This window comes from Chelmon rostratus, chromosome 5, assembly GCF_017976325.1.
Source record: "Chelmon rostratus isolate fCheRos1 chromosome 5, fCheRos1.pri, whole genome shotgun sequence".
In the NCBI taxonomy this organism is placed as follows: Eukaryota; Metazoa; Chordata; class Actinopteri; order Chaetodontiformes; family Chaetodontidae; genus Chelmon; species Chelmon rostratus.
In genome coordinates this window covers 17624632-17731936 of record NC_055662.1, presented here as the reverse complement: position 1 = coordinate 17731936, position 107305 = coordinate 17624632, and the positions used below count along the sequence as shown (strand labels likewise).

The 107305-nt window shown below is 41.8% G+C and overlaps 2 protein-coding genes across 3 annotated transcripts; one reads left to right on the top strand and one right to left on the bottom strand.

Moving 5' to 3' along the window:
- The first annotated feature begins 453 nt into the window (after window positions 1-453).
- Window positions 454-75440, top strand: LOC121606699 (aminopeptidase O (putative)). 2 transcript variants are annotated; one of them, XM_041937199.1, is made up of 17 exons: window positions 454-1242; window positions 1558-1727; window positions 2539-2791; window positions 3617-3827; window positions 4327-4448; window positions 21992-22205; window positions 23311-23417; window positions 29454-29556; window positions 29775-29882; window positions 30432-30475; window positions 32947-33007; window positions 36998-37060; window positions 38330-38416; window positions 59657-59773; window positions 65146-65232; window positions 65332-65480; window positions 74770-75440. In XM_041937199.1, the coding sequence occupies exons 1-16, from the start codon at window positions 488-490 to the stop codon at window positions 65470-65472; spliced, it is 2643 nt and encodes an 880-aa protein (XP_041793133.1). In that variant the 5' UTR covers window positions 454-487; the 3' UTR covers window positions 65473-65480; window positions 74770-75440. The 2 variants fall into 2 exon arrangements, with proteins under 2 accessions (XP_041793133.1, XP_041793134.1); XM_041937200.1 differs by lacking the exons at window positions 38330-38416; window positions 59657-59773; window positions 65146-65232; window positions 65332-65480; window positions 74770-75440 and adding an exon at window positions 37230-38323.
- Window positions 61263-105566, bottom strand: fancc (FA complementation group C). Its single transcript, XM_041937201.1, has 16 exons — window positions 105441-105566; window positions 101980-102210; window positions 97237-97324; window positions 96978-97072; window positions 91732-91839; window positions 91568-91632; window positions 88863-89027; window positions 88542-88695; window positions 84849-84904; window positions 84546-84645; window positions 83273-83348; window positions 81179-81287; window positions 78712-78886; window positions 77578-77790; window positions 76691-76887; window positions 61263-61858 (listed from the first exon to the last, which is right to left on the bottom strand). Exons 2-15 carry the CDS (start codon window positions 102175-102177, stop codon window positions 76696-76698), a joined length of 1794 nt encoding a protein of 597 aa, XP_041793135.1. The 5' UTR covers window positions 102178-102210; window positions 105441-105566; the 3' UTR covers window positions 61263-61858; window positions 76691-76695.
- Between the last annotated feature and the right edge of the window lie 1739 nt (window positions 105567-107305).

The window sequence follows — 107305 nt, the reverse complement described above, 5'->3', positions numbered from 1 at the left end:
TGTCCTGCCAAGCCTGCTACATGCCCCAAGCAGGCTAAATGGAAGGATTGTGACAGCAAAAACTCTCATATACTGCAGGAGAGCTTTAATATAGGCTGCTGCAGACAGTTAGCTGTTCCTGGTGCTGGGCTGAGGTGTTTTGCTATTACTGCCTCCTTGACACAGATCAAAATGTGGATTATGAAAATGCTTTCCTGTTTGGAAACACATGTGGAATGTGTCAACAGATGGAGTTTGATACTTCAGTTTGAGTTGAGCATACAGACCCTGACAGATTTGGCTTCATTGCAGCACACTGGTACAACTCTTTATTCACAGGTTAAAGTAAGTACCTCAGCCCACAGGAAGCTATAGTCTGATAGTTCTGTCTGAAACTTACAAAAACATAGTCTTCAGTTTGTAACTCTAACATAAATAAAGCTTTATTTCTGGTGTTGCCTCCTAGGTTTCGCCTGCCTCTGCTAAACTTTGACACCATTTGTGTGACATGGAGCCAGACGGGGACCTAAACCCCGACACGGATGACCTTCCACTCCGAGCCAATACTAACCACATACTTGTCAGGCATTATGCGCTGGACCTGACTGTTCATTTTGACAGGAAGGTCATCAGTGGTAGTGCTGTTCTATTCCTGGAGCCTTGCTTTGGTCTGGGAACTAAGGCTAAGGATGACATTGGACCTGGAATTGGTGTGGGAGCTGGGACTGTAGAGCCTGTAGAGAAGATGTTTGGCCCTAAAGAGAGAGATGGAGATGAATTTCAGGCTCTGTCTGGGGTTGGGTCACAGACTGCGACTAGAACTGAAACTGTTCAGTCTTCACATTTGTGGGAAACCACCAGTGACGACGATTTCACCTTAGTGCTGGACTGCTGTGACCTCAATGTGTCAAAGGTTGAAGAGGTGGACGTCACCTCTGTGTCAGCCATGTCTAGCCTCCTACCAGGGGATGCATCTGAGAGATCTGGGGACCTTTCAGTGAACCCACAAGCAACCTTTATTCAGACCCTTATTTCCAGTCCCTCTAGCCAATGGAGGCAGAGGAACCAGCTTTTTTCGCTGTGTAGCCGTTCCCCTGGTGCTCAGGATGGCAGCTCACTGCATTTTCATAGGGACCGATGGAGTCTGCAGGTGAGGAAGAAGGGGGTCGCATCGCCTCAGGAGTTCCCTCATGCCCTCAGGATCTGCTATGAGACAAAGCCAACGGGAGGCTCTGTGAGGTGGACTAAAGATCAGGACAACAGGTTCGACTCAGGATGCAAACCGTTCCATAAAACAGTGGTTTCATACTATGATTAGACTCCCTCTCAAAGATTTTAAAACTGGCAACTGACAACACATCTGCTCTGATTTCTGCCACTGGAATCACAGTGTAATATTGTGAGCTTGCCGTGTTAGAATGGAATAATTCTGATTCATTAATTCACAAAAACATGCCTCAGGCTGTTATACTCTGTTTTGTGTATGGATGCTTTAGTGTGTGTGTGTGTGCATGTGTGTGGATCCTTTGAGCATTGAAATGAGGGTTGTTTATAGTTTACCATTGTTTACCCTTCCAGGGTGTGTGTTTACACTGCCGGCTCTCCCATCAACAATCGAGCCCTCTTCCCCTGCCAGGAGCCGCCTGTTGCCATGTCAACATGGCAGGCAACAGTACGGGCCCCCAGTGAGAGTGTGGTTTTGATGAGTGGGGAGGAGCAGACTGTACCTATTGAGGATGGGGACACATGTAAGCATACCAGCATCCGATACCTTCTATCTTTAGACCCTCGCTTAGAAAATGTGGCTTATTGTTAATTGACTATTGGTTCACGAATTATAATGCATTTTACTCAATTCATGTTTGAGTAAATGCGTAGAGTCAAACATTAAAAAGCCTCAAGTACTGAAAACTGGCATTGGATGCTTGGTAATAAATGTATTTAGGCTTGTCTAATTGTTTCCTGATCTAAACAAGGAAATCAGACAGCTCTGCCAATTTTTAACTGCATTAAGGCAATGTTCTTGTACAGCTGCTTGTGCTAAGATGGCATTGAACACTGATGCATATGAGGAATTTGGCTTACTTTGTTAAATGAAAAAGAAGATTGTAGAGAATCATGCAAGGTATTGAAATGTGTATAATTCTGGCATTATTGGGGCCTGGACTTGGGTATCAACCAAGCCAATCAGAGCTTTGTACTGCAGGTGGATTAAGAATGATAGCATTAGCTTCCTGGGTCAGAGCCAGAGAAATAACAGCAGAATTGCTGACAAAAATGGATATATGCGGATGGGATTAATGCAGCTTTACAGGTTGATCTGTGTCATCTGAAATGTTGGCATCAGAAGTGCATCGCTCTCTATTGATGGACGAGGACCAAACAAAAAATGTCTAAGATGAACAAGACATCAGACTGAATAGTGAAGTGAAACGAAATGGATATTCAGTATAACTTTCTCCTTCATTTCTCTCGCCCTGCTCCATGTTATCTAAACTCCACTTCTCTACCTTTGACATTTCCATCATTTCTGTTCTCCCCTTCCTCTACTCTCTGCAGGTTTCTTAATCTGGAGTTACTACGTCACTATGCCCATGCCTGCCTCCACCTTCACCTTGGCAGTGGGCCACTGGCGCCAAGTCACTGCAGAAATTCCCCAGGCATTGGAGGCAGGGGTGAGGGACAGGACGGATTGTGGCGAGCCGGCCAAGCTCGGGGCTGGACCTGGGGAATGGACTGAGGCTAAGCTCGTGTCTGGACTTGGAAGCTCTACCAGCGAAGTAGTAAAGGGCTCTCCACTCCAGACTGGCAGGTATTTTATTATTTTTCCTGTGTTCTTTTCTTCTTGTAAGACCTCCTTCTCTCCAGACTGTTATTAACCCAAGTCTGGCCCTTCAGCATTCCATGGTCAAACTTTCCTTTCACTATACCAAAAATGGTGTAGGTGAAGTTAGTGTGATGGATAGGGTGTAGCACTCAATCAGCTTTTTATGACAAGTGCATTAAAGCTTGCACCAAAGTACACTGGGCTCAATTATCTTTGGAGACAGAAAAAGTAAAGCTGACATAAATTTTATGGAGGTACAGGATATAGAGTGGAGGCTGGGGCATTAGAGAGGCCTGGCTTGCTGTGGGCTGGCCAGGGTTGGGTTAGGGTCTCCCTCTCTACTGGCCAGCAGGTTGGCAGTTCTGCCAGTGGTTTCCAGTAATCCTCCTCCTCCCCTCACGGTTTTCCTCCAGCAGCAGCACAGCTGTAGCTTGCTGCAGACCCCAGGAATCTCCCACTACAAGGAGGGCCTTTATTTTCAGTGAATGGCTGGAAGGAAACTTGGATGTCGTTCGAAAACCTTTGGAACAGTTCTGATGCTGAGGATGGAGTTAGTGCTGGATATTGGATTTAGAGTGAATGAGATTGCGTGTCGGCACCTAGATATTTTTGGGATCACTGTGGTTTGCTATTGTGACGTATATATACACCAAATTTCCACTGCTTTCATTTCCATGCAGCGGGACACATCGTACCATATTTGGTCCACCAACTCAAGAACTGTGTATTCTTTCAATAAGAAAATTCATTAAACTGCCGTTATTAACCTTGGATTAAACTTTTCTTCCCCGTTTTAATCTGCTACAACAGAGACCAGACCACCCGCTCAGACTCTGCATTCTGGTACTCTTCCCTTGAGGATGAGGGGCTCTCTGTAACTGATTACTCAGCCATGGTGGATGACGGCATCTCTTGTTCCCATGGTGACTACCCTTGCCGATTTGCTGAGCGGTCGGCTAGGTCCCAGCGGGTGATTCCTCACCGTGTGTTTGGCCCCGTCTGCTTGCTGCGGAAGGCCCAGGTTGAGTTTTGACAAAGAGCCGCTGAGACTTGAGCTAATTATATTTTATATGATTAGAAGAGACAGTTATCATCAGTTAATGTTTGCATCATTATGCCAGAGGTTTTCAACTTCTATCTCTTGGTAGAATAGTGGAAGTACAAGACTGTATTCACATGAGGACCACTTAAAACATTCCTCATACTCTAAATGTGAATTTCTAACTGGAATTGCACTCAGTATTAAGGCAAAGACTTTTGCCCATTTAGTCATTTCTGAGCTGACGATGCCTTTTAGAGCAGTAAGTGCAGTCATCTTCAACTTAATACTTGTTATAATATTCTGTGACCTGGAGCACATAGAACCATCATAAATATACACAACTATGTGGAAGAACAAATATGTACTTGTACTCATGTCCTAATAAACTATTATATCCCGCCCATCTACAAAGATCTAATTCAGGAAAAACTTGCAATTGTAAAGTTGTTTTGAAAAACTTGTTGCTCTCCTTTTGCAGACAATCCTCAAGCTGTTGCCTCGATGTTTGGCTGCAGCCCACACCATTCTGGGGGTTCACCCATTTCCCCGCCTTGATGTTCTCATCGTCCCAGCAGGGTTCTCCAGTCTGGGCATGGCCAGGTAATGACACCTAGGTCTTTGGTAGAATGGGGGAAGTCGATTTGGCAAGATGTGAGAAGTGAGTTCAAATGCTGTGTGACATAGATATATTTTAGAGGTATTTTGCATATTAGGTGTTCAAGGAATTAATTGCAAAGAAATCCTCCCATGGATTTTTAAACCTGCAGTAACAGATTTTTTGACCACTTTGTGGCAGCAGAAAAACAAGCTGTGCACATAAGAGATATGCTATCACCCTTTAAGTTGATATGGCAAACATTCTCATTTTCACACATTCAACAGATACAGAGCGTATTCATTCTTTTTTAGTGTTTATATCCACGTGGTGAATTTACTGTAAGTCCAATATCCACTTGCTATTTAACTCTGTTTTGATCTCCACCAACTCCTGAGGGAGATATCTGGCTCATACCTGCTAAATGCTCCTGTATGTTCACCAGCTAGTATCTGAAGTCGTCTGTCTGCTGATTGGTGCTTGGCCATTTTGTGAAACAAAAACAATATGCTTAAAGATTCTCCGTTAAGGATGGTAAATATATCTGTGGGTTCATACTACAAGAGACGACTTCCACGTTGCACAATAGTGATCCGTTGTTAATACAGAATATTGAATATTGAGTTATGCCTAAGCATTGTTTCTGTAATCTATGTAAGCGTTGTGTGCTGGCCAGTATTTTTTTTTTTTCAGAAACAGAACCTCAAGGATTTGCCACAACAAAGCTATAGCCAGCACTTTCTTATTTTTTAACTTTATCCTGCTGCTTCTGGTTTGGTTTTCTGGGCTGCATGATTAATGGCATACTTCACATTGCAAAACCCCCTCACTCTGTCTCAATCTTCTCTGTGGTGATCTTCCACATTGGAATTACTTTATTAAAGAATTAAAGAGTCCAACCGTAACTCCCTCTAAACTCTGCTCAGTCACTTGTCATCCTTCCTTTTTTCCCCCAATATAACCACTTTCAACACAGCCTGTGGGACTTTTCTTCTGGCATGTAGGATGTCCATGGCGTTTATTAAGGGATGCGTTTCAGTTATGAATTTGAGACAGAATGCTGCCTCTATTAGAGGCTTTTTTATCAGCAAGAAAAATAACATTAAAATACTCGAGCAACACTAGATTTAATCCAGACAAAATGTAAACACATGAAAGTTGGCAGACAAAGGAATCTTCAGCCTCTACTTAAAACCTTTTCCCATACACTATCCTCGTCTTCTTTCATCGGCCCATAATTAACCCTCTACTTTGCATTACTTTTTCTATTCCCTCCGTTCCCTCATCCCTTTTTAAAATGCTACTCCTCCCTTCCCTCATCCTGTTTCCAAAACTCACCACCTCTTTCTTCCTCCATCCCTTTTTCCATTCCAATCAGCTCTTTTCCTGCAACGAACTCCCGCCACGTATCGTAACCTTTTCACATTTTCTAAAATATATGTATTTTTTAATTTTAGCCATGAAGTTGACACTCTCAGCCAAGCTTGCACTGTACTTTCTCCATCCCTTCCTCCAAACATAACATGGCTCTTCCTTCTTCTTTTATTCATTATACTTACCCGTAAAGACCCCGAAACCCTCACCCCAAACCCTGACCCTCTTGATGAGAGAGGTGGCCGACCTCTTTTCTGGGCACAGCGTCACTGACTCGGTGAGTCAGTCAATAGGCTGCTGTGTTACACAGTATCTTTTCTTTCTTTGCCAGCAGTGGTTTCAGGTGGTCTGCACGCTCTCTGCTCCACACCAGACCTGTGTGTATTTATATACGTATGTTTGTGTGCACTTTTAGTGGAGGTCTGAGGGAAGGTGGTGGGGTGGGCGCAAAGCCACAGGATGACAGATTCACTGTCCTATGCACGATAGATAATTCCTCTATGCACGTCTTTGTTCCTGCTTCACTCGCCTTTCAGCTTTTTTTCATGACCTTATTCTCCCGTTTTCTGTCGTCCTTCTATCCTGAGAATCTGTAGCTTCCTGCTTCTGTCACCTCTTCATCCTTCACTGTCTCTTATTTTTCTCTTTTTACCTCCCGACTTTGTTTTTCTCTTTGCCCTCATAATATCCCTAAATCTCCCAGTCTCCTGTGTTTCCCATCATTCTCTGTCCTCGCCACTTTTCTGTACGGTCGATCACTCTTCAGGCTGGCCTCTAGCATTCTAGTAATAGTTTCTCTGGAAATCTAGTTTTATATTTTCTCTGCAATATAGTACTTTCAGCTGGCATATGGTAAACTTGTAGATATGACTGAAAGCCAGCCAGTTGCCATGTGAATGTTAAAAAATAAAGAGCATCAATGACTGGCCTTCTTTAAAGTTGTGTTGATAAAGTAAACTGATTAGGGTGGTCAGTGAACGTTGTCCCAGTGTCTGCGGTCTGAAACCACAGTCTCTCTTTCTCTCTGTCTGCCTTTTTGCTCTCCCCCGGCGGCCTCCCTGGAGAAAAGTGCCCCAGACAGGATATGAGCTCATACCTGAATATGTATTCTGTGTGAATTTCTGACGTTATAGCCAAAAGTGGTTTCAATCAGAGATATTTTGAAGGGCACAGAGTGACAACAGGGCTGCAGTCTGGACCTAGTTCTCAACTGTGCACACTTATTTTGACTACTTCACCCAAAATACAGAGCTGTCTTTGATCTACAGAAAATCTTTCCCCTCCATCTTGTGAAAATCTGTCTCCCTGCTGTATTTATTTTGAACGGACATCAAGTGCACACAGAGGCTGTTCTGCTGTGGCTGTTGCCCGACGGATGTTTTCTTTCCCATATGAGGATAACTCCAAGGCACTTATCCCTCTTACCCTGCATGCTTAGACTCCAGTTAGCTGCAGATGACAGAGAAGAGATTTAGGGTCTTCATTAAGCTTCAGACAGCACCTGCACTGACTCCCTATAAAACTCTGCATGGGTCTTAACCCAATGTCAGCTCACTGCATCCTCCCCTCAGTGCAGGTGGTTCAATCCTGCATGCCTCCACACTTAACCACGGGGTTGTGCCATAAGAAGGCGGGGAGGTCAACCAAAATGGAAGCGTAGATTGAGATGGAGATGAGAGGGAGGTGAAGAGGGTAAAGGCGGGGTTCACGACAGGCCAGCGGACCCCCAGGATGTGGGAGAGGATGTGTGGATTATTCCCAGCAACAAAAGCCATTAGCCCCTGGAAGGACTTCAGAGGCTGGTGCTATTTAATCTAGAGATTGGGAGGTATGTGGGCCCCAGAGCTTGGGACCAAGCCAAGCGCAGTTTTTGTGCAGTGCCCCAGTGGAAACAGCAGGAGTGAAGGGTCTATGGGACAAGGAGCTGTGGCAAGGAGGCATGAAGCTGTTGTGGTGTGATACAGGGAAGGGAGGGCAGAGGCGAAACAGGGGAGGATTCACAGTGGCGTGAAGTTTTTATACTGAGATACGAAGAGGGAGGGCAGGAAACTGAAGATTAAGGAGTCAAGTAAGGGCAGGTCTGCATTCAAGGGCTGTGCTGCGTACGCACACCCACAGGGCTTTCTGATTTTCACACACACACACACACACATATAAAGGGTACCGGGCTTACGCAGATGTAGCTTCCAGGGAAAGAAGCCTGTCAGCAGTTCGTAGGATTTTTTTTATTTTTGTAACAATGAAAGCATCAGTCTGTCATATTTTAACATAATCCTCATGTTCGACTTTGACTCCAGGAGTTCTCAAGCTGTCCAATTTATCAACAGATGCATATTAGCCTGCGACAGGCATACTATATATGCCAACCAATATCTTCTCTTTCTTTTTGTCTGTCTGCACACTTTCATATTATCATACTGTTTCTTTCCGTTCCTATGACACACCAGGCTAATAGAGTGGAATGTAGAAGCACTGCTGTGTTCAGGCTATCAGTAAAACCTTTAAGACATCTCAAAAGAGAGAAGAAGAAAAATACAGAACGGTTAAACATTGATAGAGGTGTATGGATAAGGGATGCTGAGGTGTCTGAGATAACAGGAAACAGAAAAAGCTCGTTTTCCTGAGTGATTGAACATTTTTAATTAGTAATGTCTGTGTGTGCATTTTACATTTCTACCTTTATTTTCTATGTTAGAGAAGGAGGAACAGCTCATACTGTTTTTTTTTTCTTTTTCTATCTGGATGTGTAATCTCCTCATTACATCTCGATCACGTCATTTGGTTCCGACTAGGAGTGACAGGAAGGGCACGGCATTTCCTCTCGCGCTTTGAAGCTGAGGTCTATGTAACCCAAAGATCCCTGTGTTTGCAGCGTGCCCAAAACGAAGACATGTCTGACGTCCCTGAGAAAGCGGTGGTTTCCCCGCATTCTGTCGAGAAATGGCACAAGTGTTGAAACGTGCCTTTTAGTAGCGGGGGTGATGTGGGTTTTGTTTTGCTCCACTGTAGACAGGCAGATTCCTGTGCTTGTGTTTGTATGAATGCCTGTATTGTTCAAATAATGGTGCAAGGATGTGTATTTAGTGAAGTGGGGTGATGTCAGAGGAATGCTACACAGACCATTTATCATTGCCAGTTATCTGCTTTTTTCTCTCTGGTGGTGAACTTAACACAGTTTTGTAAGTTAACATGATTTTGACATTTGGGTTATCCTCAAGTTAAAGCTGTAATTGAGCCAGCTCAATGTGCAATTGTTTGTTGTTTCTGTTGGGGGTTTTGTGACCGGGGAAGGGAGTGCCGCCCCACACCACTTGATGGCAGGCTCTGATGAATCCACACGCACACGCACACACACACACACACATACAGTACAGTATCAGTCTCTCAGCACGTCTCATTGCACTTCAAGCAAAATAACACAAACACATTGCACAAACAGGCTTCTTGCAAACATGTTTATTGCCAACATTTTTTTTGTTCTCCTAGAACCATACACATAATTTCCCCTGATACTGCATTTCTCATCCTCCTGTTTTGTCTTATTCCTTTCGCTGCCCAAAGCTGTGTTCATTTTGAATTTAGCTTTTTTTTTTCTTTTTCGCTTACTGCAAAATGGAGTTGGCTTAAAGTCACATTTTAGTCTTTTAGGTTTGTTTTTGTCAAGATTTAGTCAGTGGAACTCTGTTTTTATTTTAGCCTAATTTTAGTCAGCGTTTAAGTCATAATTGTCTCAGACAGTGTTGTGATGATGGAATGGATTTTGCTGAAGGATATTTCTCCTGGCTATAAAAAAACCATTGAGACGTAAGCATACCTTGAATGTGTTGATGTGTTCACTCATCCAGGCTGAGAATGTGTTACTGACTTGCCATACTTCTTTCATATCAAATAAAAATGAATGCTTGATGTTTGTTAGAATAGTGCAATGCAGTCATATTTCCATCACAGGTTGCATTTATTTTCTGCATATATACGCCTCCTGTTTGGTTTGGCAAAACAATCTCATCCAAAATTATTGATGTTACAGATGTTGTTGTAATCAAATAATTGGCTTGTAAAGGGCCCCTCTGTCATCGTGCTGTGTGATGAGTTATAGGAAAGGTCACAGTGTGTTTTATTATAATGTTACCTGACTAAACAAACTTTTAATATATTATTGAATTTTCTGTGAAATTCAGCATCGTGTTTCACTCGGGAGAACTGTGATTTAATAAATCCGAAAGCAGACAAAATTATCTGGGAAAAATAATGTTTACTCACTTTATATGGAGCTAAATTTAATACTGAATTATGTTAGCTATCTGCCAAATGAATTAGTGTCTGTTCATGAGTCGTAACATATTAAAAATGATCTTTTAAAAAGGAGAAGATGTTTACCATAAGCTTGGCCCGGTTAAATTTGACAATTTGTTTATGGAGCAAGACAAGCTAATCGCCAGTCCACTAAAACCTTTGAGCTACATTACCGTTATAATTTAGTCCTGAAAGGGAACTAACATATATACATATTATTATAAATCAATCAACAATACATACTATGCTTTTATTCTCTCTGTTGTTGTATTCTTTTATTTTGTGAAGCACTTTGTGTTGCATTTTAAATGGATGAAAAGTGCTATATAAATAAAGTTTGATTGATTGATTGACATAATTGATAGTTAACATGTAAGGCATTGCAGGATGGTGTGTCTTAAGGTCGCTTTTCAAATTGATTGTATTTTTTCTGCCCATAATACATCAATGACATGCACCTAGCCGGGAAAAAATCATCCAATGAGAAAGATGCATGGAGGCAGTGAGAATTTGTACTCGCAAATGCAGATACATGATTGGTTAAAAAGGAAAAAAGTCAATACTTTGACAAAGCTACTGTGAATTTAGGTTATCTGAAGTTTTCAGAGCCAACTATTTCGTCTGACCTTTACTTGTCAGGTCATAATGAACCAAGATTTTATTGTAATTTTTGTTGTCAGTATTTTTCTCATTTATTTTGTTGTTACAGTTTAGTCATTAAATAAAAGGACGTCAGTGAATACTTGAATGAAAATTTGCGTTGACAAAATGAACACTGGCTTGAAGAAATGGGGGGAAAGGGATCAAGTACTTAAACTGCTTGTTCCGTTCGCAGTACAGCCAAACTAGGCAGCCATATAACTGTCACAAGCACTAGGTAAAAATTATGACTGGTGTATACCTCTTGACCTCTCGTAAGTGGCACTGGAGGATTTTCAGCCTGACTTCAGTTGACTGCATTGTTTGTTTATGGGCTTGCAGGAAGTTACATTGGCCATTGGTCCCTGTTGGGAGGAAGTAGGGAGCTGGAGCGCCGGGGGGGAGTTAGTACCCTGCAGGATAATCCCCCGCTGCCCTGGAGCTTTTTAGTGCACCACCTGAGCTCTTTTTCATCTTTTATAGGACCAGACCAGTGGTTTTGCATGTTTTAACCCATTAACTAGAAATCACATGTACTTCACATTACTGCCGACCATTTCCCCAAAGCATGCTACAAGTTTTTAGATTGATTTTCTATCTTCTACAGAGACAGGTTTCATTAATTTAAATGTGGTTGAAATTGCTGTTACATTACGTTATTCCCATATGGTAATGCTGCTACCAGAGAGCATATTTATTTCAGTCTTCCCTCTAAACAGCAACAGTTTTAAAGCAAGAACCAACCAAGTTCACATTAAATCTTCACAACGTACATGTAAGCTAATTGTTAGTATTATCATCCTGCTTTTCAGACAGCAAAGCATATGAATTTGATGGCAGCCAATTCTCATCCGTGCATTAACAACTTTTCACTTTTCATGGCATACCAAACTGAGAGGAAACTGTTGGTTCGTTGGAATTCTAAAGTCTAAAAGTTTGCATACTTTACAAAGTGGTCAGCAATAATGGAATGAATCATGCAAAACCAACAGCATTTAAAAGATGAAGCTGATCATTAAGGAAAGATCATTAACTTTGAGGAAAGGCAATGCTGCTCGTTACCATCTTAAATGCTAAGTAAATGAAATATAATAGCAGACCACAAAATACAAATTAAAAAGATTAGATGTTAATCTTAATCTGCCCCAGTTTCTAACATGAGTCTCAGTCGCTGTGCCCCCTTACTGAATTGCACCTCCTGCCTCCTTTTTGACCTGTGTCGTCCCCTTTTTGCTGTTCCTCCTTGCTACATTTCTTTCCCAGTCCTCCCACCACTTGTCCTCCCCTCTTCCTTCTGATGTCTCAGTGGATTTCTTGCCTGCTTGCCTTTCTGCTCTCCTCTCTTGATCTGTGAAGTAACCCTAGAAGTGTGCGACACAGGCCGGCCCTTTCAGGAGGCAGTTGGGGGGTTCAGGGCGGGGAGGGCGGGATGTGGGGGGTCGGCTTTTTTGGCACGGGACGCAGCTGTTAATCAAATAGTCAAGGATGAGGTGTTTCTTTCTTACCACCTTGAGTGGATCTCCCTCTCTTCTGTAGCCACACAAAAGAGTTGAAAAGGCAGCTCTGCATGCCTGCACCTGGACAGAAGGAGAGGGAGTGTCCTGTGCACACTTTTAAAGTGATTGTAAGTAGTTAAGATTTTTAGGTGAGCTTCTACATCCTTCTTCCTTGTTCCTCTGCAGGCCTCCAGCTGAACACACACACGGGGCAGCTCTAAAGCCCAGCGTTGGCCATTACTATCCATCTCTTCTTGCTTCCTTGTCTCTTTTTCTTTTTCAGGTCTTAATGAAGATAGCAGGGTCCAGTTTAGCAAGTGTTTTGTTATTGCAGGAACATTCCTCTTGAGTTATCTTGGGCCTCTCAACTTCCCTTCTCTATCTGAAGTATAGGCTTACCTGCTCTTCTACAGTACCTTCTCACAGCCGAAGGGGCCACCTTTTAACTCCTCCACTGCTTGAAAGGAGAGGTTTTGTTGGGAACATTATTCCACAGGAAGAATCAGAAAACAATTCACGCGTTTTTGAATTTCATTTTTATGACCAATTGCTGTGAAGTATGTGCCACATTGCTCAAAATTATAACCAGTGTCGTCTGCTGTTTCTTTTTCTCAGGTGCTTTATATGCTTCCATTGTCATTGGTGGTTGGTGAATGATGGTGCGTTGCTTTGAACTGCCCTTAGATGTGAACCTGCTGGCAACAGCTGGCATATAGTACTACATTTAACAGTAACACAGACACACTGTGCCATAACTCTGGATTAGAGGCTGTGGTAAGACAGGCCTGTCACTGCACACCCATTCTACTAACTAATGGATGAGTCCACAGGACCCATTCCCTGGAGTGATGGATGGGTCCATTGTGTGGCGTAGGGGACGCTGTTGCTGGTCTCAGTGTGCATCCTGGGGCGTGTGTGTGATACTGGAACCTTGAGGCTGGGGGTAATTTCATTTGTCTGTGCAAAGCCAGACGGCTTAATGTCTGTGGGACCTCTGTGCTGAACCGGCCAAAATGAGATATTTGAAACAAAGTGCTATGAAATGCTCGGTGGTAATGCTTCTGATGTCTGGGTTTGCTTTTAGCCTTGGGGAGAGAGAGCTGTGCTCCAAGCTGGTCAACCAGTTGCCCTCACAATTGGCTGTTTTTAGCCATGCTGGTGGTGTGGCTCTATGGAAGGCTGTGTTGGTTTGTCTGTTGATTGGTCAATTCACAATTTTGGTCCACACTGAAATATCATATAACAACAACTGGTGGAATGCCATGAAAAACAGACATTAATGGACAGTCAGAGGATGAATCCTACTGGCTTTACTTATCCCATGACTTTTTTTTGATGCCACCAGCAGGTCAAAAGAAATATTTCAAGATCTACTTGATGGATTGGCACAAAGTTTTGTATAAACTAGATCTTTGGTTCCCAGATAATGAATGGTTGAACAAGGAAAGAGGGAGGCTGTGTTCATCAGTCAGTGTATGTACTGCTGCATGTAAAGGGAATATTAGTGGAATATTCATTTTCATTAGCCATGTAGACAGTTCAGTAGGAATATTGTCTTCTTTGGAATAAAGGCAAAAAACGGAAAATTTTGTGCATGTAAATATAGTCAGTGGTACTTAATTTGAGCTGTGTACAGTTGAAAATAGTTTAGTGCATTTTTGAATGCAGTCTGTCTTCTGCATTCATCCTCCATTATCTAAGCCTTCTTAAAGGAAAATCAGTAATAGTCTATATTTTCCGTATTGTCAACAAATCCAATGAAAAAACCAAAACCAACAATGAACTGATCCTTCTAACTAAGGGTTGTCTGTCTGGCCAAATCCTGGTATAACTTTAATCCTCTGTGCCACAGAGCTCTATTGTTGTCAAAAAAGTATTAAAAACACGTGAGTGAGTTACATCACTGGGTAAAACTACTGTGCCATGAACATGGCCACTGTATACAGTCTATTTAGAGTCCATGCCTCATACATTGTCATGCAGCCATGAATTCTCACCAGGGCGCCAAATCTGATGCTGTATATAGTCCCCAACAAATGTATTTACGCCTGCTTGTGAAATGTTTGATAAGAATTATACTGCCAACTGTTTATGCAATTATTGTGCCGTTTATATATGTATATATTGTGACTCATTTTAAAGATTTACATCTTCAGTAGGAACCAGTGGGCTCGGAGCTGAGAGCCACAGACAGGCTGGGGAAGTAAAAGGAGACGGACCAACGCATTTTTGGCTTGGCCTTTATGTTTATGTTTGGTCTGCAGTCCTCCTGTTAATACCTGTTGATTGTTCTTGTACCTTCGTACAGCTGTCAAGTGATAATCATTGTTTACATTTTTCCCAGTGACTGTCTATTGTGGTATACTGCAAGTGGGTTGTTGCAGAAGTATTTACATCAAACACCTTTCACCCACACTATATTCATCAGCTGCGGGTTTTTGTCTGACGGGCCGGGTGGCAGCTTGAAACCTCTGTAGGAGACAGCTCTGCTCACTGGCTAATTTCACTTCGCTCTCGCCTTCATCCATCTTTCCATTCTGTCAAACACTTCTTATATAGCCCCGCAGTACTGAGCGGTCTCACTTTCCATCTCCTGACTGTCTCATTCTCTCACGTTACATAAGAGAGAGGAAAAAAAGTATTTATTACCCTACAGGCAAGAAATGTCTCAAATTATAATCCTGTGAAATAGATTTGTCCCGTCTTTTTCATTGAGGCGGTAGTGGAAGCCAAAAGAGGGCTCTGAGTGCTGTGTGATGACTGACAGGGTTTGCATGCAAATAGCTACAGTGATACAGGAATGTGGTTTATGTCACATAAATATCATGTCGACACCACCCTTTGGCTGATTGACAGGGGCTGGTTGTAGCCAGATGAACTCATACTGCACTGCATTAGCGCTCATTAAAACGTTGCGTGCGCCCTTTGTATTAATCCCATTAAACTGTATTAAAACAGTATTGGTCTGTGAAACGTTATGCTAAGATTTTGTGATATTTTGTGTCCCTGGATAGGTGCATTTGTACATTTAGATTTCTTCTTTCCTTGTTGCCACCATTTGCTCGCTCAGTTGTCCATTTGGAAGTGACAGTGTTTCCTGTGGCGTCATTCACAGAGATTTGTTGCGCTTTGGTCTCCTATATATAGGAATCGTGCCAGCAATCAACCACAGAAAGACAGCTCACCATTGTAGACAAATCAGTGTCCTTACTGTTTTAAATCTGTGCTCCGGCATCCTGCACACACACAAACATACACACTCAAGAACATTCCTCTGGCATGACATCAGTCTTTCGTCTCTGTACTAAACAAGGAACAAACTGCACTGTGGATTGTTTTACTGTTAAGAGAAGATGGATCAGACATCTGCTATCACTTCCCAGTTGATACGGCTTCAAAGAAGACTTGCTGAAAGTATGTGGGTGTGTGTGTGTGTGTGCGGGCCGGTGACTTTCTGCTGGTTTAGGTGAGTGCTCTGTTATGCCTTATACAGTTATTGCATCTTCATGTATAGCTGTATGTGTTTACACAAGTGGTCTTGACCTCATCAGGTTGTGACCCAAAAGGATCCCATCAGTGTGAAACAAACTTGACCCGCTTAGAGCTGCTGTCTCCGTTTGCACGAATGGGCTTTTAAGATTAAGCACTTGACAACAGCTAGAAACTGCGGTGTAACCTTGAAACCTGCCACTTATTTGTCATGTGCTGGCACTACAAAGCCTCATTTTCTCCAGACTCGAGCAGCAGTGTCGCCTCCTTGTTCCTGATGACCTCTGATATCTTTTCTGCTATTTATTTTCAGGCTCTGATGCGATGCAGTGCATGTGGGTGGGGCGGCTCTCTGGGGGCCCCTGCCTGGCCCCCGTTCATGTGATCAGGCCCTACATGGAGTGGCATTTGGCCTGGCCCTGTGGGGCCCCGTCTGGGAGCAGGGAGCTGATCTGCAGCCAGCCTGGAATGCCAGACATTTGAAGTCAGACTTGTTAAAAAAGAACGAAGGGTGGTAGGAGTTTGGTCAAATAGGCCCCTGTGTCTAAAATAGCCCACGGACTCTCTCCGAGAGGGAGAGAAAGGAGACAAAGCTTCTACCCGTAAGCTGACATTAGGAAAGGCCAGCCCTCCAACCTTTGCTCGAATAGTTAAGAACTGACAAAGTTATAGTTGGTGTTCCTATTGTCTTTTGTGTGGCTTTTGTCCATTTCCTTACCTGTCTGTTATTGTATGGTAAAAGTGTTTGTTTGCGTGTTGCTGTATGGGTGTGCAGTTAGGTGCACAATGCGTGAAATTTCACCAGCAGTGCCGTAGCACACACACTGGTTCAACAGTTCAATAGTTATCACACGAGGGAGTCGATTCTTCATCACAGAGAGTGACAGACGAGAGGATGCTCTCCCTCTCTCTCTCTCTCTCCATATACTGTAAATACTGTATGTCTGATAATCTTTTCATTCACTTTCTAGATTCCTTTTCCTCTCTCATCTCATATTTTTTCCAGTCTTTGCGATTTGTTGAACTATATCTCTATCCTTAGTTTGTTTCTCACTCTCTCATTTACACATAGAGTGCACACTCAGCTCTCATCATCTTTTTCCTCGTCCCTCTGTCTCATGGGGCTGTTTTACTGGTGTCCCAGCTATGAGCTTAGCTGGGCTAGGGATGTCAATTACAGGACCATGATAGGGCCCTTGCTGCATTATGCATGGAAGTGTCCCACTGGGGAAAAAAATGGCCTACAGCCAGGAACGATGGATGGTGGGATGAATAATGAATAGAGAGATGGAAGAGCAAAACACTATTGCAGTCTATGTCTCACCAAATTGAAGACTTGCCCTGGCGCACACCTCTGAAGCTCAGGGCCAAGTCACCCTTGGTGACTCAGAGTCGTGAGGTTGACATGTGAGAAAGCACAGGAGGGTTTTAATCAGTATTTCATTTTGTGCGCAAAAACCCAGTGGGGTTGGTCACCTAAGGTCACCTCAGGTCTTTTGTCTGTTATGCAGTCAGCCTCTCATCATGATCAGTTAATGTGAGCGCGAGTTTGTGCAGCGCTCTCCGAGCCTTAAGACATACCACATGAAGGCAATCAAGAACAAGAAATATAATTAATCTAGTCTAATGGAGTCTAAATTTATGTGTGGCAGCCAATTAAATGTCAAAGATTGTAATTCAGTTTCTTTAATGCATTGTTTAGAAGAACATGACAAAGTTAGAGAAGAGTAGACGACAATTAGTCGCACTGCGAGCAGTCAATTAAAAAGCAAGCGGAGATCACAAACATCAAAGACAGGCTCAAGACAGAATTTATTTACATCCTCTAAAGGTGTCAGTGGCCAAGCTTAAATCAAACATCCCATTATTAAATATTAATTTGTATGCAATCTTCAGAAATTGATTTGTAACCCCATGAGAGGGTCCAGACCAAATAAGTCTTTTTTCTATCACCTGCATGAGTGTATTTGATCATTTATTTATATAAAATTAAATAAATCTTTGAATAGACTCTTTGTTGAAAAAAGTTGGTGACGCAAGTTAAAGGGGAACTCTTTAAAGTGGAGGGAATCATTGGGCTTGGGTTTGTCTCCAACTTCATAATTTATATTAGTTTATAATTTATAGGAGTATTTTGGTGTCATATGTTGGAAAAACGTCTGGAAAAGCATCTTAGCAAAACCACAATATCTCTGTTGTTGAGATGATAAAATGAGAGGGGCAGCTTTATGACCATGAACCCTTAAGAATTGCTACAAGACAGTTATGAGTAAAACCAACATCAACAAGTGTGTGGTGTAAAGACGTGGAGGGGTGGAAGTTGTATTACAGAGTATAGTGTATTTACACAGTTTCTGAGAGTTGCAGTGTTATCACTTAGTGCTTGATTATAATTGTGGAGTAATCAGCAGTTTTAGTTGTTTTTTAAAATCAGATTTGCTAATATGCAAAACAGAGAATATGGCAGCACATTGTAGAACAAGGACGGTGTTTGTGCACGAATGAACGTCCAGTACCAGGGACAAACACTCATCCCCGCGTCAGACCTTAGATTCAGATCTGTTGTGAAGATGAAAGGTGTATGCACATGTGCAGGTGCTGAATACAGTATGTATGAGTGTGTGTGAAAGTCTTCTCATGCGTGCGTCCCTGACAGGTCCCTGATGTCAACTAATGTCAGTCAGTGTATCAGTGAATGTGAAAGATGCTGTTGTTATTCATCCCGACCATGGTGGGATGACACTATTTGTCACTGTAGTGATGGATTCCGCATCCCTCAGAGGAGCATGTGCAAGCGGCGTCTCTGAAAGGCTGTCTTTGTGTTTCACACTCACTCACTCTCACACACGGACACACACACACACACAACGCACTGCTGGAGCTGACAACAAAGGCGTGCTTATCCAATTGTGGGGGAATAAGATTAGGCTACAAAGAAACTCATAAGGCTAATGTTAGCATCTCCTGCTCCAGTGAGAGCCTTTGTTTGTGTAATCAGGAAAAACATGGGATTAGATTTGAGATGCTGTCTCGGAAATGATGCCCATAAGACCCTATTGTATGATGTTGACATGTTCCTAAATAACAGAGTGCGACAGCCTGCCTTCTATCTGATAAAACAATCCTCAGGGAAATAAAGAGTAGTTGTGTTTTTCAGATATCCGATTTTGCTTTCCTCTAAAATAGACTGTCTGGCAGACTCGGCCTAACCTATGTCTTTACTCAATATTTTCCTTTATAATTGACTTGTCACCATAATTAGGTTATGGCAAGGAAAGAAAATAACTCCTCTGTCATCTGGTGTTTTAAGATGCTAATCTCTCCTTGATGAGAGCAGCTCACGTTACAGCTCACTGTAATTCATCAATGGCAGCAATATGTGGTCTTACTGCAGCCGTGGGAGTAGACTGAATCCAACAGGTGAAATAATAACAGCTACTGTGCCTCAGCAGTTAGAAATAAGACCACTCTGTATGACTTTTTTGGTGGAAACACTACATTGTGTGGTTTATTACTACACCGTGCTTACATTTACTTAACATATCTGGACGATGATTCAAAAAGCTGACTAAAATGAAGTGAAACACAGAGATAGAGACATTTCGTCTTTAAGGCGAGGCATCTTTAATATATTTGTCACAGCAGTGGGTGGTATGACCCTCTGAAAAATACTTTTCAGTAAGAAATTGCAGTTTGCCATAAATTCTCCCACCAATGTCAGGTCAATAGTGGCTGGGACACTTAAGATCTAGAGAGTGTGAAAGGAATTCTAGACAGTCCTGTGTTGTTATATGGGCCAGGAGAGAGAGAAGAGACCATTCATTCGCACCTCTGTGACCCTTCTCCCATTCTTCTGTTGAAGAATAGCTTGCCTCTCACGCGCAGTCGCCCCTAAGCCCCTCAGGGCACCCAGAGCCTGTTACATAAGACAGAAGTAAAGAATGCTCCAGAAAAGTCTTCAGCCATGACCTTGGCTTTGACTGAGCTCTCCTTTTGGTGCTGCTGTTCGACCAGCGCTGTCTCATGGTTAAAAGTCACATGTCCCGTATTCCTGTGTCCGTGAGAACGTCTGCGTTTCAGACAGTTCTTGTATAATATCAAGTATGAAATGGATGTGGTTTAAACTGCAAACTGGTTCTGCTTGTCAGTCCGTCCAACTTTTTGGTCCAATCTGTCTCAACAGTTCTTGGATGGATGTTGAAATGTGAAATTCATTGTTCATGGAACAGTCATGGTTCCCTGGCAATGTGTCTTACTGACTTTGGTGATCGCCTCATTTCTACTCTAGTGCTACCAGCAGGTTAACATTTTTTTTATTTAATGAAATATCTCAACAACTATTGGATGGATTGCCATGAAATTTAGTGCACACGTTTATGTTCCCCTCAGGACGAGTCGTATTAACTTTTATGGTCCCTTAACTTTTCATCTGGCAAGTCTAAGTATTCAGGTATCAAGTCAAAATGTAAGCTTTTCTAACACTTTGGTTTGTCACTAAGACTCAGATGTCCTTTGTGTTTAGTGCTGATTAGCAAATGCTAGCGCGCTTAACTATTGTGAACATGTTGAACATTATGCTGACTAAACATCAGCATGTTAACATTGCCATTGTGAGCTTGGTAATATTAGCTGTTGCTTCACAGACCCGCTAGCATGGCTCTAGACTCGTAGTCTTGTCAACATATTTTCGTGGATATCGCTTGACAATACTTTTTGCATTTTTACAATAGGTCCATTTGAAGAAAATCACACAACCTCCAATGTTTGGCATGATATCTTTAAAAGGTTTTACTGCTCTTCTTCAACTGTACCAGCCAACCCAACCGTCAATACTTGTATCTGAATGAGGTGCGTGCCTCTGCCGGTCCTACTTCAGCACTAGTCTCTGCTGGCAGAGACTTGTGCAGTGAAAGAAACTTTCCAAACCCTCATCAAACCTAAAATGTACCTCCTTGATTGAGAAGAAAGGAAAAGTCGAAGGGGAAACCGCATTCTTAACTTTCAGATATCTAAAATGGACATTAGGGGAAACCATTATCTACGTATATAGAATAGTATTTACCAACTCACATTTGCGAACAATTATATTGGAATTTAGCTGCTGACGGCCTGGTTATTCCCTCTTCAGTTTTCCTTGGCTTAGAACTTTGATGAACTGCTCTTATTGGTTGAATAGCTTAATGAGGCTATTGAAATGTTGAGTAACACACACACACACACACACAGAGGGGCTGTTGTTCTCGTGGTGTATTTTCGTGTGTGACTGTTGCACATACATTATCTGTTTTCTAGAATGCACAGGTGGAAGCAACAGTTGTTAGATTTACATACACTTCAAAGGCTCATAATCTAAATTTTTATCATAACCGTAACCATATGTTTAATTTCCTTGTGAGAAGAGTGCAAGGCAAATCTCAATTAACTTAAATTGCTCAATAAATCCGTCATGGGTTTGTAATGATTACAAATGCCTATAGTTTTCTAAATATAGTCATATGTCAAGCTTTGTTCTCAGCTCTTTCGTTTTCATCTCCATGAAGAACTTAAAAAGGTAAGGGTTTGGTTTTATATGATTATCTTTTAGTGTAAAAAATCATGACGACTTTTCTGTAAACCTAAACTTTGCAGCCTTTCTTTAAAGTCCCATGAAGAGCTGAAGTGACAGAGGAGGAGTGGGAGCTGTAAAACCACCCTGCCAGTTGGGCAAAACCTCTCAAAATTGCTAATTCTATTTTATTTATTTTACCCATTGTTGGTTGACAATTATAGTTCAGGGAACATGATGTTCTTGCTTAATGTTTGTGCAGGGAAGTTAGGTTTGGCAAGAACACTTGATGAGTAAGCTGCTCTTTGCTAAACATAATGTAGAGGATGGAGAAAGGGATGGGTAGGCAGTGACTCCCATACTCATTAGTGTTCACATGTGTTGGTTTGTCTTACGTGGCGTGTTCAGGCTAAATTGTCTGTAATCATAGGTGTGGAACATTACCTCAGTAACTCTTTGATCTTTTTGGAGGGTGGTACAGTATATCTTCATCCCTCTTTGGCTTTCATTTCTCCCTAACCAGCACTTTTTTTTTTTATCTCACAGTTACCTCTCTGTGTTGTCTTTCTCTTCCCCTCCCTGAACCTCCTTGATTACAAAAACATTTTCTAATTCATATCCCCTTTTTATCCCTCTCTTATTTCACATTCCTTTCCTCCCCTTATCTTCCATTTACCCCTCTTGTTCATCCTTTGTGTCTGTCTATCCCCAGCCCCCATATAATTTTCCTGTCCCAGAGTGTTTTGTATGCTGGGAGTGCTGGTTCTCGGGACTGCGACCTGTCTCTGTGTGGGTCCAGGATGTGCCATGAGATCGCCCACTCCTGGTTCGGCCTGGTTATCGGAGCCAGAGATTGGACTGAGGAATGGATCAGCGAGGGCTTTGCCACCTACCTGGAGGACATAATCTGGGCCCAAGCACAACAAGTACAGTACAATCACTGCCTGACGATTGCAGTTTACTACACCTATTTTATGAAGGAAGTTTAAGTCTTAAGGCTTTTAGCTTTTCAGTCCAGGTCAATCGGTCAGTGAAAAACAATCATCGAATCATTAAGTGATTATTTGTGACATTTAATCTAGTTAATTTCTGCCATACAGTATGTGCCGACACCTTTATACCGTCGGTATAATGCAACAACTCAGGGGAAATACTGGTTGACATTCCAACCTTCCATTTCCAAAACTTATATGCCAGGATTTCAAATATTGCTGTTGTGGTTGGAACGCATGTGGAGTTGAGTTGGCCGTTACATCAGTGTTGTAAAACCATACATCAAGCACACAAGGAAACAGTTTATAAAGGCACCAATCCAAGTTCCAATGCAAAAAAAAAAGCACAAACAAGAAACAAAAACTCTGACTGGAAGGTCAGAGGAGTTGGCCAAACAAAACGAAAGAGTAAAGAGGTTCCTGGGCCAACCACAAAATAAACCATCAAACCCAAACTTCCTGGCCTACTGAAATGTAAGGGGACTAAACTGAACCTCACAAGAGTTGTGAAAAAATACTGCTGCCACCTACTCCTCCCCGACAAGTGAGCGTTTTAAAGAAGTGAGTCAAAGACAAAGGAGACTGTGTACTTTGCACTTCTCCTGCTGTCTTTCTAATTAAGTCCAATTAATTAAGCATACCTGCAGGAAAAAATAGACAAAGAGCAAACGTGTAGCGTTGGTATGAATCCTTGCAACACTAACTGCAGCTCTGATCCGAGTGTTGATATGCGCACAGATCTAATCCTCCCTCTTGCTTTCCCACACCATCTAGAGTTACACAAATGTTTTTCTTGTGTCTGCACTGTTTAATCATGTCACCTTTATGATATGAGCTTGACTCTGAAGAAGTAGATTCCAGCAGACCTGCTATTGCTGCCAAAATCAATAAGACACAGTGACAGAGATAGTGGGCAGCACTGCTTGCTTTTGCTGATGAAATTCCCCATATTTAATTTTTCCTCTTATGCCTTCTTTGCTCTACCTGAACCATTTCCCTCACATCTTTTTAACTCTCCGTATCCCCCCCCCGCCTCCAGCTCTCCATGCAAGAGACAGCAGAACAGTCTGACCTGAAGGCGCTGCTGAGGTGGAGACGACTCTCTGATGAGTTAAAGAACTCAGAGGAGGCACTTCAAATCCTCAGGTGAGTGTGTTTTTTGGTCAAGTAGATCTGGTTTAATTATCTTACATCTGTTACCACTGTGGAGGAAATGGCTCCTCGAGGATAGCGCAGGACCACCTTCAGTAAAGATGCTTAAAGTTTCCATGAAGCTGCTAGCAGAGTGCTATTTGGTTCTACATATTTATGGGTTTCCTGTAAAAACAGGAAACAAGGGAGCGGCCTGTCGTGGATATTGATTTGCATTTACAGTAGCCAATAGTGCTGAATGTGCGTCTGTTTTGATTTGATGGGAACCGCAAAACATAGCACCGTACTATACACAGACATGGAGCTGACCCATAATGCTGACTGCTGATTGTCTTCCCCACTGCTAGTTTTGTCCCTAAATATCAGTAGATTACTAAACCAGCCTAGGTTCAACATGAACACCAGTCAGTGTGACTACTTAATGATGTTGCACTGGTATCAGTGCTGGAGATGCTCTCTTTCACATACTATTTTTAAAACATGCACTTCTTCTGTGACATACATGCGCATGTCTTAGGGGCCTCAACTGCAGACAACCAATTTATTCTGATAAATTTTCTCAGAACCACTGACTACTGGACCACTTTCACTCGAAGTAAGTGCATTAGTGCTGCGGTGACTGTCATGGAATTTATGCAGATAATACATAGCATCTCATATTGGTTCAATACAGTCATTTATAATTATCACACATTCAGTGTAATTGAACTTTTGCACTGCCAGCAGTGCCCTGCCTGAAAAACACATTACTGTACAAAATGATGATCCCAAAGTAGGGTGACTAATAGGTTTTTGAAAAAGCCAACGCTGAAACAGATCACATTTTTTATACCTGTAAGGTAACCAGAATTTACACTACAAAAAGGTTAGAGAGAGTAAAATGTTTGTGTTTCAAACATTATCCATAGCAGACATTTTTTTTTTTTTTAGAATAAAGCATGCACAGCTTTTGCTAGTGTCTACACGTGCAGACACACACGTGAGCTTGAGGTATATGCATTCCAGGAGTACAGGTGTGGCACGTATATCCAGGTGCACTGTACTGTCATGTCTTAGAAAAGCTCCACACACAAGCACACAGACTCTTCATCTGATCCTGACAATGTGGGACCCACACCCTGTTTGTTTTATCCACGGTGGAAGCACAGTGTCATCAGGGGATTATAGGTGTAAACCACAGCCTGGAGTTAACTGTTTCAGGGTGGGAATGTCAACACTCGTTAGCACTGTGCCCTTCATATTGTAGCTCTTCCTTTGAATAAAAAAACCTGGAAATGACACCTGTAGCGTACTGCGCTATTGACATTCACACTTGTAAGAGAGCATACAGAGCGTGACAGCAAATCAATGTACTATTGATTTCATGGCACTTCTGCTTGGCACTAACTTCTAACTGTGTCACTTTACCTACAATGCGTTATCATCACACAATGGAAGCATTAGTAGTATTAAGAATTCAAATCAATTCAGGCTCTCCTGAATAGTGCAAGCTGAGTTAGTGGACAGTTTAGGTATTTGTAAAGGTGATTTTACTCAGACTATCCTCATGGGTTTGAAGGGTTTCAGTGCTTCACGGTTGGATGTGTTTGGAAATATGTAACTTGTTGAAGGCTGAAATGCTAAAGACCTCCACTGTATGCTGTGTAATATGAAGCTGCAAAGTTGTAGTAGGCTGAAACATGGTAGAATTCATTATTGTGAGTATGTTTTGAACAGGAAGCTGTGTGTGAGTGAAAGGGTTAAACATGCACTTGAGAGCTGTGTCTGTCTGGCAGTCTGTCAGGGTGTTCCCCTATGAGGCAGATGCACGGGTGATTAGGAGGATCAGGATTAGGTTTCTCTGCACCTGACTGGGTTAAATCAACAACACAAAACTAACATCTGAAAAATGCAAACAATACATGCACTCACACAGACACACAGACATACATGCCTGTGTGCATGGATGCACACATTATGATTGATTAGATTACACGGAAACACATTAGTATAGAAAAGACAAGTAATTGCTTAAGTGGCACCCAAAAAAGGAAAAGCCTTTTTTTAAAAGCTCTTAAAGCAGCGATGAAGCATGTATAGGCAAAAAGGAACTCTGCTACATTACTGTTGTACTGTGGCATGATTTTGCAAAGAGTTTGTAATTTCTGAACAATTTCTAATACGTTTCCTGGAAAGTCAACAGGAAGAATGACATTGCCAATGATAACTGAATATTTGCATGGGTTTGAATATAGCAGTTCTTTCAATGAAATTCTTAGTTTCCCTATGCTTAATACAAATTTACATAGTTATTTCCAGGAACACCCCCAGGAAATTATTAAGAAATGACTACAAAATTACAGACCTGTAAAATAAAGCGATGTCCCAACTCATGTTTTAAAGCAAAATTGAATTAAAAACTGACATGAGTAGTAACTGAAATGTTTGTTTTGCACATCTGATTGCAGTGCATAACAGTCAAGATCCTGTTTTACTTTGGGAACAGTATATGTGACAAGACATGTAAATTTTCAGATGCTTATGGGTTTGTGGTGCTGTGACCAGTTTTGTCATGATCATGATATGTATTGGTACTGTATCAGGAAAAGTCATCGGAAGGTCAGATATAACTAAGATCGTAGTGTGTTTTTGTGGGCTTGACTGCCTGTATGTCCAACTCCTGATGTGGCTCCAATGTTTAGCATTACACAACTGTGGGGAAACACAATGAGAATAAACACAAACTGGTTGTCACAATGCACAGAGAATAGTTAGAGAAGACCGGGTGAAGGGAACGAAAGCGCCATGGGATGTACAGAGAGATATGCAAAACCCCACCAGTATACACACACAAAGGCTAAATGGCAGCTTGTGCTTTCCAAGTTCAGTGGGTCACAATCGACACCCCTTGATCCAGAAGGGGCCCCAGTGGCCAGTGTTTATCAGTCCATTTCAGATGAGTTATATTTAGGGCAGCCTGGGCCAGACGCCATTCTCCCTGCTGATTCACTGGGCTGCTGGGAGTGCTGCTCTACCTTATCCGGTTTCCACAGTCAACCCAGTGTAATTTGTCAGGATATGGCTCGCGGAGCTATAAACCTCTGCGTGTGTATGTGTGTGCGTGTGTGTGTGTGTACGTTTCACATTAAGTTCTGTCAGTAATAGCCCCTGATTTCCTCCCGCTCTTTTTCTCTCTCGATCCCAGACACACCCAGGTGTATACATGGCTACACACACATACACAAACGCCCCCTCCCCTCACACACATTGCCTACGAGTCAGATAAGAGCACCATTTATTCTGCAATACATTGAGCTATTGTGTGATTCTCCAAGGCAGCGAGCAGCGATTCCTCTTAAAGCTGTAGTAAATCATCTCTGACAAAGAGAGACGGCCAAAGACAGGGATTTACACATCCATACATCCCTGGTCTGGACAGTGGGAAGGGTGGAGTTCCTTTGTCTAACACGGCAGTGATGGATCAACTTTTTTCCTCTCCGCGCTGTGCTGCCAGTGTCTCTGACGCACGAAACCGACACATTTTCTCTTCTGGATATTCATGTTCTGTCATTGTTTTGGTCTTTTGCCCCAGTCGCTCTTTCTCTCTGTATTTCTCTGTCTGACACACACACACACACACACACAGACAATTTCCCTGGGATACAGCACGTCCTGCTGTCTTAAAAGGAGTCTATTTCATCTTATCAGCAGTAACAGACAGGCATGGGCACTACGGGCAGGACTGGACGGAGAGCAAGTTAAAAAACTAAATTCTTGATAAAAAAACGTGACCATGATACATAGAGAATAAGTAAAAGGGTTCTTTTTTCCAACAACTATGTTAAGCAATTTATTTCATACTACAGGTTTCGCCTGTAGCCCCCTGTACTTAACAAATATAATGTCCGCTGACTGGCTCAGAATATTGACAGACACTGAGCATCATTACTGATGATGTGCCAGATGGGTTTTCCCAAATCAGGTCATTGCTGTTGTGATTAGTCACATGCAAAACATATATATGTCATGCGCACATGCACTCAAGGAGGATCACACCCTTATTTGCATGATGAAAGTCCTTCGAAGAGTGTCCAGTCGAATTTAGAAATTCCAGGAAGCTGATGACTTCCTCTCTCAGTCCACTGAGCAAACCAAACATTCCTGTCTATCTCCTGTCCTCAATTTCTCCCACACATCCTCCTCCTTCTCTTTTTCTTGCGCTCAACCCTAATCTACTTCATCTCCCCTGGTGTCCCTGCTCTTCTGCTCACTATGTCTGGACAAGAGACCCAAATCTAACTAAAATGGAAGGAATCTCTGTTCATCCTGTTCATCTCGACAACTGTTCGTCCGATTGTCTTCACACTTGGAGGGTGTATTGCTGAGCACCCAAGGAAATGCAGAGTCCGGTGTGAAGTAGTTTGAATGAGCTGTTCCCAAAAAAGCTGAGGAATATCGCCCTGCAGACCTGGAGAGCCCCCTCAGTCTCAGCCACAGCAGTTCCAGATCCACAATATACACATGTGCGTGTTTAAATGCCGTTGTCCTTCAATGAATAATGTCAGATCTGACATGCACATCACGCAAGCAGACGTTATAGACATTGCACTGATGAAATTCATTTTATGTAATAGATGATGATTAACACACAGTTGCAGACAACACAGTCATTGTTTCTTTTTCCTAATGACAGACAGATGACCTCAATTACAAAAATAGTTGATTTTAACATTGAGTTTTGACATTCATGTGTTTTATATAATGTATTGGAGGCCACATCCACTGCTGTCATGTGACCATGCCCACCCCCAACCCCTCTGTCCTGATTATTACCCATCCTCCTCTGGTCACCCAAAGCAGAAATAACAATAATGATTATTATTAATAATAATTTAGGTGTCGCTCATGTTTTGGGAGCACCTCCATATACTGTCTAAAAATTGTGGTGTATTATAATATTACTGTGTTGTTAATAAAGTTAAAAAAAAAACCAAAACAGAACAGTGGAACTAGAACTGCTGCGGGGCTCTCCAGCTCTGCAGGTTGATGATATTGAGAAAGCTGCAAGTAGCAGTACTGGAGGCCAAACAGTCGGCCCATTCTGAACAGGACCGTTTTGAACAGGCACTGCAGATCAAATGTTTGACCAAGTTGTGTCTCACACCTGAAGCCTAATTCAAGAGATTAAACATTTAGATTTTATATCGTACACAAATCTGTGTGAATAAGATTTTGAATGTGTGTTTTTGCCTCCCTGTTCATCTGTGCGTATCTGGCCCTGTCATGAAACGGTCCTGTGGAAAAGTGCTAGCCAGTGATGAAGGGTGTATTGATTGGTGAGCCAGGCGCCTAGTGTATCGACTTGGCAGGAGGGTGATCCTTCAAGGCCTTCCCATTGGCACACTGAGTTAATCTGCTCGGCCTGATCAATACGGACTAACTGAAACTATCATTGCACAGCATCCCACGTCAACGGCCTGTTTGTTTGGCTTTTATTGGTTTGCGTGTTTGTTTGTGTGTTTATGGAAGTTGAAGGGATGATTTGTATCTGTGTGACAGGGAAAGCGAAACCTGGAGCATGCCTCTTTTGTGCCTGTAGACGAGGGTGCTTTTTTGTGGAAGTGTTATATGTTCGCTCAGTGAGTCATGGGCTGTAAAGTCAGAGCACAGCACTGCGAGGTCATATAAACAGCATAGCATGCTATTATAAATCTACAGCTTGATTTTCAGCCTGCCTCAGGCAAAGTATGGCATCTTGGCAATATGTTCACCATTGAGAGGACCGGCTGAGTGGCTGGATTTAGTGTTGCTGACAGTGTATTCTTGCTCTGTAGAAATTGTGCTTTTCCTGCAACAAAAAGGTCTCCAAGAGTGGGATAAAATAGGTTCTCTAACTCCATCCTGCTCTGTTTTAACCTTTGTACATGTGTCATTTTCTGGCACCTTCCTGTTTATTGTGGGTGCCTCTGTGTATGCCCATTTCCTTACCTGTCTTATCTTTCTCTGTGTGTTTTTTTTTTTTATTTCTCTGCACTATTTGTCTTTCCGCAGACCTAACATGGAGAACACTGGTCAGGTCAGTGAGTCTGGCTCCTCCACAGTTAAACATGCCCTCAACCCTGACAAAGCCTTCATGCAAGTCCACTACCTCAAGGTGAGATAAATGTGGGGCAGGAAGGAAAGGAGAAAAATGAATAGAGGTAGTAGGAAATGAAGGAAACTGTTTAAAAAATCCTCTGATGTCCTTTTAGTTAGCCCGCTCTTTGTTCCAGTAGATGTACTTGGAACAGCACTTGTTTTGACTCTACATGTTGCTGCAGTCTTTCTCTGTGCTGTCTTTGATGGTCTTTATTTCTCCTGTCCTCTGTCCAGGGTTACTTCCTCCTCAGGTTCTTGGCCAGTCAAGTGGGAGAGCAACAATTCCACGACTTCTTCAGATTATTCGTGAAGAAATATCACGGCCAACTCATTTTATCTCAGGTGAGGCTGCAGGATAGGAATTAACATAAAGTAGAATCTGGTTGTTGACCTGCACCTGCTTGAGAGGCCTTTAATAAAACCTGAGCTCAGATCTGAACTGTTTTCAAATGGCTTGTCTCTGAGGCACAGTGTTATTTCCATAAATTAATTGGAGGCTGATGTAAGCTCCGTCGCCACTGTGTTACAAAAGTTGAAAATACACCAGCAGCATTTCAAATTGATGAGCGCACATCAGCTCAGCCACATACTGTATGTTTATTATGCTGGGGCCATGAAGCTGAGTGATCACAGCTGGACGTTGGTGTGTATGTACTGTCTGTGTGTGTCCGTGTGTGTGATATGTGATGTGTTCCACCTGGCTCCTGTTTCTGCGGTGGCAGGCTGAGTCTTCCCACTAAATAATGGATGTAACATAAACACTGTTTGACCTTGTACTCCTGACTTAAGATCAGGTATGCCTTTCTCTATCTTTTTTTTCTCTCCCTCTCACACCTCCCTAAATGCCTTCATTTCTACAGAATCTGTCTTTTTTTTGCTCTTTTTGGACAGGATTTCCTGCAAATGCTGCTGATTGCCTTTCCCGACATGGAGAGGTATGTAAGTGCCAATGAATAATGCTCACAGTGTAACTCATGAATAATGAAAAACATGCCTAGAAGCATTAAAACCACTTTGATTTGTGCTCAAGTATTGGTAGCCTGGTTTCCAGTCCCAGACAAATTAAAGATATGCTTTTCATCGGTTTTCTGTTTGAACTTAGCCTCACAACTTTTTTTTTTTCCTTCAACAGATGTGACTTGTTAGTAGATTTACTGTCAGATACTTACTATGTGTTGATTTGGCCTCTGGTCTTTGACTAACTTGGTCCTGCTGTGGAAACATGACCAACGAAAGCTCCAAACACCAATCCTGTTAAGAGAGCAGTCTCATCCACTCTCATATTAATTGAAGTGTAAAAGGATAACTGCTCCTCCTGCTCTCCTCCTCTCTAATTTTCTCTCTCCCTCTCTGCGCTCACTTAATCATTCAGTTCTCTATTTCTCCTGATTGCCTCATTAACCTCTTCTTCTGCCTGTCTCTCTGTCCCTCTCTCTCTCACTGTCTGTCTTTCACTTTGTTTCTCCCAGCCTGTAACACCTCTTTTCATACCCCTCTCTTCCTCGGCACCCTCTGAACGTTGTCTTTTTGCCTTTTCTGGCGTTGTGGAGTGCGCTTCTGGATGAGCAGATTGACTGAATTAAATGGGGGGAGTTTGTCGATATTTGCATCTGATGCCTGTTTCAGAAAACAACCCACCATAAGAGTAATGTTTAGGATGAGAATAGACACTCACTGTTGAGGGTTATGACTGCTCTGTGTGCAGGGTGCAAGGCCACGTATCCTGCCCCACACTAAATGAGAGACGTTGCTTGTAAGACTAAACATAAAACTTGTTAACGCACATTGAAAAATATCAATGCATTCATTGTCATTTGTGTTGATAGGAACACAAGCCGATAACAACATATGTTCTCCAGACATCGCTGTCACTCCTCCTAGAAGACAGTATGTTCTCATTTATCACCATTAAGGCAAATAAGCAATAAAACGCAATGAAGTCACCAAGCTCAACATGATGAAACCGGTAGATGCATGTCTTGTCTGCTCTTGTGAGACATAAAGCTTATCTATATCTCGTCCTATTATGAAACAGTATTTGACAGTTCATGTAGTGTATTAACAGTATTAACCTTTTGTTTGCCACACAAGAAAACTATGCTCACGTAATCCCATGTAATCCTACTTTATGCTGTCTCAGTGTTGGTGTGGCAGATGTTTAGTCTATACATATTATAATATATATATATATTATACTGTCTGTGGTTCAACTCCACCTGCCAAGTGCCAAAATATCCTTGTGGTGAAGTCACTGATGATATTTTTAATGTCCACTTTCTGGGCAAATTGGTGCTTTATAGGGAGCATTACCTCTTCTAGTACTCTGTGGAGTGTAAAGAGACTTTTATGAGTTTCAATTTACTGAACGCCCACTCTCCATCTGCCAAAGTTGCCAGCAAATATACAATAGGAAATGACGCGATGGGACTCAGACTTCATTAGTGTGTGGAAGCAAGGAGCACAGCCTTGACCTTGCAACAAAATGCTAGTCTCGTTAAACCATTTTTAGCCTCTCTAGCAGCGGAGGGAAATTTTGAATTTGTCAATTTGACATTCACGGTTCGCCCAGAATGACTTGTGAACGTGTTGGCTAATCTTATCCTTCAGCTCAAAGTGTTGAGAGGCGGATAAAGTACAGTTTGACTGATGCAGACCTGAACGTGACAGGCTGACTCTGAGGTGTCCTTAAATGGCCAACACACGTAGTTTTAACACTTTTTTGCTACATTAGTGGTAAAGATTTAAGAAGTTTTTTTAGCATGCAGTGATAAAATAGTAAAGAGAGTAATTTACATCATGTAATAGATGCCAGAAACTTGTGGCCATAACACTGCCATTGAAAACTGAAAACTCACATATACCCAGCATTTATTTTTACTCCAAAATGATATCTTAATCCCTGAAATAGATCTGTTTTTCCTAAAGTAATAAGAAGTTAAGTGATAATGAGTCCTGCTGGGTCTCTCTGACCTGGGGTCTTTTACTCAACTTACCTGCTTATACCTCAATATGTTTAAGAATGTTTAAGCATAATTCCCTGATCTGCTCATTCTGATTGGACCTTTAAAAATATATTTGGGAAATGTGTGAAATCACACACACACACACACACACACACACACACACACACACACACACACACACACACACACACACACACACACAATTGCTTACTGTACATGCATACATATAAATCCAGTTCATTGTCTGCACATGCCTGTTTGCCTGTCTTTCATAGGAAGTGGGTGTGCCCCTCTTTTTGTTTAAGGTGTTGGTCTAAGCCTCAAGTCCTTCATGACCCTAGCAATATTTTCCCAGAGCCATGTTTTCATACGGTGTCTTGTGCAATAACAGTCATTGCTACAATAATAGGAATAATACTAACACTTGTGCCATTGTGTTCCAGAAAAGGCCTCACCCTCAGTGCTATTTATGCTGACTGGCTCGATCAACCGGGAATTCCAAAGGTATGAAGGTCCTGCTTTCTTTTTTTATTTATTAACATATCGAGTTTGATACTATTGTTTTACATTTGCTTTAATAAATATGTCTATAGTGGAATTAGTCAAATTTTGTTGTTAAATAAACATTTAACTCTTGAATCAATTGAAAAAAAACATCACTATGGGTGCAGAGTTAACTAATAGTACACAATAGTACAATGATTCAGCACCATTGATTTTAGATTATTAATTTCTTTGATTTTTTATTTATTAATTACTCTTTGTCCACTGAGCTCAGAGGCATCATGTCTTTAACTATAAGATCAGTTATTTTAGGGGTATTGATGCTGACTGGTCTTATTTAGCACTTGTAATCTTTTCATGCATGCACAGGGCGATAATTTCATAGTCTTTGTGTACTGTATTGTTTCTTCCAGCCTAGATTTGAGCTGGCTGATGGCACGTCTGTGTCACTTTAAGATATCCACACCACGTTGTGTAGCACAACTTCGCTTTTGCTTCAGTTTGCTGCAACTGCAACCTGATCGGCTTCACTGTACAATGCACGGTCTGATTATCATCATACTGATGCCTGAAGGTCCTCATCTTTAATAACGACTCAGTATGGTTTTGAGATCGTTTCATCAACTAGACTTCAGAGTAGGTGAAGGTGTTGTGTTTGGATCCAGTTCAAAGCCATCAGCTATACATAAAATGCACAGGAGCTTTTCTGTGTTTTTGAGTACACTCCAAGCATTTGGAGGAGACGAGGAGCTGCATAGCCTTTGTCTCAGTTTTCAACAACAGCTGTAAATAGCGGCGTAATGACGCTCTCATAATGAAAATTATGTCTCATATTAAAAGTAAATAGCTGTAAGTATAGAAATCCTACACCTTAAATGGTGTGTGACTGTTAGCCAGTAGGCATTTTAAAACTGCAAGATGGTGATGACTTTCCTCGATAACAGCATAAATACTCAACATGTTTATTAAACTTTTTTCAAGTCAGTTTCCCACCAGTTATCATGATGGCATCTTTATAATGAACTTAATTCCACTGTAAGGTATCACTGGCGCCTTAGTAAGTAGTTTAGTATTCATGCAGTTCATTTTATTATAGTATTGTTGAATCATTATCATTACTTCTGTTACCAGACTGGTACTGAATCTCGACAAGGTGAGCAGTGCTGCTCTGCCTCTAATCGAGAAAGACCCTCTGTCATAGATACTAGGATTGCACAGCTACGCTCACATACACACACACACACACAATCAATCCACTTTAACAGCTTCTTCAATTCTCCCATCTCCATGGTAACTGATCTTAATTACCACTGTGTGTATGTGCATTTTTGTATGTTTCTGCATGTGTTGCTGTCTGGGAACCTTCACCTTCTAGATTATGTGTGTGATGATGTAACTGGAGCCTTTCAGGGGGCCTCTGAGGGTGGGAAGGACGGCGTGGAGGGACTGCTGTTTTCTCACACCTGATTGGGTGATGGCTAGAGTGTTCTTGCAGAAGCTTTTTTTGCACTTGATGTGCCAGTCACCAGCTAATAAGATCAGCCAGATCGATTGAAACCTTTTACAAATGCAAGTGCTTGTGTATTATGTACACTATGCACAAACACAGTTTTAAGCCTCTCTCTCTCTCTCTCTCTCTCTCTCTCTCTCTCTCTCTCTCTCTCTCTCTCTCTCTCTCTCTCTCTCTCTCTCTCCCTCCTACCCATCGCTCGACAATGTGCTTGAATTGGAGAAAGGCAGGAAATGGCTTGGCCTAATAATAAACAATGGCATTCACCGATCCCAGAGTAAAAGATATGGACTGGGAAGGCCACTGTTGGCCTATTTTAGACCTCAGAGTTACGATGAGTAAGCACTCCCGTTGGGATGATGGATCTGGGCTGAGATACTTTGTTTAAATAAAGACTACCCTTGATTCACAGCTTCAGAGCTGTCGGCCTGATACCTTCTCCAAACTCCTATAACTTACATCAATGTTTTTTCCTGCCTTGCTTTTCAATAACTGCCTTTTTTGGCATCAATTATCATAGACTGATATAATAGTTTAGATTTGTAGTAAGTATTAGTAGCCTGAGCATCTTAAAAAAAACTTGGCTTTATGTTTAGCTCATGTTTTATTATTACTTCAGCATTCAATACATACAGATACCAAATGCCCTCACATCTCTCCAGTTTGAGTAAAAGTAAAATAAAATGTTGAATTACAAAAGGATGAACATCCAATCTGAGGAGGCAGGTTTAAACTGCAGTAACCTCAAAAAAGAATGAAAACCAAACAGGCAAAAGGGACAAAAAAATTATATATCTCCAATATATCTCAATACTTTTTGAATATGCTGACTCAGCTGTGTGTGTAAAATCCTGAAGGTTCTCACCAAATTTTTCGATTTTTAGTCTTATTTATGTACTTTTGATTAAAGTTTGATTCTAATCCTGATATATTAGATCTTTAGTTCATCAAGTGGTGTGCAAAGGCAGCATTAAACACTGTTGATGTTGATGTGTTGACAATGTGATGTGTTTGGCTTATTTATCTGATGAAAAAACAAGCAGGTTTTTTAATGTAATAATGTGTTTTCACTGAAAGTGTGGTATCAAAAAGGATAAGGAATTTGTATTGTTATTGTCTGTCATTGTTTCTGGGATTAAAAGATATTGGAGGATGTCCATACTTATAGAAAAGTAAAATAAAAGTAAGAACACGCCAAATTGTCGGTAAAAAAAACAACTCAGACACGTCACAAACTCCAACTTTTAAACTGAATGAGGAATGTGATTTATTTGCTTCTTGTGCGTGTTTATGAGTGAGAGGTGTAACTTAACTTCTGCGCGCAATCTGATATTGATTCACTCGAGAGACACTACACAGACGGGGGCGCGGGACGGAGAGAGAGTTTGAGGTAGACAAAAGCCTTGCTATTCAGGGAATGGTAGTGGGGATCTAGGCAGCAAAAGAGCTATGTGTGGTATCCTGTTACACAATGCTAATTTACTGCTTCAACACTCACTAGATTCTATACAGCCCACTCTAACACCTCCCTCTCTCTGTGCCTCTCTGTGTCTGCCTCTCTCTCCATCCTTGGCTTCTACACACACACCTTTATGCTATTTCTGCTGGAGTACCTGCATAATACACAGAGAGAAGTACTCAGGCATGCAGTTAGTATTTAACTTTGTGTGTGGCTATGGTAACGCTCATAGCTGAATCCCTGCGTTTGTGTGTGTGTGTTGGAACATATGTTGAGTGTGTATTTGAGATTGTATGAACGTGATCTGTTGCCACTGCAGCTCTCTTGTTTGCGTCTGTGTATGATGTGACATTACAAACATTTGCTTCCATGCACTCCTGTCTGTCTCCTTATTTCACCCCACCACACACACACACACACACACACACACACACACACACACACAACCACAAACACACGTAACCCTCGCCGTCATCGCTCTGATATGTGATTCACATCACTCGAGCAGTGGCTCTGCTGAAAGCCTTAATAAGGTTAGAGAGTAAGTGCTGTGTGTTTGTGCCTACTAGCTGCTCTCTGTGCGTGGGTGTGTGTTTGCATGCATGACTCTACGTGTGTGAGTGTGTGTCCTTGTGTGTGTGCATGCGTAATGGTAGAGGGGTGGATGTGCAGAGGACTGAGGTGACCGTCCGTCCTGTAGTTGCTAGTTCTTGAGGTGATTTTTTTCTTCCTCCTCCTCCTCCTCCTCCTCCTCCTCCTCCTCCTCCTTGTCCTCCTCCACCACTCTTCCTCCTTTTTCTCATCCTCCGGAGTCAATTCGCGAGTTTCCGTCAGAGGAACAAGTGATCGCGCTCCCACCTCCTCCCTCTCCTCCCACCTCTCCTCTCTCCCTCCCCTTCCTGCTTTGCTCTCTCTCCCTCTCTCTCTCCCTCTCTCTCTCTCTCTGCCTCTGCAAAGCATTCCACTCTGTCCCGATCACTTGCCCCCAGCTCACTGCTTTCCCTTCTTCTCTGTCGTTCAGTGGCTGTATGAAAGGAGCGCCGTGTGGTCACAGGCGAGGCTGGTGGAAGAAGTCAAAGCAGAGGTAAGCGCTCCTCTCTCTCCCTCTCTTCTCTCTTCTCCAGTCTCTTCTTCTTGTCTTCAGGGAGTGGCAGACAGACTCTGGGGCAAGCTCTCAGATTTAAAATATTGCACCTTGGACTGCTTGATATGATTGTCATCTGATTCTCATCACTCCCTTTTTCCTCACTCAGTGTTTCTGCCACAGTTTTCTTGGTGCCGCTTCCTCTCCGTTTTTCTCTGCTCTATCTCATTTTCACGCTCTGTCTCACAATGTTTGATACCATCTCTTATCTCCACCTCTCTTGCGCTCCATCTACCTCTCTTTTTGCTCATTTGCTCCCTGCTTCAGTCTCTCCCTCTGTCTGTCTCTGAGTGAAGTGCGGCACACAGCGCTGTACATCTGTTGCGTGTCATTCTGTGCTGCCTATCAGATTTCCCATATAGCTCACATGTTGTTCTTAATTGCTTTGTCTATATTTTCCAATTCTCCCATTCATCTCTCTATTTAAATAAATCCCAATCAGACCTGGAGAGAATATTTGTCAGATATGTTATAAATGCCTGAAAACATGAAGAATGCTTGAGTGATTTTTGCATCTTCGATTTAACTTGTCCACTTTATGTGCAGTTTAAGTGTTTGGAAACCTCACTTTTTTTTCAAAGCGTACTACGACACTGTATTTATTCTGAGATAAACTGAGGCGGGGAAGAGGAGATAGAGTTTGGCCTTGATAGTGATTGGCTGTTTAATGGAGATCTATGGTGTAGGGAGTTGCTGCGCTCCAGGCTCCGTCACAGCAGCATACTTTCACTATTACTCTTTTGTCTCAGCCGGCCATTTGTGTTGGTTATATATGGAGCACAAGTGAGCGCTGAAAGGTTGGAATTAATGCGTGTGTGTAAGACAGAGAGGGAGCTTTAGACTGTTGTACATTTGTGTTTCTACTTTGGACTTGGCTTGCATGCGAGTGGCTCACTGAGAGTGTGTATATGTATATTCCTGTGTGCCTTTCCACTTGAGAGATGGAAAGTGCGCCTTAAGTCTGTTTATATTTACTTTCTGCTATTGGATGTGACCAGTCACTCTTTCTCTCACACCCTTTCCTTTCTCCTCTCTCCCTCCGCCATCATTACACCTCTCTGATTACCTCTCCGCTCTATCTCCGTTTCTCCCTCATGCTGTCTCACCCCGCTCACTGAAAACAATGCCACTTTTTTGTCTGTCTCTACCTCTACCCTGTCTTTTTTTTCCCGCCTTCACCACCTCACCCCCCCGTCCTCCCTCTTGCAGGTTGTAAAATGGATTCTCCTCAGTCAGAGTCATCAGGGGAAGGGCAGAAAGCGGAAGAGAATAGAGCCCAAGGTGAACTACAAAGAGGTAGGAGGCACTATACTGTATTAAGAGCTCTATCTACCGTCCCTCTGCTCTACTTCTAACTCTTGGACTCGTGTCCCTTTTCTCCTGTGGAAACCTTTATGTTCTATATCTATATGGAACTTCTGCTCTCTTAAAGTCGCTGTGATTCCTGAGCTGAACAGTATTTTTGTCTGACAACACAATTATCCCCAGTTCTGTTTATGTGTTGTGTCTGTGAGCACAGACAACCCTGTACTTGTTTAAGTCTGTGTTTATGTCGTGTCGTCGTCCACGTATTTAACCTTTTAAGAGCTTGTATACATCACATACCCGCCGCTGTTTCTGTGTGTGTGTGTGTGTGTGTGTGCGTGTGTGTGTACCTGTGTGTGTGTCTGTGTGTATGTGTGGCCATACCCAGTGTGTGTGTGTGTGTGTGTGTGTGTGTGTGTGTGTGTGTGTGTCTGTGGCCATAGCCAGTGTGTGTGTGTGTGTGTCTGTGTGTATGTGTGGCCATAGCCAGTGTGTGTGTGTGGGATGGTGTTTGTGTTTGTCTGGATTCAGCCTCGACATTCTGGGTTTGAATCTGGCCTTGAACCTTTGTTGCATCCCTTCCTTTCTTGCAATACTTCCTGTCAGTTCACACTGTTAACTACCAAACAGAGCTGCAACGATTGATTGATTAGTTGTTAACTATTTGATAATCAATTAATCGGCTTTTTAAGAAAAAAAGTCAAAATTTTCTAATTTTCCGCATCTTAAATGTGAGTATTTCTGATTTCTTCATCCCTTTATGATTAAGTGTCTTTGGGTTGTGGACATAACAAGACATTGGAGGACTTTGTCTTGGGCTTTGGGAAACACTGATTGATGATTGATGAGAAAATTGTCGACAGATTAATCAGCAATGCAAATAATCGTTAGGTGCAGCCCTGCTACTGAAATAGATTGCTGAAAATGCCATAAAAAGTATCCCGAAAAGATGGATTTGCCTAAGGGTGTAGTGTTAATTAGGGCTCTCTAGGGATGGCTAATTCCCTCCACCCACTAATTGACACACACACTTGCACACACGCCTGTACCATCAATGAACGCACACTGATCTATAAGCCACAGAGGGCCAGAAGTCATTAGCAAGACGAGAGCAGCTTTCATACAGCACTTGCAAAATGCTCCGACTGTAGGAAACATTGGCAAAGCCTCCCATATTTTTGTATGGTACATTTCATGGCATGAATAAGTTAGGTAAGTGCTCCTGGGTGTCTTTCAATAAAAATTTGGAAGGAAAAATAAACACTCATTCAATCCCAAGAACATTGTATATATCCAGTGACTTTTTAAGGCTTTATATTTCCCTTCAACACTTCGTACCACAGTTTTCAACAGATGTAATGTAAGCTTTATTCAAAAGCAAAGGTATACATGTCGAAGCTGCAGCTGAAATCCAGAGAGTATATCATAAAACCTTGTGTCTGAACATGACTTTTCTGGATTAAATTACCTCCAATTGCTGTGTTGTAATTTGGAGCGCACAGTGAATGAAATGCCTGTATAGGGTCCGCGGCCAGTGCAGCCCCCTTCAACCACCTGATACCTACCGTCTGGCATATTTACAACGTACACACACATACACACAAATGCACTTACTTCTAAGGGGCAGCAAAAAGGGCCTCTTCCTGTGGGGGGCAAGGGGTGCTGAAATCAGCCTCATGAAAGAATAGCCAATTACTGTCCACTTGGCCATACACAATAGCGAGAAAAAGGAGGGAGGGACGAATGGACGGATGGATGGAGCGAGGGAGAGGGGGGATGTCGGGGCGGGGGTGTGGGAGGTCAGCGTTTGAAGTTACACCATAAAAGCCATCCTGAAAGGAAACACGAAGTGGACCCTCCCCCCCTTTTCCATCCACCTCTCTCCCCCTGTGGGCCAGCCCTCGCCTCTCTCCTCCTCTTCGTCTCCCTCCCCTCCCTTTGTTTCTGTGTACAGAGAGTGCCCCATGGATGGACCAGGTGTATTTTATATTACTCCTTCATGTACTTCAAACGCCAAACAGTCCAATTTCTACTCAGCCCCTCCTCTTTTCATCTACCTCTCCTCCCTCTCTTTTCCCTGCGTCTACCAGCCTGTTGCAAGGCTATAAATCACTCAGCAGACCCCATCGGAAAAGGAGCGAAGGCGGTTAAGACACAGGAGACAGGAAGGTAGAAGGGGAAGAAAAAGTTGGGATGTATCAGAGATAAAGTTACAACTGGAGCATAGAGCAAGGAGAGTGAAATATAAAAAACAAGGGTAGACGCCACTGCTGGGCATTATCTATCCCCTGTGGTTGCCTTTTAGATCAATTCAAATTGGAATGGAAACATGCATTCAAGCCGCAAAATGATGCACTTGGATGGAAAAACACAAAGGGAACGGAAAGAGCAGAGGATTCTTCAGGAAAGAGAAGAAATAGGTGATGGAACGACCGCATGGCAAGAGAAAGAGATGAAGAAAAGGTAGAAAAAGTGGAGCAGAACAGAAAACAGAAATCCGTAAGAGGTTTGAAGGAGGATTGAAGCGAGACGAGGCTGGCGGTGGGGTAGAAGTTGATGATTATGAATTCCGGTAAGGTAATGAATCTGTTGCGGCCATTTGAGGAAATGAAGAGCAGTGTGGATATTTGAAGAGATGAGAGAAGCACACGGGAGATGAAATATCGCAGGACTGGTCAGATGATGTAAGAGCGGTTGGATGGCGAGGGAGGGAATGGAGAAGCTAGGACTTTTAGTGGGCAGGAACTGGGCTGAGCCAGGGTCCCATTTAGCGCTAATGACATCATGGATGATTAGGGAATATACACACACTCAAAAACCTATAGATGCACTCAGTGGAAAGAGCCAGACACCCCCCCACGGAGCAGCCCAAGAACTGGTCCATTTAATACAGCCAAAGTTTATTACCAACTTCCCCTCATCTTTGTTTCTGTTACATTATTGATTCACGCGCATCTTAGTGTGTGCGTGTGTGTGTCTGACTTTTTTTGTGTGCACGTGTAACTTGCGTGTGTGCGTCTGATGATCGTGCACGTGTCCAACGTGTGTGGAGAGGTCTGTAGAGGGATATTAGTCACGCCCGCATGGTAATGGGCCTCATTTTGCTCTCATTTTCATCTGCGGTCTCCGTAATGAGAGGGTCCGTCTGCCCCTGCTGATCAGGACAGGAAACCCTGTAGGGGAAAAGAGCTGAGAATAGCGCAAGACCTTGGCCAACTTTCCTGGGAACGACATGCTTCTCTGCTCTTTTAAGATGCCGTCCATAAGTTGTAATTGATGTGGGTCTTATATTGACCAGCTGGTAAAATGCCTCAAAGATGATCAATAGGTATCACAACATACCTAAACCTTTCCTGAGACCTTGAAGTACAGCTTTGCTAGACCATATGTTCAGTACATGTTCAGTACTCTACTGGCCAGCAGAATGAACTTAATGGCTGACAGATGCAGTAATTCTGACATAACATTGTTTGAGGTCTTACACATGCAGTGGTTAAAATCGAAATCATATTTTCACCTGGTGATTTAAAGTTGTTTCTGTTACTGGGGTAAATGACCTCCATTCCTAAGATTAGTGTAGTTCTATCCTACATTTCTGCACTAGAATATGATACATTTGATACAGACACATCCTAGCACCTTTTGTGCAGATGTGATGAGGTTCTGTATCTAGAAAGTGTTACGTAGCTCTTCCCACTGGATAAACAAATTCTGGAAATAGTGTAATCCTGTATGTTGTGTTATTCCATTCGGAATTGTTTGACTGACACCTAATGTTATCAGTCTTTGTAAAAGAACAGCAACATATGATTAAACACTAAATATCAGAACAGACTGTGCAGGAAGGCATAGGCTTAGACTCGTATCTCGGAAAAGGGACATCGTTCTGTGTGCCACTGTAACTTCACAGATGCAGCAGGATAGGTGGATGATGAGTCAGCCTCCATCTCAGTGTCACTCCGTCACCTCATTTGCACCCACATGGCAGTCGGCACCTTCCCGGTCGATGGTACAGGTTGCTGTGAAAACATGTACCACCAGGTTTGTGGCTGAGTAAATGTCAACAACAACAGGTTTAGAGGTACAGCCTGTCATCGGACTGCACAGGGTCATCTGTTGAATTTTACTTTGCAATTTCTGCTAGTTAAAAGCAAAAATAGTATGTTGTGTGACTTCCAGTTTTATACATACTGTAGGTCAATTTTAAGCATTCAGAAATGACTGCTTGGAGTTTTTACAAAGGTTTAGTTCAGGTTTGACAAAAAAAAGTTTAACTCAATGTATATCTAGTGCTAAGTCAAAGGCAACTGGACTTGCTTGTAATTCTTGAAGGTGTTTTGGGCTTCTACAGTTCAGAACTGAAGAAAGCTTTGACTTTGCATTTGTAAACCATGAAAATCTTCATGTCGACCCTTGACTCAAGGCCCACTTACTAGCTTTTTCAAGAGCTTCCAGCTACATTTCAAGGTCTTCCTAAATGGACGAAAATTTCTCAGTTGTCATGGAGATAGCTCAGTTATCATGCAACCTAAGTATATAAGTTTTGTCACATGATAACATGTATAGGGGATTCAAATGACATTTTTAACATTGAGATCGACCTACAGCAACTATTGTTTCCAAGGTTAAGAATGAATGCTTTCATCTTCAGGCCCTTAGCTTGCCAGCTGTAAAGTGGCACAATAACAACTCGGTCTGATGGTTTCACTCAAGAGGCAACAGAATATTCAGTTAACCACTGTTCATTACCAACATGTAGGGTGTGGCGAGCTTATTATTTTCCAAAGAATTTCTCAAAGGATTTTATGTGTGTCAACAGTAGAGAGGTAAAAAGAAATTAGGGGAGAGGCAGATGTGGTACATGAGAAAATAAAAGCCCCTGTTTGGACTCGAACAGGGAAGGTTTAACTTTACTGCTGTCAAGCCGAAGGCCTCAAACGTAAATAAACAAAGAGGATTTTGCTCCTATAGCAGCGGAGGTTTGCCACAAGGACAGAGATACCAAGCTCTATTTTAGGGGATAATGTAAACCCACAGAGAAATTAACCAAGTTCGAGTGGTGACTGAAATCCCTCGTGTTGTGCTTAGGTGTGATGTTGATGGTTTGACAGGGGAGGTAGTAGCGGTAACTGGAGCCCCTGTGGGAGGGTAAACAGCACGGAGGGCATGATCAAAGAGCCTCTTCGGTTGGGTGGGGTTTGCAGGTGGCATGCACTTCAGAAAGTGAAGGATTGGAAAAGAAGGCAGGAGCGCAATGTGGAAATGTGGAAAGTTTTAGTCTGTGCTTATCTGTGAAATGCAAAAACAGACTTAATCCTTGGTTGTTTTGCCAACATAAATTGTAATAAATTGGTGACCGTGATAAGAAAGTTTGAGCGGTAAATTACCCAACACTCTTGTCTGTCTACCTCTTCCCCTCTTTTTGTTTGTTTACAGTTTGACCAGTGCCCATGAAATAAAGCATGTCCGCTTAGTAATGGTGTTTTTATGACATCTATGCTCTTGTTGTTTTCTTTGGTGAGACGTCACCACAAAGTGCACTTATTCGTATTTGGGGGTTCAAACTTGACGAGGACGCATCACACATCTGGTTTTTCTTCAGTCTGTTCCGTCATCTTCTGCACACCGTCTCCTGGTTGCCATCTCCCCTTCCTTCTCCCCTCTTTCTCTCTTGTGCTTTTTCTTACTTGCTCTGTCCCTCTTGTTCTTTTTCTCTTTCGCTCTGTGATTTATTGGCAATGAATCAGGGATGAGGGAGTATGCCGGAGGAGAGATGGGAACATTCAGGGAAATGGCTGTTTCCGGCCAGACTTCATCACATCAGGATGGGAAATGGTCGGAAGAAACGTGTGTGTGTGCGCATGTGAGTTTCTGTGTGTGTGCGCATTTCTCCATTATCAGACCATTATCAGAGTCCACTACTGTAAGCCACAACCCCTTACTTGTGCTTAAATGAAAGCAAAACTGGAGCTTAAACATGTAGTGCTCATGCAAAAGAATCCATCCTGTTGCTTTGATTGAATATTTATGTGTGGCTATACAGTTCACTGTTATGCATCCAATTCATGTTTAAGCTGCACTCCTTACCAGTGTACCTGTCACACTGGAAGCTGTGTTGTGTGACTCATCAAGCTCCTGATTAGGGACTTTCATGGCAGACTGGTTTCTGGTGAGAGGTCAACCAAAGAGCGTGCATCGGTTTTCTGGGCTCATTTTTATCTGTATTGTGAGCTCATTCTGGGCTGCTGATGATAGAGATAGAGGCTGAGGTGTTGTTCACAAGAAATGTACAACCCTGATTCCAAAAGAATTGGGACAATTTGTAAAAAAAAAACGTAAATAAAAACAGCTTTTCTGAGCCCATGCAGTAACATCCTTTATACAATCATGTGTTCACAAAGTGATGAACCTCACTCCATCCTTGCTTGTGAACAACTGAGCCTTTCCAGGATGCTCCTTTCATACCCAATCATGATACTATCACCTGTTACCAATCAACCTGTTTACCTATGGAATGATCCAAACAGGTGTTTTTGGAGCGTTCCACAACTTTCCCAGTCTTTAGTTGCTGGCATCAAAGTCAGAATAATCAGATATTTAGAAAAATCAATGAATGAGGTCAAACATTAAATATATTGTCTTTGTGCTGTTTTCAATGAGTATATATCTGAAAGGATTAGCAAGTTATCACATTCTGTTTTGTTCAAGTTTTACACAGTTTTACACACTTTTTTGGATTCGGTGTTGGATTGCCAAATAAACAGGTGTACTTGTGCAGTAACAGTTCTCGAATCTACTTTTCAAGCCTCACCTATGACCATGAGCTCTGCGTAGTGACCAAAAAAATGACGTGTCTGGGCTCCTCCTTGGGTGCTCTTCCTTGGATGCATACGGTGAGAAGTTCAGAGGAGATGGAGATTGATATGCACGTTGCTCAGTCTACTGGCACCATGAACTGGAGCCGATCGCACAAGCATTTTAAACAGCAAAACTTTGCTGCAAAACCAATAAATTTGCTCACAGGTAAATCTGCACAAAATGTTTCAGCCAAGTTCAACTTTGGGGAACTTCGGCAACTGAGTTCACGCTCTTGACCAACAGCAAACCATCTTGACAGTGCAGACCTTTGAGGCAACAGAGAGGCCAAAAGGGAGGAAGCTTTTGTAACTTATTAGCTGTGTTGCACCATTTTATTATCCTCCTTTGTTGGAGTGTAAACTGCTCCACAAAAGAGAAATGGTTTGCAGACAGAATTTAATTTTGTCTTTTGAATTAACTGTATGATCTCATTGTCCCATCGGCGCCTGAGCTTGCGACTAGCTAAAGGAGGTTTTATCCCATTTATTGAGTGAAATGTTGTCCAATCCTGAGAACAAAATACTAGGAGAAAGTTAATGGCCCAGTACAAAGAAAACAGGGGCTATTGTGACTGACTTGCGCTAGCTCGGCTGGCTAGTGTGTTAGCAGCTAGCTGGCCAGGTACAATACTGACTAGCTAGCCCTGAAATTTGTCTCTATGTCACAAGTCTAATAGAACTGCCGATTTCTGGGAGATGCACTGATGAATTTTGTTCTGCCACTTTGTGACTGGGTCTTAATAAGTAACCAAAATGAAAGGATGAATGGATGGTTATGGATGGAAAGATGAAGGGACAGATTAATGGATTTTACTCTCCCTGATTTTAACAATTGCGGGGAAGGTGGACAAGAGCAAAACAGCAGCAGGGAGTCGTACTCTTTCTAGTTTCTGCATGACAGTGACATTAATAGATGGATCCGACAGTAAGGACTCAAAAAGCACACAAACATACCGTAGTGTAGCTGCAGGAGAATGGATTACTGCATTCCTTTGAGTACACTAGATGAAAGGTCTCTCAAGGCTGAGCTCACAAGCTCGGACGCGAGTTGGAAATGGTGAAAGAGCAAGAGAGAATCAGAGGAAAGAGGGTGAGCCCGGGACATCTGAAGAGACAACAGAGCTGGAGTACAAGGACAGATCAATGAACGTGTCTCACTGGCTTTGTCATTTTCTGCAGTAACTTTTGTGAAAAGTGCTGACCAGGAGGAACGGATTGTGTGGGAATCAAGGGATCAGTGTGGTAAACATCCGCTGTTTGATTCACCCTTCTGTCACACTGACTTCACATCAATAAGCTGTTGATCCAGCATTACCTGCCAATGAAACGTTTCAGTCCACTGTTTGAATAAATGTTTGCATCTGTACCTTTTTGTTTTGTGACAAAGCTGATGCAGTAACCCAGTATAAATCTACACATTACTTGTACAGAGCATATACACATGCTTTAATGCACTAGTATCTGGTAATGCGTCCACTATATATGACTCCAGAGTTGAACTAAAACTCATGCCGTAGTATGACAGGACTTTACTGTGTAAGCTGACAGAGTAGAATCTGCAGTGTCTGTAGACGTGTACATGACAGACAGAACTGTCTTTTTGTTTGACTGATATGTCATTATGCTGTAGTTCTGTCAGGCCCATTTTAATCCCATTACAAAATCCAAGAAATAATAGAAAATCAGGCTATTTTACGCTCAATTACTCAAGTTTTAATGCATCCAAAGTTTCTGACATCTGTGCTGATGGAGAGTGAAAACTGTTTTCCTTCCTGGTAGGTAGTAAAAAGCTGGAGAAAAAGAAAGCACAAGAAGAAAATTAAAATTTATCAGCGGTGCCAAGCGTTAGAGATGGGAAGATTTATGTGTGAAGATGGGAGGAGAGGAGAGAGAGGAGATGGCTCCATTTGTGTTGTGTTAATGAGGGAGAGCAAGGCTGAAAGAAAGTGAGAGGGAGAGAGCACCAGCGTGTATTTGTCTCATTTATCACTCAGCAGCAGTTCTGTTTTCGGGGTCATTTGAAGCTCAGCCTGTCTCATATCGTCCGGGGACTCCCTGCAGTCTGCGTGCACGCATGCGTGTATGTTACGTGTATATGTATACATGTTTGTGAATGGGGGGGTAGACAGTCAGTGCAGAGAGTGTAAAGAGATCACCAGTCAGGGTTGATGATACCGACACACGATTTCGTGGCAGGCATAGCTGCTCAGAACTACCATTTAAGGCTTCATGACTCTCAGAGGAACGCATGCATTGCAAGCTCACATGCACACACGCACACACACACGCGCACACACACACATATAAGGTGGGGCGATGAGTTGTGGTGGGGAGTTCTACAGTAGATATACAGAGCAAGAGTAGCTTCAACAGGTTTTTCACTGAAGTGGTCCAAAAGAACACACACCCTTACACAAAGACACCCCCAACCCAATTTACACACACACACACACACACACACACACACACACACACGCATTCTGAATCCCAGAAGCATTTGAGTGTCATTCAAGTGCAGCTGTGTTTGTCTTTCCAGCACACATGGAAAACACATCAGGGACAGAGAGAGAGAGAGAACACAGCCTGCTGAATATGGCTGCCACAATACGTACAAAACAAGCACAGCACTTTGTCACTCACACAAGTACACATTGTTCACTTTGGAGTCGATTCAAACACAAATTTAGACATTCTGTATAATGCAGAGCTATAAAAACACACTGCAGCGTGGAGGTCACGGTGTTAAACCCAGTGACGCTTTAGCCAGATATTTAGTGTAGAGTCATGTTCAATATTGGGCTGGGCTGGAAAATGGAACTGGCTTTTTAGTGGTGGGAAATGAATCAATGCTTTTCACATAAAACCTGATTTAGGCGTCACCTCATTGCTTTCATAGGTGCAGTACGTAATGTTGTGTTTGTGTGACTGTGTGTGCACTTACGAATGCGGCGTGCTGAGTTCTAAAACATCTGTCTTTCCTGGTAATGACTCGGGAGCCGACAGCACTCTCAGACAGCCTTGACGCAATTAGCCTTGTCAAACACACACACACACACATACACAGATGCACACACATGCATGCACGCAAAGTAACATCAGCTGTATGCTACTAGGCCCACAGACGCTAAAGATTATAGAAATCCCTGCATTTGAAACCAATAACTAAGTGTCTAAGATATCTGATGGTGTGTTTGGGGGGAGCTTGTCGTCACAGAGGCTGTCTGGCTTATGATGCCCTTTCCCCATTTGTTGAGGTCACAGTCGTGTTTATGCTATATGATCAGTTCTTGTCCCACAAGCAGCCTCTGTTCCCTGTAAGCTATGCTACTATTAGTCTATCCGAAAATCCTGAAGCGCAAGACAAATCACTGGTGTAACCATTATTTTAATGAAGTGGCTTTTTGTCCAAAACTAAAATGCACAAATAATCCTAGACTGATTCCACATGGCTGAAAGATGTATTTCAAAGTAGTCATTTTCTGAAATATGAGTTTATAAGACTGAAATCTCCACCACTTACAACTAACAGGAAGATTTTGCTATTAATCACTTGGTCCATGGAGTCAGAAAATAGTGAAAATGGCCATCATGAGTTTCTAAATCCCAGTGTGATGTCTATTTTTGTCCAACCAACAGCCAGAAGTCCAAATAGATCAGATAAAGAAAAAGAAAAGCAGGAACTACTCACAATTGAGAAGCTGGAACAAGGAAATGTTCAATAATTACTTTCATGAATAATTGATTCTCAAAATAGTTGTCAATTAATTTTCATTAGATTCTACTAATCCATAAATTTAATATCTGACCTCATTTACATGTGGTATTAAACTGCCATCTGTATCCGAAGATGTTATCTGGATAATAAACGATCTGATCTCGCCTCTGTGTTTACACCTGATATTTTAATGCGTTCTTGTTATCCTCACTGAGATCGGATCTCTGTCCTCCAGAGCAAAATCTGCATGTCAGTAATAGCGATGGTGGCAAATCAGCCCCAGACTCCCTGAAAGAAAATCTGTTTTTGACCTGTTGAGTTTGCAGAAACTTTATAAACCCTGCCAAATACTGTCTGTGACAAATTCTTAATTATTTCTTGTTGTTCTTGTCCTCCTGTAAATGTGGCAAATCTAGTACATTTTTATTCCTTTCTTCGTATAAGGAAATATTGTGTTAGTTTGTCGCAGCATGTTGCAGCACCGACATGTCTGCTACTCTGCAACAAGATAAATGATATGCCTTGTTAACAGCAGATCAGCTGCACGGATGAATGCAGTGCAGTTATTTCTTGCTGTATATCTTTTGTTTACCACCTGTATCGCTTTCATGTTTCACACAGTTCTGTTGAATAATGCATCCATCTCTTTCATGGCATGTAATAAGAGGTGTGTCTCTTTCAACATTCTCACTTGCTTTCTCTCTAAACCTGAACAACAACCTATATTTTATGCTAGCTAAAAGCAAATAATCTGTATCAGTGTTTTGTTGTGGAGGTGTGCCAGCAAAGTGTACGGATTGCATTGACATCTACCTAAGATCTGAACACAGTGCAATCCAGACTACCTCCAGATGTGGTCAGGCAGGTCCGATCATATTCCGATTTATGCCTTGCATTAACTTGCATTTTTCCTTATCTGGATAACGTGTCTGGATAAAGATCGCATTTTAATACCAGGTGTAAATGGGGTCTTTGTTTCAGCGCAAGAAACATCTTATGACCAAAAATTACAGAGGCATTAATAAAGGCGACAGCTCCACGCTCCCCAGTCTGGGATATCATGTGTTGCTCAGCTAGATGTGGTCTTATCGTAGGAGAAAGACAGAGGGATTGTGTTCCTCCTGTTTTAATGCAAACAACAAGTTTTGAATTTCTTTCCATCTGTTTTTCCTGTTGGTGTCTCTCTCTGATGCTCTCTCTTCCTCCATCTCTCTCCTGTTTCTGTGGTGTCTTCTGTCATTCTATAATATCTGCCTCTTTTTGTTCTTCCTTTGTGTGCGTGTGTGTGCGCGCGCGCGTGTGTGTGTGTGTGTGTGTGTGTCTTTGTGGTGGTGTCCACAGCTGTGTGTGCGTGTCTGTCTGTGCAACAGATATCTGGGCTTAGTCCATCCCACATACCTCTGTCAGCTCAGACTGCTTAAACCCAGCCAGCCTGGAGTTCAGGCAGGAGACAACACACGCACACGCACACGCACACGCACACGCACACACACACACACACACACACACACACACACACACACAGACCAACAAACGAATAAACACATTAACACGGCTCACACAGAGGCAGACAGACACACTGTTAGTCTCTTCCTGAACATTACCTTTCTGTTTGATGGCTCTGGCTATCTTGGCCTCCTCTCTCTGCTGTCTCCTCTTCGCCTCTTGTCTCCCGCTGCCACTCCTTCTTCATGTTTGACTCTCGTCTGCCGGAGTCGTCCCATCTTTCGTCTTCCCTCTCTGGCTCTCTACCTCTCTTTCTCAGTGTATCTTTCAACAGTGGTAGATGCTATCGCTCCACACTGGAGGTCATCTCCGGTGCGTGTTTGTGTTTTACCCCCATTTTGGTCGTCATCCCGCTAAACCAGGTTTGAACGGGCGAATGTGTGTGTGCATGGATGTGTGTGTGTGTTTGGTATGAATGGTAAAACTGGCAACTTTCAACTGAGCTTACAAAGGTTTTTTTTTGACACGTCGCTGCGTGTGTGTGAATGTGTGTGTGTGTGTTAGTGTGTGTCTGTGCCATATTAACCCTCGGACTTGTTATAATCAAGAGCAGCACACACCGCTCATAATATTTATCCACAACCCCTTAAAGCTCACTCGCTTCTTCAGAGGCAGACCATTAAATTAGCAGAAATATTTTGACAAAATTTGCCCTGTCCCAAAATAAATAATAAATAAAAACAATCGGTGATGGACTCAGCCAATCACTGATGGCCGATTTATTTGTCCAATTGGACACCCCTAGCAACACTGTTGTTTTTCCCCTCCCTGAGGGATAATATTTAACCACGACCCTGCTCTCACCCTCTCAGGATCAGGCCAGAACAAATGACATGAGGAAATTAAACCTGGGTGCTCTGCTATTTTCAGCCTTAGTCACATTTCATACTTCCGTGCCTTATGTGTTCAGGGTGTGGGCAGATATCTGTGAGATAACTCAATGTACCATGTTGAGCGTGGATTGAGACGTCAGTATTTCCCTCAGAATGTTGCCAGGGTGTGTGCCACGGTGAAAATCCACCGAAGCACGATATAGACGATCGCTCAGAACCACGAAAGCCTCCAGTGAAATATGGAAAAACAATAACACCAACAAGAATGGATTCATTCTTATATGAGTAACCTGGTCATATTTTATGTTTTTGTCATTTTCCATTAAAAGACCAAAACCAAAAATGCGTTTTCTCAATATTTTCAGACTTCCGCAGCCAGCCTGTGGCTCAGTCTCAAGCCCATTTGGGCTTTTTTAAAGCAAATATTTAAATGCAGGATCTTAGTATATACTTTTGTTTATAAAAAGGGGTCAGTAATTTCCTTAAACCCTATATTTATTTGCCGCTCTACTCAGTATTTACAACAACAGGATGTGGAAACGACTCAAAATAAACTACACTGCCCATGTTCAGGGTAATAAAATAATATGTCAGCCTGTGCAACAGTGTGGCTCACTGATGTATTTCTGGACAACAGTGAAGGGGTTAACTATGCCAGGCTTTGGGTACACAGACAGTTCTTGTAAGTAGGATCAATTCATTGTTGGTTTTGTTTTGTTAATAAAAAGAAAAATATAGAACTTAACCTTTACAAAGACTTTTAGAGGAGTGCGTCTGTCTCCATCAGTTTGTCCATTTACACACACACACGAAAAAAAAAATCTAGTGTGCCTCTTTTCTCCACCATCCCTTTCTCCTCACCTCTCTCTTTGTCTGAGCTGACATCCAGCTGTTTGGATGTGTCACTGTAGTACAAATGCTACAGATTTTTTTCTCTCTCACACACAAACAGCACTCCTTTTGTTCCAGTTCTGTTTCAAAGGCCTCTCTCTTTGAAAAGCATACGGGTGGTGCAGGGGCAAAGCACTCGCCAGCCGCCGCTGAGACCTGGCTTCAACCCCCGGCAGTGACTCCTACTGGTTGGTTATGGCACCTGCATGGAGGGTAGTTGGAGGGGGCTCGTGATATCCTTCCGGTGAAGGAGGCAGGTGAAAAAGACACTCCTGGCGACACAGTGAGGAGGAGGTCCATGCCTGCCTCCATCGCCCCAGAACAACAGTAGCACAAGAAGTGACAAGTACTGCCCGACAGGGGATTTGTGCTTTCCAAAATTCTGAAGAAATGGGTGAAAAGATAAAAAGGAGGCCTGTCTGAAATGTGCATGTGTTTGAGGAGTTGTTTGTGTCTCCACTGGGACTGGAACAACGGATTGTGGGAGGAGGAGGCATGGTAAGAGTGAGGCGAGGGAGGCACCCATTGGAGACAGTTAGATTTGTGGCTTGCGTCAAAGCAGAGTGCCAGAGATTAATTAAACTTCCCCTGTTTTTGGAGGTGTGTATATGTGTGAATGAGTCAGAGCGGTGATGAGTAGGAGAGAAAACATGTTAATTGCCTTCATGATCAATGCCAAATTGTAGGAACATAAATTTTGCATAACAAACGCAGCACCTTCTGTGGCTGCACAAAGTGAGTGTTGAGACAGGGAAGAAAAGCTATCCCATGAGCCGTAAAGACATGCCTCATGCCTGCTGGAGGTGCATGCACATGTGCTTTCGTGCGCTCTTTGTGTAGGTGTGTGTGTGTGTGTTTGTGTGCGCCTGGTTGATTCCCCCTCAGAGAAAGTAGTCATTCCCCACCGTCGGGCCCACTGTGTGTGCTTTTTCAGCTTAACCCCTGACTCGCAGCCCCACTGTGACCCCACACACGCTGTGAGACTGTGAACTTGAAGGCCAGGAAGGAAGATGGGGGGGTGAAGAGAGCAGCTACCAGGGGCTGCACATCCTAACAACCGGCAGCTGATCAAACGCACACTCAAAAACACACGCATTCGCACAAACATAGGCACAGACTGGGTTAAATATTGGGGAATTGGGAAGAAGTAAACATAATGCCTGGTGCGCACTCAAAAATGTATCCAGCACACAGCATAAATGAGGCACATAGACTTGTTTGTTTTCCGAATGGGCTCTGTTGATTGGCAAAGTATTGTACGTGCTGTGCATATTTGTTTCCCATTATACTCACACTCGTGCTGGTGAACATCCCTGGCGCTCTGCCTGCCGTCAGCGCATGTCCTCGTGTCAGAAGACGCATCGATGAGACAGTTGATCCCGAAAGTCACTGTGATTGCAAGGTCAAAAGCTTTTTGTCTCGTTCTCCTTTCGCTCTTTTTCTTTTGTGCCACGGCGTGTCCCTGAAAGCCCTCTGTATATTTTGCTCCCTGATTAGGTTCACGACTGATTGCGACAGCCAGATCCACACACAAACCCAGCGAATGTACACCCTCATCCCGCTCTCTCTGTAGATGTCGTGGTTGTTAATTAAAGCAGTTTCCTGATCAAAAAAAAACAAAGAGCGAATGCCGTTAATGGTTAGATAGCAGATCGACGCTCATAGCTGTAGGTCATCGCCCTGTGCCCGGCGCTATCTGTGAGATCATGCAGGTGTGACATCATTTGAGGAGATGATAGCACAGAAGACAGCTCCATTTCGTGAGTTTAAAGGGTAACATGTGACTCACAGATAACCTTTCAGCGTCTCCTGTGTGTGTGTGTGTGTGGGTGTGTTTTGTGTCTCTGCACCAACCCATTACCTGAAATTGGTTTACAAAACCTGTGATGTCAGCAGGCATTTTTTATAATGTCCTTTTAGACCTTGTGAAGCCACGAGATTGCAGTATCATACCCTCGCAGTGTATGAATTCATTTTTCTTCATCTACTTATCACATTTATAGATTTTATATTTACGGGGTCTCATCACTGCTGTGCTTTTTGCTAAAGTCTCCCACACGCTGCTGCAAGCAGAGACCCTTCCTACTTGAAGAGCTGCTGCCATGTGACCATGTATGTGTTAATTAAATAATCTGTTTCTTCCTGAGAAAGGTAGCAAGGCTCAATCTGCCTTTCACTCATTGGTTAGAAATGTGCCATACTTAATTTGAGAAGTATGTATTGAGTAAGTATGAGTATGTAAGAGTGGTAGACATGGTGCAGGGATTTCGGTGAACCAAAACACTTGTCAACATTTAATATTCCCGAGCTACTCACAGCTTCTTTACATCATTTAGTTTTCAGTTTTTTGCCTCTTTGCCTGCTATTTTATTCCTGACCATCTGCCCCGTTTTGTTGCGCATTTTAATTCTGTGCAGCTGTATAGAGCAGTTACAGGCTAATTAAAAGTGTAAGTATTTGTGATGCTATTTATGCTGTCATGGCTGTTGAGAGAATCTTAACAGCTGCCTGGTGTACTGTTTCTCCTCAGGACCCGAGCTCGCCGCTGCAGTTCGAGCAGATGAATGCTTGGGCCCTTAAATCAAGTGTAAAATAAAGACGGACGCAGGGAGATAAAGGATGCGAGGAGGGGCTTTTAATTGGAGGAGCCAGACACACAGTTTGGTCCAGTGAAAGGGAGTTGGTATGGAGACGGGGAGCAGACAGTCACGGAGACAGAAGCAGAGGGAGAGAGAAAGGGAGGGATTTGAGGGGAAGAATGAGTGAAACCTTAGTACCTGAGGCGTGGGCTGAGGCCTTTAGCTGCTGGTGCCAGAATGTGTTTTTACGAGCCTGCGGTCAGACAGAAATAAAAGGCAACCGAGCGGCTGAATGGCATCACACACACATACACGCATGCACACCCACGATTCAATGGCCTCTCACAGTTTGGTTTTATAATGTCACAGTTATTCAGTGTCTCCAACCACCATAATGCAGTGTGACTGAACAAGCAGCACACTCTCCCCAGTGGTACGGAGGCAAGGAGTGAGAGAAGGAAGAGAGGGGAGGTAAGGGAGGCTAAGAAACCATTAGCAACACCTCTGTATTCCTTTCAACTGTGCCAAGGGCTTAGAAAGAGGTTCCCTTATGTTCTATGGAATCATTATACAGATTTTATGGTCAATCTTTGACATTTTCTTTTTTTTTACACAAATCCTTTGGTGCCATTTTTGTCTCGCTTCCTCTGTCTGTTATGTCTTTTTCCTCTTTTCCAGTTTTTTGTCATTTCACCTTTCATTTCTTTTTGCAAATAAATAACAATGACTCTAACTTAATGCCATAATGCCCTGCCAACAGTCCAGGGAGAAAAGTGCTAAAAAAGACTGAGAAATATCAGTAAAAAAGACAAGCAGTTTGTCGAAGCCGAAATGTGGGAGAGCGATGATTCAGTCAGCAGAGGTTATCTGAGGTTCCTCTTGTAGAGGTGTGATGGTAAATGGTGAGTGACCTCTTTATGGTAGCAAGAGACGAACAAGGGATGTAGATCGTGACCCTCTTTAGCACAGAGCATGAGCAGACTGCGAGGGGCAGACAGAGAGAACGGAAATATTTCGGATCAATCCTGTCAATGCATAACGCCTCCTGGAAAAGGACACAGGCTCGCACTCCTATGTACTGTACAGAACGCAGAGTGGTACTCAGTGCCGTTGCCATGGAAATACTGAGCAAGTGATGGATTATTGGAAAGGGACAGAAAAAGATTTAAGATTTGCAGTTTTTTCTTCTTTTTTTTTTTGGACAAGCCTTTTCCATCTTTTACACTATCTCAGAGACAGAAGTGCACTGGAGTCAACGGAGAGTCCAAGATTTATCAGAAACAATTTATTTGCATCTCTTAACTCATCTTTTATTGCAGCTCGATCAGTGTTAAGGGTGGAAATATCACAATAAAGCCTCTGTTGGTGCTGTGAGTGTGTGTATACACATTCTGTACAAAAGGCTAAAGAGCTTCAATTCATTTTGTGCTGTACAAACATGTTATGCAGCAGCAGTAGCATGACTAATGTTGCTGAGTCCCATACACCCACACATACGCACATACATACACACACACGAAAAAATGTAGCTGCTTCCTCCTTTTGACTTTTTTTCTCTATTACCATCAACACTCATTTTCTTCAGCTCCCATGCACAGCATCACACACACACACACATACAGAAACACAGCTATATATCCTTAATGTATTTATGGGTTGTGGTGGACATCGTATCCTGTGTTTACTATAGCTGTTTGTCTCATTGAGCCCTCAGTCACTGTTGCAAACAGTTTATATTTGTGCATGTGTGCACTCATACGTGTGTGAGCGTCATTGTTCTGTAGAGGTTTAGAGGTCAGTGTGTGGAGGGGACATTTCAGCGGCATATTTCCCAGAGGTCCTCGCAAGGCTCGACTCAATATAGAGCGGGTGCAACGGACCCGTGTCAGCGGTTTGTACGGAAGTGAAGTGTGTGTTGGTGTGTGCGTTGTTTTATATAGAATGTCTGTATGAGTGAGATTACAGTCTGTGTGTGTGTGTGTGTGTGTGTTCGTGTGTGTGTGTGAGAGAGAGAAAGAGAGAGAGAGGTACTGTGTTTTCTGTCTTTTTCACCATTAGCATTCCTCAGCTTTGACGGACAGTACAGGAATGAAATGCCTCTTTCATGTGTGTGTGTGTGTCTGTGTGTGTGCGTGTGAGGGGATCTTTTCACATGAATCGTTGAGATAGAGAGGGATGCATTTTCCCCCTTCAGTGGTAAAGTGCTTTCAGCACTGTACTATTAAGGGCTATTGTTAGAGTTATCCATGACCTGGTCATGACATGGGGCTGTGTGTGTGTGTGTGTGTGTGTGTGTGTGTGTGTGGGTGTGTGCGTGTTAGTATGTGTGTGTGTGCCATTCTTCAGGCTCTACCCATTAATAAGGGAGTACTCAGCCATGGAGTTCACCTTTTCCCCTATAATTGCTCTCTCTCTGTCCCTCTGTCACCCACACACACACACACACACACACACGCTACCCTGAAACACATTTTCAGTCACCAGCGTGAAGTCAGATTTTCCTAAGCGTGGAGCCTTGAAGCAGGTGTCGAACACTTCATAAATGACATTAAACCTACAGTAAGATTTTCATACTGTAGTCACATTACACCGAGTCTTTGGCAGATGCTTTTATCTACAAGCGAACAAATGAGGTACAATCCAAGCCACGGTACATAAAGGAGACACCATCGTGAGTAACACTCAGTTCAAAATTCCTCCTGACACGAGTGCCACGAGGTTGCAGGCGCTCGCAGCAACGATTAAATGTGTAGAAAGTGAGACGGAGCAAGTTGAGTGAGTAGGTGGAAGAGGTAGAAAGAAATATCTGTAGTTTTGGTCGTTTCGCTCGTACTGGCAGAATCCATCTTTGCTGCACGGGATTCAAATTTCGTCGCCAAGAACAAGGAACTCATGGGAAACAATTTGTGCATGTGATGAAGTGAAAAGTAAGTTGCATAAAACCAACAAATACCCAAATAAAGTACAGTTGTACTTGAGTAAATGTGCTCAGTTTTTGTAGAAATAGATGAGAGGTAGACGGTTTATAGTTGGTGTTGATGTCGGTGACTTCACCATGGCGATGTTTCACATGATGAGGCAGACAATCCTGTTTCTGTCAGACAGTGTGTGTGTGTGCGTGTGTGTGTGTCAGGATAATAATAACAATATAAATCGGTTAGTAATGTCCCATCATTGACCAGGAATTTGTTTTTGGAGACACTGGTGCAGACATATCGATTACCGCCATAGCAACATAAGTACATACAGGCACAACAGGACCTCACAGTCAGTGCAGAGGGATGTGTGTGTGTGTGTGTGTGAGAGAGAGAGAGAGAGCAGTGTTTTATTGCTGTGGACTCCTCACTTTTCAAAGGGTGGGAGGGTGAGAAGGATCATGGGTGGGCCCCAAAGAGACCCCTTAGAGATGGAGACGCCACTTCAGAAAACACTCAGCCTTCACAAAATGGAGGGAGGAACGGAAAGAGAGAGGGGAGACTGGATATCAGATTTTCCACAGAGTTAGATGATCATTGGTGTGTGTGCGTGTGTGTGTGTGTGTGTGTGTGTGTAGCAGTACTGGTAGTAGTGTTTGATTTGACCATTTGCCAGCTAGAGGCTGGGTGTTATTCCCTCAGCTCCAACAGCTACATGCTGAAATACTTCCTGGTTTTAGGGCAGGTATTTCCCAGCAGCGCTTAGGAAGTTGTTTACTGATGAAGGCTTTAAATGGATCGGCTCTTTACAAAATATGTACGGCACAATTACAGCTATTTACTCAACTCCTTGCTGGATGTGTTTATCTGAATAAAGGAGTTTTGTCTGTCTGCCTCCTTCTCCGTCACCCCCCCCTCGCTCTCGCTCTGCTTCCTCAGTCACACACACACACACTCTTCATACCTATTTTCACATCAGCCTCAGCGGGGCCTCCTGCCATTAACTGTGTCCCAGACTGGGAGCGGGGAGACAGTGTGGATGGGAGCTGTGCTGGGTGTATGCACAGGAGAGGCAGGCAAGGCTGGGCACAGCTTCCTCCAGAGGAAGAAGTCGCTCTCTCATATCGCTGCCCACATCCATCCCCAGGACGACCATCTAAATTCACCACAGAGTTTCCACCGTCCCTGAAGACGTTAGTCATTAGAATAAAATAGCTTGTATCCTTTAGGTTTACCTCAGGATAGCACAATCAGTACATGCACCATTAAGAAGCAACAGTGAGGCATCCTGAAAAGCTTTCTTCTCTTCTCACGGTTAGGGCTCTGTCATCTCTGCAGATCAGGGACTTCAGAGCTGTCTTACAGCCTCCAAAGAGCACATGTTCTGAGAGGTGTCTGTTTTCTGGCAGCGTGTGTCCCTGAACAGTGCTGCTCTCTTTGTTTCTCGACAATAGGACAATATCAAAAAAGACAACTTCATTGCTTTGTTTCGCTTCTCTCTCTGTCCTTGATTCAAATTCTAATATTTTCCCCTCATCTGTCCTCTTTTGCCTATTTTGTAATATTTCCCAGTTGCACAAGTTTCACTTGGTTTACCATATTTATTTAATTGCCATTTCAGCTGTTTTATTATGCTACGGTTTCCTCCGTTTGAAAGGCTGCATTAATTGCCTGACTTATATTGACATGTTTTTTCCATCAAGCCTTCCCCACCGCTGAAAAGAAAATTAAACTTAAATAAATGTGCTGGAGAACCGACTCGCAGCACGCAATATGTTTATAATTTGGCAGTTTAGTAGTTTGAAGCTGCTGGTGTAAGGAGGACGTGACTTTTTTTTTTTGCTCATAATGTCCAATAATGTATCTGAATCTATTTTATGAGGGAGCTCGTGTCGGTCGGCGCTATTAATCTCATGAATTGTTTTGTCTCGCCAGGTGACGTCGGAGCAGCTTGTGATGCTTTTGGAGCTTCTGCTCGAGGAAGAGGAGCTAAGCGAGGCGACAGTGCGCGCCCTGCAGAGAACGTACGACCTACAGAATCGAGACGCTGAGGTGAGACCACACACACACAGACACACACACACACACACATGCTCAGACAAGTGAGTGTATGCATCCAAGCCCCATAATCTCCTCCAATAATAAAAAGTAGAAGGTTCCCTCTCCCTTTCCATCCCAAGGCACACCGCTTAGTAATGTGTAGTAAATTCTGCTGTAATAGCAGCTCTCTTCTTTACAGCCACCATTACTGACTAAATCCCACAAGTATTCGCTTCATGTTTTAGTACTGCACAAAGTTCCTTAATGGTACAATTAACGATGTTTGTGTGTATGTGTGTGTGTGTGTTTGGTCTGTGATTGTGCTCTGCAGTTGTGTGTGTGTGTGTGTGTGTGTGTGTTGCGGCTGAAGAAGTCTATACTGTACAGCGCCGCCTCTCAGCACAGGAGCATGAGTGTGCTGCAGCCGGGCCTGTAAACTGTCCACGCTAACCTCCGTCGTTAACACATAGCTCGCCTTGAAAAGAAAAATTTGATACATATTTAGTTTTTTACAAGTTCTTATTAATTATATGAGCTGTTTTGTTGGGGCAGTAATGTATATAATAGGGCTCAGATGTTCTGTTGTACAGAGCCAATTGAGCGGTTGTTGCGTTGAATCCAGACACTGAAAGTTGTTCTTATTATTTACGTTCCGAACTCGCAGTCAGACCACTTACTAAAGTTCTCACACATAAAAAAAAAAAAGTTGCCTCTAATCTTTCTAATTTTTCTGTGACTTTGCTCACTAATTAACCTCGCGGTCAGAAGCTAAGGCCTTTCTGCGTTTGGCCTCGGGTCCCGCTTTTGGTTTAGGCCTCTTTATTTGGACTTCCTGGCAGATGAAAGCAGATTCTCATCTGCAATTTCCAGGAAAAACTTTGAGTGTTCGCTAAAAATACACAGGGCCATTATGCACGTAGTCATGCATGAAAACACACACACAGAGAAACAGAAACACATCTGCATGCACCTGCCTGAAGCCAATGGTCCTGTCCTAATGCAAGTAATCTAATTCAGAAGAGGTTAATCACCTACGTCCTTCCTTATAAATGTGCCCATTTATTCTCCTCTTTCTGTCGCCTGGTCTGATTGTATTCATCTTCTCACTTCTTTGTCTGGTGCTGCATCCTCTTCAGAAGGACTGATGATTGATATGCTTAAAATTCTTGCACAAATACAATGCTAAGTGCACTTCAGCTTCTGTAGCCCTTCACTGTTTACCACACAGAGAAAAAGAGCTTTTCAGCGTCGATGAGTATTGGATTCTTATGGCTTCTGAAGAGTGGTTAGTAACACGTCAGCTCGGGATGCATCGTGATACGACAAAACACGACACGGATTGTTCACCCTTAAAATAGAAATGTATTATCAGCCACAGCTGCATACAGTAAAAAATCTCCAGCAAGTCTTCTGATGATGATTTCATACCACATTAATACCAGACTCTCCTGATTTGCTGTTTTAATGAATTTTATTAATCCTTTTTGTAAGGTATTTTCTCATTACCACAGCTTAATCTGGTGATAGAACCATGGCATGCTGTTACTTAGAGTTTCATCACCTGTTAGTTGCTGAACATGTCTCACTCCAAGCAGTACAGAGAAGTTTACGGCGCTGTGCAGTGAAAGTGATAAATAAGTCTCGGGGTTAAAGGTGCAGTGAAGACTGGCGTGCCAGCTAGAGTCTGTGTGTGTGATTTGCGTGAGCATGTACACGACAGTGAAAGGAAATACGTGGCTGAGCACCAGTGTGCGTGCAGCGGGACTGGTGTGCGAACGGCGTGTGACCATGAATATGTGTGCGAGTGCGCCTGTGAGCCGGAGCATGTGTTTGCATGTATGAGAGAGAGTGCATGACTTTTCCCATGAGCCTCATGTGATGTGAGATGCCGTGTGCCCCTGTGCATGCGTGTGCATGTATGTGCGTGCATGCATGTGTGTAGTTCCCCCAGCGCACTTCTGATCTTGTGAGAGCGCGGAGGCGTGCTTGTGTGTCGAAGGCCATCTGTCGGTCAAGCACACAGGACGCATTGTCTGTTCCTGCGCAGGTTAGGTTTACTCCTCCAGTGGCTGCAGACCTCACTGGACCACATCGAGTCTGGTTCCACATGCGGAGCAGAGAAGACAACAGAAAGAGGAAACAGAGTTATTAGGAATAAGCCAAGGAGTGTCTGAGAGAAAAAAGTCAACCCAAGTTTATTTGTGTAGCCTTTCATCCCGATGACAGTCTCAGTGGGCTTCACAGGCTGGAGACAAAAACAGCTTTTAAAAGCACAGAAGAAGAAATCCCCTTCCAGGTCTAATAGGCGCCACAATGATAGACAATGATAGTATAACGGAACACAAATGTATGGTTGAAAGTACAGCTGAAACAATTACTTTATGAACTGATTAGTTGATTGACAAAAAAGTTGTTTTGTAATTGTTCAAGTAATTTTTTATAAACATTCCCAAGTGCCAGCTTGACAACTGGGGATGTAGTGATTTTATTGTCTTATGCGATAGTAAATTGGGCAAAATAAGCAATTTGAAGATGCCAGCTGGCATTATAGAGACCAAAATGAATCACAAAATCATTTAGAAATGAAAAAGATTGTTAGTTGCAGACTGGTGAAAGACAGAACGAGTAAAAAAGCCTTAACAGTTAATGCTGTCTCCACCTTTTATTGCAGGTTTGATTATATACAGTTCATAGTATATTTCCTCTCTTCAGCCAGAAAATCAGTATTATGATGTTTGGGCACCCATGCTGGCACACAGTCTGTGGACAATTGAACACTACTGTAACACTGCATCTATATGCATTAAATCTACACATGCCTTTACGTGTCTGTCCTGTCTCTAAGACTCTGACTTCATGAGAAGTTTGTCACGGAAAGTGCGAGCGCACAGAGTACGTTAGTATCAGTTGTAGCGTTGGCGTATGTGTCAGATTCGGGGGTGGTGGTGGAGGGCAAGGGAGGGGGCGAGGAGCAGTAATAAATGAAGGAATGTCACCGTGTTATTGCATGTGCTGTCAGAGAGAGGGGCCCAACGAGAGGAAACAGTAAAAAAAAAAAAAAAAGGGTTAAGCAGAGGTGCACCAGGCAGCTGCTCTGCCCCAGGGCTCTCCCCAGGAATGTAACCCAGCGCAGGGAACAGCTGCTGGGCTACGCAGGCCAGAAGGGCAGGGCTGGCACCAGAGGGTACACATACTGTACACACTCGTGCACATTCATGAATACGGACACACACACGTATCCTTGTTCCTTGACCATGTTACACTTGACTTATACCCTTTGCTCTTTGTCATGTCTGCTTTGGGTTTTTTGTAGCCTTCCAAAGTGAACACATGGGAAAAGGAAGATTTAAAATTTTGTTGAAGGAACTAGAAGACCCTCCTGAGACCAATTAAACTCATGTTTATTTAGCAGGTTGCAGAGGTAATGTGAGGATTTAAATGTGGCTGTTGTAAAGTGGAGCACTGCTCAGTCTCCATTGCCGTGCTGCATAAACAGGAGGGCAGCGCAACAAACAAAGCAAAAAAGTCCGATTAAGAGTGTGCTCACACTCACACAGCACTCAGGTAGATCCATTTGGCTCCTTTCTCGTGTACTGCCTCAAAATGAATATCTCTACAAGTGCTGTAGAAATGCCCAAAGCTTGAGCTGTTGAAATAGAATCAATCACCAAGAATCCCACGCTTGGTCACTGTATTCTCCAAAGGACTACTTTATTATCCGGAGTGTGTGGAGATAGTTATAGAGGAGATTGAAATACCCAGGAAAAAGACCAGCCAAGGGAAACTGTCGGGCTTTAAAGAAGTGACAGTGCTTTAAAAGATTTTTCATCTGGATTTTTTATCGCTCTTCTGTCTCCTCTATCATCCTCCTGCTCGTCTCTTCCACCAGAGTGTACACATATACGCGTGCACGGCGTACATCCACGCCTGCGCACGTGCACAGGCGCACGTGCACGCTCATAGCAGATGATGAAGGATGATGGCTGAGGCAGGGACAGAGCCTGTCTCTGATCTCTCCTGTAACCGCGGCAACAGAGCTCCTATTGATCCTCTGGGAGAAAGGCCAGGCGTTACCTTTCACACACATGCACACATGCAGTAGAAACACACCTATACACACACACACACACACACAAGCACAGAGGAATTCAACAGAACTTTGAAGCATGAACTTTAGATTGAGATGTTTCTAAAACAAAGTTCACGTCTGTTAATCCACTGTTTTCTGGATGAACCTGTTGATCGTTAGTGGAGCAGCTTTGTCAGATGAGCTGTTTGTCTTTTGTCACTGGCATTGAGGGAGACCAGATCACATCAGTGTGCGAGTGCGCTGGCCAAAAGCAGCAAAATAAAATGTCTTCCAAAAAGGCAACTTTTTAAAGAGCTAATAAATAAAAATAACATATTAAAAATCTTTGCCTTCAAAGCCACTCTGCTTTTTATAATTTTTTTTTTTTAATTTATTAGTGGTATTAACTGTGTTTTAGAGTCCCTCGTTAGTCCTGCCTGTACTCAGGGATAGGGTGTATGTAAGTAAAGCTTTCATGGGGTCAGCAATAGAAACTGAAATTACAAACACTTACATAACTTCACCTCATAGACAAACACGCTGTGTAAAACGTGAATAAAAAAAGAAATGGAATCAGTTTTTAACAAACTGCATTTACCAAAGTGTTCCTGAGCCCATGTAGTAACGTCCTTTATACAGTCATGTGTTTCACAAAGTGGTGAACCTCGCTCCATCCTCGCTTGTGATCGACTGAGCCTTTCCAGGATGCTCCTTTCATACCCAATCATGAAACTATCACCTGTTACCAATCGACCTGTTTACCTGTGGAATGATCCAAACAGGTGTTTTTGGAGCGTTCCACAACTTTCCCAGTCTTTAGTTGTTGCTCCTGTTTGAAATTTGAAAATATATTGTCTTTGTACTGCTTTCACTTGAGTATATGTCAAAATGGATTAGTACATTACAAACAGCCTCCACTGGAAGGTAAATCTAAAAGTAGTATAGTAAATACTAAAGACATTCGTGTAGCTTAATCTTCATCTGCAACTGTGCAGAAATACTGGCTTTAATAAACAGATGAAAAAAAGCTGTGTAACATTTGAATGTTGATTTAGAATTTGAATGTCGATGATAATGAATGTCGATGATAATGAATAAACTCTTCAGTACAGGCTTATATTTTTAAACTTCTTTTAATACTTAATCTTTTCTTTGATTTCTTGGCTCTGTGTTGGTCGATGTTGACAATATTGAAGTCCGTTAAAAAGTAGATTTTCTATCTCAAGGTCGAATTTAAAATTATTAAATGAATATTTATGTTTCTGATTCCATTAATAGAGCTGTTGCATTTTTTCCCCTCTGTTTTGGCTGCCAGGTGCGACATCGCTGGTGTGAGCTGGTGGTCAAACACGCGTACACTCAGGCTTACAGAGACGTGGAACACTTTCTGGTTCATGACCAAGTAAATCCAACAAAATCTTCAAACACTTTTAAAATACTGATTTAACCTGAGAGAGAACCCTTATATGACTAACTAATTGTGTGTGTGTGTTCATTCCAGGCCATGGGTGTGTATCTGTACGGGGAGCTGATGGTTCAGGAGTCCCCTGAGCAGCAGGCTCTGGCCTCACGGTGCCTCTCATTGGTCAAGGAAGAAATGGACCAATCAGCACGCAGAGTGGTGGAGGAGATGGTCCTATGACATTAGAGGTGAAGTCTCATTCTCAGTTTTTCATTCATGAAAAGTGAGTGTCGACCATGTTGTGCGTCAGGCGCAAAGAAAAAAAAAACTCAAATTTTCATCTTCTTCCTTCGCACTTTTATTTCTTTCACCTTTTTCCAGTTTCTTCAGAATTTTACCCTCTCTTACTGGCACTAAAAATGAGAAGAAGTTACACCAACAAGTTTCCTAACAAGCTCATCTAGCAATCATTTAACATTATTATTACTCTTATTAGTGTTAGTATTTCTACATTATTATTACTTTGCAGTCTGCACAGTCCACACTTGAGTCACTTGGCTACCTATACGTCACATTCCTCTCTGAGCCCATTGAGTGTGTGTGTGTGTGTGTGTTTGTAGACCCAGAATGGGGCCTTTTCCGTGGTTTCACAGCAGCGCCATCAGGATGTGTTTGTCAGAGAAGGAATTTGGGAATGTGTTCCTCAAACAAACGAGAGAGCGAAGAGAGAAAAGGGGAGAGAATGGGTCAGCAAGCGTTTTCTGAGGGGCTCGGGACGGTCTCTGCTCGATGTGGGGTGATTTTTATACTGTTGACCCTGAAATTCCTGCGGTGTGTGTGTGTGTGTGTGTGCGGGCACATTACTGCAACTAGTATCAACCACTGAGCTTTTCAACGATTGAGAGCAGTGAGGGGTTTTATCGGTCTCACACTAAATGCAGGGAAGAGAGAAATTTATGGTTTAGACAGACGGACAGGGAGAAAAGGGGGGCAGAGAAGGAGCGGGAGGGAGGACCGGAGAGAAGACGAGCCTCTTTGAAGCTGCTGTTCTTTTCATAACAGTCCTGCTATTACCGACACTAACCTTTGAATAACGAGCGCAGGCAACTAAACGCGTCTCGGCTTGACAATTCAATTACGGGAACCCAAATACTCTTCCAGGCTTTTAAACATAACATTAGTGTAATATGGATCAAATGCTACAGCTGTAGTATTGTGAAATTACTCTGAATTTTTAGCATTTTATCTATTTATTTTGCTTTTTGTGTTTAGTTGATTGTGGAAAAAGTCACAAGTGACAACCAACCAACAATGCAAAACTGAAATATATTAAATTTATAACAACATAAAACAGAGAGAAGCAGCAAATCCTCTAATTTGAGAAGCTAAAAGAAGCAAATGTTTGACATTTTTGCTCAAAAAACAGCCTTGAATATTAACCGATTATCAAAATAGACGCCAATTAATTTCCTGTCGATCTACTCAACTGATAAATGACTCAAGTGTGGTTTGACCGGATATGACTGACAGTGGCATCCCCATGGCAACAGACGCTTTCTGATTCAGATCTCGATAAACTTTGATTTATTTAACCTTTTCCAACTGAGCCGTTGCAGAAAATCCAGAAAATCTCTCATGTAGAATTATAAGAGTTGTTGTGACTTTGGCAGAAATTCATGCAGAACCAGTGCAGTAAGAAGCTGACTGTGGAAATCAAGGTTTAAATTTGGCCAACTGTATCTTTCTTTACATGAATTTTCAGAGCATTAATTTGAATGTTGTTCGGCAATAACTAAACTACAATGTAGAGAGTCAGCTAAAAATTTACACCAGTCCTTTTCTATTAACTGTAGTGTTGGTGGAACAGTGTGAGAAAGACGAATGTTAGAAGAGCAAGAGGAAAAGTTCTTTGATATTTCTTCACATTTATGATGGCACACTCCGGTTAATTTCAATGTTAGGCAGGTTTAGTGTGAAAGGAACTAGGTATACCACAGCGGTTAGCGTTGACGCAACACCCCAACTTTAGATCAAAGTTCCAATTAGCTTGTGAAGTTAGCCGGCTGTGTTATTATCGAGCACGCCCCCAATTCAGCGAGCGTGAGGTCAAACGGGGCGTCTGTGACCTTGGTCAACACAGGCTGCGTCAGGAGGTGCCGCTAAATACTCGTCCCCATCAACCTGAGTGACTTACAGCGCTAAATCCCTTTTTAGGCCGTGACCAAGCCACTACAAGACAGGCTTTTATCTTCAGACACACACACAGAGACAGCTTTATGCATTTGCACAGGATGTGAAAGGCTTTCTAGACAAGTGCTTGGCATCTGGCTCAGTCCTGATAAATCTCCCTGACACACACACACACACACATATAACACACACATATGTAGCGCCTATCTGTCTGTGCCCACGGATCTTTTGTCATCATCCTTCACTCCCTCTCTACACCTCCCTGTGGAGCCTCACTACAAGTACAGGACGAATGAAACAGAGCAGCAAAGACACCGAAAAATGAGTAGAAGAAGAATAGAAGCATTTAGAGATTAATATCCTAACTTTTACTATTGCTTCCCACTGGACTGAACTAAACGAGCCTCCGTAAACATCAATGCATCATGCTGGTCAACAGAGCTCAGGTCCAGATCTCTCTCCAATTAAAATGATGGATGAACTGCTTTTTCATATTGCACTGTGGGGAGACGGATTCATGTTTTACTGCTCAGTTTGTGTTCCCCTGTAGTCTTTTTTTAAGTGGAACAGTCCTCCATGCAACCTTTTACACCCTCACACGCAGACCCGCAGTACAGTGGGATTAGGCTGAGGCGGGCTGAGAGGGTTTTAGCTGAAAACAACACGTCTGTCAAGGCGCACTCCCCGCTCTGTGTTTTTAAACCGAAAAAGCACAACCCTTTAAAAGGAGAAGGGTGGTCTCTCCCTGTCCTTTTTTTCCCCCCCTCTTTTCCCCTCCCTGCTCACTCCCTCGTTCTTTTCTTCCCCCGGTACATGCCTCTGGAATCCCTCTTGATCCGCTTAATGAGGGGCATATCGCCGGGTTAGCCGAGCGTGGCGAATGGGAGAGGAGGAGAGGGGTAACCAAGGAAGAGAGTGTGAGAGGCAGAGGGAGCGCGGATCCACAGGTCTGGTCTTTCATGACTGCGCTCTGACGGCAAACGTAGAGAAACAACAAAGAAAGTTAGAGATTTGCAGCGTTGCAGGTTAGCGCTGGACTGGAGCTTGTAGTTGGAGGAAGGGGAAAAGAAAAAAAAAAGACAGGGAGAAGATCTTGTTCTTTCATGTCTGGGCTGTGAGGGTTCCTGGCGTGCTGATTTGTGACTTGTGATAAAATCACATTGCCAGGGATTACCACACAGCCCTGACCCAGCCGGCTGCCATGGCAACCACAGCCCCTCCTTTACACACACACACACACATCCAGAAACTTAAAACTAAGGACGACATGATTATCTGAGAGTGCGTTTGATTGTGCTGGAGGAGTTGATGATTTAAGAGGAAAAATGGATGATCAGGGAGCTGGAGGGGCTCGATGCGAGTGTCTTGTGTAAGAGTGTGTGCACGCACGTCAGTGCGCCAGGCAGGTTTTGTATCCTCTCTCCAGCCAGGCACAGAGCTTAGCTGATTGGTGAACAGTGATTGATTTCCTCTTTGTTCACAGTGGCTAAGTTCTGCACCTGAGGAGAGCATGACCCAGACAAGCAGACAAAAGGAAGACAATGAGTCGGTGTGAGAGCGAAGCGAGAAAAGAAACGTTCTTTGAAGTTTTTTACAGTGTGTGTGTGTGTGTTTGTGCTTTTGCAAGCACACAGTTGAGTTCAATTGTGTGTTTATACATTTCACTCACAGATCTCCTTCCCCTTTCTCCTCCTTTGGCCTGCTCCTCTCTCACCTTATCTCATTTCACTCTTCTCCTCAGTTTGGTCTAACTACACCTCATCTCCTCCAGCCTCACTTGCATGCCTATAAAACTTTCCACAGAGACCCTCTCTCTCGGAAGAATTAAACAAACGAGCCTCCTCACAAATTCAAAACGCTGCGTGAAGCTGCTAATGAGCGCTGCGCTACGCTCTCCTGCTTTGTCCGTCGTTCCGTCTTCTCTCATCTTTCTTCCGTGCTCTCTCCTTCCACCCCTCTGCTCCTGCCTCCTCTTTGCTACGTAGCATAAAAGATAATCCTGCAGATGATGCCAGTTGCACGCTCTGTAGTTCTAGGGAAGGTGAGAGCCAAATACCTCAGGAGAGAGACTGTACTTCCAGTACTAATGAGGCCTGGGGAGACCCAAACACTGCTGACAGATATTTCATCAATCCAGGAGCAGTGGACACCATCATCACCCTCATCATCATCAGTGTCCTCCTTCTCTGCTATTCTCTCCTTCTTATGCTAAGAGTCCCAAAGTCATAGTCAGTCATAGTCATGGCACACTGTTTGAAGTTAGTGCACAGAAAAGTCAGTGACTTTACCATTGAGTGCTTTCTTAAGACATTACCAGCTGTGTGAGCCACTCACAGCTGGTAAAAAGACCATGCTGCCACGTCTTCTTTCAGACTAGTGGAAATAAAACATCTAATATACACGTTTAAGTGTTTGTTTGGTTCAGATTTCTGCTCTAGAAATGTATGCAAATGAGTGCATATTTAATTAGATTATGACTCGTTTGCATGTGTAAACATTTCAGAAACTTTTAAGACAAAAAAATAATTGCCTTGATTTGAGTAATCAACTGAGGAAGCTTCTTGGTGATTGTATTTTCACACTTTTCACCTGTGCTGGGTTTTTTTTTTGTCTACAATTCATATCTTTAAGGGCCATTTTCTCATACTCCGAGCCATAACTCTTCAGTAGCACTTACATACACCATGCTTTCCTCTTTTATTCCTGTCTGTATTCTGAAGGCTTTTACAGAGGGGTTTGTTCAGATATCATTCACAGCCTGATGTACATAACGTTTTTTTCTTAAAACATGGCAAAAATTAATTTGTTTTTTTGGGTGTTGACAGTATTTTCCGATTTGTGGAGTGATAAAAAGAGATATCCAAAATGCCCACTGTAAAAACATTCGACTCGAATATGAACAACAGAATGAAGCAAGAATTTTGGCTTAAAGGATAACTTTCGTTTTTTACAACCTGGACCTTATTTCTAGCATTAAATACGACCATTTACTGACCCAGACAACTTTGGTGGCATTTGGAGTCGTTTTTGAAGAAATTAGCCCCAGAGGAGCGGCGCGTATATCCGTATAATGCAAGTAATCGGGCCATCCATGCGCAGCCTCCATAAACGCATAATCTGCGGCGAAACTCGTTCATATTCCAATATTTTGTTATGATATGCTGGTGCTATTCCCCTCTGAGCCCATGGTGGCATGTTATCAACATCCGGTGTCTCTAGACAACTACCTCTGACATGGATGATGTCATTACCGAACGCCTAGCGCTGCGAGCAGCCAGCCACAACACGGCTAACTCTGTGGCGGTCGGCTACGAATACGCAATAACGAACCATAGCTGTGCCAAACTACAGCTAGCCGACCGCTGGCTCAGAGGGGAATAGCGCCAGCACCAGAGTACTCGCATTATACGGATATACGCACCGCTCCTCTTCAAAACGACTCCAAATGCCACCAAAGTTGTCTGGGTGAGTAAATGGTCGTATTTAATGCTAGAAATAAAGTCCAGGTTGTAAAAAACGAAAGTGATCCTTTAAGCCAATGTTCAGATTTCTGCACACAAAATAGACAGACTTAAATACTGCGTCAGTCGCATATTTAAACATACAAATTAATTTCAGAAATACTTGTAATACAAAAAATAACTGTCTTAATGTAAGTAATCAACTGGGGAAGTGATATCTGTTTAGTTCACCCGTGTCTTGCATTACATTTCAACTCGTCAGTGTTCTTTGCTCGACAAACTATTTCAACTAACAGTCACATTAATGTTTCTGAATTAGCTCAAACCCAATTTGGCATTTCCATAATGCAGTTTCCTGTTTGGCTGTCATATGTAATGATATTGGTAAACTCTGTATAAGCTGATATCATCCAATACATAAGGCTGGCACATTTATCGGTCTAGCTCTAGCTACTGCCAGCAGCCGGTTAGCTTAGCTTAGCATAAAGACTGGAAACAGCTCTCCTGGCTCTGTCCATAGGTAACAATATCTGCCTATCAGCACACTAGATTTTGTTTGTTTCTTTCTGGGCAAAAACCAAAATGTAAATATAACAACTTGTGGTTTTACAGGCAGGAATGTGCTGGAATATTTCTTGTGACTTCCTCTCTACCCAAGACAGACCATTTCCCAAACTCTTCCTTTAACTCAACGGTTTAGTTTAATTACAGCAAGGTTAACTCGTTATAAAAAGGTTGACTGCAGCAAATCAGCGCTCAAAATCACTCTTTCAGCACTTAAAGCGCTTCAGGTTTTAAACTTCAAATCACTTTGGCAGTGAAAAGTGCCGTCCGTGCATCCCTGGCTGATGCGTATTGATTTCAGATCTAATCTCAGCCTGCGGAAGTCAAGATACAGAGATCCATAAAGCAGACCGAGTCTCACAAAACACAGTTCAGCACTGTGATGGAAAACAAGACTGAGGCGTCAAAAGATGGAAATCTCGCAATGATTTTAGAGTTTTCCATCATTTAGGGATGTCGGTTTCACTTTATTGGGACAATTTAGTGTTTCTACTGTGGATTTACTGCACAATACGTGCTTCTATTGTTTTGTCTCAGATAGGAGAAACAAAAGGCTGTGATCCTGTAAAACACCCACTGATAACTAGAAAAGCAGGAATCGTCAGTCGGGTCACACCACACGCATTGTTTCAAGCATTACAGCTTGCGTTGAGGGAGGGTTCCCAAATTAGTCAAGATAAGCTTCAAACACGAGAAAACAATGCGAGCTGCCAACTGTTTCTGCCAACTCGATGATCAATAACTCTCAGTCTGCGTCACATGTTCCAAGAAATAGATTTGTTTTGCAACTACGATACAACAACATTCACTTCGCATCTTCCTACCAGACGCAAAAAGAGTCTCAGGAAAAACAGTTCCTCACTCTTCAGCGCAGACCTGAGCTGTCAGTAACTGCAGCTGGACTGCGTGCAAAGATTAACTCAAGTTAAGCCAACAGGCCAACAGTAACCTACTGCACAACCTTCGCTACAACGTAGGTGTCGAGTCCACTGCTACACCGGCTAATTGTAATGCAAAGCTATACAGGACCAATCACTCCCCAATCAAAACGGTGACAGATGGCTGAAAATGTATTTCAGAAATGGTCAGTCTTTTTTTGGCAAATCAGAATATGAGCTGTGAGGAGGTATTATAGCGCTCTATATTCACGGCGACAAAATGGCGACTAAACGAGGACAGATGTGTGAATTAGAAATGAGGGCCATGTGGAGCCTGCCATTTTTAGACCTATATTTAGGGCCTGTTAAAAGAGTAATGACCATCAAAGGCCTGTAAAAGAGAGGAATTGCCATCAGTGCGCGTATCTAAAAGGTGATTTATTACACTCTAATGGGAGGGAAATGGTGCTCTGCACATCAAAGGACAAAGCAACATTGTATAAAGACACCGAAAATAAACTTATTCAGCCCACACCACCCACACCTTCTTCTCTTCACACAACTCAAGTGACTGGCTGTCTCTTTAATGTTGAGCATATTTTAGGGAGCTGTTGCATTTCAAAGTATATATTGTCAACTTTTTTTATTTTAAGTAATGTGGTCTGTATGCATGCTCCACACAGAAGGTGCTCGAATGTGATTTAGATGGATTTAAAGTCAGATATTTATGATCGGACCGCTGAAATAGTCTCATAGCCTTTTTTTTTTCTTTTTATGTACCAGTCACTTTGGATAGCTCCCACCATCCAGCAGTGGTCTTGCTGACATCGCGGTGGAGAGGTTTCTACCATGTCAACCACACCTTTCACCAGCTAGTGAAATCCAACAATCTCGGCCGTTTAAATGAGCCTGCAGTAGTGTGGTTTCTTGTGGGTTTGGCAAAGCGGAACGCTGCCTGACACGCAGCCTGAGCTGGCATTGCTTTTTGCTTCATTACAGACACTGCAAGGAAAAAAGGAAAAAAAATAAATGTGTTCATATCCAGCCAGTGCTTCATGAGAGAGAGAGAGAGAGAGATTTGGGCTTGGCTTCCTGTGCCTACTGAGCTGATAATCAGTCCTATAGAACCACTGGCTCAGTTCAGCAGGAACAGGAGTCCAGTCCACTAACCACCAGACTGGAACGCACTGGCACTGGACTCACCAGGCTAAACCTTCCCTTCTAACAGATTACAGACAACACCCACTATTCTGTTGGACAACTGAGTTATTAGGGATTTTATTTTACAAGATTATAGGACTTGAAATGATCACATCCATGGTGGTACCATAGTTTTTACACGACGTGTGCGTTGGTGTCTGATGAATTACGTTATAGTTCAAGAGAATGACCACCATTAGCCTAGTGCAGACATATCTGGTGCTGAAACGATTTGTCAATTAATCAGTTAGTTAACTGCCAGAGAATTATTTGCCGACAGTTTTGAAAATCTTTAAAATGTGAGGATTTGCTGTTTTTATCTGTTTTATGTGACTGTATATTTAATATGTTTGAGTTTTAGATGTCCTTTTTGTTTTTTGTTTGTTTTCTGACATTTCATAGACTACACTATTAATCTATTAATCAGATAAATCATTTACATATTAATAGATTAAAAGAACACTAATTAATTGTATGTCAGTTTATGTATTGGCACATCAATAACAAGAAACTGCAGAAAATTTGTTGTTTAAGATCTCAGAAACAGTGTTGGCATTACATAGTTTGTCCACCAGAGGGTCCAGACAAGTTTGACAGCATATATTAAGTTCCACATATTATTATATACGCGTATATTAACTAGTTGCTACTTGACATCCATATCAGAAGCATATTGGCTCTTTATTAGTCATTATAAAGCAATCATTAATTCCTCATTCTGCATGACCATATTCTACAAGTACCAGGTCATTAACAAAGAGTTTTCCCTCAATAAGCTCATGAGTACTTGATAACAGTAACTGATTATAATTGATAGTAAGTAATTTGTACATGAATTATGATTTTAACAGCTTAACCCTTAATAACACTAACCCCCACAATAAGGCAGTAGTAAGTGCATTATAATGGCAATATGCTACTAATATAAATGCTAACAAGCAAGTGTTACCATCATTTTTCAACTGTAAAACATCCTGCGCGATACATTTCTTGGTCCAGTTTTTAATTAACCACATCAAAAACTATACTGGTCGGTCTATTGTTGTTTTTGGTGTCCACCTGAAAAACCCACTATTGGTCCGGTTGTGTGTGTAAACTGGATTATTTGTCTGGACTGAACACACACACATGGTAGTCAGTGTTTGCTTCCACATCAGGTAGATTCCAGCAGTTCAGCCAGAGGATTGCAAACATCTACCAAAATTTCTGTAATGCTCCAATCTGTATGTATCTCTCTGTTCCAGGTTGCTGACTACAGACGGAGATGACAGGAGTTTGGCACACGGGTGTACGGGAGGTCCAGCACTCACCTCCTCTTCCTCTGCAGGAGAGGGGACGCTGCAGAATCACTCAGCAGTGTGAACACCAGAAGGCTCTGCACTTACTCTACAGCCAAGGCCAACTGGCAAGTTTTAGAGCACAGCAGTTCTGTTCATTCAAGTCTAAAGAAATGGATGATGTGTGTGTGCGTGTGTGTGGACCAGTAATGATACAAGCTGTTCCTAGTGAGAAATGAAGTTGTTGACTGCATTATTGTTGTGGTAAGAAAGAAAAAATACATAATTTCACCTGTTTTAAAATGTTAGATCACAGAGAAAGACGCTGCGCCTCCATCCACGTTTAAGAACCTGGGCTGCTCTGTTTGAATTAGTCTGTGTGTGGCTGTGTAGGTGTGAGTTCATGTCTGTTTAGTCTGAAACCATGATCTGGTTCTTTAGAGTTTAGACTGGAAATACCTCCAGGTGAGTCATGTTTTTACACATAACAAATTACTTCACTCAGGCCTGCAACAACTCTGGAAAATATACACCTGATGACTCTCGGGCATTTCTATACGTGTAAATTCTGTTTTTCCTCTGTATGATTTTAAGTTGAAATATTTGATATGTTGATATTAAAATAAAATGTTTTCTTATAAAAAACGCATGACTCTAAGCTTTTTCCATCAGTTTAGTGCATCATGCCTATTATGCTCATTTTATATGTAAAGTACAGTATAGTAAAGACATCTGTATGAAAATATCGGTGGTCTTATGGACTTAAATAAAATTTGAGTGGAATCCAAGTATATTTTTGTTCAGAAATCCAGTGAAGAAAATTGGACATTAGATTCCTGTATTAAAAAAAAAGCTTCCTGCACAAACAGTGTGTGATGCTCCACTACAGTGTTCCCTTTCAGAGGTCACACAGGTGTTTGTTGTGTTGGCTGCAAAAGCAACCGATCAGTAACAAGAACATCTTTAAGCTCTAGTGAATGGAGGGAGAGGGCAGATCATTTTTGCATTTTTAAACATAATTCCACGATCCAGAGTCTATTATAACACATACAATTATTTGACCAAATTTTAGCCAATTGTTAAACTGAGATCTGACCACTCTAATTGCTCCATCTTTTGCCCACTTTTTACTTTAAAGGGTGGAAAACAAATCTGCACACAAACCACATTAAATAGTAGCGTACCAAATTCAAAACAAAACATCAGTGATCCTGAATGATGCCAAAACACTGAATAAATTTGCTTAGATGTAAATATAGCAGTTACCCTGCATTAACAGGGTGTTCTCAATAATGGATCAAACACAAAAAGACTCATTCGTCTTCATAAATAATGAAGCAGTAGAAAATGTACAATGAGAAAGAAGTGACATTACATTGAATTTTTTTTACATTTTTTCATATATACTCTGTGCTGCCGCAATATGATTTTCATATAAACACGTTCTGGCATAAATAATAATTATACAAAGGAAGTGGTTGTCCTGTCCTCCAAACCTAAACGTCTTTCAGTCACCATGTGTAGCGTGAAGGATTTATATTGTCAGACAATTATATGAGTGGGAGGACTCGGACATGTTGTACGAGCTGCTGCTTCTTTGCAGTGTGATCTGTCACTGCTAAAGCATCCTTGTGGGCCTTGTGGTTGTGTTGTGTGTGTGTGTGTGTGTGTGTGTGTGTAATTGCAGCCTCTCCACATAATCTGTCCTCGCCGTGCTGTTTTGACACACTCCTGTCACTGCACCGCAGCATATCTACACAAGAGCGTGGCTATTTGTCATTCTGCAAAGGTGCCCTGAAAAAAAACCCCTGAGGAGTGAGGATGAACTCACTGCTGTGTGGTTATGTGCATTAATGTGTGTGTGTGTGCGCGGTGTATGCGCTCCCACCTGCTTTAGAGTGCGTGTGCTTGGTTCTCAGCAGGGCTCGATGCTGCATGCATATGTGTTAGTGTGTTCTGAAGTGCCTTGATCCTGAGATGAACTCTGTTAGCGTCGCTTGATAAGCAGCTTGCTTCGTTTAGTCTCAGCTCCAGCGAGCTGAGGACACATGCTGCTTCTTCAACCAGGCCAGACCCATCCACCACCTGGACTGACACACACACACACACACACACACACACACACACACACACACACACACACACACACACACACACACACACACACACAGACAAAAGATAGTGGATAAAAAGAAAGAAAGGAAAAGGTATTTTAAATCAAACGTCAAGAAACTGTATTATTATTACTGTATTATATTTCATGATATATGTACATCTTAATTATTAGAGCCCATTTGTCATCCAAAAATCAAACTATGGAGTACATGGAATGAGAGATTTTGGATCAAAAATGATGCTGAGCACCTACAATTACATCTAAAAGTCAAAGTCTCATCTCATTTTAAATGCAGAATTCAATTAATATTTAGCTAAAAATGAAACAAAGTGTTGGTATAAACATAACATTGTTTGACTATTATGGTGCATTACACGTTACACCGTTACACTGTATTTGAATTGTCTATTTTAAAACATAACCTAGATGGTTTTCTCTTATGTTTTCCACTTTAATGGAACCTTTCAAGCACTTCATGCTTTCAGTATGTGGAACTTGTCATAAGATTGTTTTGTCGACTGCTGTTTCCAGCGTCAAGAATGAACTTCAAGTCACAAATATTTATTTCATAGCAAAATAAAATGTACAATGACTCATGTTGTGCATGACTGTCTAACAAGGTTTGAGCAGATTTTGGGGGGTAGGAAACAGATCCTCACCGCCTGTAAAATGTCTGGTGATGCACTCAGTGGCCGCTGGAAGAAAACAGCAAAGTTGACTAAGAGGTTGAGGATCAATGATGGAGACAGTGACGGTTGCTGAGGTTGTGGTGACAGCCGAGCGACCAATGCCTGCAGGCGGTCAGCGGGAAGGGGGGGAGCTAAGACCAAGAAGAGGGAGTGCAGGCAGTCCAATACGTCTCTGGCCTGCACCTGGAAACAGAGGTCACATGACAAATCGGGTCAGACGGCAGATGTTTATTTATAGACCACGCCGGAATCAAGAAGCGCTGCTTTAAGTGTCTTTCCTGCAAATAAAAATCAATGGATTAGTTACTCGCAAATGATGAGCAAAGACAACCCCATGTGATTTGAACGCACCATCGTAGCGGGAGAGACGGCGGCGACGACAGCGAGTCTCCCCGGGTTATGAAAGGAGACGGACAAAGAGGAGACAGAGATGAAACTCAGGCCAGCTGGCCAGACGCTCACTGGGAAATCAATACTACATCACCTTTTCACCCGGCTCCCCTCCCTCATCTGTATCTCTCTCTCCTCGCTACTGTCTCATTCTCTCCTTCTCAGATAGGGTTCATCCATAATTTATTCTTTAATGTGTTATTCTTCTTTCCCTGTATCTGTTCTGTGGCTTTAAACGGCGATGCACCTGCCAAGAGCAAATACCAGACCATCCACGTTGTTATGTTGTTGAGTTATGACTCTGCACATGCTGTAGACAGACTATCTGAGATTATATCCACACTGCTTCCTTCTCCACTCATATCAAACAAACCTCTGAACTTCAAGACGGTGCATTATCTCCGGCAGTGTTGCAAATGCAAGAGAAGCAAGAAAAACCTGGTAAGATTACATGTAAGTGAAATGTCCAAATTGATTTTCAGATTAAATGCTTACTAAATAACAAGCCTTAGAGTCTGGAGCCATGCTAACAGCTCTGTGAGGCTGGGCACAGCGGCGCTTTGAGCAGAATGCTAACATCAGCATACTAACACACTCGCAATGAGAAGATGATAACAGACTTTGGGGGGAAGAAAACAGATCATTTCCTCATCACCTAACTTGTGCTAATTAGTGCCAAAAACAAAGTAAAGCTGGAGCTAAAGAAACTCTCACCAGCTGTAGTTCTCTGTGGTGCCCCCTGTTGGTGGGGTGGTGGTAGAAGGTCAGCAGCCACAGGAGGGGCCCACAGTCGTCAGGCCCCAATGTCACCAGCAGCTGGACAGCCACCTGCACCCAGTGGGCACACTGGACCAGCAGGAACCAGGCCTCGAACACTTTGCGGTGCCCCCTACAGGATTGGAAGAAGCTGCTTAAACACTTGGTTTCTCTGAGCATTATGGGATCTGAAGGACTTTTTCCATGCTGTTGTGGTGGACGTGTGTGGACAAATGCCACTGCAGAACATAAGGACATTAGCACATGCTGCATGGACTCCAAAAAGAACGGAATCATTTATAGGAAAAGTCATCAATTATCTTAATCATCAAAATTCCCTCTTGACCTTAGAAACAGCATTTTGACTAAAACATTTATCACAAGGTCCAGACACTTGATTTTTCCAGAACTTTCAGACGAATGCAGCCTTTTCCCTTGCAGTGGCTGGAGATTCATGTGACGGAAATTTTTGAGTCACATGATAAAAACTAATCCACCAACAGGACACCTGAGCGAACTCAATCTACCGATGAAGGCTACAAGATGTGGCTGAAAGCTCTGTCAAATCAATTATCTTTTGTTCAACTTCCCAAGTGTATAAGGCTAACAGTGCTATAAACTTAGTGGATTTGGGTGGTCTCGTTTAGTTCCTAAATAGCCTGGCACCTATCCCGTCCCAGCCTCAGTTTTTCCAAGGTATGTGTGTGAATATGTACAATTTTCTCCTTCTCCGATTCCTGCCACAAACTACTGTTGTAAAATACAACAGAGAATTGTCAGCCAATAATTTAGACCCAAGGTGTTGTCCAAACAATTAAAAAAAAAATGTTTTTGTATATTAATACATTTTGACAAATTGAAATGACTACTGTGAAATGCATCTGTGATGTTTTCTCACCTAAGTCTCAAAGCATCACTTACATCATTATTAAGCCACAACTCCGAGTAACTGCCAGTAATATTAATCCCACCCATAATTTGTTCCCGGATGTGACATCACACTGAGGGGCAGCTGTGATTGGCTATTTCAAGTGCCGATATTTCATCCCATAAAAAAATGAGACAACGGTGATAAACATCACTTTTTTGCTTTTAGAGCATTAATCACATCTCAAAATACAAAAACTAACCTGAAGTTTAGTTTTATCTAATACCACCTCTTTATTATCCATTTACATTGAAAATACTTCACTCTCTGTTCACTCAGCACTGCAAGACGTGGAGTGCAGTCCTGCCAGAACTGACTGAAGGATGACGAGCACAGAAAGTGAGGACATGAGAGAGCTGAGCTGAGATGATGAGTCAATGTAACAATGAGTCTTTCAAGTTATTTGAGCAAAAATGTCAAATATTTCCTGGTCCTTTGTCTTTGCAAACCCAAATATATCTAAAATTAAGTCATTTGAAGATGAAGACCTTAATTTACTGTGACGGGCATTTTTTTATATTCTCTGTCAATTCATAGACAAGACATATTCAGTATTGAAAATATCTGGTATTTACAGCCTTAAAAGAAACTCCAACATCCTTACATACTGTGCACTAACTCAATTTAAACATGGCCAGAACACATATTTTTTGGCAAAACTAGACTGAGCATGAGTGTCACAGATTACTACAAAATGTATGTTAAAAAAAAGAGAGTGCAGGGCTACAGGATGGACTGAGATTTTGGCAGGGAGCTGCAACAACGAGACGATGACTTGGAGTTACAAGAGCGATACAGATCTCGCTCTCAGATTTCCCTAATACCATCATTAGAGCCGTCTTCCTCATCTCCCCTCTTTCCCCTTGGCTCTCAGATACGAAGAGCAGCACCCCTCTGCAGGGCCCTGGCAGCTGCGTCTTCGCTCGGAGGAACACAACATACTGCTTTCCCACCGCTGGCTTGGAACAATGTTTTGGGAATTTTGCATGGAGCTCCAGAATGGAGTGGTGGTGGGGATAATGGGCGCTGTTAAAAACCACAGCTGGAGGGCATCAAGTCAGTCGTCTCCGTCTCTAGGACATCAACTGCCTTCTGCTTTTTATCTGCCATATCCTTTTTTTTTCTAAAGCCATCCAACCAAGGCTACTCACTTTGTGCTTTTCTCTCCTTCATACTAGTATAGCATCTTTTCCTCTGTCCACCTTCTCCTCGCCCCTCTGGTTCTTCTTCTGCATTCCTTTTCTCACTCTTATTGGGCTTTCCAACACTTGTTTTCTCCGCAGCTCTGCCTCTCCCAAGCTAATAGCTTCTAATGAGCACTTGGAGGAGCCACGCAGTGCACCAGGACCTCTCTGCTGTGATGCAAGGGTAAAATATCTGACGAACACCCCCTCAATGGCAGCTAATGGAAATAAGAACGCCACACAGGCATTCGGTAGGGTGGTGGAAGCAGACGCACATTAACACAATCTCTCTGCAAGCCGTTCTCACTCTAACCTGGTGCTACTGCTGCTGTCTCCGTCTCCCTCCTCTTCCTCTTCTGTCAGTCTCTGTAATGAGCCGCTGAGCCAGTTCAGGTGATGCCTCCAAGCCTCCTGAGGCATCTCTGCAAGAAGAGATTCACATGTACAAACATAATAATTACTTGTAGCACATATATGTACTTTTTTACAATCAATCAAACATGTGTTTTTCATTCTTGTGGAATATATACAAAAAGCAAAGAGAGAGTTGTGGTTTTATGGCCAGTTATGTGCAGGACTATTTCTTGGCCGGACGCACTAACATCCTGAAGCCTCAGCTGGTTGCCTGGCAACCTAAAGGCGCCGACAAGACTCTAAGAAGTCAATGCTTCAGAGTCGGACCAAGAACCTCCAGCATGTATCTCTCTCTGTAACACCACAAATTGTCACTTTTACACATGAGCTGCAACTTACGATTACTTTCATTATTGATTAACTTGAGTTCTTTTTATGATAAAGAGATTGTTTTGTTTGCAAAATGTCAAAATGTGGTAAAAATAAAAAAATGCCCATCAGTTTCCCAGAGTCCAAAATGACAAACTGTTTGTTTGTTCACGTAGTAGTGCAAAAAAAACAAAAACATAAACAAACAAAAAAAACCTTGATTCATCTTTATTTTACACTTTGTTTACACATTTAACAAATGAGATATAACATGTTAATGAGTGAGCTGTGCAGGTGCTGGTAGGTGGATTTTTTGGAGCTTTGGACAGAACCAGGCTAGCTGCTTCCTGCTGTTTCCAGTCTTTATACTACGCTAACAGGTTGCTTGTGGTAGCTTCACATTTACTGTACATTTACTGGTATAAATCTTCTCATCTAAATCAAAATAGCTAGTTAGCATATTTCCCAAAATGTCAAATCATTCTGATGTTAAGAGGAAGAAAACTTAACTTACAAATACGACACACTCAGGAAGTGAAATTACTGCTGTCCAGGGGCGAACACAAGTCAATTTTGCACAACTTTACACAAATATCAGGTACAAGTATTTTCCAAGCAGAACAGGATTGACTGAGTTACAGCTTGCAATTACTTTTTCCTGTTTTCCAGCTATTATTTTTAACGGCTTAAAGGGCCGGAGTGGTGTTTGTCACATGCTGCATTGTTCTGTCAAAAATAGCTTTCCTATCACCGACCAAATGTTGCATTAAAACCCCACCAAACTGACACTCCAAGGTGACTAACAAACAAATATTTCAGAGGTTTGATATCTTGACCCAGGCTTTCGCCCCAGGCTATGTTTTAACAATGCGGAGCTTAGTCTTAATTTATGGCTTTTTCAGAGGGAGCACAAATCATGATAAAACCTCAAATCTTCTACTTTTCACAGTCCAGTTTCCATTCAGTCTCTGCTGAAAAATTGCCCTTCACCACACACACATGCACACACACACACATACAAACACACACACACACACAGTAATAATTAACTCAGAGTTCTGGCTGGGCTCCAGTGTGTCCCTAAATGGCCCCATTCATGTAAATCATTCCTGCCTACAGGCCCGTCTGGGCACACACTGATAAGCACCGCTCTGCTGTGCCCCTGCACTCACCTACTGTGCATCCCTTCAATAGCAAAGATTCCCAAACATAAATACTGGTAATACACATTCAGTACAGATAAAGAAGATTCTTCTTAATGAGAAAAATAACAAGGTGTGTTAGTGTGTTTGTGTAAGACGATTAATGGTTTCAATAACTGCAGCTGATACAACACAGGCAACTCGTTAAAGGTCTGAATAGATCTCACACGATCAATGTCACTTTGCTCATTTTGAGAAAATATAAGATAACTTGCTTTCCACCTTATGTCACTTTAATATTTGACATAACATGTTGAACTACCTATAATTGATTAGCAAGAAAAAGACACACAAGAGCCGATTCACTCTGCAGCAGGAAAACTGTGTTGACACACAGTTAAAGAATACCTGGATAGACTTTTTCTCACAATACAGGGTCTTGTGCATTGTGTCAGAGTGAAATATCCGGACACACACACACACACACACACACACACACACACACACACACACACACACACAGTGTGTATGTACACACTGACCTGACGGCAGGGTCAAGAGAGGGACCAGCAAACTCTGAGGTGACTGTGGGAAGAAGGCCTTCGTAGGTACACTCGTCTGAAACAACACAAATCACAAATTTTCCTGTGCCTCATAAATGTAAATCATACTTACCTTGAACTCGTACATCACTGTGCTCTGAAAGCCTGAAAAATGACATTTTGAATGGGAGGCTGTGTAACAGTGATGCAGTGGGTGCTAATGTGTAATGTAGCATGTAATAGGAAACGTTTAGTGCAGTGTGACTACAGCCATTAAAACTGAGTCCAGTGTAAATACACTGTAGCACTGCCATCTACTGGTTAATAGAGGTGAAAGGGAGTTGAGCTATATCCACAAAGCCATGTAGCAGGTAATACATCACATCTACGTCGTAACACATCTGTTTTTTGGCCTTGCGACATTAACGGCTGGATGTATGTCTGAGAGTATTTGTGGGGGCTGGGGGTTGAGCAAATGTTGAAAAGTACATAGTGACACATCAGTGTAACAGCTCACTGTGGTTTTCACACATTGCAGGTGTTTTATTTGTGCAAACTTATTACCTTCAAATTGATGATTTAAAAGTAATTTGCATCTATTGTCTCGGAGGCAGAGGCGTGAACCGTGGCGTGTGTAGTGTGTAAGCAGCGAGCTCCCGGCTGGAGATCAAGTGATAATGATGTGGAGGATTCATCAAACGTTAAGTGAATTTGCCTGCAGAAGGGAGGTAATTTTTCACCACCCTGTGTGTGCATCTAAGCCTGCGGCACAAAAGTAACCAACCTTTTATTTCCAGCAAAGATGGTGGATAAAAATAACTGGACTAACTGTTGTAAACTTCAGAAATTGTTACAGTAGGTAAAAGATGAGTACTCAAGAGGAATATGTTTAAATACCTTAATTCACCAAAGTTATCAATAACGTCATTTAAAAAAGTTGTCTGCTGTTGTCCTTTTGTTCTTATTTGCACCCTTATTGTTCCTATTATTCTTTTTTGCACCTCCATTTGCTGCTTGCACCTCTGCCCCTTGTGTGTTCTGAAGTGTTCTGAAGAGCTTCTGTAAGAGGGAACTTCTCCATTGTGATATTAATAAAGTCTTATCTAATAAAATGTTATCTATCTATTTACTATTTTATGATATTTTGAGAACAATGAATCGAAAAGACATAGAAAGCTTAATTGATGATGAAAATAACCACTAGTGACAGCCCTAAAAGAAATAAATATTTATGTTAGACTTTCAGATCTTTTGTTGAGAAGGTGAGGCCTACCTGATGCTTCAGCTGTGCCAGTTCCCTGAGGAAACAGCTGGTAAAGCTTTGAATAAGATACTTCACAGACTGAGTCCCCTCAGTTTGCTTAAGGATGGACCTGTGACACACATGCGCGCGCACACACACACACACACACACACACACACACACACACACACACACACACACACACACACACACACACACAGAGGCAGGCAGGCAAAACAAACCTTCAGAGACACACACTTCAGAAGGACAAACATGTTATAATAACCAAAACCACAAGACTCACACATTACAAAACGACACACCAGCGCTCACCTGAAGATGTCGTTCACAACCAAGAATATGGAGATGTGCTGAGCACTGGCTTTTGGCTGAAACACACAATAACACAATTTATTAAGTCAGTAAAATCATAAGAAAATCTGCATCCATTATAACTACCTCAAAAGCACACAAATGTTAACCCCCACATACTGGCCACTGGGTGTCACTGGTGGATCGTCTACAAGCCTCCCTGCCATCGAGTGGCTCCTCCATGTTCTCAGTCTCTCCCCATTAACCACTCAGTTTACCACTCTGTCAGTCCTGCCTTCACACACACACTTACTCTCTCATCTCTGTCTAATGCACACTCTTCATGTGTTTTAGATTTAACACATTCTAAAACGCCCCAGCGCAAACATTTAACAGCTGTACTATTCATGTCTGCCTCCCTCTCCATGTTTATATTTCTTCTAGCCCCTAATTATTCTCCCTCTCACCCATTACACTCTTATATAGGTACATATGCTACACTATGGGGGGAGCACATGTAGTTTACCTTACAGCCTTGAATCCTGCAGTAGAAGGGAGACTAAAAAGAGGATCAGTCATGAGCAAGCTTGCCATTTATTTGATTTACTACCAATTAAAAACCTGAACTGTAGTAAAGTGTAAACTGTAATATAATAAACTGTATATTCCAATGATTATAATACATCATTGCCAAATATGCACCAATAACCTACAAACAGGTTCTATAAAATTGACCAAGTGCCAGAGTAACAGACCAATTACAGTCGCTGTGAGCTCAGTAAGACCAAACAGCCCCACCCAGTGTTTATATGGTGTCATTACAACGTTCCAATATACAAATCAAGCGTTTTCAACCACAGTTTTAAAATGTCTGTTTCTTTTTTGTCCTCTCAGCCCAGAAAACAGAATTAATCAAACAAAGCCATATGCTGGCACATGGTTTATGTATGTCAGTGTGATTCCGCGTTTGCGGGTTGCATGCCAGCGTGCATGCATGTGTGCGAACTGTCATGATTCCCGCTAGTGAAAACAGATGGGGTTTTTTTTTTGAGCGTCCTCCTCCATACCTTACCACTAACACTTCAAGGAGGGTCAATTACAGCACACAACAAACATCCTGTTTTTGGCAGTAAGGCCCAGGAAGTGAGTGTTTATTGTTATTGGGCCTGTGTCTCTCACTGGACCACAGTGGGCTGGGACGAGCCAAAACGAGGAATGTGGACCTAATTTCATGTTTCCCATTTTTGATTGCAGTTTAAACAAGAGAGTGAAAGGAGGCGATGAGAGAGACAAGCCAGTCGACTGAGAAGCCTCTTGGGGTTTTTTTTGTTTGTTTGTTTTTTTTTACTCTTGCACACATGTACGCCAACAGAGACTCAAATACACAGACACACATCTGACACCCAAACAACCTGGCTAAGGCTAAACAAATCCTAAATGTATGCGTCCCACCCTCTTATCAACAGACACACTATACCAGATGCAATATCATAAACAAAGCACAGCGACTGGAAGCATATGTGTGTCAGGGTTTGCATGCATGTATGTGCGTGTGACCTAGCAAGGTGATAAAAACAGAGGTCAATCAGAGATGGATGTGAGGATAAAGGAGAAGATCCATGACGGAGCAGGGAAGTAAACAGTCAACGAATGCCTCTCTGTCTCTCTCTTACACTCACTCTCTCTCTCTCTCACACTCACACACATATATTTTTATACTATACATACATAGAGTTAGATCAATTGTTTACACAACTCTTTCCAACATAATGGCTCCTACAGACTCAAGATGATAGAATCAAGTGCAATCAACAGGCAGACATATTCCTGTACATGCAGTGCTAGTAATTCATATACATGTATACCAGTGTGTTCCAATCTATCTTCATCTTTAAGAACAGTTCCTAAACTGAAATAGTGTGCGTTGCTATAATGTTATGTACACAGCTCAAGTGGACCATCACTCTGGAAAAAAAAAAGGAGTGACACAACTGACAAACTTCACTCAAGTTAACATGAGGCAGGTAAATTCTCGTTTCCCATCGCTGTTTTGCTAACATTTACAGCTACCAAAGGAAAAGAAAACACGTCCACATGGATTAATCTACTCCCCTCTACTCTATTTTCATGTCATGTCTACTTTGTGAATAATTACTTGTTTAGATTGTGGTGGACATTGTTGCATCTAATTTCAGTGTTTTGTCTGTGTGTTCTTAAACTGTCTAGTTTCAGTGACACATTTAATTATTTTTTTGTTATCTTTCTTCTCACAGCATTTGCACTAATTTGCCTAACGTGTTCCGAGTTACTGTGGGATAAAACAAAGGAGCCCCTGGTGGCCAAGTTAAAAGAGCACAAATTACTGCTGGTATTTTCTGATCGCACTGTAGTTATGAGGAAATCGTCCCCACTAAATGGTCATAACAATCCATAAATCAAAAATCACTTCTGACTTTTGAACTGGGCATGATCTTAAGTTATATGAAGTGAGGAGTGGCCAAGGACTCAAGTGACAGAGAGTTCAGTACTTACCCAGCACAGTAAAGGCTGTGTAGCACGAGCCAAATGATGTGAGATGCAGTTTGGAGCTAGCCAAATTATGTGAGATGCATGCAGAGCAAAGCCAAATGGTGTGAGTTAGCCAGGCAAAAACAGTCAATAAAGATCCACCAAAAAGCAACGGAATGCTTCCAAGAACTATGCATATGAAAACACTACAACTCCATACCTCATAATAAAATGAACAGGCCTTATATTCAAACTGTTTGGTTTCACAGTTTACAAAGCAGTTCAAAGTGGAGCAAAACACATATGGAGTGCGCAGTGATTTCTGATGTGAGACTCTTTAATTCAGGGCAGATGAGTCAAGCTATGCACATAACAAACCCATTTAACAGCAGCAATATGTCACCAATTTATCAACAGTCTTTAATGCTGCCAAGTTAAATAGCTGAAAATGCCACAGTGCAACAGCACAATATCCTACACATTTCTCCCCAACTCTAACTGTGGAGGTAAAATGAGGTGATGAAACAGTATCGCAAGTGGATTTTAGGTATTTTTCATACACTTCAGAGGCGCTCTTATGATCTGATCACAATGTCAGGTCTCCAAATACAGTATATAGAATATTTTGGCTTTTTGGCTTGGCTGTAATGGGCTACTTCCTTGCCAGAATGATGCTGCCAAAATTGTTGTTCATGGAGGTAAATGAGGTAAACTAGATGAGATTCAAACCATGTGTTTCACTGTGCACTTGCCTAGATATCACTTGTAAAAGGCTGGTTTGAAACAAAAGTCGACTGACAGAAAATGTCGATGCAATCATTATGATTACTGATTGTTTTAGTTTTATATCATTGTCAATTAAATATATTTCAGCTCTGGACTGTTGGTTGGACAAAACAAACAATATGAAGATGTCACCTTGGGCTCCGAGGAATTGTGATGGACATTATATCACAATTTTTTTAACATTTCATAGACTGTACTATTAACAGAAGATCTTACTGATAATGAAGTGTGACAGTGTGTTAGTTGTAGCCCTAAACGAAAACTCTAAAATAGTTACATACTGGGCATCAATTCAGTGTTCAGCTGATGTTTAAACATGGACATAACACACATTTTCAGCAAATTGGATCATATCTATCACAGAAATACGTGACTTTATCATTCTTAAGTTACTCCACTTCATCACAATAAATTACCCACCAGCAGTGACTGTGCCACGTTCTGCTCTAGCCTCTGTGGTGTTGACGTCCTGTTGGGGAGACACTCCAGCAGACTGAGCACTGCTTCTTCCAGGCTGGACAGGTTGTGATGCCAGAGAGAGACTACTGTCTGCTCCTCCAGTGACAAGCACTGGCTGGGGAAAAAAAAAAAAACAGTATTGACATTATCATCACATAGCACCTGAAATGTTACAGCTACAAACATGATTATGTGTTTGGACAGAACTTAATAGAAATACTTTCTGGAAATATATGTTACAGACTAACAGGAACTCAGCACCCATATGCATCGTTACCCTACCTAGCGTAGGCAGAGCTCAGAGCCTCCAGGAAGTGCTCACTAAGTGTTGCCCTGACACAAGTCACTGGCTGCTGCAGCATGGCACCAATGAGAGGAGCAGCCTCGGGGCAAGTGACGAGGGGGGCACAAGCCTCTGATGTGGCTAGAATGCTGTCACATGAACACCTGCAAAGAGTGACATGGACAAAATCTGTACCATCAGGAACTTCTCATCATCATTTTCTTCCACCCTAAACATTAGAGTGATTTTATCCTTTCCAGCAAAATGTACAATTTGTTTATTTTTAAAGAGATTTAAACTAACTTTAAGGTCCAGTGAGGAGGATTTAGTGGCATCTAGTGGTGAGGACACAGACTGCAACCAACTGAATACCCCTCGCCTCACCCGTCACTATTGTGGCTGCGAAAGATGCGAAAGATGCAAAAAATGCGAAAGGTGCACTCTATATCAAGTGTTTTGTTTGTCTGTTCTGGGCTACTGTAGAAACGAGGCAGTGCAATGTGGCAGACTCTGTGGAGGAAGACCTGCTCCCTCTGTCCTCCTGCTGTCTCAGTCTCAACCTGGTAACTTCTCCACTCTTTAAGTGTGTTTTCAATAATATCTCGAACTCCGTCCTGAAAATTATTAACACATCCCTTGAAACTGGAATTTGCCCCAAGGCTCTCACAACCGCTGTCGAGGAACCTCTGCTGAATAGGCCGCATCTTGCTTGTGGAATCATAAGCAGTTATAGGTCCATATCAAACATTACATTCTGAAGCAAGATGTTTGAAAAATTATTTTCCACCAGAAAAACAACCCTCTAAATGAAAACAATATTATAGAGACATTTCGAAGAGGTTTCAGAGCTAATCATAGCACGAGACTGCTCACAAAGATAGTTAGTGATCTGAGACTTAGTGTTGATGCCAAAAAAAAGTTTTGGTTCTGGTTCTCTTACATTTAAGAGCCGCATTTGACACAGTTGACCATTAAACTCTTTAACCGCTTTGATAACCGGGTTGGCTTCTCACAATGTGTTCTAAACTGGCTCCGAACATACGTTACTCTAATATTACTAATATTATGTTCATCTTGGGGACCATGTCCAAGAGAAACATGACATAACCTCTGGCTTTACACAAGGGAGCTGCTTTGACCCTCCGTTGTTCTCACGACACATGCTTCTTCTAAGTGAGTGACAAAAAGTTAGCTTCCATAACTTTGCTGATGATACAGAACTGTACATATCTGTTGAGATATGCGTTGTAGATGCCTTAAGCTCCCTCACTTGTGGCCTGTTGACAATAAATAACTGGATGAATAATAACTTTCTAAAATTAAAAGAGGATACAACAGAAATCCTATTAGTGGGCCCCAAATCCAAAAGGGATGAGCTCATTAAATCACTTGACAATCTGATCCCCAAGATCAAACCAGAAGTAACTACTAAGTGTTGTTTTAGACTCCAACTTAACTTACGTGACCAAGCAGGCATTCTTTCATCCCATTTCTGACCCAATAAGATGCTTTCATTTCAAGTAGACTAGACTACTGCAATGCACTTTTTAATGTGTAATCTCTAAAAAGTCCATTGAAAGGCTACAGGATATACAGAATTCTGCTGCTAGACTGCTAACAAAAATAAAGAAGAGGGAACACATCATTCCGATCTTACCTACACTGCAATGGCTTCCTGTATCTTCCAGAACTGATTTAGAAGTCCCTCTACTTGTATACAAAGCATCCGGCTTTGGACCGGCCTATATCGCAGATTCACTGGTGTCTTATGTTCCTTCAGAAACCCTTAGATCCTCTACTGCTGGTTTTCTACCCAAAACCCCACTAAAAAGAAAATTGTAGAGGCAACTTTTTTCAGATATGCACCAAACTGTGGAACAGCCTAACCAAAGATATTAGAGAGGCAGGCTCTGTTGAAAAAACACTTGTCTTTAACCTTGCCTTTGTCAAGCACCATTTGCTACCATATGCATGTTTAACTTGGTGTCCCTCATGCTGTTTCTGAATGACCTTTTATGTTTCTAAATATGCTTTTATTAGTTGATTATGCCTTTAAATGTCTTGCTTTTGGATGTCTATAGATGGTCATTTGTTTTTGAACTTTGACTTTATTTAGTGGATTAAGCACTGAGCACTTTTATCTACACCTTTCTTTAAATTCATTTTTTACTTACTGTTTTCATTCCTGTTTAAATGTAAAGCAATATAAAGGTATATGCTACATAAATAAAGACTATTATTTTTAGCATTATTAGGTAATGGAAATATTATTCTTATTTTCAGGTGATTGCACGCTAATGAAAATATAACTGTAAATAATATATTACATTTCAGCCAAGAAATGCCCCCAAATCCTACACACTGGACCTTTAAATGTGTATGCTGACACCATAATGTACCATTCTGCGTGCAACTGTATTGTTGGTTGGAAAAAACTTGTTGATTGTAGTTGATTGTTTGGGTATTTTTCAAATAACAACGTCAAAAATTCTCTGGTTTCAGCTTTGATAATGTGAGGATTTGATTGTTTTCTCTGTTGTATAGCACTGTAACTTGAGATTTTTGGGTCTTGGTCTTCAAAAACAAGACATGTGAAGACATCACACACTAGGGATGGGACAATATATGATATTTATAATATATGATGATTCATTAATTATAAACAAAACTGTTAGTTGCAGCCCTAGTTTCTACTGTGCTATACCTTTGATTTATGTCGCCCAGAGACCTGCAGCTCTTCCCAATGTTTTGCTGCAGCAGTGCCACCCTCTGAAATGCAAGAAAGAGCACAATTTGCATATATGTCCACATAATTACTTTGTATCAATGCCGGCAAGAATTGTGCAAACAGCAATAAAGGGCAAATACCTTTCTCAGGACTTTGAGATGGTACTCTTTAGATGGCACACCCGTGTGCTTCATTAATGCCTGCGCTGCAGTATCCTCTTCTTCTGTAGCAAGCTGACACAACACTTTCTGTGGGAGGGCAGGCAACACAATGTGCAGATTATTGGCACTGTATGTGTATATCCATAACAGTGGACAAGACCTTAATACAATGTGCCCAAACCCCAAGATCCATAACATCAAAGCTAATTAGTTACTGGAATATAGGATGACTGTTAGCGTCACATCGTTTGAACCACATGAGTGGATAAAAGGCATTCCAGTAAGTGAGAATGTATGGACAGCATATGAGCAGCTTCAGAAATGAACATTCTTTGTTATAGCGGGCCTCAGTGTTTTACAAGAATTTTTCAGAAGGGGCCTCATCATACACTGACAAAACTAGACCAATAAACTCAGCTGATTCTCGGCTGTGAAAAAAGGGAGACATAATGAGGGAACAAAGAGAGGGAGCAGGAGACTCTTAATGTAAGTTATAATGTTACAACAGTGGTTCTCACACCTTTTGGAAATCAACTTTTTCTCGGCAGTTTCTGCTACAAAACATATTACTGGGAGTTTTTCTAACATCATTTGAAAGCCAAAAAAAAAAGTTAAGAAACGGACTTATTTCACATTCAATGTCAACAATCTTAAAGATAAAAACACACCACAGAGCATTCAGCGGTTGAATGATTAATAAACTGAGTATTTGGCAAGAAATTGGTCCATTGGTATTCAGTCAGAAGTGTGATGAAAACCTATTACTTTGAATTAGGGATTGATTTAGTCCTCTCTATCTGACCACAATGAGTTGATTCACTGGTACAAGTCGGGAAGTGTGATCCAACAGAAACAGCCGAGGCCTCACATCTTCAACGCACATCTGTTTTACAACTCCCATGAACCAAAAACAAAGAAACATCCACACCACCAAAAGGAGACCAAAAAAGTACAAATCCCTTTCAAAATGCAAATAAAAGGAAATCAACAAGAGATGAGGAGAGAACGAGATTGAGAGAGGCAAAATATGTAAAAAAAAAAAAGGAGAAAAGCGAAGGAGAAAAACCAAAATCCCAGGCAGAGGAGCGCTGCAGTGCTGTGTGGTTTCTTTGGCCTGGCCCTACAGCACGCCAATGCTTGCCCTCCACATAGTCTTACAAAACAACCCCAATCACTACCATCTGAGCACCCTCAAACCCTGCACATTGAGTCCATACAAAACCAATCACACTTATCCCACCCTTGGTAAGCAGGCACAGTGGGGCTGGGGGATAAGCGAGGGAAGGATGGTTGGTTAGAAGGAATGGCAAAGAGAGACTGGAAGGCACTGCGATGGCTGCATTTGGAGCAGAGAAAAAAGGGTGTGGTCACCAGAGGAATGGGATGAAGGGCAAATGCATAGATGGATGGCAAATACTTTAGGTCAAAAGTCATCTTTCTCTCACAGAAAAACAGCGACCGAGCTGGCTTTGGGGGCTTGGACATGCTGCTGCCATAGAAATTATCCCTCCATAAATCTAAAATTAAAACAGAGGATGTAGAAAAATGCACGAGGCAAAGACTCGGGTTGGTTTTGATGGGTGCCTGTTAACAATTACTAAGCCATGATTGAATTCTCCCAAAACCAATGAAAGACTCAAGTATAGCCTCAGATGGTCAAAACAGCAGAGACAAAAAGAGGGAAGATGAAATGAGGGAAAAGAGTTCAGAAAAGTCAGGATGATCAGGCAAAAATAATAAAGTTATAAGCAATTGTGCTCAAACTGACAGAGTGCATTAAAGAAACATGTAATTTAAAAAATTGCCTTTTCCTCCTAAATTAAAGACCCAAATGACAATCTTCTGACCATATGAATGTGTGGTATTTTGACATACATAATTAAAAAGGTCGACTTATAAATGGAAAATCAGCAGTTTGTGTGTATCTCGCTTGATCAAGACAGAAAATGTAGGTTTTGAGAATAATTTAAAAATTCCAATCCTATGTTTTGTTTGTATGTGTGTGTGTGTGAATGCATTTAGTCCAAATGACATCACACAATTGCAATTACTATAATCCCAAATCTTAAACTGTGAGATTGGGACTTTGGGAAATACGCCTATCAGATTTCTTGTCGAGAATTAGAGGAGAAGATCAATATGACTCTCATGTCTGTGTGTTAAGGATGGAAGAGGTGATTTTCTTAGCTTAGCATAAAATGTGGAAGCACGGGGACACAGAAAAATGAAAACATTTGATTTCATAGCGTAAGTATTTCTTATAGAACAACAGTGTAACCATCCACCCAGTATCTGTAAGTCCCCGTAAAACCACAAATGGTTTATTTTCATATTTTGTTATTATACGGACTAAAACATGATAAGCTGTAAGAATATTTTCTAAAATGTCAAACTGTTTCTTTAAGTTAAAGGAGGAAAGAAATATAAACAATAATAATTTCAGAAAGTCAGACTTACTGAGAGAGAGATGCCACCCAAGAGGAAACAAAAACATGAAAGGGGAAGCATTATTGTCACAAAGACACTTTCATCTACAAATTAAAAAAAGAAGAGAGTGTAGAAGCCAATGTGAGCAACATAGATATGTTTCAAAACTACAAAGCTGCCACAGCGGCTCCAGGGCCTACCTGTGGTTTTACCCTGTTTGAGTCAGTAAAGATACACGTCAAAGACGAAACGATCAAACCGTCCATCCTCTGGTCCTCTAATATTACACTCTTATGCTTCACTTATCTGTCATCTACTCAAAAATCATGTCATGTTACTGCAGCACTGTGTGGTCCCCCTGCTAGCACAGGATGTGTAGAGAAACAGACCGATTGAGCTAATGACTATCTGACATAGCCTGCAGCTATGTGGCTGTACCCAGCATTCATCAAACCTGCTGAGAACACTCAGATGTGGAGAGGAGAGCCAGACAGGGAGGGGTGAAGGGAAGGGAGAAAAGGCAAAATACTCTGCACTCTGTCATAATTTAAAGGGGAAAATATATGTGGCTACTAACAATATATACAGTAGCAGTGAAACACGTGTTTTTGCACAAATACTCACAAACATATGCAAGCAACATGCGCAAATTTACACAAACACAGTATTTAGGTGCCACTTAAAACCAGACCATCAGTCTATTATGGAGGCAGCAAGAAAACAATGTTGGGGAGCAAGATCAGACAGGGCTAACAGAAAACAGGCTGCATTCTGCATTCCAGGACAGGCAGTCCAACACAACACAGACACGCCGAGAGACAGACCATCTCTGGCCTAAAACCATACATCTGCCCTGCTCCCCCAGACAGGATGAGCTGCGGTGAATAGGCTTTTTTGTGCTTCCCGCCATTCCTGTCATTTGCGGGGAGTGGAAGCTTCTTCGGAGGAGAAGAGAAGGAGAGTGAGAAGAAGCTGCAGAGTTGTTTATGAGTGTACTGTATGTTTGCTTTTTGGACACTTCCATCCGGTAGTTCCGCAATTTTAGTATGAGTGGACCCAGTGAACCTATTAACCCGTCACTGCTGTAACTAAAGCAATCACTTCAAAATACAAGATCGCCCCCCTTGCAGCTGTAATAGGAAAGTAAAAATGGTTTTATATGGAGAGATAAAGCGATTCACAAAAGGATTGAAGGTACACCAGCATAATAGCCATGAGGAGCCTTTTTCCAAAACTTTATCCTTGATGTTTTACAAACAATACTGAAAACAATATTAATGCACCTGTAATTTAAAATGAAAATCTACACACCATGCCCACTTCCCTGCACATTCACACACACATGCATACATGCTGACATACAAAAACACACAGCCATAACATATAGACAAATACAATCATGCGCACATGTACTCCGCTTCCCCTCCGATGGGTCAAAGACCATCTGGCAAATTCTAGGTTTACTTTCAAGGCACTGTTTTAATTAGTAAGATGTTTTATTAGATGAGAAATTAATCAAAAGAATACAAACACACAGTTAATCTGGCAAAAATGTGAACGTTCCACATTGTTTATCATAAGCCATCTGTGTGAACCCTCTCAAAGTTGAAAATTGCAGAATCTTTTCTTCCCTCTTTCCCTCCTTTGTGTGCGCGCCTTGAAAACGCACAGTGAGCAAGATCAACTAACATCTAATATAAAGACTGATCCTTCAAGAGGCAGTGAAACAGACTATTTTAATTTGCTTTCAAAATATGTTTTACAGTTTTGGGCACAAAAGGCTTAGACTAACAGGGACCCAATCTCCTTCATTCATCATCCATGTTCCATTGGAGGAGACACAGAGGGCTGGCGAGAGAGCTCCTATTAAAAGTAAATTAGACAGAAAATCTCTTCGGCAGCCCAAAGGCAGTCTGAGATTCTTTATACAAGTATTTGGGATGATATTCAAGAGCTAATTAGGGCATAAACAGCAAACAGAGCAGGCCTGAGAAAAGGCATATGATGGATGATTGGAAGATGAAAAAATATCGATATGAATAGATGGCTCTTACTGTACCTCCTACTGTATCTGGGGCTGCGTATCGAGCTTCAATCCATTCTTGGTACCCATCTTAATGTGTTTCTTGCACCAAGTATTGAAAATGTGGAGTAGCAAAATTGGTATTGAAGGCTTTGTCAGATTTATTAGTCTTGTAATCGCCGCCAGGCATAAGCTAATCGTGAAGGTTGGTCGTATATGTGCGTGTGTGTCTCTGTTTGTCCGTCTGTCCACAGCTAATCTCAGATACTATTGGACTAGATATATTTTGTACACATTTATGACTGTAAGCTCAAGGACCTCTCGTGGTCGTGGACTGCTCTGTTTTACAGTATACTGCCATTGACAGCTGACTCATCACTCCTCGTAATCAGCTGGTAGGGGCTGCAAATAATCAACAACCTTTTCCACAGATCATAGGTACAGATCACAAGTACATGCCTGTAAGTATGAGCATAGATGTGCTTTATGGTAATCACATGAGATACAACAGATCATTTATTAAAACATACAAATATATCATTGCAGTCCTGATGATAATTACACCATGTTAATGGTAATTCCCATTATGTGTTAGCATCGAGCTAACAAACTAAGGCCTACCTTATTTCTACCACCATCCTCCCCTGAATTTCAGTTTTGAGATGAAAAAAAAAATCCCTTATTTATTGATTTATTTTTGATTGATATTATAAGACTACCAAATTTACTATTCAAAATTCTAGATAAACAGAGATAGATAAAGTCCAGTCCATACCTGTATCCACTGGTTGGCTTTTCTTTCCACAGCATTGCCTGGATGCTCCGAGTACAGTCCCCACAGACACTGGAACATCAACCTTCTGCTTATAGCTGCAGACATCACAAAACACAGCAGGTTTTAAAGTTCATAGGTCCTATATGGATGGTAGTATATCCTACACCTTATGCAGAAATTACACACATTTACAAAATTCATTAGTCAGGACCCGACCCATCCACTATACCCCACCAAGTTTTTTAGAAGGTGCACTCACCATCAGCAGAGACATAAGGGTTCCAGCACAGTCGGCCAAGAAACTGGCCTAGAAATGGCAGCCTCTTCATGGTCTCTGTTGTGGAGCTCTTCAGAACAGAACAGGGACAGCCACCAACAGGAGAAAATGGATTTAATAGACGACATGTTTTTTTTCATTTTTAACACCCTTGCACCTACAATCCTGCTATCTTGGAAAAACAACTTAATTGGTTTAGTTCTCTGAGTGGAGGGCACATACAGTAAAAATAAATAAATAAATAAATAAAAAAGAATTTCCCATCGGCCACTTAATCAGATTCAAGCATGACAGACGTGGAATCCAAAACATAAAATCCCTTTCATCGTTTCACTGTATTATAGATGTTCACACCTCCTCACCTGTTTCATCAACTTTTGTTTTATCCTTTTAACCTTGCAACCTTGTGCAAAACATGCAAACAATCACAAGTTTACTTAATTACTGTGGATACTGAGTTGAAAAGCAGGCACATCCACAGGTGCACAGTACATTACTCATGCATCACCTTTGTTTACTGTGTTTTGGTCACAGTGGTCACTGCAGTGTCAATAGTGAAAGATACACAGCACAGAACCAGGGTCTGGCCGAGGGTGCTAAACCTGTAAGGGTTTAAGTATGTGTGCGTCTGTCTTGTTTATCCAGCTCAACACAACGGCAACGACCATGTGATTTATTTCACCTCACAGCCAATTAAAACATCCAGAAGGTTTTAAACTAAAGACAAAAGGTGCATTTAGGAGTCCTGACTCTCTATACATTTCAGTTTGGAAAATATCACATTTTCCCAGATGAAATTCACTGGTAAAATTTTAGACTTATGGTTTGGAAAGATTCCAATAATATGTAAGGGCAGCTCACTAAAATTAAAGTAAAAAAAAGACCTGGTCTATAATATTTAGAGCACAATCAAGCATCTAGTCAGTGTCGAAAACAAGACTAGAGCTGGTCATGCTTCTGTTTGTTTAAACTAGAACCAAAACTGTTAAAACTTGTTTGGCAGTTTAGCAGAACCCGAAACAACTAATTTGTTGTTTCTAGTCTAATGTGACAGAGCATATCTTATTTGTCAAAACAATACTTGACCATATTAGTTAAGACAAATGCCTGCAGTCTGGGACAACTTTCAAAGTATTTTTTGTTTCAGGATAAATCAGTAAATACACAGGTGTACTACGTTGTTTTTGCTCCATCTTGTTACTTTTCTGGGTTTAATACATCAACACAGTGCACATTACGTTTTACAATATAATGACCGAAGTGGAACATACAGAAAACAGATCAAAGAGGTGACGTATTACTTAAATTTACAAGCGTGTCTGCACATGTGTGCATGAATCATGTTGATGTGCATTTACAGTATTTCTGAGTATTAATCCCATATTGAAAACCTTTATCGTACATTTCACCTCTGAGCTAATTAAACTGTAGAGAACTTTGAGAAATCCTGCTCTGATGCTGGAGAAGCCCACACAAAGAAATCTGACATAAGCCAGTTATAATTGAAGCAGGGTGCTGTTGCTTAACTAGAGATGATTCGTCTTACTTCACAGTGGAAGTTGTGGTGTTGGGCGATCGGGATCTGATATGATATAAATGTAGAAAAACATGGGACACTGATTGATTAACATCACAAATGTTTTCTGGTGGGCTTCAAAACATTTCCCCCTCCTTGTCCCATATCCTTCCCTTGGGCTCATCATCTGATCACCCTCGGTGACACTGCTGTCAATCACACAAACATGCTCTTGTATATGCACCTCTATTTTGGCTAGAATTAAAAAGCATTTTTTCACCACTATTAGAGGAGGTGAAAATTAGCTATGGAGTCTGTTGTGTCTTATGGAAAAATACTGACTTTTAAGTAAAAAATATTCAATTAGCAGTACTACAGGGGCATTTCTACGTTAGGAAGAAAAGAGGATGGGGAAATGGAAGGAGAAACAGGGGAAAAAGGTTGGTGCAAAGCCAATATGCATCAATCTTGCTCCACGCACCTTTCATCAGAAATAATCAGAGAGCACTGAGTGAACATGGCTTCACTGTAGCCGTGGATAAAAAGAAGACATTAAGGTAACTTTAGGCCTGTATGTTCAAAAAGAGCATCAGACAGACAAGAAAATTACTTGACTCACTCAAGTGGATGAGATCACCATTAATGGGAAGCAGAATGGTAATAGGCCAAGTAGAGTTTCTCTAAATGCCCCCAGTCTGCCCCCCACAACACCACCAGTACTGTCTGGAACACAGCCCTCCCACTCAGCCTTCCTACGAATCCAACAACACATGATAAACGTTGTGTGAGAGTATACATGTGCATTTGTGTGTCACTGACGCAACTAAAAAGGAATGTTCATTTACAATAAGAACTTTATTAATGCTTTGTGACTGCAGGAATGCCCATAAGAATGAGCAATCACAACAGAAAGTAATTATCACTGACTATCAGGGCCAAATCACCATCAAAGCCTTGTCAACATTGTCCCTAATTATAAATGGGCTTTGAGACAATGTATCTTGTCTTGATTAGGAACAGACATCTCAGACAGAAGTGACTGATTATAGACTGGCCGGGGAGGCAAATGGGACAAGTTTATAGACAACGATGAAGAGAACAGTGAGGAAACACTTCTGTCCCTGACATCACTAAACCACAATCAAAGTAGCCCTACCATTAAATAGTAAAGTTACTATGGTGAGAACATAAATACACACTAGTGTGTCGTTGAGTTCCCAAGACCCTGCATCTATCTTACTCTGGGCAGCAGGATTTTCCGATCAACTCCTTTGAGGAGTGGTGTAATACTGCAGCAGTGCTGTAGCAACATTGATACAAAAAAAACTTCTACTTCTACCACTCTTTAAAAGGAATACCTCATCATTTTACCAAATGTGCTTACTTGCATTCTGGAGTTAAATGAGAGGATCGATAGGACTCTCATATCTCTTCAAAATGAAGCTGGGGCAAGCAGCTAAGATAAATAAGCTTAGCTTAAAGAGTGGAAACGGGGGGAAACAGCTAGTCTGGCTATGTTCAAAGGTAACAAAATCCACCAACCAGCCTCTCTACATCAAGTTATATCTCATTTGTTTAATCGTTACAAAAACTGAAGAGTAAAAATGCCATTTTATGATTCAATGGAGCGTTATGGTACCACATCTTGGATGGGCACAGTGACATCTTAAAAAACTCCACTGGTTGCCTGGCAACCTCACAATGATGACAAGACATTAGGAAGTTACTGCGTCCAGCCAAGATATAGGCTGACACATAAACCGCCTGTAAAATGGCGAATTCTGATTTATACACTTCAGCTGTGTATGGATTTAACAAGCAAGATATGCTTTTATGATATGCTTTATGCTAAGCTAAGCTAACCAGTTGCAGGCTCCAGCTTCATACTGAACAAGAGGATATGAGATCGTCGATCGTCTCATCAAACTATATATGAAAGAAAGCAAACAAATGTATTTTTTTTAAAAGAAAAAGAAAAGTCAAACAATTCTTTTAAGAAGTGTATTACTAAGGTAGGAAAGTTTTTCCACTTTTCCAACCAAGTGTAAGCCTGGGAATTAATAATTAGGAGTATTTCTTAGGACATAAGCCACAGGAAAGTTGTTAAGTCATCAAAGGATGCAAAATGCTGCCAAGAAGCAGGCTATCCTCAGCTGGTCTTTTATGAGCCCACTGCCAGTAAAAAGGATTTCAACCCAATTAAGCTATACCATTATTTTCTCTTTCTTTGTATCCACTCCATCATTCTACACATGCTGACTCCTCTGCATGACATATACATGGAATAATTCTAACAGAGGAGGAGACAGACAACTAAGCCAGTCAGTGCTCTCTATCTATAAAAATATATGGCAAATTGCCAAAGTAGAGAGAAAGCAGAAAGTAAGACAGACACTGAGAGTTATTCTAACCATCACCAGAGTGTTACAGTAAAACATATGGACTGCAGAGAATCACAAATTAAAACCTGCAAGAGCATGAAAAAGTGTATGTTATGTGAAAGAGAAATGTGAGAGAAAATTTGCTACAAAAAGCAGCAAGACAGAGAGTCCTAAGGTGCAAGAGCTGGAAGGAGGAGGCAAGGTCGTAGTAACACTGAAATCTCACAGTCCCACACCCCTCCTGTCCTCTGCCCCCTTCCCAAATTTGCTGGACCTGATATGGGGATACATTAGGTTAGCACTGGAGGTCCCAGTGCGGCTATTACCTGACTAACTCAACACTGCAGCACTGCCAGCCACACATACACAGCCTCTGCACAGCACAGAGCAGCCTCTGTTAGCAGGAACTTACCAATGCTAGACTTGCTGTTCATGCCCTGGCTTGGACAAAGAGTGAGCATGTGTGTGTGTGTGTGTGTGTGTGTGTCTGTGTGCGTGCGTGCGTGCGTGCTAGATGTACTGGTGTTCGAATTAACTTGTGCATCATTTATCTATTTATATTTATGTATATTTGTACAGCTATTTGGTCAAGCTGATTATCTGTTACTTTATTTAATTAGGTAAGGTGTGTCGAGACTATAAAACAGACCTCTTAGCGGATACAGACCATTTTATTAGCCTTAGCAGGCATCTGGGAAATAAAATGTAGAACCGGGAGTATCCAAATCTGTCAAGTCTAGAAATCATAGTGCTGTCTTTGCATTGTGAAAAAGTTGTGAAAAAAGAGCAGATGTAAAGACAGAAGCTTAACATTTCACAATAGCTCACCATGTTGTTGATATGTGTGAGGAGTTGCTGAAGGAAATCCCTTAGTCTTCTCAGATGCAGGCAGGTGTCTTTCTGAGTGTCTGGCCTGTCAGCCTGGCCCCAAGCCACTGCTTTGTCCAGCCAAAACTGCATCTCCTGAACTTTTAGCAGGGGCTCTGCTGTTTGTTGGAGCTGCATCAGTGGCTGCAGCTGAGTCATTTTGCCACTTGTCCAGGTGAATGTATTTGAGATCTTAAGTCAGACAAAGAACAACAAGGCAATCATCAAGCCCAAGGATTACGCAAAAACAACACATATATCATACCATCTGTCCTTTACTTTGTGACTATTAGCCAATGTCAACATTCTTACATTGTGATTTTTATTTCACAAAATATTTCAATGTGGGACATCAGCATCCCCCGATGTTTTAAAGAAATTCAGGGTTTTGCAAAGTGTTTTATAGCAGAGGTGGGCCAACTTGCCTAAAAAAAGACCACTAGGAGCACAATGGAATAAAATCTATGAGTTGGTCCGATTTTATCATGCAAGTGCACAGGATGCACATGCATGCCCACGGGCACATGGGTGACGCGATTCACACAGTTTCACTCCAATCCACTGATGACCAATCCTACGTCAGTATCAGCAACAACAATATATAACGTTGAAAATATAAACATAGGCTCCTGGTCTGCAAACCAAAAATCATTTTGTCTGATTTGGCAGGGAATCTGACCTGGTGACGGCATTAGGAATAACTATAAAGAAATAGAAAATCTTCTCACTGATGGTCACATTTGCATACGTAGATCATATAGCAGCATCAGTGTTAAATTGAGACCGTTTCATAATCAGTTAAAAACTCCTTGTAGTACATTTAAATTCCATTTATTTTATGTGTAAATAATTAACGAAACTATACACAAAAGTGTAGCCTCGACAACATAACATGTACTGAAATTCTCTTTGTGCATGTGCCAAAATATACAGTATTATATTATAATACAAATATAACTGGACAAACCAACATCAGACAATACTATCAGTCTGCCAATGTAACTGTTGGGCTCTACTTTATATTGTGCATGTGTGGCCCACATCATACCCCATTTTCGATGAGAGCATAAGTGGATAATGCAACAATAATTGGAATATTAAATGGAAAATAAACTCAAGCATAGTGTGTTAATCTGGTTATGTTAAACTCTTATTACCACAGTATAATGATCAAACTTTCATGCTCCAGGTGATCCACCTTTCTCACACACTCACAAAGGCCTACTGAGAAATAAACAGTGCATTCTTCACCTTTAATGACAATGGAGAGAAAAACGTAGGGGGGCAGATGACAAGGGTGTGTGTGAGGATGTGTGTCATGCTTGTCTATAGCCTGAGAATGGTGTGTGTGTGTGTGTGTGTGTCTGCGTGTCTATTAGTTTTGGGTTTTTTGCCATAATGACAGGTCTGTGTAAGACACCACAGGGTTGTGTTTTATGATCACCTCATTGCACACGATTTGTTTAATGTCTTGCCATCATCTCTGCTGGAAAGCCCCTATGGCTCGCTGATGTGAATATATAAATACTCATTTTCGGGGAGGAAAAAAGGCCAACCAAATTAGGAACAAACGACTCTTGTTGACTTGTGTTGGGGGCTCAGTTTTCAGTAAAGCAGAGATGGAAAAGAACCACACACTGAATACCTAAGTAGCTAACAGTCTCACCCACAGTCTCTATCACACACAGACAGTTAGATGTAGACACGGGCATATACATACTACACTTACATAAAGTTGTTAAGCGCAAACGCATGTCACACAGGCAAAAAAAATATGTACATGAACATAAACACATTCGACAGCAGCTCTGGTGTTGGCTAACATTCTGGAGCAGGAACGAGATGTGACTGGTCAAATATTATCTTTGAAGATTTGTTAAACTAAGTTTGTGGACTTTGGGTAAGAGTGAGTTTGCTGTTCCAATTATAAGATTGTTGACATTATTTCTGTATAATCAAATCAGTTAAACATCACTTTCTACAAATTTACTTCTGTATGCTTCGGTATGTTACATTTAGGAACACCTGGATTACATGAAACTAATGTAACGGTTGTCTCAAAAATAGTAATGAAAGGAACAGTTTCATTCAGATAATTTAGAATAAAATATTTCTTCATCATTTTACTCCTACATTCTAACATTTATTAGACCATGCCTCAATACACACTTACTAAGCAAATGAATGGAGAAACATAACTAATACAGATGCATCCATACTGAATACCTATTGTAGATTTTGGATCAATATGTTAGGCAGTGCTCTTGACCACCATCGCCAAATGAAGGAATAATGAATGGGGTTTCGTTCCCCCAGTAAAGTTCCAGAGACTTCTATGCAAAGGAACTGTTCTGGCAGCTTGTGGTATCTTACTACCGAAACCATTATTAAGGTTACAACTGATGATTATTTTTAGTATCCATTACTTTGCTGATTTTTTTCATTACTTGACTGAAAATTGTGCAAAAATGCTCCTTACTGCTCCTTCAAATAGATTTTGTCCTGCAGTCTAAAAACCCAAAGATATTCTGTTTCTAATAACACTAATATACAATCAATTCACTGCAGATCAATCTGTCTGGTATCTGTCCACATATTCAGGATAGATAATATAAAACACAGAAAAGCGGCAAATTCTCACATCTAAGGACACTGAACCAGATAATATTTGGTATTTTTTCTGAGAAGGTACTTAAAAATAAATGACTGTCTTATGTCAATATTTGTTGATTACAATGACCTGGATGAATGAGAATGTTCACAGGCATTTGTTGATTAAATGTCTATCAAATGACTAATAAATTAATCAACTAATTGCTTTAGACCAATCCTTTAGCTTTGAAGGGATGTTTTAAGAGGAAAGACAAAGATTCACACTGTGTGAGACACAAACAGTCTAACAAAGAGAGCATCTGCAGCAACAGGAGCTCAAACCGACCCTTCTGTCTGCTGATTCTAGAAATACTCCCTTTGCTAAACGTATCATCAACATTTAGGCTGTGTTAATGGAAACACACAAACATATACAACTCAAAGACTCGGAGGCTTTGTAGCCACTGAAGTGGAAAAAAAAGCAAATTACTCCTTTTTTACCTGACAGTTTCCAGACGCACACTAACATACCTTGCTAAGTAAAAACTTTTGGGTGCAACTACTACATCACACCACATGATGCCAGTATTTACTCCACTCTACTGCAGTTGGACATGGTGAAAAACAGTTCAATTTAAAGACACAAATGAACAACAGAATACAACTGCTGTATGTCAGCCAGTTTCTTTACGGCTCCATGAATACACACGCGTCTCATTCTTCTTTGCAAGGAGCTAGCTACCGTTAATACGGTGTGTTAGCTTGTTAGCAAGTTAATCGCTCTACAGTCGTATAAATGTCAGCTAAAGCAGCTTCAAATGTGTACTTACATGTAAACAAAATGAGCAGCTACCAAAGTGAAATATTCACCGGGCAGAAGTCAGCTGTAGCCATTCATTATATATGTCTTTAGACCACAAGACAAGCTTTTCGTGACGCGATGTAAACAAACTGAACTTCCCTCTTCTTTCGGAGTTCCGTGTATGGAAGAAGACGATTGGCTGAGAAGCGCGTCACCGACACCCGACTTCCATGCGATGCCTGCTGGGAAATTGAGTCACGTGGCTGAAAGGAAAGTGCAATAGGAAGCTCCTCTGAGAAACCACGAGCTGTCACATAAATAGAAGATATATTATGTGCTAGTTTTATACATTGGGTACCAATGTATAAAATCGTTTTCCACAGTTTTGTTCAAACATCGCACCCTATGATGCAAGTTTGGCATAATAACCTTTTAAATATCGGTCAGTTTACAGTGTTAGTATTTAATATACAATAAGATAAGATAAGATTTGATTAAATCCTATCCGGGGAAATTCGGGTGTTCGAGGCAGCAGGCAACAGTGGTTGGTGAAATAACAACAGAATAGAAAAATACAAAATAGATAGGCCTATCATCACAATATCATGAAAGTGTTGAATATTTAGTATTAATAAGAAAAAACATTCAAACAGAATTTAAAAGAGATACAAGACAATACAAAAAAGAATAAATTAAAATAGCTGAATAAACTGAAATGGAATAAAACAGAACAAACATAAGAATTAAAATTTACAGTGTATAATAAAAACAAACAGCCTCAAATTTAACTTGATAAGAGAGAAGGCTCAATTTAAAAGAATTGAAACAGAATAATTAAATCCATATTTTCACATTTCATTTTGAAAAAATTTTAGAATTACAGTTACACTTACTTAGTGGGTCTGTGTTTAAGACCTGTTTTTAAAACCTGTCATCCACTCATTAGCAGTTCAAGCATTTAAAGGAATTGGAAGCGCCCGGAACAATGATCACGCTGTATGTCTAAGTGTGCGTGTAATGAATAATCCTTTTTGAAAATGTACATATGTTCTCATCTCTGTAAGTGTGTGCGTGTCATACATTTCAGGGATGAGGGTCCAGAGGGTGAAGCAGAGTGCATACCATGGCCAGGAATTCAGGGGTCCGGAGTGCGTCCCTCTGGAACCCAAAGCAAACTTTGAGGGGTTCCTGGCCTGCATGGCTCAAACTGACAAATCACCCAGAGGCTCCAGTCAGACCCCGAGCAGCCCAGCACACTGCACCAGGAAACGGTTGTTTAAACATATGTAATGTGTGTGTGCTTGTGGGCATATGTGCCTGCGTGAGAAAGAGAATATGTGCAAGTGAAGTGTGGGTTTTTGAGCTGCACACAGAGACACACACAGACACACACAGGCAAACACATACATTTTGTTTCTATGTCTCACATATGTCTGTCTTGTGCAGTCAAAAGTGGTGGTGGCTGTTAATGCATACCACTTGAATACCACTCAGTATACACATACAGCACATATGTATGTGCTGTATGTACTGTACAGTGTGTGTGCACTGTATGAATGTTACAGTGAGGCAGTGCAGTCTGTGAGATGGGGGAATATGTTCCAAGTGGTCTAGTGGCTCCATATTAGACATCAGAATTTCTGTGGTAGGAAAGCTGGGGCCTGTGGATGTGTGTGTATGAGTTGCTGGGAGTGTGTGTACAGGTGTGTGCACGTACAAAATGTGTGTGAGTGTGTGTGTGTGAGTGTGTGAGTGTGTGCTGTTTCCCCTCTCATAGTTTGGTGCTTGTTGTCGGCTTCCCAAATAGAACATGGAAACTGTGTGTATGAACGTCAGTGAGGTGCAACATCTTTTTTTTAATTTTCTGAAGTTTTCCTTTAAAATATATTCCAC

Coding starts and splice junctions, on each gene's coding strand:
- fancc (XM_041937201.1), bottom strand. CDS start 102,177: ATGACTCAGCTGCAGCCACTGATGCAGCTCCAACAAACAGCAGAGCCC. Junction 97,073..97,236: donor CCCTTATGTCTCTGCTGATG/GTGAGTGCACCT, acceptor TGATGTCTGCAG/CTATAAGCAGAAGGTTGATG. Junction 83,349..84,545: donor TGGCACAGCTGAAGCATCAG/GTAGGCCTCACC, acceptor GTGTTGTTTCAG/ACGAGTGTACCTACGAAGGC.
- LOC121606699 (XM_041937199.1), top strand. CDS start 488: ATGGAGCCAGACGGGGACCTAAACCCCGACACGGATGACCTTCCACTC. Junction 3,828..4,326: donor GCTTGCTGCGGAAGGCCCAG/GTTGAGTTTTGA, acceptor CTCCTTTTGCAG/ACAATCCTCAAGCTGTTGCC. Junction 29,883..30,431: donor GCCAACTCATTTTATCTCAG/GTGAGGCTGCAG, acceptor CTTTTTGGACAG/GATTTCCTGCAAATGCTGCT.